We start from the raw sequence: 144179 nt of genomic DNA, 5'->3' as shown, positions 1-144179 counted from the left end.
AGCACTTTGCTTACAATTCCCTCCAGGACCTCATACCTGAAGTCAACCTAACTCAAGGAGAACGTCGGCTTGGGGAGGGCGCGGGGTGGGGGGAGGATTCCAAGTGCAACCAGAGCACAGTTTCTGGTGTAAAGCCGCAGGCTTTGGGACGATTCGCAGGACCCAAGAAACCTAGCGCATTCTTTCGTTTCAGGCCGTTCACCTCAGGAAGAATACCCTGCATAGAAAAGTTGATTGTGGAAGGACTCCGTGAGAAGCTAGGTCTCTTTGACTTGGTAGAAACCACGGAAGAGTCTGCCCCATGTCAACCTGGAAATGGCCGTTGGAGACAAGCCTTGCTTTCCCGCCTTGAAAGCTGCATTTATGCGGCCTCGATGCTACCTGGAAAGCACTGGTGTGGCCCGGATTCTCATCCGTGCCGGCGCGGCTCTGAGAAGAGAAAGAGTTTCCATGAAAGAAACAGGGTGCCTTCCCGTTCCTGTTTGGGAGCTCATCCTCCCTGCCCTATAGTTACCTTAAAACTCCACTGAGCAGAAGCCTCAAATGAAGGCCCTGAATTGCATGCAGAATGGTAGGCGCGCAGCAGTTTCCATGAGGCAGTCGTCGTTGCCCTTCCTTAGTGTACCGCTGCTAAGCTTCTCAGGATTCCTAGGCGCCTCGCGTCGGCCCGTGTCTCTGTACAAGGACGCTGTGTAGTCCACGGACCCCTGGGCCTCCCGAGCAACGTCCAGCCCAGGAAGCCCCTCGGAGTACCCCTGTGCGTACGCCTATTGCTCGGCAGCATTTGCACACTCCCTTGGGAGAGCTAGATTTCCTCAGCTCTCCAGCAGTTTGCGGAACACGGTTCTAGCCAGTGCAGCGTGCCGTGGGCTTCTGCCTCGTCGCCCTTGTCTGAGCTGCACTGAGACAATCCCTCTGCTTTTCAGTATCCCTAGCACCTCATCTCTGAAGTCACCCCGCCGCAAGGAGGCATTCAACTAGTGCTCCCACTGCAACTAAGAGCACCGTTCTCCGTGTAACACTGCCGGACTTTGGAAGCTGCCCTTCTAGGAACTCATACCCGAAGTCACCGTATCTCAGGGGGAAAGGCGGCTTGCCTTCCAACTTCCACGAAAGCACAGGTCTCTGTGTAACACTTCAGGCTTTCAGTAGAGGCAAGGGACCCTAGGAGACCAAAGGCATTCCTTGGTCTAGGCAGTTTGGTACACCCAGAGCACCCTGTGAAGAACGCTTGAAGCAAGTATGTACTAGGTCGCTTTTGCCTTGGATAGAAAGCACAGCTACTTATGCTCCGTGTCATCCTGGGGCTGGTGCCCGATGGGACCAGCCTTGTTTCCGCACCTTGAAGAATCCTCTATTGCGCCTTGAAGCTCCCTGAGAAACACTGCTGTTGCCGGGCCTCTTCTCACGGCAGGCATGGCTGTGAGAGGGAAGAGACGGCTTCACATGGAACCGGGGTGCTCCACTTTCTCGGTCAGAGCTCGTCCTGTCCTGTTGTATAGCTAAGGGGAAACTCCAAGTGAGGCCTAGCTTCGAAGGAGCACCCTGATATGCCACGCAGCAGGGTAGGAGTGCAGCAGCTTCCATGAGGCCTTAGTTCTCTCTTCTGCTTCGGTGGAAGGGTTGGAAGCTCTTCGGGACTCCTAGACTCCTCCCGGCAGCACCCGTTTCCGTACAAGGACACTGAGTACCCCGAGGCTCTCCCGAGTCGAAGAGCAACATTCAGACCCGGAGGCACTTTGGAATACTCGTGTGTGTGCCGAGTGAAGGGCAGCAGCTTGCACACTGCCTCGGGGGAGCTAGATTTCCTCAGCACACCAACAGCCTCGGGAACACTGTGGTAGCTTGGGCAGCAGGCCACGGAAGGCTGCATCATCACTGTAGTCGCAGCTGCGCTGAGCAAAACGTCTTGCTTACAATTCCTTCTAGGACCTCATGCCTGAAGTCAGCCTACCTCAGGGAGTAAGTCGGCTTGCCGTCCAAGGGCCTCTAGAGCACAGTTTCTAGGGTAACGCTGCAGGCATTCGGAAGATGCACGTGAGCCTACGACACCTAAGGCGTTCTTTCATTTAAGCAGTTCGCTACACGCAGGGCACCCTGCCTAGAGAAGATGATTCTCGAGGGACCCAGTGAGCAGCTAGGTCTCTTTGGACTTGTTAGAAACCACAGACGCTTCTTCTGCACGTAAACCTGGAAAAGGCAGCCCTCTGAGGCAAGCCTGGTCTTCCCGGCTTGAAAGCTCCATTCATGCGGCCTTGAAGCTTCCTGAACAACGCTTTGGTTGCTGGACTTGTACTCACTGCAGGCATGGCTCTGGAAGCAGCAGGGTTTTCTCGAAAGGAAGAGGGGGCTTTCAGGCCCTGGGCGGGAGCATACCCTGCCCTGCTCTAGAGCGAAGGGGAATCCCAACGTGGGCCGTAGCCTCTACCTAGGGCCCTGATTTGCCACCCAGAAGGGTAGTTTTGCGGCCTTTTCCTTGAGGCCTTTGTCGCACTCCTGCCCTCGTGTAACGGTACTAATCCTGTCAGGACTCCTGGCCCCCTGGCGTCAGCACCCGTGTCCCTACAAGAACTCTGAGTACCCTCAGGCTCCCCTGGGCCTGCTGGGCCACACTCAGACACGTAGGCCCTTCTGGGTGCCCCTGGCTAGGCCGAGTGAAGCGTAACACACTGCACTCTCTCCTGGGGGGAGCTAGATTGCTTCAGCTCACCAACGGATTCAGGAACACGCTTCTAGCAAGTCCAGCATGCCACGGAAGTCGGCCACATTGCCCTGGTCTGAGCTGTACTGAGAAGAACTCTGCGCTTGCTAGTCCCTCTAGGCACTCATACCTGAAGTCACCGTAGCTCAGGTGCAAAGGCGGCCTGCGTTACCAATTCCGCCAAAGCACAGATCTCTGTGGAACACTTCAGGGTTTCGGTAGATGCACAGGACCCTGCGAGACCTAGGGCACTCTGTGGTCCCGGCAGTTCGCTACACGCAGAACGTCCTGTGTAGGAAAGTTGAATCAGGGAAGAGCCAAGTATGTCGCTAGGTCTCTTTTGACTTGACAGAAACCACAGACGCTTACGCTGCGTGTCTTCCTGGAGCTGCGGCCTGGTGGGACTGGCCTTGTTTTGGCACCTTGAAAGGTCCTGTTATGCGCCTTGCAGCTCCCTGGAAGACACTGCTGTTGTCGGGCCTGCTCTCACGGCACGCATGGCTGCGAGAGGGAAAAGACGGTTTCACGAGGAACCGGGGCATTCCAGTTCCTCGGTCAGAGCTCATCCTGTCCTGTTCCGTAGCTAAGGGGAAGCTCCAAGTGAGGCCTAGCTTCGAAGGAGGGCCCTGATATGCCGTGCAGCAGGGTAGGAGTGCAGCAGCTCCCAGGAGGCCTTAGCTCTCTCTTCTGCTTCAGTGGAACGGTAGTAAGCTTTTCGGGTCTCCTAGACTCCTCGCGGCAGCACCCGTTTCCGCACAAGGACACTGAGGACCCCCGGGCTCTCCTGAGCTGAAGAGCCACATTCACACCCCTAGACACTTCGGAGTACCCGTGTGCGTGCCGAGTGAAGGGCAGCAGCTTTCACGCTGCCTCGGGGGAGCCAGATCGCCTCAGCTCACCAACAGCCTCAGGAACGTATTTGTAGCTCTAGTTGCAGAAGGCCATGGAAGTGTGCCTCATTACCGTAGTCAGAGCTGTACTGAGGGAAGCACTTTGCTTACAATTCCCTCCAGGACCTCATACCTGAAGTCAACCTAACTCAAGGAGAACGTCGGCTTGGGGAGGGCGCGGGGTGGGGGGAGGATTCCAAGTGCAACCAGAGCACAGTTTCTGGTGTAAAGCCGCAGGCTTTGGGACGATTCGCAGGACCCAAGAAACCTAGCGCATTCTTTCATTCAGGCCGTTCACCTCAGGAAGAATACCCTGCATAGAAAAGTTGATTGTGGCAGGACTCCGTGAGAAGCTCGGTCTCTTTGACTTGGTAGAAACCACTGAAGAGTCTTCCGCACGTCAACCTGGAAATGGCCGTTTGAGACAAGCCTTGCTTTCCCGCCTTGAAAGCTGCATTTATGCGGCCTCGAAGCTACCTGGAAAGCACTGATGTGGCCCGGATTCTCATCCGTGCCGGCGTGGCTCTGAGAAGAGAAAGAGTTTCCATGAAAGAAACAGGGTGCCTTCCCGTTCCTGTTTGGGAGCTCATCCTCCCTGCCCTATAGTTACCTTAAAACTCCACTGAGCAGAAGCCTCAAATGAAGGCCCTGAATTGCATGCAGAATGGTAGGCGCGCAGCAGTTTCCATGAGGCAGTAGTTGTTTCCCTTCCTTAGTGTAACGCTGCTAAGTGATTCAAACCAATAAGATGCAAAAATCTTTCCCATAAGAGGATGGGGGAGAATGCCTCCTTTATAAGAAAGCTTACTCCCAAAAATTGATCTCCCAGAGAACAATTTTCCAAACACATACAGACACAAACAGAACACCCTAGGAAGATCATCATGTAGAACATTTACATCTCAAAGACACAGAAAGAGAAATGTAAGTTCCCCCTTGAAGGCCTTCGTTGAAAATCAGAATTTTGCAAAGATATTTTTATCAAGCCAGCTTATTAAACTTGATTTAATTTAACTTAACTGTGTATGAAATAAAAGAGGCCCCTCATTTTTAGAGTGAGGTTTCCTTTAATTTCCAACTAAGTAAGTACTTGTAAGTGTAAGTTTTGTACATACATAAACCTGACTGGGGTGTTAGTCGGAGGCTGGCAATCTGTTCTTTCGTTTTGTTTTTCTCTGAAAACTTTTATACCCCATTCAGAGGTTGGTTTGTTGAATTACCATCACTAGTATAGCCAATTCAAGGAAAAACAACAGGCCAGTCTTCCCACTAATTACCCAGTTCAACACCACTCAGCCTTTAACTGAGCAAAGTCTTCCCAGTCTTTCAACTGAGGATAAACCACTCAGTGTCTAAACTGAGTAAAACCTTCCCAGTGCCTTTCACTGAGGATAACCCACTCAGTGTCTAAACTAAGCAAAAATCTTCCCGTCGTCTCTTACACTGAGGATAATCCAGGTACCTCTTCTTGACACTAAGTTTCAAGGAAGACCTACTCCTCCAGAGAGGAGTTTAACATAACTGAATAAAACTTAAGATCATCACCTAGATCTAGGAGATCCTAGAACCCGGAAAGATTCACCCAAATTCATGGAAGGAAGTGGATGGGCCTAAGAGGCCTCTGCTGGTACCAAGGCTCTGGATCCTCATAGAGTTCAGGCAAAGGAGAGAAGTCTGCTCTGGTCCCTTCATGGTTGCCAAAATACCAGAACTGTCAACTGAAAAAAAAAGCACAACCTAAAAGTTGAGAGTTATGTTTTATTCAGGAGACATTCTTAGGACTTCAAGCCCTGAAGAGAGCCTCTCAGATAAATGCTGAGAAAACTGTTCTGAAGAGGAAGGCGGGGAGGCCAGAATATATAGGAGTTTTTGCAACAATACCACATAGAACAAAATGTTACTGTTAATAAAACAAAACTAGATATCTCAAGTTAAAGAATTTTTTGCTTTTCTATGTATGAGAAGATGCAAGAGTCTAGATTCACTGAAGTCATTCCCTTGATATGCACCTCAGCTATCTCGGGCCAGTATCCTGAGTTTTCTCATCCTGAGTTTCCTCAGGCTGCACTATCAGGGGTGGCTGCAGTCTGATGACTGCAAGATGGTGGGCATTCCTTTTTGCCATCCTGAACTCCCTCAGAGCCCACTGTTTTGGGTGGTTGCAATTGCTGCAACATCCTTTGTTTACTGATATGGCAGGCAATATTTCATTTATCATTTTTATTAGATGAGATTAAGAATATTAATGATTTCCTTTCAAAACTTCAGCATTGTCATTTCTTTCTTCCACTGCATAATAGAATTCCTTGTAACAAGTGACCCACTTTTGTTGAAAAGATGTTTCCATACCCCATTTCTGGTCATAACTGCAGTGCTATGTGGGAAGAACAGTTCTGCTTAGAAGCCACTTACAGTTTGTAACTCAGACAGTTTTACTTCCTCAGAAACTTCACAGAATCAGTAAGCAGCTTATCTAAGAATGACTTTTAGTGATCTGCATATGAAATTGCGACCAGGATTGATTGCAGCATCAGGAAGAAGTTTCCCTGCCTCTGCAGAGTTAGGCAATGCAAAGGGTGTGGAGAGGCTAGTGTCTTGGGCCTCCAACTCAACAGGTTTCTCTGGGTCCCAGTTCTGTGAGCTTCACCAGTATCTAAGGTAACAAAGGCTGTAACAGAGGACAATATGATACAGTCTAAAATATATTTGGAGTTGGCTTTGTTTCCCTAGTAATCAGGCTCATTATCCAGGATTGTGGGCTTACCATCTAGCTAATATTTGTGGATGGTTAGACTGTATTTCCTAGCCACTCTCAGAAGAAGTCAGGGCAACCAAGACTTCTGTGGAAAAGGAGGGGGACTCTACTAAGACTCTGTCTTGTCTTAAGATTTTATGAATGAAAGGAAAATTTTTCTCCTTTTATCAGACCTTGTGGAGACACTTGGAAAGTCTGGACTCCTGAGGAGGAACATGCGGTTGAAGATCTTTAAATTAAAGGGAGATCCTGGGTCTAGTATGCAGAATATATAAAGAACTCTTACAGGACAGAACAGTGGCTGCCAGGGTCAAGGGGTGTGGGAAATGGGGAGAGTTTGTCAAAATGCATAAACTTCCATTTATAAGATGAGTAAATTCTGGGGATGTAATATAAAGCATGATGATACAGTTAATAATACCACTTTATGTACATGAAGTTGCTAATAGAGTAAATTTTAAATGCTCTCACCAAAAAAAGGTAATTATGTGAGGTGATGGAGATGTTAACTAATCCAGTAAAATGGCAATTATTTTGCAGTACATACAGGCATCAAATCATCACCTTAAATTTACACAATATATATGTCAATTCTGGAAAAATCATATTTTAAGAATTAGAAAAAGAAAACTTTTACAACTCAACAACAAAAAGACAAGCAACTTAATCAAAATATGGGCCAAGGACTTGGATAGATATTTCTCCAAAGAAGATTACAGCCAATAAACACTAAAAGATGCTCAACATCATCAGTTGTTAAGGAAACTCAAGTCAAAACCTCAATGAGGTACCATCTCACACCCAAGATGATAACTATGACAAAACAAAGCAAAAATAGAAAATAAGTGTTGGCAAGGATGTGGAGAAATTGAAACCTTCCTACATTGCTGGTGGAAATGTAAAAATGGTCTCACCACTGGGGAAAACAGTATGAGAGTTTCTCAAAAAGTTACACATAGAATTATGATGCAGCAATTGAACTCCTAGGTATAAAGTCAAAAGAATTGAAAAGTGTTCCAATAATTTGTACACAAATATTCATAGCAGCATTATTTATAACAATCAAAAGGTAGAAACAACACAAATGCCCATCAAATGATGGACAGATAAATAAATGTAGGGTATACATACAATATTATTCAGTTAAAAAAAGAAGAAAATTCTGCAATATGCTACAGCACAGATGAATCTTGAGGATATTAAGCTAAGTGAAATAAACCAGTCACACAAAAAAAAATACTGTATGATTCCACTTACATGAGGTTCCTAGAGTAGTCAAATTGATAGAGACAGAAAGTAGAATGGTGGTTGTCAGGGACTGGGGTGAGGAAGAAGTAAGGAGTTATTGTTTAGTGGATTCAGAGTTTCAGTTTCATCTTTCATTGGGAAGATGAAAAAGTTCTGGAGATGGATGGTGGTGATGGTTGTACAGAAATGCTAAAATACTTAATGGTGCAGAACTGTAAACATAGTTAAAATGATAAAATTTTATTTCATGTATCTTTTATCACAGTTTAAAAAAAAGAAATGAAGTATGTTACATACTACAATGTTGATGAACCTCGAAAATGTTATGACAAGTGAAAGAAGTCAATCATAAAAGGTCATATGTTGCATAATTCCATTTATATGCAATATCAAGTCGGTATAGCCACAGAAACAGAAAGCAGATTTGTGATTGCCAGAAGCTGGGGAGGAGGGATTGGGGAGTGACTGCTTGATGGATATGGGGGTCTCCTTTGGTGTGATAAACAATGTTTTTGAAATAGATAGAGATGATGGTTGCACAACCTTGTGAATGTTCTAAATGCCACTGAACTGTATGCTTTAAAATTGTTAATTTATGTTACGTGAATTTCACCTCAATTTTTTTTTAAATGCAGGTGAGGCAACTTCAGGGTTAGCAAAGCCCTGTAGACCAGTGTGCAGATCATGAAAAAGAGGGAAAAAAAGAGACTTTCAATGCAATGCAAGTGATGCAGGTGTACAGGCTAGGAGCTTGACCGGCCAGCCTCCCTTAATAGCACAGTTATTGACCATGTCATCCTTATCCGAAACCCTGGTTTTATTTTGTTATTTTCTTATCATAAGTACCGGTGTTACCTGCAAGCCTATACTAATGTTTTCTTAAATACTGCAACCAATATATTACCTTCAGAACCAAAATCCTTAGAAAACCACAGCAAGGAACTGTGTGTTGCAAACAGCATCAGACTGGAGAATAGGGAGCAAGAAGTGATATGCAGCAAATGGAGCAAGAGTTGAGAGAAAGAATGCAGAGCAAAAGAGAGCTTAGGCAACCTTCAGGAAAGACCTGTGGGACAAGCACAATTTCAGAGGCCTGATAAAGGGCTAGACTTCCAGCATTCACTCAAGGGGGCTAGACTCTTCTTATATAGAAATTAAAGACTAGAGAAGCTTAGGTAATCTGGTTTATACTGAAAAACATATACAATGCCGAGGACCAGCCAGAGAAAGAGGATTTCACCGCCCAGGGTCAGAAGAGAAGGGGTAAGGAACTGAAATAGCACCGACAAGTGGGGTCAGAAGGACCAAGACAACTGATGGTTGCAAGGCAAATTTTATTATGCTACAGTTGCAGATTATATAGACTAGAAAAAGGAGGGTTGCCAGATGGTGGTTTACATTATCTACAGACTGTCTCGGCTCAAGGTTAACTTCCCTGGGAGAAAACCCATAAACCCAGAATCATTCAAAATAACCTGCACGTGCAGGGGGGAGACAGCTTTGCTTGTCTCATTTTACATTCTTTCTGATCTCTGGGCCCTGGTAATTTATCTCCCATGGAATGAAACAAGGAGAGGAACAAGTAGGCACAGTCCCTTCGAGCAGCGGTGGTATGCCTGGCATGTCCACAGCTTGCTCTCAAGGCTGACCGTTTCCCACAATACAGAAGTTTTCCTGTGAAGTGGAATTCTGGAAAAGATCATGGCCCAAAACATAATGCATGCTCCCAGGCACAGCACCTGCCAATCCTGAAAGAGTGTCAATTCTCTATCTAGGCAAGGACTCTCCCATAACACCCAGGGAAGGGAATTCACATAAAGGTCAGACCAACTTCTCCAAATCTGCCTTAACCATCCTTGTCTATTGATGGTACTTGTGGGTACAAGGTGAAATCCTAAAAGTTGCAGGGAAAATGGTACAAAAAGTGTCACAACAGGAGTTTCCTGGGAAGGTTGGGGCTTGGTATAAACTGTCATTTGTTCTGGTTGGAGGCAAGTATGGGATGACAGCTTGTCCCAGCACCAGGCACATGAAACTCTCCAGTGCCTGAAACCAAGCAGGACCCTGTGGGTCCCTCATGGATACAAAAGCCTTTATGTTTCCCCCATTTCTTGTTTGTAGCAAAAGGTCTGTCAGCCTCCTAGACCTTCCCTGAGTTCCAAAGGGCAGATTCAAACAGTTACCAATTAGCGAAGTTTGGGCTTTTTGAGCATGAGCTGCCTGGTCTCTTTGCTTGGCCCTTGAAATAAAACTTTTTCTGCTCCAAATGTCGATGTTTCCGTTTGGTATCACTCCACGTGGGGCACACAATCTTGGGTTTGACAACATGTCCAGGACTTCTGATGATGACTCCAAAGCACAGTTGGGGAGGCACATGAAATGCAGACCCCATGTGGATAGGTCACTGGCTTTGTTCATGGCAGTGTTCCTAGTGCTGAGAACACTATCTGGCACATAGTAGCTGAAAAAAATAATTGTATGTACCTGAATGAGTGAGAGGTAGGGAAGAGGAATTGATCCCAGCTAGAAACTAAAAGACCTCATTTAAAAAAAAAAAAAAAACCTCCTGTGTAGAAACACTAAAAAGAAAGCTCCTAAGTCAGAAAGAACCCAACTCCATCTCAACACAAAATGGGGATCATCACTGCAGTCCCTTCACTTAAGTTGTTTTGGATTGCTTTGTATGTAATACCTCTGTTTTAAGATAGAAATCTCTCAAAATTCAGATTCAGTTTGTCATTTAAGTCCATAAAAATTCCTCTCACACAAAAAATATAGGAATCAGAAAAATATGGCTTAAGGAGTTTTACTTTGTGTGTCCCCTTCTAGCAGTTTCTAGTATACTCCACAAGGTGCAAAAACAGTTTACTTTAAATGTTGGATAAATTCCAGCTGTGGGATTGACTGGCCACACACCATGAAGGCGAAAGTGTGACAGAATGTTCTCAGTAGGTACCAAGTGCTATGAGCATAGTACAACCCCATAGGATTAGCCCTAATTTTCACATGAAGGGGATCTTCAAGGAGGTTGAGAAATTCCTTTAAATAGTATGAAGGAGCTAAGTCCTCTTTGATGTCAAAGGTGAAACTCATGCACCAGGCAGTGTGGTGTGTCAGCTTCTAGTATCCAAAGATATGGGATTCTGTGTCATACTCTGCTCCAAAACATCCTCTGCTCCCTTCTCAGCCAAAATATCTATATTTTTATTATTAAACATTGTACATAGAATATTGGTAAGTCCATAAGATTTCCATGACTATATTTTTGGAAGGTAACTTGACACTGTTAATTAATTATAACTGATAACATAACCTTATACTCAGCCATCCATTTCAGGCACTCTAAAAATGTATGTGCAGCCTTACTGATTATGTCCTTCCCCCTCCACAAAAAAAAACCAAAAATAAAAATGAAAAACAAATTGAAAATAAGTTAATGCCTACCCACAGGAGAAAGATGAGTCAGTCATGATTTATGCAGACTATGAGATATGTGGAGGCTCCCAAGAATGGGTTGGGGCCATGTTGGCTGCCCAACGCTTGCTGTTGAAAGTGTAATGACTTCACCAGGCTTTCAGATGACTTGGTGCTTGCTTCCTTGCTGAGACCATCCTGCTCTGACCTCCAGACTGTCCCTCATGTCCTGCTCACCTTTGTCATATCACAGGATCCCAGTATCCTCATACAACCCATATCCACATGCTCTGTTCATGTACTCTGCTTTGTTCTGTCTCAGCCTTATATCCCATCCATCAAATTTTTCTTCCACAACACTTCAGAATTCAGCCACTCACAATCCCCATTACCACTTCTCATCTGGACTCTGGCAACAGCCTCCTAAGTGGTCTCAGTGTGTCCACTCTAGCCCCTACACTCTATTCACTATACTAGAATTGGAGAAATCATTGCAAAACAAAAATCATTGTGTCGCTCTTGAAACATTTGATGGCCTCCAGCACATTTGGACATTGACATTGCCTCATGGAGGCTACACCTCTTGGCTTCATCTTTCTCTCTATTGCTCTTAGTTATGATGCTCCAGTCACACTGGCCTTTGTCTCTCAACCACCATAAACTCATTTCATTTCTGGGCCTTTTACACAGGCTGTTTCTCCTGTTCTGACTGCTTGCCTCTCAGATCTCCCCATTGCTGCTTCCTCATCATCATTCAGATCTTAACTAAAATGTCTGCTTTTCAGAGAGGATACCTCAAACATCAGGCAAAACCACGCTCATAAATTCTCTACTTTATCTTTTCCATGGTAATTATCAATATCCTTAATGATCTTATTTGTTTCTTAAAATGTTTATTCCCTATCTTTTTGGCACAATATAGGCAGGACTCTGGCTTATGATTAGAACAATACCCAGCTCACAATAGGGAATCAATACACGGAGGAAGAAAAAAAGATAACACACCAAAGTGATCAAATTGGTCTTCCTGAGCACAGAGTGGGCAGGAGAGATAAGGGGGGAAAAGGACTGTAAAATAAAAAGAAAAATGTCCATTATAAGAATACACACATAGTGAAAAATGTTTTTCACATGCATAAAACTGAGCATGTGTGAGTTTGCGTGTGTGCGTGTGTGTGTGTTATTAAAGAAAAAAATATTTATGACACTTGTTAAAGATAGTAGGGAAGACTTTATTCAAGGGGTCTACTACAATGAGGTTTTTTTTTATACATCTTTATTGGAGTATAATTGCTTTACAATGGTGTGTTAGTTTCTGCTTTATAACAACGTGAATCAGTTATACATATACATATGTTCTCATATCTCTTCCCTCTTGCATCTCCCTCCCTCCCACCCTCCCTATTACACCTCTCCAGGTGGTCACAAAGCACCAAGCTGATCTCCCTGCGCTATGCGGCTGATTCCCACTAGCTATCTACCTTATGTTTGGTAGTGTATATATGTCCATGACACTCTCTCACTTTGTCACAGCTTACCCTTCCCCCTCCCTATATCCTCAAGTCCATTCTCTAGTAGGTCTGTGTCTTTATTCCTGTCTTATCCCTAGGTTCTTCAAGACATTTTTTCCCTTATATTCCATATATATGTGTTAGCATATGGTATTTGTCTTTCTCTTTCTGACTTACTTCACTCTGTATGACAGACTAGGTCAATCTACCTCATTACAAATAGCTCAATTTCGTTTCTTTCTATGGCTGAGTAATATTCCATTGTATATATGTGCCACATCTTCTTTATCCATTCATCCAATGATGGACCCTTAGGTTGTTTCCATCTCTGGGCTATTGTAAATAGACCTGCAATGAACATTTTGGTACCTGATTCTTTATGAATTATGGTTTTCTCAGGGTATATGCTCAGTAGTGGGATTGCTGGGTCATATGGTAGTTCTATTTGTAGTTCTTTAAGGAACCTCCATACTGTTCTCCATAGTGGCTGTACCAATTCATATTCCCACCAGCAGTGCAAGAGTGTTCCCTTTACTCCACACCCTCTCCAGCATTTATTTTTTCTAGATTTTTTGATGATGGCCATTCTGACCGGTGTGAGATGATATCTCATTGTAGTTTTGATTTGCATTTCTCTAATGATTAATGATGTTGAGCATTCTTTCACGTGTTTGTTGGCAGTCTGTATATCTTCTGTGGAGAAATGTCTATTTAGGTCTTCTTCCATTTTTGGATTGGATTGTTTATTTTTTTGTTATTGAGCTGCATGAGCTGCTTATAAATTTTGGAGATTAATCCTTTGTCAGTTGCTTCATTTGCAAATATTTTTTCCCATTCTGAGGGTTGTCTTTAGGTCTTGTTTATGGTTTCCTTTGCTGTGCAAAAGCTTTGAAGTTTCATTAGGTCCCGTTTGTTTATTTTTGTTTGTTTGTTTTTTAACATCTTTATTGGGGTATAATTGCTTTACAATGGTGTGTTAGTTTCTGCTTTAGAACAAAGTGAATCAGTTATACATATGTTCCCATATCTCTTCCCTCTTGCATCTCCCTCCCTCCCACCCTCCCTATCCCACCTCTCCAGGTGGTCACAAAGCGCCGAGCTGATACCCCTGTGCTATGCGGCTGCTTCCCACTAGCTATCTACCTTACTTTTGGTAGTGTATATATGTCCATGCCTCTCTCTTGCCTTGTCACAGCTCACCCTTCCCCCTCCCCATATCCTCAAGTCCGTTCTCCAGTAGGTCTGTGTTTTTATTCCTGTCTTACCCCTAGGTTCTTCATGACATTTTATTTTCTTAAATTCCATATATATGTGTTAGCATACGGTATTTGTCTTTCTCTTTCTGACTTACTTCACTCTGTATGACAGACTCTAAGTCCATCCATCTCATTACAAAGAGCTCAATTTCGTTTCTTTTTATGGCTGAGTAATATTCCATTGTATATATGTGCCACATCTTCTTTATCCATTCATCTGATGATGGGCACGTAGGTTGTCTCCATCTCCGGGCTATCGTAAATAGAGCTGCGATGAACACTTTGGTACATGACTCTTTATGAATTATGGTTTTCTCAGGGTATATGCCCAGTAGTGGGATTGCTGGGTCATATGGTAGTTCTATTTGTAGTTTTTTAAGGAACCTCCATATTGTTCTCCATAGTGGCTGTACCAATTCACATTCCCACCAGTAGTGCAAGAGTGTTCCCTTTACTCCACACCCTCTCCAGCATTTATTGTTTCTAGATTTTTTTTATGGTGGCCATTCTGACCGGTGTGAGATGATATCTCATTGTGGTTTTGATTTGCATTTCTCTAATGATTAATGATGTTGAGCATTCTTTCATGTGTTTGTTCACACTCTATATATCTTCTTTGGAGAAATGTCTATTTAGATCTTCTGCCCATTTTTGGATTGGGTTGTTTGATTTTTTGTTATTGAGCTGCATGAGCTGCTTGTAAATTTTGAAAATTAATCTTTTGTCAGTTGCTTCATTTGCAAATATTTTCTCCATTCTGAGGTTGTTTTTGGTCTCATTTATGGCTTCCTTTGCTGTGCAAAGCTTTGAAGTTTCATTTGGTCCCATTTGGGGTTTTTTTGTTTGTTTTTATTTCCATTTCTCTACGAGGTGGGTCAAAAAGCGTCTTGCTGTGATTTATGTCATAGAGTGTTCTATGTTTTCCTCTAAGAGTTTGATAGTTTCTGGCCTTACATTTAGGTCTTTAATCCATTTTGAGCTTATTTTTTTGTATGGTGTTGGGGAGTGATCTACTCCCATACTTTTACATGTAGCTGTCCAGTTTTCCCAGCACCACTTATTGAAGAGGCTGTCCTTTCTCCATTGTGCATTCCTAACTCCTTTATCAAAGATAAGGTGACCATATGTGCGTGGGTTTATCTCTGAGCTTTCTATCCTGTTCCATTGAGCTATCTTTCTGTTTTTGTGCCAGTACCATACTGTCTTGATTACTGCAGCTTTGTACTATAGTCTGAAGTCAGGGAGCCTGCTTCCTCCAGCTGCGTTTTTCATTCTCAAGATCGCTTTGGCTATTCAGGGTCTTTTGTGTTTCCATACAAATTGTGAAATTTTTTGTTCTAATTCTGTGAAAAATGCCAGTGGTAGTTTGATAGGGATTGCATTCAATCTGTAGATAGCTTTGGGTAGTAGAGCCATTTTCACAATGTTGATTCTTCCAATCCAAGAACATGGTATATCTCGCCATCTATTTGTATCATCTTTAATTTCTTTCATCAGTGTCTTATAATTTTCTGCATACAGGTCTTTGGTCTCTTTAGGTGGGTTTATTCCTAGATATTTTATTCTTTTTGTTGCAATGGTAAATGGGAGTGTTTTCTTGATTTCACTTTCAGATTTTTCATCATTAGTGTATAGGAATGCAAGAGATTTCTGTGCATTAATTTTGTATCCTGCAACTTTGCCAAATTCATTGATTAGCTCTAGTAGTTTTCTGGTAGCATCTTTAGGATACTCTATGTATAGTATCATGTCATCTGCAAATAGTGACAGGTTTACTTCTTCTTTTCTGATTTGGATTCCTTTAATTTCCTTTTCTTCTCTGATTGCTGTGGCTAAAACTTCCAAAATTATATTGAATAAGAGTGGTGAGAGTGGGCAACCTTGTCTTGTTCCTGAGCTTAGTGGAAATGCTTTCAGTTTTTCACCATTGAGGATGATGTTGGCTGTGTGTTTGTCATATATGGCCTTTATTATGTTGAGGAAAGTTCCCTCTATGCCTACTTTCTGCAGGGTTTTTATCATAAATGGGTGTTGAATTTTGTAAAAAGCTTTCTCTGCATCTACTGAGATGATCATATGGTTTTTCTCCTTCAATTTGTTAATATGGTGTATCACATTGATTGATTTGCATATATTGAAGAATCCTTGCATTCCTGGAATAAACCCCACTTGATCATGGTGTATGATCCTTTCAATATGCTGTTGGATTCTGTTTGCTAGTATTTTGTTGAGGATTTTTGCATCTATGTTCATCAGTGATATTGGCCTGTAGTTTTCTTTCTTTGTGACATCCTTGTCTGGTTTTGGTATCAAGGTGATGGTGGCCTCGTAGAATGAATTTGGGAGTGTTCCTCGCTCTGCTATATTTTGGAAGAGTTTGAGAAGGATAGGTGTTAGCTCTTCTCTAAATGTTTGATAGAATTCACCTGTGAAGCCATCTGATCCTGGACTTTTGTTTTGTTGGAAGATTTTTAATCACAGTTTCAATTTCAGTGCTTGTGATTGGTCTGTTCATATTTTCTATTTCTTCCTGATTCAGTCTTGGCAGGTTGTGCATTTCTAAGAACTTGTCCATTTCTTCCAGGTTGTCTATTTTGTTGGCATAGAGTTGCTTGTAGTAATCTCTCATGATCTTTTGTATTTCTGCAGTGTCAGTTTTTACTTCTCCTTTTTCATTTCTAATTCTATTGATTTGAGACTTCTTCCTTTTTTTCTTGATGAGTCTGGCTAATGGTTTATCTATTTTGTTTATCTTCTCAAAGAACCAGCTTTTAGTTTTATTGATCTTTGCTATTATTTCCTTCATTTCATTTTCGTTTATTTCTGATCTGATCTTTAAATTTCTTTCCTTCTGCTAACTTGGGGTTTTTTGTTCTTCTTTCTCTTATTGCTTTAGGTGCAAGGTTAGGTTGTTTATTCAAAATGTTTCCTGTTTCTTAAGGTAGGATTGTATTGCTATAAACTTCCCTCTAAGAGCTGCTTTTGCTGTAACCCATAGGTTTTGGATCGTCGTGTTTTCATTGTCATTTGTTTCTAGGTATCTTTTATTTCCTCTTTGATTTCTTCAGTGATCACTTTGTTATTAAGTAGTGTATTGTTTAGCCTCCATGTGTTTGTATTTTTTTTACAGATATTTTCCTGTAATGGATATCTAGTCTCATAGTGTTTTGGTCAGAAAAGATACTTGATAAAATTTCAATTTTCTTAAATTTACCAAGACTTGATTTGTGACCCAAGATATGATATATCCTGGAGAATGTTCCATGAGCATTTGAGAAAATTGTGTATTCTGTTGTTTTTGGATGGAATGTCCTATAAATATCAATTAAGTCCATCTTGTTTAATGTATCATTTAAAGCTTGTGTTTCCTTATTTATTTTCATTTTAGATGATTTGTCCATTCATGAAAGTGGGGTGTTAATGTCCCCTACTAGGAATGTGTTACTGTCGATTTCCCCTTTTATGGGTGTTACTATTTGCCTTATGTATTGTGGTGCTCCTATGTTGGGTGCATAAATATTTACAATTGTTATATCTTCTTCTTGGATCGATCCCTTGATCATTATGTAGTGTTCTTCTTGGTGTTTTGTAATAGTCTTTATTTTAAAGTCTATTTTGTCTGACCTGAGAATTGCAACTCCAGCTTTCTTTTGGTTTCCATTTGCATGGAATATCTTTTTCCATCCCCTCACTTTCTGTGTGTATGTGTCTCTAGGTCTGAAGTGGGTCTCTTGTAGACAGCATATATATGGGTTTTGTTTTTGTATCCATTCAGCCAATCTGTGTCTTTTGGTGGGAGCATTTAGTCCATTTACATTTAAGGTAATTATCGATATGTATGTTCCTATTCCCCTTTTCTTAATTGTTTTGGGTTCGTTATTGTAGGTCTTTTCCTTCTCTTGTGTTTCTTGCCTAGAAAAGTTCCTTTAGCATTTGTTGTAAAGCTGGTTTGGTGGTGTTGAACTCTCTCTGCTTTTGCTTGTCTGTAAATGTTTTAATTTCTCCATCAAATTGGAAAGAGATCCTTGCTGGATAGAGTAATCTTGGTTGTAGGTTTTTCTCCTTCATCACTTTAAATATGTCCTACCAGTCCCTTCTGGCTTGCAGAGTGTCTGCTGAAAGGTCAGCTGTTAACCTTATGGGGATTCCCTTGTGTGTTATTTGTTGTTTTTCCCTTGCTGCTTTTCATATGTTTACTTTGTATTTAATTTTTGACAGTTTGATTAATACGTGTCTTGGCATGTTTCTCCTTGGATTTATTCTGTGCTTCCTGGACTTGACTATTTCCTTTCCCATATTAGGGAAGTTTTCTACTGTAATCTGCTCAAATATTTTCTCAGTCCCTTTCTTTTTCTCTTCTTCTTCTGGAATCCCTATAATTCGAATATTGGTGTGTTTAATGTTGTCCCAGAGGTCTCTGAGACTGTCCTCAGTTCTTTTCATTCTTTTTTCTTTATTCTGCTCTGCAGTAGTTACTTCCACTATTTTATCTTCCAGGTCACTTATCCGTTCTTCTGCCTCAGTTATTCTGCTATTGATCCCATCTAGAGAATTTTAATTTCATTTATTGTGTTGTTCATCATTGTTTGTTTCATCATTAGTTCTTCTAGGTTCTTGTTAAATGTTTCTTGCACTTTCTCTATTCTATTTCCAAGATTTTGGATCATCTTTACTATCATTATTCTGAATTCTTTTTCAGGTAGATTGCCTATTTTCTCTTCATTTGTTAGGTCTGGTGGGTTTTTATCTTGCTCCTTCATCTGCTGTGTTTTTTTCTGTCTTCTCATTTTGCTTATCTTACTGTGTTTGGGGTCTCCTTTTTGTAGTCTGCAGTTTCGTAGTTCCCTTTGTTTTTGGTGTCTGTCCCCAGTGGCTAAGGTCTGTTCAGTGTGTTGTGTAGGCTTCCTGTTGGAGGGGACTAGTGCCTGTGTTCTGGTGGATGAGGCTGGATCTTGTCTTTCTGGTGGGCAGGTCCATGTCTGGTGGTATGTTTTGGGGTGTCTGTGGACTTACTTTGATTTTAGGCAGCCTCTCTGCTAATGGGTGGGGTTGTGTTGCTGTCATGCTAGTTGTTTGGCATAGGGTGTCCAGCACTGTAGCTTACTGGTTGTTGAGTGAAGCTGGGTGTTGGTGTTGAGATGGAGATCTCTGGGAGATTTTCACCATTTTATATTACGTGGAGCTGTGATGTCTCTTGTGGACCAGTGTCCTGAAGTTGGCTCTCCCACCTCAGAGGCAGAGCACTGACTCCTGGCTGCAGCACTATGAGCCTTTCATCCACACAGTTCAGAATAAAAGTGAGGAAAAAGTAAAAAGAAAGAAAGAAAGAAAAAACGGAAGAAAGAAAGAGGATAAAGAAACTAAATAAAGTAAGGTAAAATATAATAAAGTTATTAAAATAAAAAATAATTAAGAAAAAAATTTTTTTTAAAGTTAAAAAAAAAATAACAGACGGATAGAACCCTAGGACAAATGGTGAAAGCAAAGCTATACAGACAAAATCTCACACAGAAGCATACACATACACACTCACAAAAAGAGGAAAAGGGGAAAAAATGATAAATCTTGCTCTCAAAGTCCACCTCCTAAATTTGGGATGATTCGTTGTCTATGCAGGTTTTCAACAGATTCAGGGTACATCAAGTTGATTGCGGAGATTTAATCCACTGCTCCTGAGGCTGCTGCGAGAGATTTCCCTTTCTCTTCTTTGTTCCCACAGCTCCCGGGGTTCAGCTTTGGATGTGGCCCTGCCTCTGCCTGTAGGTCACCGGAGGGCGTCTGTTTTTTGCTCAGACAGGATGGGGTTAAAGGAGCCGCTGATTCGGGGGCTCTGGCTCACTCTGGCTGGGGGGAGGGAGGGGTATGGAATGCGGGGCGAGCCTGCAGCGGCAGAGGTCAGCATGACGTTGCACCAGCCTGAGGCATGCCTTGCCTTCTCCTGAGGAAGTTGTCCCTGGATCCTGGGACCGTAGCAGTGGCGGGCTGCACAGGCTCCTGGGAGGGGATGTGTGGATAGCGCCCTGTGCTCGCACACAGGCTTCTTGGTGGCAGCAGCAGCAGCCTTAGCGTCTCATGCCCATCTCTGGGGTCCGTGTTTTTAGCTGCGGCTTGTGCCTGTCTCTGGAACTCCTTTAAGCAGTGCTCTTAATTCCGTCTCGTTGTGCACCAGGATACAAAGAGGGAAGAAAAAGTCTCTTGCCTCTTCGGCAGGTCCAGACTTTTTCCTGGACTCCCTTCCAGCTAGCCCTGGTGCACCCACCCCTTCAGGCTGTGTTTACACTGCCAGTTGTCTCCCTGGGCTCTGAGCCTCAGCTCCCAGCCCCACCTGACCCGGCGGATGAGCAGACAAGCCTCTTGGGCTGGTGAGTGCTGGTCAGCACCGATCCTCTGTGCAGGAATCTCTCCACTTTGCCATCCGCACCACTGTGGCTGCACTCACCTCCACGGCTGCGAAGCTCCCCCCTTTTGCCACCCGCAGTCTCCTCCCGTGAAGGGGCTTCTAGTGTGTGGAAACATTTCCTCCTTCATGGCTCCCTCCCACTGGCGCAGGTCCCATCCCTATTCTTTTGTCTCTGTTTATTCTTTTGCGCTACCCAGGTACGTGGGGAGTTTCTTGCCTTTTGGGAGGTCTGAGGTCTTCTGCCAGCGTTCAGTAGGTGTTCTGTAGGAGTTGTTCCACGTGTAGATGCATTTCTGATGTATCTGTGGGGAGGAAAGTGATCTCCACGTCTTATTCTTCCGCCATCTTCCCCCTCTCAACACAAAGTATTTTTTTCAAAAATATAAAAGTCTACAAAGAAAGAGAGGCTGTTTGGTACAAAAATAATTGTAATAAGGATAATAAAAAAGAAGTGTGCACAAGGAAAAAGGTAGCAGACACAGGGAAATTGGCCAGGAAATCTAAATTTTATGTCAATAGTAATATAATCCAAGCTACCTTGGTTGACCTGCACTTCCCAAACACATACCACAGGAAGCCAGGATGAGATCAGGTTTTAGGACCTTTCCACCCATTCAACTAGAGGCGTTAAGTAATGGGGACAGATATGTGAGTTTTGAGCGAACTTTCAGAGTGCTAAAATCAAATCAGTGGAAAAAAGATCAGCTGACCAGGCTGAAGGGAGAGGCAACACAAAACTAGTGAGGCACCACAATGCTCAGCATGTCAACAACAAAAAGATGAGGGTGTTGACTGTGGCTTCAACTGGAGTTCAGATGTCCAGAATTTTCTTCCTAGGCAGTTGTCTTCATTTTTTTGCTTGTTGCCTCTTAAAGCAATATTAAACAAACAAATAAAACCTATTCAACCTCACATACATTTTTAGGTTGACATTTCAATTGCTTTATCATTAGTTTACGGATACAAAGGATGTATTTTCCAGGATATTGCAGACAGGATTTTAAAATTTTTTGTAAAATTCTTGGGGTCAATTTGGCTTTTTCACTTTATGGAAAATAAACACCCTTTGACTTATTTGCCAAAACTAATCATCATTGTCAAATAAGTCAGCCAAATCCAACTCACATTCTGACAGAAATGTTCTCATTTTATTGTTTAATCCAAATAAACATGGTGTTAGTAGTCTCTGTGACTGGAGACTTGACAAGAGCCTGTTGCTTAAATGAAATGTCACTCTCAGGGATGAAGCTTTCTCAAACTGTCCCCTTGTTTGGCCCTTGGAAGTATTTAAAACCAGGGTCTGTGATCAGATTTGGAATGGGTGGAGAGGCTTTAGTGAAGTGGGTGAAGGATGACTATGGAAGGGGATGTGGGAAAGAAGAATATGCAAAGCAGTGACACTTTTTGGAGCAAGGTATCTGTAGTAAAGAGTACCTGCCTAAGGTGAGAATCTGGAAATTAGGTATTTAAAACTATCAATGGCCATATAACCCCTGGAAAGTCTTCTCATATCCCAAGGGGTACACATATCCTAGTCTGAATAACAATAATCTAAGTTCCCTCAAGTTCAGTGTGTGCCAGGATTGAATGAACTAAAAAGTACACTATCAAGGTAGTCAATAACAGTACTAATAAAAATTACTCCAATCTTGGAAATAAAGCAAGGAGATGCCATATCAATACATCATGCTAGAAGACAATTGTTGAAAAAGTCCATCTAAGGGTCATCTGACTCTTTAGGGAAAAGTTTGATTATTTATTTTTAACTATGTATTATTGACTAAGCCCAGATGTTTTACAGCCCTGAAAAGTTAGAAGTTATCCCATAAGAAACTGATGAGATGATTTTCTTTATAATGGTGGGAAAATAAGCCCAAATGTTACATTTAATTATCCTATAGGACATAAAGTAGGGCTGCATCTAATTTAGCAGTCTTAATTCATTATTCCTTTTTGTTCTCATTCATTGTAACAATCAGTTTTTCAAATTCTCTTTGAACTCATTTTATGGGTTCCCTTAATAATGAGATAATGAAACATTGGCATGAGAATTATGTTTTAACATTTAGAGAATTACATGTTGACAGAAAAAGTATACACAAAGTGCAAACAAGTTGCAAGGAAAGTGTATGTGATACAGAAGAAGACATATGAGGAAGACCTGGTAGAGATGATACCTGAGTTGAGGGAGAAAAGGAGGCTCTTCTACACAGGAAGAGCCTCAGGTTTGGGAGCACAGTGGCATGGTTGTAGGATGTACTAGAGGCTGAGAGGTGGGAAAAAGTTATCCTGGCATATCATGCTAATGTGTTGGAGACGTGTCTTGCATAAAAACAGGAGACCTTGAATAATTTTTAGCAACAAAGTGACATAAGATGGATTTGTATTATAAAGACCAATTCTGTTTGAGGAGAGCATGCATAGGTGGAAATAAACCCAAAGATAAAGACACTAAACTACTGAGAGATGAGAAGGTTATGAACTATGGCAGTGTCAGTAGGAATGAGCAGGTACAGAATAAATAGGACACAATCGTTGCTTCAATGTGGGGATGGGGAAAGAGAGATAGGAGGTGAGAAAATGCATAAGTATAAGTAACATTTGATAATTGATTATGAGGGGGTGCCAAGGAGCAGGAGGAGCTGACATATCCTGACATATCCATATCAGCAATAATTACTGCTTGAGGCATAGAATTGTATCAGGTGGCAGGAACACAAATATCTAGCATGTGAAACATATAGAAGTAGGGCAAGGGGAAAAGGCTTTAAATTTCTAACTTTTTGCATAGTTCATATACATTGTAGAATAAACTCTTTTTCTGCCTGGATTACTCAAAATTCCATCCCTCCTTATGGAATGTTTGCTTAATTGATCTGATTCTGAATCATCTCAGTATGCATAACAGTATAACTTTTTTTTTTTCAGAAGGTAAGTCACATTTGCCTTTTAGCCAAATTTGTCAAATAGAATGCTTTGCTGGATGGAATGTAAGGAATTGAAAAGATTAAGTAAGTATAGTCCTCCATGAGAAAAAAAGCCAACTAAAGTGAATCCTTTCAAACAAATATAAAAATATAGATTTGTGTATAAATTAAATGACCTAAAAGGATTGACACCTCAGTGACAATGAGCACACCCACCACCCAAATCTTGGTTTCTAAGAATCATTCTGTAATAAAAGAAACCAGAAATGGCTGATCCTAAGGCTGGGCTGAGAAAATACTAAATGAACCTGGAGCATCCTGTAGTGTCAGAAAGTAACAAAGTTCTAAAGAAAAAAAAAATTCTCAAAAGGACACAGGAGAAAAACTGAAAGAGCTCCCAATGGCCAAAGATGGAACAATTTGAACAACAAAATAAATAATGATAGAATTCTAGGGTGAGGTTGACTTTTTTTCTTCTTTCAGTACTCTACAGATGTTGCTCCACTGTCTTCTACCTTGCATTGTTCCCAGTGAAAAATATGGTCTCTTTCTTAACTTTGTTCCTCTGTACATAATTGTACATAATGTGTTTCTTTACTTGGCCTGATTTTAAGATTTTCTGTTTACAATTAATTTTAAACAATTTGATTATGACATACTTTGGTGTTTTCTTCATGTTACTTGTGCTTATGTATTATTGAGCTTCTTGGATCTATGGGTTTATAGGTTCATTAAATTTATACAATTTTGGTCATTATTTTTTCAAATACTTTCTATGCCCCTCCCTATTCTCCTTTGGGGACTCAAACTATAAATTAGACCAGTGTGTGTGAAGTTGTCACACAGTGAGGCACTCTTTATTTATTTCCAATCTTTTTTTCACATGGTATTTCATTTTGCATAGCTTCTATTGCTGTTTTCAAGTTCACTAATCTTTTCTGCCAGGTCTAAACTGTCATTAATCCCATACAGTGTACTTTTTATCTTAGATATTGTATTATATTACTAACTCCATTAAAAACCACACCAGCATCCCTATCAAATTACCAATGGTATATTTTACAGAACTAGAACAAAAAATCTTAAAATTTGTATGGAGACACAAAAGACACAAATAGCCAAAGCAATCTTGAGGGAAAAAAATGGAGCTGGAGGAATCAGACTCAAATATAGACTTCAAACTATACTACAAAGCTACAGTAATCAAAGCTATGGTACTGGCACAAAAACAGAAATACAGATCAATGGAACAGGATAGAAACCCAGAGATAAACCCACGGATCTATGGTCAACTAATCTATGACAAAGGAGGCAAGGACATAGAATGGAGAAAAGACAGTCTCTTCAATAAGTGGTGCTAGGAAAACTGAACAGCTACATGTAAAAGGATGAAATTAGAACACTCTCTAACACCATACACAAAAACAAACTCAAAATGGATCAAAGACCTAAATGTAAGATCAGACACTATAAAACTCTTAGAGGAAAACATAATTTGACATAAATCACAGCAAGATCTTTTTTGACCCACCTCCTAGAGAAATGGAAATAAAAACAGAAATAAACAAATGGGACCTAATGAAACGTCAAAGCTTTTGCACAGCCAAGGAAACCATAAACAAGACAAAAAGACAACCCTCAGAATGGGAGAAAATATTTGCAAATGAATCAACGGACAAAGGATTAATCTCCACAATATACAAGCAGCTCATGCAGCTCAATATCACAAAAACAAACAATGCAATCCAAAAATGGACAGAACACTGCAATAGACATTTCTCCAAAGAAGACATACAGATGGCCAAGAGGCACATGAAAAGCTGCTCAACAACACTAATTATTAGAGAAATGCAAATCAAAACTACAATGAGGTATCATCTCACACCAGTTAGAATGGGCATCATCAGAAATTCTACAAACAACAAATGCTGGAGAGGGTGTGGAGAAACGGGACCCCTCTTGCACTGTTGGTGAGAATGTAAATTGATACAGCCACTATGGAGAACAGTATGGAAGCTCCTTAAAAAAACTAAGAATTATCATATGACCCAGCAATCCCACTACTGGGCATATATCCAGAGAAAACCATAATTCAAAAAGACACATGCACCCCAATGTTCATTGCAACACTATTTACAATAGCCAGGTCATGGACTCAACCTAAATGTCCACTGACAGACAAATGGATAAAGAAGATATGGTACATACATACAGTGGAATATTACTCAGCCATAAAAGGGAAGGAAATTGGATCATTTGTAGAGACATGGATGGACTTAGAGACTGTCATACAGAGTGAAGTAAGTCAGAAGGAGAAAAACAAATATCATATATTAACTAATATACGTGGAATCTAGAAAAATGGTACAGATGAACTGGTTTGCAAGGCAGAAATAGACACAGATGTAGAGACCAAATGTATGGACACCAAGGAGGGGAAGTGGGGGGGGGGGTTGGTGGGATGAACTGGGAGATTGGGATTGACATACATACACTAATATGTATAAAATAGATAACTAAGAACCTGCAGTATAAAAATAAATAAAATAAAATTCAAATAAAAAGAGAGCTATTAAGCCACAAAAAAATAAAATGTTACTGCTACTTGCAAACCAACCAATGTTTGAAGTTTGAGGAATGTTAATTCTGTATGAGAATAGATCTATATTCAATAATAATCCTTTGTACCTCTAAAAAAAAAAAAACCAAAGCAGGATTTCTTTGTGTAACTTGGATGGATGATTCTATAATTCTTCTTAGAAGAGATGTGGTAGATATGACAAATTTCTTTACCACTGGTGTTTTACCGGGATCCTTGTCTTTGAATAGCTCTTCTAGGAGCTGCCTAGAAGGAATACTGCAGGTCTGTGTATGTGGTTGAAGAAGTTCTTTTGGACATATGTATATTTATGTGTGTGTTAAGGGGAATGTAATGGGGAGTGGGAAGGAATGCTGGGATATCAAAGTAAGTAAGGCTTACACTGGTAGTGGAATCCTAGTATGTTTCACTCCTGCACTTCAAAGTACAGTTCCTTTTACTTTTTGTTTTCTTAGTGTCTGCCATGGCACTTCACTCACAGAACTTCAACAGTTTCTCTATTTCTCTTTCAAGCCCCATGAATCTACCAGGAGCACCAGTGTTTTTAGTAAACAGTTCACAGACTTTAGCCTCAGTGAAAATTTCACCATTCTAGGTGTTCCACTTCTACATAGAGAGCTGAGCAATCTGACTGTTTTAAGTGCACTTTATTAACTGCTCCCACATCCAGTCCATAAGCAAGGCCTTTTGGTCCTGTTTCCAATCCATCCTTTTCTCTCCATCCCCATTGCCATCACCCTATTCAAGTCACCACCATATATTACCTGGACTATTGAAGTAGCCCTGTACCTGGTTCTCTTCCTTCTGTTTTTGCCTACAAAGCTACCAAAAGATTTTTTATCCATTTGTTTAATTATTGACTTTGGGCAGATTCTACAAATTGTTAAACTTGTAGAATAGGTAGGTCAAAGGAATATTTATGTAAAAATTTGCTCATATTGTCTAATTCATTACCTCCAAAAAGTTGAACTAATTTACACTTCACCAGTATTTACACATTCACCAACTTTGAATATTATTATTCTGTTTAATCTTTGCTGTTCTTAAAATGGAAAGTGATGTTTCATTATTCTAATTTACATTTCTTTGGTTACTAATCAGAATGAATATATCTTTTTATGTTTTTTAACAGTTTGTATTTCTTATTTTGAAATTGCCCTGTTCATGATTCTTTGCTCATTTGGGGGGAAGAGAAGATTATGTGTCTTTTTAAAATTGATATATAGAACTCTTAGTAAAATACAGATACTAACCTTTTCACTGCCCTCTATGTTACATATTTTCTCCCCCAAATATATTTTATTGCTGCCTTTATTTATTATTTTTTAAACTAAGGATCCAATAAAGGTTGCTTATATTTGGTTGTTAGGTACCTTTAGTTTCTTTTTAATATAGAAGAGTCTCTCAAAAATTTTTGTATGCATATAGTCTCTTACTTCTCTCTGTTGCATAGTGTTCTATAGTATGCATCTGTCACATTAAATTTATCCAGCCATGGAGGCCTAGATTTTCTCCAACACCCTCATCCCACAAATAATGGTACAATAAAAATTCCTGCCACTATCCTTTTATGTGTTGATGTGAGAATTTCTCTGAGATACACAAGTATGGTTTGTTTGGTTGCTGAGCAATGCATATTAACATCAATAAGAATTACCTGATTTCTTTCCAGAAAGGCCTTACCAGCCTAAATTCCCACCAGCATTAGACTACCAAGACTTGTATATTGTTTAACCATTTACTGGCAGCAAAGCAAAGGTAAATTTCTAAATATATCTCATTTGGTTTTATCCATATGTAAATGAAGATTAAAATGCCTACCTTATAAAGTTAAGATGAAGATGAAAGGTAATATATAAATCACTTATCACCAATCACTCACTAAATGATAGCCAGTGTTATTATCACGTCTCTTCTGTTAGACTGTCCGCTCTTTGATAGCATGCATAAGTCTTCAGCTATTTCTGCCTGTCTCTCTTCCCCCATTCCAAATTCTCTGAGTTACAAATTGTGATGGGGGTATCCTTATTAACCTGACAATTTACTTCTAGAAGTCACAAATTGAGTAGCAAGAGTCTAGGCTCTAGCACACATTATAAAACATTTTGCTTTGGAGAAATCACATTTAAGTTGTTTATTTTATTAGATTGTGTTCAGTGAAGGACTAACTCAGCAGGCCTGGCTCACCTAAAGCCTACATATTCCAAACAAAGGTTTGGCCTGGAGGAGCTTCAAGATGGCAGAAGAGTAAGACATGGAGATCACCTTCATCTCCACAAATACATCAGAAATACATCTACATGTGGAACAACCCCTATAAAACACCTACTGAATGTTGGCAGAAGAACTCAGACCTCTCAAAAGGCAAGAAGCTCCCCACATACCTGGGTAGGGCAAAAGAAAAAGAAAAAACAGAGGCAAAAGAATAGGGACGGGACCTGCACCAGTGGGAGGGAGCTGTGAAGGAGGAAAAGTTTCCACACACTAGGTAGCTGTGGGTGGCGGAGGGAGGAAACTTCAGAGCCATGGAGGACAGCATAGCAACAGGGGTGCGGAGGGCAAAGCGGAGAGATTCCCGCACAGAGGATTGGTGCGGACCAGCACTCACCAGCTTGAGAGACTTGTCTGCTCACCCACTGGGGTGGGCGGTGGCTGGGAGCTGAGGTTCGGGCTTCGGAGGTCAGATGCCAGGGAGAGGACTGGGGTTGGCTGCATGAACATGGCCTGAAGGGGGCTAGTGTGCCACAGCTAGCCGGGAGGGAGTCCGGGAAAAGGTCTGGAGCTGCCGATGAGACAAGAGACTTTTTCTTGCCTCTTTGTTTCCTGATGCGTGAGGAGACAGGAATAAGAACACCACTCAAAGGAGCTCCAGAGACGGGCGTGAGCCACGGCTATCAGCGTGGACCCCAGAGACGGGCATGAGACACTAAGGCTGCTGCTGCAGCGACCAAGAAGCCTGTGTGCAAGCACAGGTCACTATCCACACCTCCACTCCCGGGAGCCTGTGCAGCCTGCCACTGCCAGGGTGCCGTGATCCAGGGACAACTTCCCTGGGAGAACACACGGTGCGCCTCAGGCTGGTGCAAGGTCATGCCAGCCTCTGCCGCTGCAGACTCATCCTGAACTCCTTATCCCTCCCTCCCCCCAGCCAGAGTGAGCCAGAGCCCCCGAATCAGCGGCTCTTTTAACCTCTTCCTGTCTGAGTGAAGAACAGACGTCCTCTGGCAACCTACATGCAGAGGCGGGGCCAAATCCAAAGCTGAACCCCAGGAGCTGCGCGAACAAAGAAGAGAAAGGGAAATTTCTCCAAGCAGCCTCAGGAGCAGCGGATTAAATCTCCACAGACAACTTGATGTACACTGCATCTGTGGAATACCTGAATAGACAACGAATCATCTCAAATTGAGGAGGTGGACTTTGAGAGCAAGATTTATTATTTTTCCCCCTTTTCCTCTTTTTGTGAGTGTGTATGTGTATGCTTCTGTGTGAGATTTTGTCTGAGATAGCTTTGCTTTCACCATTTGTCCCAGGGTTCTGTCTATCCATTTTATTTTTTATTTTCCTATTATAATTTTTAGCACTTGTTATCATTGGTGGATTTGTTTTTTGGTTTGGTTGTTCTCTTCTTTCTTTCATTTTTTCTTTTTTTAATTACTTGAAAATTTTTTTAATAATTATTTTTTATTTTAATAACTTTGTTTCATTTTATTTTACTTTACCTTATTTTATCTTCGTTCGTTCTTTCTTTCTTTTCTTCCTTTATTGTGAGCCGTGTGGATGACAGGCTCTTTGTACTCCAGCCAGGTGTCAGGGCTGAGCCTCTGAGGTGGGAGAGCCAAATTCAAGACACTGGTCCACAAGAGACCTCCCAGCTCCACATAATATCAAACGGTGAAAATCTTCCAGATATCTCCATCTCAATGCCAAGACTCAGCTCCACTCAACGACCAGCAAGCTACAGTACTGGACACCCTATGACAAACAACTAGCAAGACAGGAACACAACCCAATCCATTAGCACAGAGGCTGCCTAAAATCATAATAAGGACACAGACACCCCAAAAGGTACCACAAGAAGTGGACCTGTCCACTGGAAAGGCAAGATCCAGCCTCATCCACCAGAACACAGGCACTAGTCCCCTCTACCAGGAACCCAGCACAACCCACTGAACCAACCTTAGCCACTGGGGACAGACACCAAAAACAATGGGAACTACGAACCTGCAGCCTGTGAAAAGCAGACCCCACATGCAGTAAGTTAAGCAAACTGAGATGACAGAGAAACACACAGTGGATGAAGGAGCAAGGAAAAAACTGACCAGATCTAACAAATGAAGAGGGAATAGGCAGTCTACCTGAAAAAGAATTCAGAATAATGATAGTAAAGATGATCCAAAATCTTGGAAATAGAATGGACAAAATACAAGAAACGTTTAACAAGGAACTAGAAGAACTAAAGTGCAAAGAAACAGTGATGAACAACACAATAAATGAAACTAAAAATTCTCTAGAAGGAATCAATAGCAGAATAACTGAGGCAGAACGGGTAAGTGACCTGGAAGATAAAATAGTGGAAATAACTACTGCAGAGCAGAATAAAGAAAAAAGAATGAAAAGAATTGAGGACAGTCTTAGATATCTCTGGGACAACATTAAATGCACCAACATTCGCATTATAGGGGTCCCAGAAGAAGAAGAGAAAAAGAAAGGGACTGAGAAAATATTTGAAGAGATCATAGTTGAAAACTTCCTAATGTGGGAAGGGAAATAGTTAACGAAGTCCAGGAAGCACAGAGAGCCCCATACAGGATAAATCCAAGGAGAAACATGCCAAGACACATATTAATCAAAGTATCAAAAATTAAATACAAAGAAAAAATATTAAAAGCAGCAAGGGAAAAATAAATAAATAACACACCCAGGAATCCCCATAAGGTTAACAGGTGATCTTTCAGCAGAAACTCTGTAAGGCAGAAGGGAATGGCAGGACATATTTAAAGTGATGAAGGAGAAAAACCTAAAACCAAGATTACTCTACCCAGCAAGGATCTCATTCAGATTTGACAGAGAAATGAAAACCTTTACAGACAAGCAAAAGCTAAGACAATTCAGCACCACGAATCCAACTTAACAACAAATGCTAAGGGAACTGCTCTAGGCAGGAAAAACAAGAGAAGGAAAAGACCTACAATAACAAACACAAAACAATTAAGAAAATGGCAATAGGAACATACATATCAATAATTACCTTAAATGTAAATGGATTAAATGTTCCAACCGAAAGACATAGACTGGCTGAATGGATACAAAAACAAGAGCCGTATATACGCTGTCTACAGGTGACCCACTTCAGACCTAGGGACACATAAAGACTGAAAGTGAGGGGATGTAAAAAAATATTCCATGCAAATGGAAATCAAAAGAAAGCTGGAGTAGCAATTCTCATATCAGACACAATGTACTTTAAAACAAAGACTATTACAAGAAACAAAGAAGGACACTACACAATGATTAAGGGATCAATCCAAGAAAAAGATATAACAATTGTAAATATTTATGCACCCAAGATAGGAGCACCTCAATACATAAGGCAAATAGTAACACCCATAAAAGGTGTAACGACAGTAACACAATCACAGTAGGGGACTTGTAACACCACACTTTCACAAATGGACAGACCATCCAAAATGAAAATAAATGAAAATAAATAAGGAAACACAAGCTTTAAATGATACATTAAACAAGATGGACTTAATTGCCATTTACAGGACATTGCATCAAAAAACAACAGAGTACACATTCTTCTCAGGTGCTCATGTAACATTCTCTAGGATAGATCATATCTTGGGTCACAAATCAAGCCTTGGTAAATTTAACAAAACTGAAATTGTGAGAGGTCCGTGTACCACAAAAAAAAGAAAAAAATTCAACATGCATTTATGACAAAAAAAAAAAACCCTCCAGACAGTAGGCAGTAGAGGGAACCTACCTCAACATAATAAAGGCCACATATGACAAACCCACAATCAACATTGTCCTCAATGGTGAAAAACTAAAACCATTTCCACTAAGATCAGGAACAAGACAATGTTGCCCACTCTAACCGCTATTATTTACATTGTTTTGGAAGTTTTAGCCACAGCAATCAGAGAAGAAAAAGAAATAAAAGGAATCCAAATTGGAAAAGAAGAAGTAAAACTGTCACTGTTTGCAGATGACATGATACTCTACATAGAGAATCCTAAAGATGCTACCAGAAAACTACTAGAGCTAATCAATGAATTTGGTAAAGTAGTAGGATAGAAAATTAATGCACAGAAATCTCTAGTATTCCTATACACTAATGATGAAAAATCTGAAAGTGAAATTAAGGAAAGACTTGCATTTACCTTTGCAACAAAAAGAATAAAATACCTAGGAATAAACCTACTAAGGAGACAAAAGACTTGTATGCAGAAAACTATAAGACACTGATGAAAGAAATTAAAGATGATACAAATAGATGGAGAGATATACCATGTTCTTGTATTGGGAGAATCAACATTGTGAAAATGACTATACTACCCAAGACAATCTGCAGATTAAATGCAATACCTATCAAACTACCACTGGCGTTTTTCATAGAAGTAGAACAAAATAGTTCACAATTTGTATGGAAACACAAAAGACCCCGAATAGCCAAAGCAATCTTGAGAAGGAGCTGGAGGAATCAGCCTCCCTGACTTCCAACTATACTACAATGCTACAGTAATCAAGACAGCATGGTACTGGCACAAAAACAGAAATATAGATCAATGGAACAGGAATGAAAGCCCAGAGATAAACCCATGCCCATATGGCCAACTTATCATTGATAAAGGAGGCAAGAATATACAGTGGAGAAAAGAGAGCCTCTTCAATAAGTGGTGCTGGGAAAACTGGACAGCTACATCTAAAAGAATGAAATTAGAACACTCCCTAACACCATACACAAAATAAAGTCAAAATGGATTAAAGACCTAAATGTAAGGCCAGACATTATAAAATTCTTAGAGGAAAACAGAGACAGAACACTCTATGACATAAATCACAGCAAGATCCTTTTTGACCCACCTCCTAGAGTAATGGAAATAAAAACAAAAATAAACAAATGGGACCTAATGAAACTTAAAAGCTTTGCACAGCAAAGGAAACAATAAAGAATACAAAAAGACAACCCTCAGCATGGGAGAAAATATTTGCAAATGAAGCTACTGACAAAGGATTAATCTCCAAAACATACAAGCAGCTCATGCAGCTCAGTATCAAAAAAACAAACAACCCAATCGAAAAATGGGCAGAATACCTAAATAGACATTTCTCCAAAGAAGATATACAGATTGCCAACAAACACATGAAAGAATGCTCAACATCATTAATCATTAGAGAAATGCAAATCAAAACTACAATGAAAAAAAAAATAAAAAATAAAAAAAAAACTACAATGAGATATCATCTCACACCAGTCAGAATGGCCATCATCAAAAATGCTGGAGAGGGTTTGGAGAAAATGGAACCCTCTTGCACTGTTGGTGGGAATGGACATTGATATAGCCACTGTGCAGGACAGTATGGAGGTTCCTTGAAAACCTAAAAATAGAACTACCATACGACCCGGCAATCCCACTACTGGGCATATACCCTGAGAAAACCATAATTCAAAAAGAGTCATGTACCACAATGTTCATTGTAGCTCTATTTACAATAGCCAGGACATGGTAGCAACCTAAGTGTCCACCGGCAGATGAATGGATCAAGATGTGGCACATCTTGTTACAATGGAATATTACTCAGCCATAAAAAGAAACGAAATTGAGTTATTTGTAGTGATGTGGATGGACCTAGAATTTGTTATACATAGTGAAGTAAGTCAGAAAGAGAAAAACAAATACCGTACGCTAACACATTTATATGGAATCTAGAAATAAAGGTCATGAAGAATCTAGGGGAAGGATGGAAATAAAGACACAAACCTACTAGAGAATGGACTTGAGGACATGGGGAGGGGGAAGGTTAAGCTGAGACAAAGTGAGAGAGTGGCATGGACATAGATACACTACCATATGTAAAACCGATAGCTAGTGGGACGCAGCCGCATAGCACAGGGAGTTCAGCTGGGTGCTTTGCGACCACCTAGAGGGGTGGGATGGTGGGGCAAGGGAGATGCAAGAGGGAAGAGATATGGGGATATATTTATATGCATAGCTGATTCACTTTGTTATAAGGCAGAAACTAACACACCCTTGTAAAGCAATTATACTCCAATATAGATGAAAAAAACACCCCAAGAAACAAAGGTTTGGCCCGTGACTGTCTTCTGGGAGATAACCTCTAAGCCCTTGGAATTTCCCTATAAGCCTGATAATAATGGCTTTGTTTACCTGGGGCCTTGGAGTATGCTAGGAAGCTTATGCTAACAATGTGATTTATGATGGGGTCTTTGGGCCACTTGGTATCAATATCATCTCTGGAGGGGCTGAGGACTGAGTACCTAAGGTCAGTCACTTGGTGCTCCATGCTATGTGACTGACCCCCAATAAACACCTTGGATACCAAGGCTTAGGTAAGCTTCCTGGGCTTCATGCATATTGTCACACATCATTGCTGGGGTAATTAAACGATATCCATAGCCTCCACTCAGAGAAGACAACTGGAAACTTGTTGCATGGTCTCTCCTGGACTCTGCCCTATGTGCCCTTTAACTTTTCTGATTTCAATCTGCATCCTTTCACTGTAATAAACCATACCATGAGTTTAAAGGCTTTTCCTTTTCTTAATTAAAATGTTTATTAAATTATTTTTTATTAATTATTGCTCCAGCTTTATTGAGGTATAATCAATAAAAACTGAAAAAATTTATGGTGTTCAGTTGATGTTTTCATATTCATATAGACTATGAAATAGTCACTCCAACCAAGCTATTAACATATCTATCACTTCACAGTTGCCATTTTCTTTGGTTTTTCTTTTTGTAATGAGAACACTTAGGATCAACCCTCTTAGCAAATTTCAAGAACACAATACAGTACTGATAATGACAGTCACACTGCTGTACATTAGGTCTTCAGAACTTATTTTGCATAACTGAAATTATATACTCATTGACAAACATCTCCCATTTCTCTCTTCCTCAAACCCCTGGAAACCACCATTCTACTCCACTGCTTCTAGGAGTTTGGCTATTTTAGATTCCACATGTAAGTGACATCAAGCAATACTTGTCTTTCTGTATTTGGCTTATTTCATTTAGCATAATGTCCTCCAGGCTCATCCATGTTGTCACAAATGGCCATATTTACATCGTTTAAAATGATGAATTATATAATATTGCAATATACATATATATATATATCACATTTTCTTTAAACAATCATCTGAAGATAAATATTTATGTTGTTTCCATATCTTGCCAACTGTGAATAATGCTGCAATAAACATGGGAGTGCAGCTATCTCTTTGAGATTCTGATTTTATTTCTTCTGGATATATACCCAGAAGTGGGATCGCTGGATCATACGGTAATTTTGTTTTTTTACATTTGGGGAGAAGCTCTATACTGTTTTCCACATTGTCTGTACCAATTTACATTCCCACCAGCAGTGTACACATGTTCACTTTTATCAAAATTCTTGCAACACTTGTTATTTTTTGTCTTTTTTATAACAGCCATTCTAACAGATTTGAGGTGGTATCTCACTGTGGTTTTGATTTGCATTTCCTTGATGATTAGTGAAGTTGAGCATCTTTTCATATACCTGTTGGTCATTTGCACGTCTTCTTTTGAGAAATGTCTATTTAGGTCTTTTGCCCATGTGGTTTTTTTGGGGGTTTTTTTGGGGTTTTTTTGCGGTACGCGGGCCTCTCACTGTTGTGGCCTCTCCCTTTGCGGAGCACAGGTTCCGGACGCGCAGGCTCAGTGGCCATAGCTCACGGACCCAGCCACTCCGCGGGACGTGGGATCTTCCCGGACCTGGGCACGAACCCGTGTCCCCTGCATCGGCAGGCGGACTCTCAACCACTGTGCCACCAGGGAAGCCCTTGCCCATGTTTTAATCAGGCTATTTATTTATCTATTTGCTATTAAGTTGCATGAGTTCCATATATATTTTAGATATTAACCCCTTATTGGATATATAATTTGAAAATATTTTCTCCCATTCAGTAGGTTGCTTTTTCATTTTGTTGATTATTTCCTTTGCTGTACAAAAGCTTTATATGCAATCTCACTTGTCTAATTTTGCTTTGTAGCCTGTGCTTTTGGTGTCATATCAAAAAAATATTTGTCCAGTCAGATTTTTTCCGTTTTCCTTCAGTAGTTTTAGAGTTTCAGGTCTTATGTTTGAGAATTTCATCCACTTTGAGTGATGTATGGTGTAAGACAAGGGTCCAAGTTCATGGATTGCATATGGATATCCAATTTTCCAAATACCATAACACACGTATCCTTCAGTGAGTGCCATTATTTTCCTAGAGCCTAGGATGTTGAATTAAATTATGTGGAATCCCAGGTCTTTGACATTGATTAGTGCAGAATTAATTAGAAGGTAAGAATAAGGGTCTATTTAATTCCTATGGTATAACTATCAACACAATGCAATAAATAATTCATCTCCTAAAATTTACTTTTATGACTCTGCAAATCAAGGGACCAGACCTCACAGTGCCACCATCAAATATTACTTCCAGTGTTACATTTCTGGCAATGCATTTTAATTGGGATTTTCACAAACTGGTATGTATTTAGAATATAATCAAGAAAGATGACAAGTTCATTTTGGCATTTCAAACAAATGGAATTAGACATGTTTGTACAGATATAGAAGGCAGAACCAGAATCAAAGTATGGATGAAATAGTTTTTGGCTTAATAAAAAGGACATAATTCCAAAATATGATAGCTATCCATAAATGGATTGGGCCTATTTAACATATCCTCTTTTCTGGCTATATTTAAGAATAGGATAGGGGACAACTGGTCTGAGGTATCGTTGGGGGAATTTCCTACTCACAATTCAAGGCTGGTGGCTTCTAAAATCCTGTCAGTTTCCTAGTGCCGACTAAAAAGCCTTCAGTCAAGGATAAGTAGCAGTAAAGTCCCTGTTAGAAGGGGCAGTCTAGGTAGATGACCGGAGCTCAATACAAGAATTTCTATGTTCTTTCAGGAAAAACTGATTTTGGACATCAATATGCTTTGGGAAGCAATGTCTGATCAGTGAGTGTAAATGAAGCTATAACTCAGTACACCAAGTGCTATGGACTCAAGCCCTGGAAGGGACCTAAGCCAATGGATACACAATAGCAAATCAAACAAAAATCTTTAGGATTGTACAAGACCCATTTAAAACAACAACAATAATACAAGATGCAAATCAATAGTGAAATGACTGGACTTACTCCATTTTTCAGTTAAGTCCACCTGGGTCTCTTTAATAAGGAGGAAGACATAAGTTCTTCAGAGTTTCAGTGTTTGTCTTCTTTCAAATAGGCATCGAATTCTCAAACACCTAATAAAAAATATTCTGACTATATTTGTTCCCCAAATTCGTGGAGCAGGTCCTATCTATCACATTAACTCTTTAACTAGCCAAGCCACTTTACTTTTGGAGCTTAGGTTGGCATCTGCAAAGTAGGAATATCTCACAAGGTCCTTTCCAGACAGTAATCATAACATTTATAGAGCCACAATTAGTGTTAGCTGATTTCTGTACATCAGCACTTTACCCAAACATGATCTGAGACTTTGAGTAATCAGTTCATATACACCACGTTGGTACCATCAAGTAGCTCTGGATTGGAACAGGAATCTGTATGTTTCCTAAGACTGTCCTTCTCATGAATCCCACAGCCCAGGTAAGCTCTCTGTCAGCTTCTTTATAGACTTTGAAGAGGAACAGAATATCGTAGTTATAGCATACGGCACTTCCCCGGTTCGGGATTCCAGATCCCGGGGCTCTGTATCCGTGTCTGAACGTGCCCATCCATATACTTGTTGGCGGCACCAAACCAAGACCAGAAGTGCAGTCACTAACAAAACCCCCTGCACCTGACACCCTCAGCTCACCAGGTCCGGTTCTGTCTCAGGAAAAAGAAACTACTCTTGGGGGCCTTGGGAGATGACGCATTTCCGGCGTGCTGCGGAGTCCTGACGCCAAGGAGGCCCGGAAACGTGGAGGCGGGGCCTGAGGTGGGCGGGCGCTGCTGAGGCTTTGGGCGCAGGCGACGAACTTGTGGCGGGAGCTGAGATCCGGGGCGGGGCTTCCTGCCCCTCGCCGGCTTGTGGGGAAGCGGAGCGGGGCTACCTCGGCCGCTGGAGACGCTGTTGGCAGCTCTCTGAGTTGAGTTCTGTTCGTGGCTGTGGCTTGTGCCCGCTTTTAGCTGCTCTTCTCGCCTCGTTTCTCTTGCTGCTCCGGCCTCGGCAGCGCTCACAGCCCTCGGAGTCGCCACTGGCGCCGCCGCCTGAACCGCAGGCCGCTTTGGGCCGCGGAGCCCATGAGAGCGCGGGCCCCGCCGCCGCATTTGCGGCGTAGCTGTAGTCCCGGAACACCCCTAGCCGGCGCGGGCATGGCAGCGGCATGAACGCGGAATCTCCACTGGAGAGGGAGGAGAAGGCGGCGTCGGAGCCCGAGGCGGGAGCCATGGTGGAGAAGCGCGCGAGCGCGCGGGCCGCGAGTGGCAGCTCGGTGAGCGCGGGCTCGGAGTTCGGACGCTTTACTCAGCCCGAAGCCCCAAGCCAGGGGAGGTTGGGCGGCGTCGCGGCCGGAGTCCGGGGACGCCTGATGCGGGGCTGGGGCCTGGGTCGCCTGGGGATGAGGATATACTGATCCTCCGCGTCGGCTCGAGGGGCTCTGGCTGTCGGAAAGCCTGTCCTTTTCCGTGTCAGCCAGCCGAATTCATCACTGCTAGGCTTTCCTAGCACTGCTCATCGCTAGACAAAAATGTAGGCGACTTGGTTATTGATTTAAAAGACACCCGACGTGGGACCGTGAATATAAGTAATTTGGTTCTTTCAGAGTTCTCCATACACGTGACAGTGGATACTATTTTCATGGTGCACTTTCTGGCTTGAGCCTACTTAGAAGATGTATGGAGAACCTTTAGAACCGGCATTGGGCCCTGGACCGGGAAGCTGGCGGTGGAGGCTGGGCAGCGCCTTCCTGTTCCTTCATGGTTCTCTAGGCGGTCGCAGAAGCGGTTGGTGAGCAGGATTTCAGAGGAAGCTGCCTATCCCAGGGCCCAACTGAGGAGCGTATTCAGGCTAATCTCTTTTAACAGTTTCACATGAGATTCAGATGGCTTCCGAAGCACTGGTTTAATTGGCCTGGATTCAGCAGAACAGGCTGTCAGTGGCGCTTAAGTGTCTGACGTTGGAACTCTAAGCATAGAGTGTCATTTCTCAAAGATATATTTTTTTCTATTTAGGACAGGAAATATAGAAACAGTACAATGAATAGAAACTAATGCCAAGGAGACTTTTCCCAAAGAAAATAGAAATTTTAGGGAAATTAAATTATATGCAGTCGGCTTCAGATTTAATTTGCTTTTCAAGAATGCTAAATGATGTTGAAGGCCCCTTCCTGCCCAAGTGTCTTCTTATTTTTGAGAAAAAAAATTAGGAGTTCTTCATTTCGAAGATAAGATTTCTGGAAAGTGGGAAAGTGTTTTTGGTAGGAGGAGGGAAATTCTATAGAATTGGTTTTTCTCGTTTTGTTTTTGATTACATAAAATGTAGACTTATCTTCCTGCCGACTAAGGGAAATGAAACTGCCAGCTCCTCCTCCTGTCTTTGAATTGATAGACCATAATTACCAGTGGCCAAGCTAGGAACCTGAGAGGTAGACTCCATCCTTTCCCATCCCTTCATCCAATAAGTTAGTAAGTCTAGCTAAGTTTACCAGGTAAAGATTTTAGGTTTTTTATCCTTTCTGCATTCCTGTGGTTCAGTTCCTTAGCATTTTTGACCTAGATTTTGACTATCTCTTGAGACCCTTGCTTACTTCATCATCATGCTGCTCTCCATAGTATTGATTAGTGTAATCTAACGTGTAAATATGATCATTACTGCTGTCCTTAAATATTTTCATTGGCTCTCTTTGGCTTATAGGATAAAAAAAATAACCTGGCAGGTTGAAGCATTAAAGCATAGTGATTAGGTGAGCATGCTTGGAATCCCAGTTCCCACTTTTTATTACCTGTATAACTTTGGGCAAGTTATATAACCTCTCCACATTAATGATAGTGTTTACCTCAGAGAATTGTGAGGGTTACTACAACCTGGCACCTGGTAAGTCCTCAATAAATATTAGCTTTTATTGTTATTATTTCTCAATATTTTAAGCATGAATGATTGGTCAGAATGTATGGTGATCCTTGTCTGATAAAAAGCATTCATTTCTCTCCCATTTACTAATCTATAGAGGAACTAGACCCCAACCTAAAAGTTAAAGTTGCTGATTTTATATGCTTAGAACAGGAGTTTTTGAGGAATGTGTACTCAAAGAAACTGAGACAGTTTATTCCCTGATTGCTTTCCCTGTGAGTTGATGCTAATTTAGGCACAAACAGATGCCTGTCCAGTCTTTCCTTACCTCTTAGGGTGTGTCTAGTCAGTATTGATAAATTGCAGTGAATTCTGACAGTGAGTTTTGGTGCTTGCTCTACTTAGATGACTATAGCATGGGTAGGTAGCAGGGTTCAGCCACTGGTGCTTTTTGTAATGTGTGTTGCCTGGGAAAGCAGTGAATGTCTTTAATCATATATGTTCGTGTCATATGCCAGTACCCCCAAATTATACATCTTTCCTGTTTGCAGTTTCTTTCTAGTATTGCTTCCAGGTGCTACATTCTTTGGCCTCCAAGACTTGACTTCATTTTAATGTGTTGGAATTTCCTTATAGCTTGATTCTAGTGTATTCATGGTTTCAGTTTCGATGCCAGAAGCACAAGCAAGACTGCCCACATACAGGAAATCAGCTGAAACTTTTCTACCTTGTTTGGCAAAGAGATGTATTGACCTGAATAATAGAAGGGAATCACATATTTATTCTAAGAGACGATTGCAATCTAGAAAAGGGAGTTTTGTATAGTAAATAAGTTCTTGTTTTATTGTCCTTTCTTTGCCCTATCCCTTCCTAATTGTGCGTGTACATACACCTTGAAATGTTGTGTCAGAATTATTTGCATTATCATTGAATGCATATCCTTTTGGAATCATTTACCTTTGAGCATCTGAAGAGAATTAAGGATTTTCTGCAAAGAAAACACAACTGAGTTTAGCATACTGTGTATTTCAGAATGTTCATTGACTCCAAAAAGCCAGTACTTAGATACCAGTTAAGATCTCTGATGTAGGGCCTCTCAGGATCAATGCCATTCTGGTGACATTTGATGTGTTTTTAGTTGATTTTCCTCAGACCGTTTCAGAGGGGCTCCTGTAAAGACTAATTTTGATTTATAAGGACAAGAATATTATATACTTTATAGGCAAAATGGAAATAGTACTCAAGGGCAGTTTGTTACCCCCCAAAAAAAGGCTAAAATGACTAGATATGTTTTGTTTGTAAAGAGGTGAAAGAGGGGACTTCCCTGGCGGTCCAGTGGTTAAGACTCCACGCTTCCACTGCAGCAGGGCACGGGTTCCATCCCTGGTCAGGGAACTAAGATCCCACATCCCATGGGTGGCACGGCCAAAAAAAAAAAAAAAAGTGAGAGCGGACCTAGGGACATTTTAGGGGAATTTTTTTTTTAATTAGCTTTCAATTCTTAACACTGTTAGGAATCAGTATGATCATTTTAGTAATAAAATAGTACTGGGACATTAGCACAACCAAACTCTGTTAAGTAAATTATAGCAGATAAAAGAAATGAAAAGCATTTGTGAGCGGTTGATCTATCGCAATTCATAAAAGTAAATGCATTGTGCTTTCATAGCAGAAACATTTATATTTCATATTAAGAATTATGCAGATCTCTAGTCAACTTTCAAGCCTTTATCAGAACACAGACGTTGTTGCTGCTGTTATGTTGTTCTTAGGCCTAGTATAGGCAGGATTTTGTAAAACTTGCTTCTTAGGATATCTGAGCATCCTTTCCCACTGGTTTTCTTACTAGATTAAGTCTTTGAAGACAGGAACTACAGCTGTGTATATTTTAATCTAAAATAGTCCTTTAATCTAAAATAGTCTAAAATGAATGTGTGTTAGAGAAGTAAATTAGTCTAGTTTAAACCAGTAATTATGCTTATCAATGAAATTAGCTTGTTGCTTTTATATAAGTTTTGGTTGGACTTATAAAACAGATTGGAGAGTCTGTTTTATTCTCTGAAGAGTTTGTGTAAGATGGTAATACAGTTGTAGAACTTTGTGGTTCTTCAGTTTTTTTGGCTAATGTAGTTCTAGAACAATGTAGATTTTCCGTTTGATTTTCTGTTTCTTTCTGTCAATTTTAGTAAGTTGTATTTTCCTAGGAATTTGTCCACTTCATCTAAAATTTCAAATTAATTGGCATAAAGTTGTTCCTAACAGCCTCTTAGGCTCTTTTTAATTACTGTAGGATCTTTAGTCTATTTTTTTTTTATTGCTGACATTGGTAATTTTTACCTTATCTTTAAAAAATATTCTTTAGGGTCTTCTGGATAAATATTCACGAATTTTTCAAGTGGCATTAATTTCATGTCTTATTTCTGTATTATATGAACTATATCCAGGAAAATGTTCAGTAGTAATTGTAAAAGTGCACAGCCTTCTCTGCATACCAGGAATATATACTTTTTCCACTGTCAAGAATGATGTTAGCTATACAGGTGAGATAAACATGCTTTATTACACTATGGAAGCGTCTTTTTATTCCTCATTCTCCTTCTTGCTGGTGTTTTCTCTCTCCTTTCCCCCTTCTTTCTCTTTCCTTCCTTCCCTCTCTCCCTCCTTCTAGTGTAGTGTCTCATAGAACCTTCACAAGTGGTTTATGAAATCTGATATGTGCCCTGGGGAAAGAGGTTGTGGCGTAGCAAAGGCATTGTTATATGAAAATTGGAAGAGAAATTTGTCCTTAGTATCTGTAATCAATTATAAAAAATAAGAGTTTTTAACCCTGCAAAAAACATCATATTTGTGAAGTTTGGTCAATTTCCTATCTAGATGCCTGACTTTTTTATATGTAGCTTTGTATTTGCTTGTCTTTTAAAAACAGCTTTATTGAAATGTAATTATAAAAACTATATATGTTTACAGTGTACAGATTTGTGTTTTGACACTTGTGAAATCGTTACTGCAATCAACATAGTGAACATATCCATCACCCCTAAAAGTTTCCTTGTGCCCATTTGTACATCCTCTATCCACCTCCACCTTCCCAGGCAAGCATTTATCTACTTTCTGTTACTATATATTAGTTTTAATTATTTTAAGTTTTATATAAATGGGCTCATACAGAATATATTCTTTTTGGTCTGGCTTTTTTCAACTCAGATAAATTATTTTGAGATTTATTCATGTTGTTGTATAAATCAGTAGTGCATTCCTTTTTGTTGCTGAGTAGTGTTCAGTTGTATGGATGTATCAGTTTGTTTATCCATTCATCTCTTGGTGAACATTTGGTTTATCACCAGTTTTTGGCGGTTACAAATAAAGCGGCGATGAGCATTCATGAACCAGTCTTTGTATGGAGTATACTTTATTTTCTTTTAAGTAAATAAGTGGAATGGCTGGATCATATGGTAGGTGTATTGTTTAACTTTTTAAGAAACTGCCCAGCTGTTTTGAAAATTTTTAAATTTTAATTTTGCATTGGCACTAGCACTATGAGAGTTCATCTACATCCTCATCAACACTTGGTCAGTCAATTTTAGCCCTACCTACTAGAAGTAGGTCTGTAGTGGTATCTTACCATGCTTTTATTTTGCATCTCCCTATGGCTAATTATGTTCAACATCTTTCCGTAAACTTACTTGCCATTTGTATATCCTCTTGGTGAAGTGTCTGTTCACATCTTTTGCCTATTTATTTGTTGTTGTTGGGTCGTTTATTATCTTATAATTGAGTTTTAAGAGTTCTTTATATATTGGGGTTGTAAGTCTTTTATCAGATATATGTTTGCAAATATTTTCTTCTCAGCAGAAGTTTTAATGAAATTTAATTTTATCAATATGCTCTTTAGGGATTGTGTTTTTGGTTTCATATCCAAGAAATCCTAACTCAGTATCACAATAATTTCCTTTTATATTTTTAGAATGTTTTTAAATTTTACAATTAGGTTTATGACCCATTTTGAATTAATTTTTTATATGGTGTACAGTATTAGTGGCAGTTCTTTTTTTGCATATGGTAACGTGAATTGTTGCCTCTTCTGTTGAAAAGACTTATTCACTGAATTGCCTTTGCACCTTTGTCAAAATTCAGTTATCCATGTATGTGTCAGTCTATTCTGGATTCTTTATTTTGTTTCATTGATCTGTTTGTTTATCTTTACATCAGTACCGTTCAATCGCTATTACTGGAGATTCATAGTAAGATTTGGAACGAATAGAGTTTGTCCTACAACCTTGTTCTTCTCTTTTAAAACTGTTTTGGCTATTCTGGGTCCTTTGCATTTTAGAATTATAGAATCAGCTTGTCAATTTCTACAAAAAAGCCTGCTGATATTTTCATTGGGCTTTTGTTGATCCAGAAGATCAGTTTAGGAAGAATTGAAAACAGTATAGTCTTCTGATCCATAAATGAGGTATTTCTCCATTTATTTTAGATCTTTAATTTCTTTCAACTGTGCTTTATAAGTTTCAACAGGTCTTTTGTGTCATTTGTCACATTTTCCCTATATCACATGTTTTAGGTGCTATTGAACATGTAAATGTAATATAAATGTAAATTATTAAGAAATTTTAAATTCACAACTGTTTGTTGCCAATATATAGAAATACAGTTGATTTAAGAAAAAATTTTAATTGTGATATAATATACAAAATTGTAAATTGTAACAAAATTTACAATTTAATTATTTTTATGTGTATAGTTCAGTAGTGTTAAGTACATTCACATTGTTGTGCAACCAATCTCCAGAACTTTTTCATCTTCTAAAACTGAAACTCTATATCCATTAAAGAGCAACTTCCCATTTACTCCAGCTCCTGGTAACCACCATTCTGCCTTCAGTTTCTGAGTATTGACTACTCTAGATACCTCATATAAGTGGAGTCATATACATAATTTGTCATTTTCTGACTGGCTTATTTCACTTAGCATAATGTCCTCAAGACATGTTGTCTTCAAGATTGTTGAAGGCATGTATGGCATGTGTCAGGATTTCCATTTTTAAAAAAAAATAAATTATTTATTTATTTATTTTTGGCTGCGTCGGGTCCTTGTTGCTCCGTGCTTTTGGCTGCGTTGGGTCCTCATTTCTGCTCACGGGCTTTCTTTAGTTGAGGCAAGTGGGGGCTACTCTTCTTTGCGGCGCATGGCTTCTCATTACTGTGACTTCTCTTGTTGCAGAGCACGGGCTCTAGGCACGCGGTATTCAGTAGTTGTGGCACACAAGCTCTAGAGTGCAGACTCAGTAGTTGTGGTGCATGGGCTTAGTTGCTCCTCGGCATGTGGGATCTTCTTGGACCAGGGCTCGAACCCATGTCCCCTGTGTTGGCAGGTGGATTCTTAACCACTGTGCCACCAGGGAAGGCCTTTCCTTCCTTTAAGGCTGAATAATATTCCATTTTCTGTATGTGCCACATTTTCTCTATTTATCTTTTTTTTTTTTTTTTTTTTTGCGGTACGCGGGCCTCTCACGGTTGTGGCCTCTCCCGTTGCGGAACACAGGCTCCGGATGCGCAGGCTCAGCGGCCATGGCTCACGGGCCCAGCCGCTCCGCGGCATGTGGGATCTTCCTGGACCGGGGCACGAACCCGTGTCCCCTGCATCGGCAGGCGGACTCTCAACCACTGCGCCACCAGGGAAGCCCTCTATTTATCTTTTGATGAGCACTTAGGTTGTTTCTATCTTTTGGCTATTGTGAATAATGCCACTGAACATGAATGTACAAATATTGGGTTGACCAAATTGTTAACATATTATGGAAAAACCCGAACAAACTTTTTTGCCAACCCAATATTTCTTTGAGATCCAACTTTCAGTTCTTTTGCATATCTACCCAGAAGTGGAATTGCTAGATCATTGGATAATTCTATTTTTATTTATTTATTTTTTTTTGGCAGTACGCGGGCCTCTCACTGTTGTGGCCTCTCCCGTTGTGGAGCACAGGCTCCGGACGCGCAGGCTCAGCGGCCATGGCTCACGGGCCCAGCCGCTCCGCAGCATGCGGGATCCTCCCGAGCTGGGGCATGAACCCGTGTCCCCTGCATCGGCAGGCGGACTCTCAACCACTGCGCCACCAGGGAAGCCCTATTTTTAATTTTTTAAGGAACCATTATACTGTTTCCCATAGTGGCTGCACCATTTTACATTCCCACCAACAGTGCAAAAGGGTTCTAGTTTCTCAGGTGGAGAAACTCCTCATCAACACTTGTCATTTTCTTTCTTTCTTTTTTTTTACAATACAGAATACAGTTAACTTTTATTTTTTTAATAAATTTATTTATTTATTTTTTACTGCATTGGGTCTTCGTTGCTGCACATGGGCCTCCTCCACTTGTGGCGAGCAGGGGCTACTCTTCATTGCAGTGTGTGGGCCTCTCACTGCGGTGGCCTCTCCTGTTGCGGAGCACGGGCTCTAGGCACGTGGGCTTCAGTAGTTGTGGTGCATGGGCTTAGTTGCTCCACGGCATGTGGGATCTTCGTGGACCAGAGCTCGAACCCGTGTCCCCTGCATTGGCAGGAGAATTCTTAACCACTGTGCCACCAGGGAAGCCCAACACTTGTCATTTTCTGTTTTGTTTTTGTTGTGGATAGTAGCCATCCTGATGTGTATGAAGTGATATCTCATTTTGATTTTGCATTTTCCTAATGATTAGCATGTTGAACATCTTCTCATATGCTTGTTTGGCCATTTGTATATTTTCATTAGATTTTGAATTGGATTATTTGGATTAACTCCTTATCAGATACATGTTTTGCAGATATTTTCTCCATAGGTTGCCTTTTCACTCTGTTGATTCTGTCCGTTGATGCACAAGTTTTAAATTTTTATAAAGTCCAGTTTATCTATTTTTACTTTTGTTGCCTGTGTGTTTTGGTGTCATTGCCAAGAAATCATTGTCAAATCTAATGTTGTGAAGCTTTTCCCCTATGTTGTCATCTAAGAGTTTTAGAGTTTTAGGTCTTATGTTTAGGTCTATTTTTTTCCCCGCTAATCCCAAACTCCTAATTTATCCCTCCCCATAGGTCTTTGGTTTATTTTAAAAGTTTGTAATTTTGTTGAAGCTCGATATATGTTGTTTCTTTTGTTGCTTGTCATTTTGGAGTCATGTCTAAGAATCCATTACTAAATCTAAGATTTATCTCTGTGTTTTCTTCTAGGAGTTTTATGGCTTTTAGCTTAGTTCATTCATCTGTTTTGAGTTAATTTTTGTGTGTGGTGTGAGGTAGGGTTCCACCTTCATTCTTTATATGTGGAAATTGAGTTGTCTTAGCATCATTTGTTGGAGAGACTGTTGTTTGCTCATTGATTGAATGGGTTTGGCACTGTTGGCAAAAATCAGTTGGACATAGATATATGGATTTCTTTGTGGGCTTTCAGTTTTATTCAGTTGGTATATATGATAGACTCTCTCTTGCTTCTATGTCGACAAGTCACTGGTGTTTACTGTGTACTGTGATCCTTGAGTTGGGGGTTATGTGGGGGACAAAGGGAGTAGCTTTCAACCTTATCTTTTTCCAGTTGGCAGCAGATGACCTGATTGACAAAAGCCAGATGTCCTAGTTCATCTGGACTTTTCAGGTCATGTTGAGAAAGCAGGTGAAGGGGTTGGTGAAGATTGTCCTTTGCCTAGATACACACTATCCAGGCCAGACTTCTTAGTGTGGGTAAGGGATAGGTGGGTAAGTAAAGGTCTGTGCTTTACTTTGCCTGAGACTCCTATTACCACTTAACTCAGGTTGCTGCAGTCCAGGCTACCTACCATATGTATGTGCTGATTCTATTTGTGGAGAAATTCGGGCTCTCTAAGAAAGGCATTGTAAGTAATACAAGTGGTTAGTAGCACATACTCTGGAGGTATGTGACTCCCTGGATGTAATACCAGCTTTGCCACTTACTAATCACTTGAATCAGGCAAGTACTTAAGCTCTGTGCATCTGAGTTTTGTCATCTATAAAGTGGGGATAATAATAGTTCCTGTGTCAAAAGATTGTAGTGAGGATAAAATGATAGTAATGTGCTTTGATCAGGGCTTGGCATGGTGTCTATTGCTGCTGCTGTAAAAGGATAATTTTTGCCTGTGTGTATCTCAGAATCCTTTGTAATAGACTGTCCCTCACCTGTGTCCTTGTCCTTCAGAGTGTTTATTTCCATATTAAATTTTACATTTCATGAAGTGGGAGCCGGGATAGTTTCTTCTATTGCTGCCATGGTTCCCAGCATCTAGCTGACATATGGTAGAGCTCAACAAATATGTGTTGAATGAATTGATCCCTTGGAGTTTAATTTTTTTTTTTTTTTTTTTTGGGCTGTGCCACATAGCTTGCGGGATCCTAATTCCCAGACCAGGGATTGAACCCGGGCCACAGCAGTGAAAGCGCCAAGTCCTAACCACAGGACCACCAGGGAACGCCCTGGAGTTGAGTATTTTTATTGTTAAAGAATGTTGATAGAAATAGGAATATTTACAAAGACAGTTCTTGGGATCTTAGTTTGCTTTAAGTTGGTTGGTAGTTGATAAATTAAGTTTGAAAACTTGAGTGAGGGAAAAGCAGTTCTTTTACAAATATTTAATGAATGCTTGGTCTGTCCTACATGATAGCCATGTCATTTATTCAGCTATTTAATGTGAGACTGACAAATTTTTTTTTTTTTTTTTGCGGTACGCGGGCCTCTCACTGTTGTGGCCTCTCCCGTTGTGGAGCACAGGCTCCAGACGCGCAGGCTTAGCGGCCATGGCTCACGGGTCCAGCCGCTCCGCGGTATGTGGGATCCTCCCGGACCGGAGCACGAACCTGTGTCCCCTGCATCGGCAGGTGAACTCTCAACCACTGCGCCACCAGGAAAGCCCGAGACTGACAATTTTTTTTAAAGTTTTGCGAAAAAGTCATTTCATCTGGAGAAATAAGCAGTAAAATTGTTTTTCTGACTTGCATTCCAATATTATTAGGTAGGAGGAAGAAAAGCAAAGCCTTTAGGTATAGTCATTTATTTGCTTTTTAAAACCATTTGTGTTCTCCTCGTGTTTATATTTAAAAGCTTTCTAGTAAAAAATTTATTTTTGATGGAGCATTTTACTAACCAGGTATATATGATATAAGCAGAAAGTATCATAAGTATGAATTATTAAAATATTGAGGGCTAATAGTGAAACATACTTTTCCTACATGTCTTTTATAGTAAAGCAGAGATGACTGACTGAATCTTGTGGCAGTACTTTCCAACTATGGAGTACCAATTTTCAATTAGAATGTATTTTAAAATAATTTTTTTTCTGTCCAGAAGTATGATGGAGCCAACAGTTTACATAGTTATAGACTTGGTTCCTTAAAATATCAAACTCAAATATTTCATTTTAACGTTGTGCATGACATAATAATGTATTTGATAAAGAGATTTATTATTGTACATAAGAAATCCAGGAATAGTGTGCTGTGCTTAGCAGTTTAATATTACCAAGGACCTGGTGGGCTCATTACATTCATAAGCTTCACTCTTCTCAATATGTTGGCTTTTGGTCTTTAGGATTGATCCCTTGTGGTCTCTTAAGTTCAAGTGCATTTTAACAACCCTGCATTTTTAGTCCTGCCACCCCACATTTACTGTTTTTGACATTCTATTTTACATCTTTTTGTTTTGCGTATCCCTTAACTGCTTATTGCAGATATAGATGATTTTGCTACTTCTTTCTTTACACTTTCCCTACTAGCTTTATACATGGCTGATTTATTACCTTTACTGTATATTTGCCTTTACCAATGAGATTTTTCCTTTTATAATTTTCATGTTTCTAGTTGTGGCCCTTTTCTTTTTTTTTCCTCTTAGAAAAGTTCCTTTTAACATTTCTTGTAAAGTTGGTTTGATGGTGCTGAACTCTTAGCTTGCTTGTCTGTGAAACTTTTGATCTCTCCATCAAATCTGAATGAAATTCTTTGTTGTAGGTTTTCCCCTTTCATCACTTTAAATATCATGTCCCTTCCTTCTGGTCTGCTGAGTTTATGCTGAAAAGTCAGCTGATATTCATGGGAATTCCCTTGAATGTAACTTGTTGCTTTTATTCTCTCTTTATCTTTTATTTTTGCCATTTTAATTACTGTTTATCTTGGTGTGGTTCTCTTTAGGTTGATCCTGTTTGGGATGTCTGTGATTCCTGGACCTGGAGGTCTGTGTTTCCTTTCCCCAGTTAAGGAAATTTTCAGCTATTATGTCTTAAAATATGTTTTCTCTCTCTTCTCCTTCTGAGACCCCTATAATGCAAATGTAGTATGCTTGATGTTGTTCTAAAGGTCTCTTAGGCTGTCCTCCTTTCTTTCTTTTCCTTTTGTCTGTTCTGCTACAGTGATTTCTACTCTGTCTTCCAGCTTGCTGATCCATTCCCTTGTATCATTCAGTTTGTTGTTGATTCCTTCTAGTGTATTTTTCATTTCACTTATTGTATTCTTTGTCTCTGTTTGGTTCTTCTTTATATTTGCTTGTTATATGTATTATATACGCACAAAAGTTTAACTCTTTGTTAAACACGAGTTTTTAACTGTAATAGAGTCCAACATAACTTTTTCTTGCATGGGTGGTGACAATAGTGTTGTGTATACAAACTCATCATGAAACTAAGGGACCTAATTTTGGGGTCTGTGATCTGTTTTGAGTTGCTTGTTTTTTAGTGTAGCAATATATACATAACATAAAATTTATCATCTTAGACATTTTTAAGTTCATAGTTCAGTGGCATTTAAGTATATTAAAGTTGTTGTGCAACCATTACCATTGTCCATCTCCAGAACTTATTCATTATCCCAAACTGAATTCGGTACCCATTAAACTATAACTCCCCAATTCCCTCTCCTCCCAGCCCCTGGCAACCACCATCTACAATCTATCTCTATGAGTCTGACTACTCTAGGTACCTCGTATAAATTGAATTATACAGCAACTGTCCTTTTATGACTGGCTTATTTCACTTAGCATATTGTCTTCAAGGTTTATCCGTGTTGTAACATGTCAGAATGTCCTGTCTTTTGTACTGCTGAAAACTATTCCCTTGCATGCATATACCATATTTTGTTCATACATTCTCCACCAATGGACACTTGGGTGGCTTCTACCTTTTGGCTGTTGTGAATAATGCTGCTGTGAACGTGGGTGTAGATACCTCTTGGAGACCCTGCATTCAATTCTTTTGGGTATATACCCAAAAGCAGAATTGCTGGACCTCTAGGTAATTCTATTTTTAATTTTTTTTTAGGAACCCCATACTGTTTTTCACAGTGGTTGTAGCATATTACATTCCCATTAACGGTGCACCAGGGTTCCAGTTTCTCTAAATCTTTGTTAACACTTGTTTTTTCTGATTTTAATTTTTTTTTTAGTCATGGCCATCCTAATGAGCACAGGTAATATCTCATTTTGCTTTTGATTTTCATTCCCCTAATGCTTAGTGATGTTCAGTGTCTTTTCATGTATTTATTTGTTCTTTGCCCAATTTTTTTTTTGTCCTTGAGTTGTAGGACTTTTAAAAAATATACTCTGTATGTTAATTTCTTATCAGATATGTGATTTGCAAATGTTTTCTTCTATGCGTTGTCTTTTTACTCTGTTGGTAATGTCCTTTAATGCACAAAAGCTTTCTATTTTGATCAAGTCCAATTTATCTATTTTTTTATTTTGTTGCTTTTTCTTTTGGTGTTATATCCAAGAAATCGTTGCCAAGTCCAGTGTCATGAAGCTTTTCCCCTATGTTGTCATCTAAGAGTTTTATAGTTTTAGCTCTTATGTTCAGGGCTTTAATCCATTCTGAGTTAATTTTTTGTGCATGATGTAAGGTAGAAAAGGTCTACATGTGAATATCCAACTTCCCCAGCACGTTTGTTGAAGAGACTGTCCTTTCTTCATTAAATGGCCTTAGCACCCTTGTTGCAAATGATTTGACCATTATGCAAGTGTTCATTTCTGGATTCTATTATACTCCTTAGGTCTATATGTCTGTCTTTATGCCAGTACCACACTGTTTTGATTAGCTTTGTACTATGTTTTGAAATCAGGAAGTGTGAGAACTACAGTTTTGTTCTTCTTTTTCAAGATTGTTTTGGCTATTCAGGATTCCTTGAGATTCCATGTAAGATCATGATATCCTCAAACAAATAATTTTACTTCTTCCTTTCCAGTTTGGATGTCTTTTATTTCTTTTTTTCCCTAATTAGTCTGGCTAGAACTTCCACTACTGTGTTGAATAGAAACTGAAAGCGGGCATCTTTTTCTTCTTCCTGGTCTTAGAGGAAAAGTTTTTTCAGCCATTGACTATTTTGACATTAGGTGTGGATTTTTCATATGTGGCCTTTATATTGAGATAAGATAATTTCCTTCAATGCTAGTTTTTTGGAACTTTTTTTTTATCATAAAAGGGTGTTAATTTTCTCAAATGCTTTTTCTGCATCAGTTGAGATGGAGCATGTGGGTTTTTACCCCCCTTCATTTTAATGTGGTGTATTCCATTGGTTGATTTTTATATGTGAACTATTCTTAACATTCCATGAATAAATCTCACTTGGTCATGGTGTATAACCCTTTTCATATACTGCTGCATTTGGTTTGCTGGCGTATTGTTAAGAACTGTTGCATCAACAGCATAAGGAAAATTAGTCTCTAGTTGTCTTTTCTGGTAGGGTCTTTGTCTGGCTTTATACAGGTAATGCGGTTTTCATAGAGAATGTTGATAAAATGTGGTCAGTTGTGAGAAGAGTTTGAGAGGGATTGGTGTTCTTTAAATGTTTGCTTTAAAGTGAAGCCATCAGGTTCAGGGCTTTTCTTTGTCAGGAGGTTTTTGATCACTGATTCAATCTCTTTATTAGTTCTAGGTCTGTTCATATGTTCTGCTTCTTTATGATTCAGCCTTAGTAGATTTCTAGGAATTTGTCTCTTTCATCCAGTTAATCCAACTTATTGGCTTACACATGTCCAAGTACTGCCTTATAACCTTTCTTTCATTTCTGATTTTAGCAATTTAAGTCTTCCTCTAGTTTTTTTTGGTTTTCCAAAGATTTGTCAATTTTTTCATATTTTCATAAATATCAACTTCATTTTGTTGATTTTCTGTGTTGCTTTTCTGTATTGCATTTATTTCTGCTTTAATCTACTGTTTCCTTTTTCTTGCTTTGTGTTTAGTTTTCTCTTTTCTAGTTTCTTACAGGGAAAAGTTAGATTGTTGATGTCAGATCTTCTGTAATAATCAGGCATTTACAGCTGTAAGTTTCTCTCTAAGCACTGCTTTAGCTGCATTTAACAAGCTTTGATATGCTGTGTTTTCCTTTTCCTTCATCTGAAAGTTTTGTAACTTTCTGTGTGATTTCTTTTTTGACACATGGCTATTTAGGAGTATGTTGAATAATGTTCATATTTATGAATTTTCCAAATTTTCTTATGTTACTGATTCCTAGCTGCATTGTGTTCAAGAACATAGTATGATTTTTAATTCTTTTTTCTTTTTTTTTTTTTTTTTTTTTTTTTGCGGTACGCGGGCCTCTCACTGTTGTGGCCTCTTGCATTGCGGAACACAGGCCCCGGACGAGCAGGCTCAGTGGCCATGGCTCACGGGCCCAGCCACTCCGCGGCCTGTGGGATCTTCCTGGACCAGGGCACGAGCCTGTGTCCCCTGCATCGGCAGGCGGACTCTCAACCACTGTGCCACCAGGGAAGCCCCACCTCATTGTGGTTTTGATTTGCATTTCTCTAATGATTAATGATGTTGAGCATCCGTTCATGTGTTTGTTGGCAATCTGTATATCTTTGAAGAAATGTCTGTTTAGGTGTGCTGCCCATTTTTGGATTGCGTTGTTTGTTTTTTAGATATTGAGCTGCATGAACTGCTTGTACATTTTGGAGATTAATCCTTTGTCAGTTGCTTCATTTGCAAATATTTTCTCCCATTCTGAGGGTTGTCTTTTCATCTTGTTTATGGTTTCCTTTGCTGTGCAAAGGCTTTTAAGTTTTCTTAGGTCCCACTTGTTTATTTTTGTTTTTATTTCCATTACTCTAGGAGGTGGGTCAAAAAGGATCTTGCTGTGATTTATGTCATAGAGTGTTCTGCCTATGTTTTCCTCTAAGAGTTTTATAGCATCTGGCCTTATATTTAGGTCTTTGATCCGTTTTGAGTTTATTTTTGTGTATGGTGTTAGGAAGTGTTCAAATTGCATTCTTTTCCATGTAGTTGTCCAGTTTTCCCAGCACGATTTATTGAAGAGACTGTCTTTTCTCCATCACATATTCTTGCCTACTTTGTCAAAGCTAAGGTGACCATGTGTGCATGGGTTTATCTCTGGGCATTCTATCCTGTTCCATTGATCTATATTTCTCTGTACCAGTACCATACTGTCTTGATTACTGTAGTTCTGTAGCATAACTTGAAGTCAGGGAGGCTGATTCCTCCAGCTCTGTTTTTCTTAAGATTACATTAGCTCTTTGGGGTCTTTTCTGTTTCCATACAAATTGTGAAATTTTTTGTTCTAGTTCTGTGAAAAATGCCATTTTTAGTTTGATAGGGATTGCACTGAATCTGTAGATAGCTTTGGGTAGTATAGTCATTTTCACAGTGTTGATTCTTCCAATTTAAAAACATGGTGTATCTCTCCATCTGTTTGTATCATCTTTAATTTCTTTCATCAGTGTCTTATAGTTCTCTGCATACAGGTCTTTTGTCTGCTTAGGTAGGTTTATTCCTAGGTATTTTATTCTTTTTGTTGCAGTGGTAATGGGAGTGTTTCCTTAATTTCTCTTTCAGATTTTTCGTCGTTAGTGTATAGGAATGCAAGAGATTTCTGTGCATTAATATTGTATTTTGCTACTCTACCAAATTCACTGATTAGCTCTAGTAGTTTTCTTGTAGCATCTTTAGGATTCTCTATGTATAGTGTCATGTCATCTGTAACAGTGACAGTTTTACTTCTTCTTTTCCAATTTGGATTCTTTTTATTTCTTTTTCTTCTCTGATTGCTGTGGCTAAAACTTCCAAAACAATGTTGAATAATAGTGGTGAGACTGGGCAACCTTGTCTTGTTCCTGATCTTAGAGGAAATGGTTTCAGTTTTTCACCATGGAGAATGATGTTGGCTCTGGGTTTGTCATATATGGCCTTTATTATGTTGAGGTAGGTTCCCTCTGTGCCTACTTTCTGGAGGGTTTTTATCATAAATAGGTATTGAATTTTGTCAAAAGCTTTTTCTGAATCTATTGAGATGATCATATGGTTTTTCTCTTTGAATTTGTTAATATGGTTTATTACATTGAATGATTTGTGTATATTGAAGAATCCTTGCATTCCTGGGATAAAACTCGCTTGATCATGGTGTATGATCCTTTTAATGTGCTGCTGGATTCTGTTTGCTAGTATTTTGTTGAGGATTTTTGCATCTGTGTTCATCAGTGATATTGGCCTGTAGTTTTCTTTCTTTGTGACATCTTTGTCTGGTTTTGGTATCAGGGTGATGGTGGCCTTGTAGAATAAGTTTGGGAGTGCTTCTCCCTCTGCAGTATTTTGGAAGAGTTTGAGAGGGTTTGGTGTTAGCTTTTCTCTAAATGTTTAATAGAATTTGCCTGTGAAGCCATCTGATCCTGGGCTTTTGTTTGTTGGAAGATTTTTAATCAGTTTCAATTTCAGTGCTTGTTCTGTTTATACTTTCTATTTCTTCCTGGTTCTGTCTTGGAAGGTTGTGCTTTTCTAAGAAGTTGTCGATTTTTGTCCATTTTATTGGCATATAGTTGCTTGTAGTAATCTCTCATGATCCTTTGTATTTCTGCAGTGTCAGTTGTTACTTCTCCTTTTCATTTCTAATTCTGTTGATTTGAGTCTTCTCCCTGCTTTTCTTGATGAGTCTGGCTAATGGTTTAACAATTTTGCATATCTTCTCAAAGAACCAGCTTTTAGTTTTATTGATCTTTGGTATCCTTTCCTTCATTTCTGATCTGATATTTATGATTTCTTTCCTTCTGCTAAATTTGAGTTTTGTTTGTTCTTCTTTCTCAAATTGCTTTAGGTGTAAGGTCAGGTTGTTTATTTGAGATTTTTCTTGTTTCTTGAGGTAGGCTTTTATAGCTATCAACTTCTCTCTTAGAACTGCTTTTGCTGCATCCCATAGGTTTTGGGTCATCGTGTTTTCATTGTCATTTGTTTCTAGGTATCTTTTGATTTCTTCTTTGATTTTTTTCGGTGATCTCTTGGTTACTTAGTACGAATTGTTTAGCCCCCATGTGTTTGTATTTTTTACAATTTTTTTCCTGTAATTGATATCTAGTCTCATAGTTTTCTGGTCGGAAAATATACTTGATACGATTTCAATTTTCTTAAGTTTACCAAGGCTTGATTTGTGACCCAAGATATGATCTATTCTGGAGAATGTTCCATGAGCACTTGAGAAGAAAGTGTATTTTGTTGTTTTTGGATGGAATATCCCATAAATATCAATTAAGTTCATCTTGTATAATGTGTCATTTAAAGTCTGTGTTCCCTTTTTTATTTTGTTTTGGATGATCTGTCCATTGGTGAAAGTGGGGTGTTAAAGTACCCTACTATTATTGTGTTGCTGTCAATTTCCCCTTTAATGGCTGTTAGCATTTGACTTATGTATTGTGGTGCTCCTATGTTGGGTGCATAAATATTTACAATCGTTATATCTCCCTATTGGATTGACCCCTTGATTATCATGTAGTGCCCTTTTCTGTCTCTTGAAATAATCTTTATTTTAAAGTCTATTTTGTCTGATATGAGAATTGCTACTCCAACTTTCTTTGATTTCCATTTGCATGGAATATCTTTTTCCATCCCCTCACTTTTAGTCTTTATGTGTCCCTAGGTCTGAAGTGGATCTCTTATAGACAGCATATGTACAGGTCTTGTTTTTGTATCCATTCTGCTAGTCTGTGTCTTTTGGTTGGAGCATTTAATCCATTTACTTCTAAGGTAATTATCGATATGTGTGTTCCTATTACCATTTTCTTAATTGTTTTGGGTTTGTTTTTGTAGTTCTTTTCCTTCGTGTTTCCTGCCTAGAGAAGTTCCTTTAACATTTGTTGTAAAGCTGGTTTGGTGGTGCTGAATTCTTTTAGCTTTTGCTTGTCTGTAAAAGTTTTAATTTCTCTGTAGAATCTGAATGAGACCCTTGCTGGGTACAGTAATCTTGGTTGTAGGTTTTTCCCTTTCATCACTTTAAATATGTCCTGCCACTCCCTCTGGCTTGCAGAGTTCCTGCTGAAAGATCACCTGTTAACCTTATGGAGATTTCCTTGTATGTAGTTTTTTGCTTTTCCCTTGCTGCTTTTAATATTTTCTCTTTGTACTTAATTTTTTTTTTTTTTTGCGGGCCTCTCACTGTTGTGGCCTCTCCCATTGCGGAGCACAGGCTCCGGATGCACAGGCTCAGCGGCCATGGCTCACGGGCCCAGCCACTCCACGGCATGTGGGATATTCCCAGACCGGGGCACGAACACGTGTCCCCTGCATCGGCAGGCGGACTCTCAACCACTGCACCACCTGGGAAGCCCCTGGATCATCTTTACTGTCATTACTCTGAATTCTTATTCAGGTAGACTGCCTATTTTCTCTTCATTTGTTTGGTCTGGTGGCTTTTTTACCTTGCTTCTTCACCTGCTGCATACTTCTCTTTCTTCTCATTTTGTTTAACTTACTGTGTTTGGGGTTGGGGTCTCCTTTTTGCAGGCTGCAGGTTCATAGTTACCGCTGTTTTTTGTGTCTGCCCCCAGTGGGTGAGTTTGGTTCCGTGGCTTGTGTAGGCTTCCTGGTGGAGGGAACTGGTACCTGTGTTCTGGTGGGTGGGACTGGATATTGTCTTTCTGGTGGGCAGGGCTGTGTCTGGTGGTCTGTTTTGGGGTGTCTGTGAACTTCTTACAATTTTAGGCAGCCTCTCTGCTTATGGGTGGGGTTGTGTTCCTGTCTTGCTAGTTGTTTGGCATGGGGCATCAAGAACTGGGGCTTGCTGTCCATTGGGTGGAGCTGGGTCTTAGTATTGAGACAGAGGTCTCTAGGTGAGCTCTCACCAACTGACATTACGTGAGGCCAGGAGGTCGCTGGTGGTCCAATGTCCTGGTCTTGACCTGCCACCTTGGAGGCTCAGGCCTGACACGTGGCCGGAGCACCAGGACCTCTCAACCACACTGTACTCTTGTTTCCAACACACCCTGCAGGCAGAGATCCAGGAGACTGAATGATGTGGTAGGAATTCTCACCTTCTTCTGGCTTCTGTCCGGTGTCCCAGCATCTCTTACTGCAACAGCTTTGGGGCAAGTAGTCTCCAGCCACTAAAGTTGCATCCCATTCTCATCCCAGCTGTTTGGTAGGAAGAAATTGCCCTCTACCCTTCTAGGTTATTCTGGCTGGTCAAAATGGCTGAAACTCTCACCTTAAATACCATCTTCTACTAAAGATAAAAGAGGGTGTATCTTTTATTTTTAAAGGGTATGGGTGCTAGTGGATGAGAGAGAATGATTTAATGTTGTACAATATAAATATCTTTGATATTGATTGTAAACAGGTCCTATAAATGAATATGAAAGATTATACTCTTTATGAAAAAAAGTGTGCAAAGAATGAACAGACAATTCATAGAAAAATAAATATAAATTCCTAATAATCATAGGAAAGAAGCTCAACTTCACTTGTAATCAGAGAAATGCAAAATAAAATGATAATCATTTTAAAAATCTAACAAATTTTAAAATTATTTGTAGTCTTAGAATATGGGGAAACAGGTATTTTCAAACACTGTTAATGAGACCGGTTCTTTTTAAAATTTTTGGTAACTTTTAAAAAGTTTTTTTGTTTTTTATTTATATTCAGTTATGAATACACTCATATATTCATCCCCCTACTCCACCAGTTGAAACACAGTCTTATTTCATCTGCATTTTGTGTAAACTGGTCCTTAAGTATCAGCTGAGTTGAATCCAAGCTTTTGTTTGTTTTATTTTATTTTGGCAAGAATAAGTTATAAATGGTGTTATTTCTTGTTGTAGCACATGATGCAAGAAATAATCTTTGACTCTCTTAGTGATGTTATGAATGATCAGGTTTCAGGTGTTAGTCTGATTATTCCTTCATGAAGTACCTTGTTCACTTTTACCTAATGACTTTCACGGCCATTAATAGTTATGGCCTAGATTTACTATTTAAGTGAGCTTATTACAAAGTGTGAGGATTATATGTTAATCATTCCTTCTTCATTCATTATTGAAATTCTTAAAAAGGAGAACTTTAGCTAATCAGTATTGGGTTACCCTGAGATATGGAAAAGCAGAATAAATGCTTCTCTCTTTCTCTCTTTTTTTTTTTTTTTACTCCACATTTACCAATTTTCAGAATAATGGCTTAGTTTTCTAGCATCCACCAAAGATTGATGGACTTACAAATTTGAATATATATATGTTTCAATCTGTGGCAGACATTACTCTTTTTACTCAGTCTTTGCCCAGTGCCGTTTCCTTCAGGTTGGCTCCTGAATCCTTTTGATATGACTGTAGTCTGTGATAGCATCTTTGCTTTTGGAAAGATATGTTCCAGGATCATGTACATATTTTGCCCCAAACCTGGAATCAGCTCATTGTCTAAAAAGTTCAATTTTCTTTTAGTGGGAAATGATATTTCAAGACCACAGTCTGGGCTCTAGGAGATGTTCGCTTCTGTTGGGTTTGCTCATTTTTTTCTAGGTCTTTTCAGTGAATAGAATTAGGAAATCGTAACTATTTTCCTTTAAGGTAATGTGTATCATAATCTATACTGATATTTTTAAACCAGATTTAGGATTTCAAGTATTTACTTCTTTGATTTTATATTTGTATCTTTTTCTCTTACAAAGAAAATCTTGGTTCCTAGAGACAATAGCATAGTACCTTATTTACTCTGTTCTACTAGTTACATTTGAAAGTTTCAGGAAATAAAAACAATGTTATTAGTACCAACATGATTACTTTAAAACAGTTCAAGATTTTTTTGACCCTTAGAATGTAGCCTCTAAGGATGTGCGTTCAAATTCTGTGTTTTAAAGCAACTAAACAACATCTTGATACACAGGTTGATTTATTTCATTTGGATTTAATTTTGTTTTAGAATTAGGTAACGCATTTACATGGTTCCAAAGTCAAATATATAAAACAAGGTATGAAATCTTGCTACCATCTCTGTGGCCTCCATTTCTCTCCCTCCTTCCTTCTGTATGTAACTGCTTTTCTTTGGTTGCTTATTTTTCTTTCCACCTGTGTTTTGTTTTTTAATATAAGCAAATATATGTGTGTGCATAGGTATTCATATTATTTGATCATCTCTTAGATTAAAAAGTACTGTACATTGCACAGTATTGTGTGCCTTGCTTTTTTTTACTTAACAACATATTCTGATCATTGCTCCAAAGCAATATGTAGACATCTCCTTTTATTACTGTATAATACTCCAGTGTGTGGATTTACTATAGTCTACTCTGTCAGTACTTTACTGAATGAACCGAGTCCCTTGTGAAGGCAGAAGCACTATCAGAGTGTTCCCAAAGCCTTGTGTGTATGACACCTCATATTTTGGCCGTTTTGTCTTTGGGACAAATCCCTAAAGTGGGATTGTTTCTTTGGAGGATAAATATGTAAGTAATTTTGCTAGATGTTGCCACATTGTACCATTTTTCATCCCATTAGCAGTGTAAGAGAATATTGTGAAACTTTGGAAGTTTTGCTATTCTGATAGTGAGAAATTATCTGAGTAAACCTCAATTTTGCATTTTTCTTATTATGAATGAAGTTGTTGAAGTGCTATTTGATATCTTATTCTATGAACTGTTTGTGCTTACCTTTTGCCCATCTTACTATTGTGTTGTTAGTCTTTTTCTTCTTGATTTTTTAGAAGAATTTTATATGTTAGAGATATTAGTTGATTAGCTGATGTAAGTTGAAGTGTATTTTGTTTTACCCACAGTTTGTACAGCTTTTTGATTATAATTGGTTCTTATTATAATTTAAAGTGTGTATATAACCTTTGGCGCAATTCTACTTCCAGGAATTTATCCTAGAATGCTGTACATTTGTATATATGAAAGGATATTAATTGTCCCAACAATTCCATTCCTTGGTTATAGCCAAGGGAATTGGAAATCTATGTTTCTACAAAAACTTGTACATCAGTGTTTATAGCAGCACTATTCATAATAGCCAAAGGTAGAAAAAACTCAAGTGTCAATTAAACTGATGAATGAATACACAAAATGCAGTATATCTATACAATGGAATATTGTTTGGCCATAGAACTGAAAAATGAACATGGATGAACTTTGAAAATATTGTGCCGAATGGAAGCAGCAAGACACAATAAGCCACACGTTTTATGATTACGTTTGTGAATTCTATTTATATATGATTCTAGAATAGGCAAATCCACAGAGACAGAAGGTAGATTAGCAGTTACCAGGGGATGGGGTGAGGAGAAAATGGGGAGTGAGTGCTAATGGATATGAGATTTCTTTTTAGGTGATGGTTTTAGAACTTTGTGAATATATGAAAAACCACTGAATTGTATATTTGAAAGTGGTGAATTTCATGGGATATGAATTATATCCCAATAAAAAAATTTTAATGAGTATCTCCAACCTAATCATGAGAGAACATTAGACATATTCAAACTGAAGGGCATTCTACAAAATAACTGGTGAAGTATATACCAGAACTCCTCAAAAGTGTCAAGATCATGAAAAATAAAAATCTTAGGAATCATCTCAGATTGGAAAAGCTTAAGGAAACATGAGACCTAAATGCAGTGTGAAATCCTGGATTAGGTCCTAAACTAGGAAAAAGAAAAAATTAGTGGGGAAAATAGTGAATTCAAATAAGATTTGTAGATTAGCTAAAGTAGTGTAGTAATGTTAGTTTCCAGGTTTGAATAATTGTACCATAGTTATTTAAGATGTTAACATTTGGGGAAGCTGGTAAGGGGTATACAAGGACTCTACTGGTTTTACAGCTTTCTATAAGTTTAAAATTATCTCAGAAAGTTTTAAAATGAAAATTATTAATTGCAACAACATTGAAAAAGTGGAAACTCCATTGATAACGATCAATATGGAATGGTTAAAATAATGCTATATTCATACAGTGGAATACCATGTAGCTATTTGTATACAGTGACATGGAAAGATATAGAATAAGGTAAAAAAAAAAAGGTAATATGTATATTCTGTTACCATTTATATAAAAGGATGTTTTTACCTGTGAATGTACATTCATAAAAATATATGACAGATTTCAAGCATTGTGATTGCCTATGGAGAGTAGAACATGTATATTCCCTTACTTTAAGGTTTTATGACTTTCATTTGTTCATGTAACAGTTGTAATATTTTTAAGTGTATATATTCCATAAAAAGGAATGCAGAAAGATAATAAACTCATTAGTCTCTACTGTTATATAAAACATTAGGTGGAAGAGAAGTGCTAAGTCCAAGTATGTAGTTCCCTTAATACTGCCTTTCATGTATTTGATATTTTGGTTCTTTGTATTAAAGCTCATCAGCTAACTTTTAGGAGTATATGTGCAGTGATTCATTGGTTTGTTGCTGTGTCCTACTTTGAATGAAATCCATGGAGTACTTGTTTTGCACCATGTCTTGTTTTGATGACTAGTTACAAGCTTCTATACTATAGCCAGAGTGATGTTAAACCCCTTGTCATGTCTCCTTAGGAGAGAATCACAGTAGGCTTAAGAGAGCTGAGACTAGGGGCTTCCCTGGTGGCGCAGTGGTTGAGAGTCCACCTGCCGATGCAGGGGACACGGGTTCGTGCCCTGGTCTGGGAAGATCCCACATGCCGCGGAGCGGCTGGGCCCGTGAGCCATGGCCACTGAGCCTGCGCGTCCAGCGCCTGAGCTCCGCAACGGGAGAGGCCACAACAGTGAGAGGCCCGCGTACACACACACACACACACACACACACACACACACACACACAAAAGAGAGCTGAGACTAGAAGTTGTTTTCCTTCTTAAGCAATACAATGTTAATTCCTCATATTAAAAAAATAAAATCAGTGCTTACTGTTTCCTATGACGGGTAGTATACAGTCTTTTAAACAGAATGCTATGGACAATGCCTTTTATTTACCTATAAGCTAACTTTCAATATGCTAGGAAAATCATCACTGAGTTAAAAACTTCCTGCATTTAGCACCCTGGAGTACCCTACATGTGAGAGGAAGCTCAAAGACAAGTCTAGACCTACAACTGCTCTTGGCTTTTTCTATTTGAAGTTTATGTTTGAAAGAAATAGGTCTTAATCCATATGGATGCCTCATCATTAATCACACAGGCTTCCTTTCCTTCTATTGAAGAATGCCCTTTTGGGGTCCCTTACATGATTTCGAATATTCCACATGCTTATATATGTAAATGTATGTATATATACATTTTTCTTTAATTGTGGTAAAATACACATAATATAAAAATGGATAAAATGGTAAATTATAAGTGTACAGTTCAGTAGTATTAACTATATTTGCATTGTTAATCGACAGAACATTTTCATCTTGCAAACCAAACTTATACCCATTAAACAACAATTTCCTCTTTCCTCCTTCCCTGGCCTGTGGCTTTGGCATCCATCATTCTACCTTTTGTTTTTGTTTTTTTAAAAAAAATTATTTATTTTTTGGCTGCGTTGGGTCTTCACTGCTGCACACGGGCTTTCTCTAGTTGCAGCAAGCAGGGGCTACTCTTTGTTGCAGTGAGCGGGCTTCATTGCGGTGGCTTCACTTATTGCGGAGCACGGGCTCTAGGCACGTGGGCTTCAGTAGTGGTGGCTCACGGGCTTAGTTGCTCCGCAGCATGTGGGATCTTCCTGGACAAGGGCTTGAACCCGTGTCCCCTGCATTGACAGGTGGTTTCTTAACCACTGCGCCACCAGGGAAGTCTCATACCTTTTGTTTCTATGTGTTCTTCTACTTTAGATACCACATATTAGTGGAATCAAAAAGTATTTGTTTTTTTTTTGTGACTGGTTTATTTCACTTAGCATAGTGTCCTCAAGGTTCATTCATGTTGTAACATGTTTCACATGCTTATATTTTAAGTCATTTGTCACCCACGTTCCCCTGCTTCCGAACACCACTGATACTGTGAAGTGTTGTGTGTTTTTTTGTAGTCTAGCGTTCAAAAAATGATTTCTCAGACATTTGTGTTTGCTCTTTCTAATCACAAATGTCTATAACATATAGTGACTACACAATCTACTCTTTTAAATAAGATAGTAAAAAATGATGTTTGTGATGAAGGGTAATCTCACACATTTTTCATTGAGTTATGTTTGGACTAAGGATGATATTGGAGAGTTACAAAAGAGACTCAAAAATAATCTTAAGAGTTTAAAATTAATCATGAGGGCAACGGGGTGGGGAGTTGTATCAGTTACTATTTGCTACATAAGAAACTACCCCAAAATTTAGTGGCTTAAAACAAATATTCTTTGGGTTAGCAGTTTGGGCTAGGCTCAGTGTGGGGTTCTTCACTGGATTTTTTTGGAGTTACTCATACTTCTTTAGTCATCTGCAGGCTTGATTGGAGTTGGATGATCTCAACTGGCCTTGCCCCTGTATCAGGCAGTTGGCAATGGCTATTCACTGGTTGGTCTGGAGGGCCTCATATGCTCTCATTCTCCTATGCCTAGATGGTATTTCTTCATGTGGTCTAGAAGGCCTCTGGAGGCCTATGTCAGAAGTCCGTGTTGTTACTTTACCTATCTGTTGGTTAGATCAAGTTATTAAACCACCCCAGATCTAGGGAAGTGGAGAAATAGACTGTACCTTTTGATGGAACTGACAGCACAGTCATGTTGTAGAAAGGTTTTGTGTACAGGAATGGGAGGAACCTATAGCTCATTTTTTGCAGTCTTCTACAGGAGTAATAGAATAAGATTTGTATTTTAGAATGATCACTCTGAGTGTAGTGTCAAGAAAGATTTGGAGGGGGCAGTGAAGAGGAGTCAAGGCAGGATCATCTGTGGGAGAGATGGTAATGTGAGTGTGTAAAAACATCATCACACACTTTTCATCCTCTGCTTCTAAACATCTCAAGATGTTCCATACTGATTTATAAAGAGGCAAAATGGAGAGGGGAGACATTGAACTGATCCAGAGAGGCTGCACTAGATAATGTTCAACAAGAAATAATCAGTTAAGCTTTGATAAATACTTTCTAATTAGCTCATAATTTAAAGGAGAAGCCTGTGTCACTTTTTTCATTAGCATACTAGCCACCAAGAGCTTAGGAAGAATTGGAAGGAAAGCAGATTTATTTTTGTCACCATTTCATATCCAGTTGCCCACACAAAGTTCCCACCATACCAGGGCCCGGCTGTCATGCCACATTGGTATTTGCTAGGGATGAATGATAATTCAATTAAAGTAGTTTATGTAGAGGTGAAAGAAAGTGTTTGCATTTTAGAAGAGGTGTTTGTTAATTTAAACAATTTCTCACTGACAGATGTAAGCTTTTAATGTTTGAACAAAAGGTGGGTTGTCTATTTTTTGCAAGGGGTTAAAAATAGCATAATTATATAATGATATGTGCACACAGACAAAAGTGTGTACCTGTTTTTATATTTAATCAGCATTGCAGCCACATGGATCTCTTTTCCAGTGGTCTCCATAAATAGAGCTTGCCTGGGAAAGAAGCACTAAATCACAGAAATTGCAAATGAGAAATAGGGTGGCCCGCCTATGCTTTCTACTGTGGGTGGTTTTCAGAGGGTTTTTTTGTTTTGTTTTGTTTTTAATTCTTGTGTGCATGATGCTTGATAAACAAAATGATTTAAAAGGAATAGTTAGGCTATTTGTTGACATATTCACTCGCAGTTTGAGAGTAGTTTCTTTGCAGTGTGGGGTGGGTAACTATCAGAATTTCCACCCAAATAATTTGGAAATTATTAGTAAATGCATATAACCCATTTACTTTTTTAAAAGTTATTTTTGCCACCACTTCTGCTTTTGTTTTCATGCTGTGGATTTTAAAACAGATTACAGATATCTTCTTATTTCAAAATTTAATACATTAGCATGTGGCTCTAAGGTGTGAGGATATTTTAAAAAATCTTACTTCAGTACCATTATTACAATGAGTATAAGTCTTGAGTATCATTTAATATTCCATTTTCAAATTTCCCTGACTGTGTTGATGAAAAATTAATCAGTCGATCTAAGAAAGAAATGGAAAATTTTGAGCCAAATTTGAGGATTATAACTGGGAAGAGCATCTCAGAAAACTCTGAGAACTGTTTGGCCCATCAGAATTCAAGACACAGTTATATTAAGCTTTTTTGAGACAGAGCGTTGTCCATCAAATGACATATTATTGACAGTTCACACAATCCAGATCTGAGTGCCATGTGACACCTTATCAAGAAAAGAATGTTATCTTTAAGGAGTTGACTTAGGAGAATGTTGTTCTTCATGGTTGAGGGGAAATTTCTGCTGATGGGGAAGGTTTGGTTGATGCATAATGCAGATACACAATCCACAGTGGGGAGAGAGGGGGTGCCAAATGGCAGAGAAAATTTTTTATGTTTAAATTTTTCTTGTCTTGGCATAAAATACGAATTTTATTTCACAGTTGACTCAGTTTTTTTCCAGTTAGTTTGAGTCAAAACCCAAAGTGCACATATTGCTTTTGGTTAATATTTCTTAAATTTGTTTTAATCTATATACTGATGTAGTATATGGTTCCTCCCCCCCACCCCATACTGTTTCTTTGAGGAATATGGGTCATTTTTTTCTACATTCTGGGGTTTGCTGTTTAAAAGACCAGAGAAAAGACATCAGTCTCAGAAGAGCTCCTTCTTCTATATCATGTGTATTTTGTCGAGTGCTTGTTATATAGAGAGAAGAGCTATTTGGGATACATCTCTGAACAAAACAGACAAAAAATCCTTTTCCTTCATGGCATTTACATTCCCATTCCAGGGGAGGTAGACAATAAACAGAATGAAGTTTGTTAGACATCTTCTAGAAAACAATAGAGCATAACAAGGGAATAAGGACGTGTAGGACCAGTTGGATGTGTTAGATGTGTGGCCAAGTGCAGTAGGAGCTAGGGAGGGTGGAGCAGAGGAGTAACATCTGATTTACATTTAAATGGTTGCTCTGGCTGCCCTGCAGAGGGTGAAGGAGCTAGGATGGAAAGCTACTCTGTTATTGGCACAATTACAATGGCAGAGTTTCTGACTCCAGGGGCTGGAACAACTGATGCAGAAGGTCTCCTCACAGGCAGAGGCTGATGAGTTGCTACCATTTCCATTCACTATTCTATTGATAAAGAACTGATGAAACTGAAACCTCACAGCTCAGATGGGATTTGAACCCACAGGCTGGGATTCGAACCCAGACTTGAACCCACTGTCTTTTAATTGAGGTCACACACCTGGTCTCAGGATTTAATGATGCTCAGGTTCTTTATGTCTTGTCACAGAAAGAATTCAGTGAGAGACAAAGTGATAGGTAAGTAGATTTATTTAGAGAGATAACACATTCCATAGACAGAATGCAGTTGTCTTGGAAAGTCAGAGCGGCCTAGGGAGAAACACTGCACAGACAGAGTGTGGGCCATCTAAGAAGGCAAGAGGCCCTGAAATATGGGGTGGCTAGTTGTTAAGGGCTGGGTAATTTCATAGGCTAACGAGTGGGAGGATTATTCCAACTATTTCGGGAAAGTGATGGGGATTTCCAGGAATTGGGCCACGACCCACTTTTTGGCCTTTTGTGATTGGCCTCGGAACTGTCATGGCGCCTGTGGGTATGTCATTTAGCATGCTCATGTATTACAATGAGTGTATACTGAGATTCAAGGTCTAGTGGAAGTCGAATCTACCACCATCTTGGACCTAGTTGGTTCTAACTAGTTTATGCTGTATCCAAGGCTATGTCATTCTTTTAAAGGTTGTGCTCTACCCCCTTCCCTCCTTGTTTCAAAACATGGTTTGAAGGCTGGGTTATATTAAAGATCTTTTTTTTAGTTGTTTGATGCTTAATTGCTTCTTTTTCTTTTAAATTTTGTAAAATGCTTTCTGTTTTTCAAATGTCTTATTTAGTGACATTTAAAACTACTTATTATTAGACATTGCAAAAATCTAGAAATTTACAAGTTTGGATTTTTAATAACAATTGTTCTTGGCCCGTTTTGAAAATTTTCAAAACTACAAAAATTAAAAGAATAGTAAAATGAATAGTCATTCCCTTCATCTAAATTCAACAATTTAACAAAATTAAATTTTGTGACATTTGCTTTAGAAAGTATATATGTTCCTTTTTTTTTTTTTTTGCCAAATCATTTGACAACAAGTTGCAGTAACATTAAGGCTGTTGCAGGAAAGATAGCGGGAGTGAGAGGATGGTCACCTCCTATCTCAGGCGAGTCCCTGGGACAGCCACCAAGTGTGGGTTCTTGGCTTTGCACAGGAAAGAATTCAAGAGCAAGCCATAGTAAAGTGAAAGAAAGTTTATTCAGGTAGAAACACACTCCATATACAGAGTGTGGACCATCTCAGAAGGTGAGAGAGGCACCAGGGTACGGGGTTGTCAGTTTTTATAGGGGTGGGTAATTTCATAGCCTAATGAGTGGGAGGAGTATTCCAGCTATTTTGGGGAAGGGATGGGGATTTCCAGGAATTGGGCCATTTCCCACTTGTTGACCTTTTATGGTCAGCCTTGGAACTGTTATGGCACCTGTGGGTGTGTCATTTAGTGTGCTGATGTGTTACAGTGAGCATATACTGAGGCTCAAGGTCTAGTGGAAGTCGACTTGTGCGCCATCTTGAACCTAGTTGGTTCTAACCAGTTTATCGTGTCCTCAGGCCATGTCATTCTTTTAAAGGTTGTGCCCTGCCCCCTTCCTTTCTCAATGCCAAATGATTATCTAATATATAGTACATATTGAAATTTTTTCCTCTTGTCTCCTTTTTATCCAGGATCCAGTTCAGTATCCCCCATTTGTTTTCTATGACTCTTGTTTCCTTTAATTTGTACAAGTCTCCTACCTTTACTTTGGTCTTTTATGACATTGACTTTTGTGTGTGTGTGTGTGGTACGTGGGCCTCTCACTGTTGTGGCCTCTCGCGTTGCGGAGCACAGGCTCCGGACGCGCAGGCTCAGTGGCCATGGCTCACGGGTCCAGCCACTCCGCGGCATGTGGGATCTTCCCGGACCAGGGCACGAACCCATGTCCCCTGCATCGGCAGGCGGACTCTCAACCACTGCGCCACCAGGGAAGCCCCGACATTGACATTTTTAAGGAGACCAGGCCAGTTGTCTTGTAGAATGTCTCACAATCTGAATTTGATCATTTCCTCATGATTAGATTCTAATTAAACCATGCAGATATGCTTTTACCTTTTGAAGTCTTAAAAATATAAGCTTAGGAATAATGGGGATTTTGCAAAGTCTTTTGTAAGTATCACTTCCAGTTATTACAAAATGCTAGTACAGCACTTGATTTTGTAAAAACCATTGGCACAGAGTCAAAGAACATTAAATTGAGTGGACTTTTAGGTTTTATCTCCAGAAGTCATAAACTGCAGAAAACTAGCAGAATAGGCACAGTTTTTCAAACAAAACAGAAACAGAAAGCTGGATTTTGACACCTTGAGGTATCAAAGTGTGTTTTCAGATTTGACCTAGTCCTTATTGTTCTTCCCCACCTCCTATAATTTTATGTCATCTGTGCTGCCCCTGAAGCTTTTGAGCATATCCCCTGCCTACCACTCTTGTGTAGCAAGGGAAACTTCAAGCTTAGGCCAAATTGCTAAGGAACACATAATTAATGTGTTCAGACAGAATATTCAGGTCCTGGAACTCCAGTCTCTTGAAGAAGCAGTTGATTTCCTACCAAAGTTCCAGTGATTTGCATTGATGGGACAAGTAGAAAGTCTCATCAATGGCACCTTCCATGATTAGGGAAGATGAAGAAATCAGAGATACCACAGAATTAAGTTTTATCTTAAATAATATAGGTAGGTCCTAAGTTTATTTTATACAGTTTGTGTGTGTGTGTGTGTGTGTATGTTAGATACCATTTTAGGATAATGAGTTTCTTATAGCTGTTTACTATTTTTCATAATAATTTCCTTCCTTTTTTAGCTACAAGGCTTTGGCCGACCAAGTGTACACCATGCTGCTCTTGTCATCTTCCTTGAATTCTTTGCATGGGGCCTATTGACAACTCCAATGTTAACTGTAAGTATTGCTGAACTAGGTCCTTGTTTATGAGAGCAGAGACATTGTTAAGCATATGTCCCCAGAGCTATATGTCTAGGTATGTATTTGAGAGTAGCTCTTGACAATAATTTAAGACTGTTTACCATTGGGTTTCCACTGTGTAGACTGTGAACCACCTGCAACTAAATACCTGCTTATTAAATATTCCTGGGTAGCAGGGCCACTCCCAGAATCTCGGGAGTGCTGTGAATGAACTACAGTCTGTATATCTAGGAAAATCTTTAAGAAGTCTTTAAGAAATTATTGCAAAGCTTTGTTGAAGTTTGTAACTTCCTTTGTATGGGTGTAATGACCTTTGACTTAAGAACATAGTAACAGGAGATTAGTAAGTACCGTTTAACAATGACAGTGATGAATGTAAGAATGCCCCGATTTCCGTTTTTGATAGCTGACCTACAGCCATTTCTTTGTAGAAGCCATTGAATTTCTTAGTAAGAACTTGGATGTTTGATATATAGTGTGGTTAGAGGGAAGGGAGGTCTGCAAACTATGGCCCACAGGCCTAATCTGGCCTACTGCGTGTTTTTATGTGGTCTGTATACTAAGAATGTTTTTTACATTTTTAAAAGGTTGGAAAATATCAAAAGAAGGTATTTGGTGACACATGAAAATTATATGAAATTCAAATGTAAAATTCTGTTGGACCATGACAATGCCCATTGAATGTGACAGCTTTTGTTCTACAATGGCAGAGTTGAGTAGTTGCACCACAGACAACCTTACCTGAAATATTTACTATGTACTGTATGTTCCTTTATGGAATAAGTCTGTCAGTCCCTGATGTAAACGGTAATTCATTCCCTTTTTCTTGCCGCTTTAGAGATTTTCTCTTTGTCTTTCAACAGTTTGACTATGCTATAATGTGTCTAGGTGTGGATCTTTCTGTGTTACATTTTTTTTGGCCATGCCCTGCAGTTTGTGGGATCTTAGTTCCCTGACCAGGGATTGAACTTGCCCCCTCGGCAATGAATGCTGAGTCCTAACCACTGGACTGCTAGGGAATTCCCTTTTTGTGTTACTTTTACTTGGGGTTTGTTTGGCTTCCGGGGTCTGTAGATTAACATTTTTAATCAAATTTGGGAAGTTTTTGGCCATTATATTTTTTAATATTTTTGCTCCCCTTTCTCTCCTTCTCTTTTGGGACTCTCATTATACTTCATAATGTTTCACAGGTCTTGGAAGCAAAGTTCATCTTTTTTTTTCCCTCAAAAATTACTGTCAGACTTTTGACTTTTGATATTACAGGAGGTCAACAAATTCTGTCCTAATAAAGCTGGACAAAACAGTCAAAAACAACCATTTCAGTGCTCTGGGATTCAAAGGCACACAACAAACTGAGAAGCATTTATTTATTAAGCTACTGAACTTCAGGCAAGAATAGTGAGTTTGCAGTTCTGAGCTATATCCTTTTGCTATAATTATAACTGTGAGTATAACAGTTTCTGAGTCCTGTGAATCCTTTTAGCAAATCTCTGAAATCCGTTCTATCGTTGATGGACATTTGGGTTTACTGTGTTTGCCTATTACAAATACTGCTTTTGTGATATTTCTTGTATATGTCTTATCAGTTAAGGTGTAAACATTTTTTCTTGTTTCTTGTAATACATACTTAGGAGAAAAATTGGAGGGTTTTGTTCAATTTAGGTATATACTGCCAAAAGTTTTCCAGAGTGGTTGAATCAATTTACCCTCCAACAAGCCAGGCTCTACATCTTCACTCACAGTTGGTATTTCATTTTAGTCATTCTGATGGGTACAGTGTGGCCTTAATTTGCATCTTCCTAATGATCAATGAAGTTAACCCCCTTTATGTATATTTATTTGCCATGTGAATATCTGATCATATTTCTTTTCCCTCCTTGGATTGCCTTTTCACTCTCTTAATAATGTCTTTTTATGAACAGTAGTTCATAATCTTTACATAGTTCAGTTAACTGATGTTTTTCTTATGTTTGGTTGCTTTCTTAAAATCTTGCTAAAGAAACTTTCTTCTTCCCCAGAGCTTTATTGGTTTATTTTACACACACAGATCTACCATACATCTAGAAAAAAATCACTGTATTTTATAGTGGTCAAGATTCATTTTGGTTCATATATAGTTGAACCAGCATCATTTATTTAAAAAATCTTTCTTTCCCCACTGTATGTGTCAGCTTTGTCATAAAGCAGGCAGCCATATTCATGTGGATTTGTTTCTAGGTTTTGTATTCTATTTGTGTATGTATCCTGTGTCGATACTATGCTGTGTTGATTTCCATAGCAATATCTTGATATCTTATATAACTTTCATAACTTGGTTCTTCTTTCTCAAGATTGCCTTGGCTATTGTAGGTCTTTTCTATATCCATATACATTTTGTAGTCAGCTCTTCAATATTCACAAAATATCTTGCTGGGAATTTTGATTGTGATTGCATTACTACAGATTAATTGAGGGAGAACTGACATCTTTACACTATTGAGTCTTCTAATCTACATGGTATATTCTCCTTTTATCCAGTCTTTAAAACTTTCTCTGAATAATGTTTTACATTTCTCAGTGCATGAATTTTTCACGAGATTTATTCCTAGGTATTTGGGTTTTGATGCTATAGTAAATAATGTAGTTTTAAAGGTTAATTTTCTAATTGTTGATGGTACATAAAACAATTTGTTTTTGTGTCCTGACCTTGTGTTTAGTAATTTTTCTAGATTCACTTATTAATCCTTATAGTTTATCTGTAGGTTTTATACACATTCATATCTTTTGTAAATAATGACAGTTTTTAACTCATTCCAATCCTTTTTATTTTTATTTCTTTTTCTTTCTTTGTTGTATTGATTATGACATCCAGTGTAAGGTTGAATAGAAGCAGTCATAGCGGGTGTCCTTATCTCATAAATGATTTGATATTCTAAAATTCACCACTAAGTATGATGTTTGCTGTAGATTGTTTTTATAGACACTCGTTATCAGAGAAAGGAAGTTCCCTTCTGTTTCTGTTTTGCTTATTGTTATAATGAATGGGTGTTAACTTTTATCAGATGAAGTTTCTGCATATAACCAGACAATTAGATTTTCCCCTTTATTCTGGTAATGTGGTCAGTTATATTGATTTTTGAATATTAAGCCACCCTTGTATTCTTGTAGTAAATTCCACTCAGTTATGAGAAATATATAATTTTAAAAACCATCACTGGATATGATTTACTAGTATTTTGTTCGTGTCTTTGTAATTATGGGCACAATAGAGATTGGAGTGTAATTTTCTTTTCTTGTAATGTCCTCATCATGTTTTAGTATTAAGGTTTTGTTGGCCTTATAAAAATTAATTTGGAAAGGGTCTCCTCATTCTCTGGGAAAGTTTGAGTGAGATTGCTGATATTTCTTCTTTAAATGTTTGGAAGAATTTGGTGAGGCTGAAGTTTTTTGTTCTTTTGTTTATTTTAGCAAAGATTTTTAATAACATTTCATTTTTTTAATGAGATGTGACTATTCAGATTATGTATATTTTCTAGTGTCTGTTTTGGTAAGTTCTGTTTTTCAAAGAATTTTTTCACTAAACATATAAGAGTCTAGTTTATTATCAAAAAGTTCATAATATCTTCTTTCCTTTTTTTTTTGCGGTACGCGGGCTTCTCACCGTTGTGGCCTCTCCCGTTGCGGAGCACAGGCTTCAGACGCTCAGGCTCAGCGGTCATGGCTCACGGACCCAGCCGCTCCGCGGCATGTGGGATCTTCCCAGACCAGGGCACGAACCCGTGTCCCCTGCATCGGCAGGTGGACTCAACCACTGCGTCACCAGGGAAGCCTCTACTTTTTTTTAAAATTGAGGTCTAATTGATGTATAACATTAGTTTCAGGTTTACAACATAATGATTTGATGTTTGTATATATTGCAGAATGATCACCACAGTAAATCTAGTCAACTTCCATCACCATACATAGTTATAAATTTTGTGTGTGATGAGAACTTAATTTTAAGATATACCTGCTTAGCACTTTTCAAATATGCAATACAGTATTATTAACTAAAATCAGCATGCTGTACACTACATCTCTATGACTTATTTGTTTAGGATTTTTTTTGTCTTTTTTATTATTAATTTTTATCCGAGTATAGTTGATTTACAATGTTGCATTAGTTTCTGCTGCACAGCAAAGTGAATCAGCTCAATGTATACATATATCCCTTCTTTTTTGGATTTCCTTCCCATTTAGGTCACCACAGAGCACGGAGTAGAGTTCCCTGTGCTATACAGTAGGTTCTCACTAGTTATCCATTTTATACATAGTAGTGTATATATGTCAATCCCAAGCTCCCAGTTCATCCCCCCTCCCCCCTTGGTATCCATACATTTGTTCTCTACATCTGTTTCTGCTTTTCAATTAGGTCCATCTGTGCCATTTATCTAGATTCCACATATAAGCAATATCATACGATATTTGTCTTTCTCTTTCCGACTTACTTTACTCTGTATGACGGTCTCTAGGTCCATGACTTATGTGTTTTATAATTGGAAGTTTGTACCTTTTGACCCCCTTCATTAATTTGCCTACTCCCTGCCCCCTTGCCTCTGGCAGCCACAAATCTATGAGCTTGGTTTTTTGCTTTTGTTTTTTTAGATTCTACATATAGGTGAAATTATACAGTATTTGTCTTTCTCTGTCTGACTTATTTCACTTAGCATAATGCCCTCAAGTTCCTTCCATGTTGTCACCAAGATTCCATTCTTTTTTTTTTTTTTTTTGGCGGTACGCGGGCCTCTCACTGTTGTGGCCTCTCCCGTTGCGGAGCATAGGCTCCAGACGCGCAGGCTCAGCGGCCATGGCTCACGGGCCTAGCCGCTCCACGGCATGTGGGATCTTCCTGGACTGGGGCACGAACCCGTGTCCCCTGCATCAGCAGGCAGACTCTCAACCACTGCGCCACCAGGGAAGCCCTCCATTCTTTTTTTATAGCCGACTAATTAATGTTCATATATATGTGTGTATATATACACACATACATACACAGCACATCTTCTTCATCCATTGATGACCATTTCAGTTGCTTCCATATCTTGCCTACTGTAAATAATGACGTGATGAACACAGAGGTGCATAAATCTTTTCAAATTAGTGTTTTTGTTTTCTTCAGCTAAATACCCAGAAGTGGAACTCCTGGATCATATGGTAGTCCAATTTTTTGAGGAACCTCCATACTGTCCTCCAGTAGTTGCTGCACCAATTTACATTCTCACCAACAGTGCACAAGGGTTCCCCTTTTCCCACATCCTCGCCAGCACTTGTTATTTCTTGTCTTTTTGATAATACCCATTCTAACAGGTGTTAGATGATATATCTCATTGTGGTTTTGATTTGCATTTCCCTGGTGATTAGTGATATTAAGCATCTTTCATGTACCTGTTGGCCATCAGTATGTCTTCTTTGGAAAAATGTCTGTTCAGATCTTCTGCCCATTTTTTAGTCACACTGTTCTGTTTTTTGCTATTGAGTTGTATGAGTTATTTATATATTTTGGATATTAACCTATTATAGGTACATGATTTGCACATATTTTCTCCTAGTTAGTAGGTTGCCTTCTCATTTTGTTGATGGTTTCCTTTGCTGTACGTAATCTTCATTCTTGTTATTAGTAATTTGTGTTTTTTCCCTTGGTTAATCTTATTGATAGTTTATCACTTTTACTAAGCTTTCAAAGAAGTTATTTTTGGCTTTGTTGATTTCCATTATTGAATGTTTGGATTTTATTTCATCGATTTCTCTTTTTTATTTTATTTATTTATTTATTTATTTTGGCAGTACACGGCCCTCTCACTGTTGTGGCCTCTCCCGTTGCGGAGCACAGGTGCTGGACGCGCAGGCTCAGCGGCCATGGCTTACGGGCCCAGCCGCTCCACGGCATGTGGGATCTTCCTGGACCGGGGCACGAACCCATGTCCCCTGCATCGGCAGGTGGACTCTCAACCATTGCGCCACCAGGGAAGCCCCTGATTTCTCTTTTTTAAAACATTACCTCATTTCCTTATTTCTTTGGGTTGGATTTGCTGTTCTTTTCCTAGCTTCTTCATAAAGAAGCTTAGAACATTGATTTCAGCCCTTTTTTGGTTTTCAGTTACATGTATTTAAAACTAAATTCCTTTCAAGCATTAATATTGATATACATATAACTCATGAGGTTTAATTTATTATATCTTTATTATCATTTTGTTCATTCTTTTTTCTAATATTTCTTATAACTTCTTTGAATCACGGATTATTGGAAGTGTATTTTCTAATTTCTAAACATTTGGGATTTTTCTAGCTTGCGTTATTAGAGAACATATTGTGATGAATTGTTTCGGTTCTTTGAAATTTGTTGAAGTTTGCTTTATATTCTAGTATATGGTTAATTCTGATAAATGTTCCATGTGATCTAAAGAGAGCAAGTATTTTGTGGTTGGAATAGTGTTTTAAGTGTTAACTATTTTGAGTTAATTATGTTTGATGCCTTTTATATAATCACTGAAGTTTTTGTCTACCTGTTCTGCCATATGTTGAGAGAGATGTGTTTCTCTTCTACCTCCATTATTGTTGTGCAGCTAAATTATATATTTTTTAAACAATATAATACATTGTTATATTTTATACAGTCAGTATTCAGTTAGATTTACCCTATTGTATTTCCATTCTGGTGCTCTTCTTCCTCTTTCTATATTATCTTCTAATCAATTCTTGAAGACTTTCCTTACTTGTTTTGCTTTGTTTGGTGCTGGTCCTTGTGTAACACATTGTTTTTAATGCATGTGGCATCCTCTTGAAACTTTTGGAGGACACTTATACTTATTTTAAAGCTTTCTTCTGTTTCCTACCATGATTTGGTTATTTGGCAGTGAGGTAGATTATCTTTTCCTTTCTATGTTCTTTTTTGTGCCTTCCAGTGTTTTTTTTCAACTTCTTTTGTTAAATTTTATACATATTTATATTTACAGATGAGGGGGTAGGTCAGGGATTGTGAAAACAAATGTCTTCTGGGGCTATGCAAGTGTAGTAAACGTGAGAAGTGGGGGTAAGAATGGGTTGGTGTTATCGGTGGAATACATGCTCTTTCTACTGCAGCAGCCACTATCTACTTAGCCAGTCGATGACATGGCAGTTCAGGCCCCATGTTTTGAAATCTTCTGAATTCCTATGAAATACTAGAAAACCATATGGAGTTTGGTGAAATTTCCTGAAATCTACACATGACAGCCAGCTCACTTTGGAAAATATGAGTCAGAAAGCATATCATTTTACCAATTTGCCACCCATGTTCTAGACACCTCAGGTAGCTTATAGAGTGTCATTCTCCAGCCCAGGTGGAAATCCCTGTTCTGTAGTACCGAATACAAGCACTGCTTGTAGGAGTTCTGGAAGTCTGGGTGCTCTGGGATTTCCTCTGTAGTGCTGAAGTAGTTTCTTAAGTGATTGTAAGGCTTTGTGGCACTCTTGGCAGCCATAAGTGACCTGGGAAACTAAGTTTTGAATCCCACCCCCATTCAATTCTGCACGTATCCCACTTACAAGCCCCACTTCAGAGAACTATGCTTGTGATTGTTATCTTGGGGACAAATATAGAATGGTCAGCAGCTTTGAGAGCAAGATAGCAGGGGCTTATTTTGTAACCTTTTAATGACCTATTCAGTTATGGATGTTCTTCCTCCTCCTCCAGTTCTGTTTTTTTGTTTTTTCCTTGGATTCTGAAAAATTTACTTCAAAGATCTTTTTCACCTTAACATGTGACTATTTTCTTCAACTCGTTTAAGGTTCATTTTCAGCGTTTTCCTATCTGCTCTGTATCATCCAGAAGTGTTTCACTATTCTTCCAAGTAAATAGTGAATGCTATAAATTGATTTCATATTTTTTCTGTCATATCAGTGATACTTTAGGTAGAAGTGGAGAAGAACAGCTGTATATGTGTGTATGTTTGAATGTAATATATATACACACACAGATATTTATTAGCTTCATTGTACTGGAAGTCAATTCAGTTCTCTGAAGTTTCTAAATTTCTTTTTTAAGTGATAAGCAAATGCCATTGTATTTTATGTTTACTGTATTCCTTCTCAAGAAAAAAGATAATATCTTTCTTGAAGTTTTTAGTATAGAAAGATATTTAAAATGAAAGCTTTGATCTTATCTGAGATATTTAATATACTTTTTATCATTAGGTTTACTTTATTATGGTAACAGTTATTGTCTTTTGTAGTAAAATTATATACTTTATTTTAATTTTTTTGAATTTATCATAAGTTTGGAACGTTGCTGTTTTCAGCTGCTTTATTTTGTGAAGGTTTAGTCCTTAGCTTTGTAAAAAAAAATTTATTGACTTGTTTTGTTTTACGTACTTGTTTAATAAAACTTTACTATTTCTTTTTTTTTAAATAGGAAAAAGTAGGAAAGTTTTAAAAAGCACAGATTGAAAATTTTTAGAGGAACTTCCTGCATCATGGCTCTATTACCCAGAAACAGTCTCTCGTACTGCCAGAAATTCCATTAGATCTTTATTTTAATGTGCAGTTCAGTAAATCCAAGTTCTGTCATTCATACATGGATATGGTTTTGCCAAATTAAAGAGGTTATCTCTTATTCCTAGATTGCATCACCTGCATAAGTGAATGCATGTTTGGGTCATGTTGAGTGTAGAATTGTTTTAGGGGAGGTCAGAGGTCTGGAGGGTGAGGACGAAGCAGGGGGCAGCAGAGGAGAAGCATTGCTGCCCCTTTGACAGAATGAAGACAGCTCTGAAGTTATTGGTGTAGTGTTCACCAGCACTACCCCAACCCTATTGTTTCCCACTGGCAAAAACTGTGAAGAAATCCATGGGCAAAGGGGAGTTAGAAAAATATCTGTAAGCTCTCAGCCTTGGTCTGACAGAGTATAATAGGGAAAAAGTGGGGCTAAGACAATGGATAAATAACTGGCACACCCAGGATCAGAGAAACTTTATTTAAAATATACTGACTCTGGTGTTTTGCTATTGTACCATATTTCGGTGGTGCATATGACAAATTATTAAACAGTTCTAATATTGATTTGTATTCCTTTTTCTTTAAAGAAAATTTCTGTATCTCTGTATCCTGTGAAATTTGTTATTTAAGGAAGATTTTTCTGAAAACTTTGATGATTTTCTGCTTGAGATATTTGGTGTCCTTCATTTACTTTTCTGTTTTTTCAGTACAGGAAGTAGAGTTCAAATGCCACTAGCTTAGATGACACATTTTTTCTAAACCTTAAAAATTATGTGTTAGGAGATAGATTGGAAGTAATTTTTCTATGGATACATTTTAATTTCATTTTTTGAAGAACCTGTGGAGATAAACTGTCTAAAGTTAGAATACAGTTGCTCTATCCTGCCCCCCTTTTTTATAATTCATAGGACTTCAGGTGCATAGAATTAGATTAATCATAACTCTTTTTTCATGATACATAGATTTCATTGTTTCACTCATGGAATGAAACATTCATCCCCCCTTATTTTATGTTTTATCCTTCTTTGTTTTTAAAATTTATTTCTATAACATATTTTTTAAGGATGTTTGGAACACCTGTGAACCCATGCTTAACCCAACAACAATTTATTTCTATCTGTGTCCTCTTTGCCTACTCTTTCCCTGCCTCCCCCACGAAGACAACCACAATTCTGAATTTATTTATTTATCATTTACTTGATTATTTTCTAGTTCTAGCTCACATTATTATATGTATACACACACAAAGATATATCTATGTTATTTAATTCTGACTATTTTTGAACTTCTAAAAAAGAGTATATAACATGTATAATGTTCTGTTGTCTTCTGGGACTTCAAGCTTTTTTTTCTATTATGTACTTTTAACACAAGTTATTTTTCTGTTCTCCTGGTAGTGAACATTTGTTTCCAGTTGTTCCATTGTCTATACAGTGCTGCTATAAACATTCTTGTACATGTCCTGGCGTTCACATGCTTGATTTTCTTTGGTGGTTAAACACTGCTGGATCATAGGTATTCAAAAGTTCAGTTTAACCAGATTTTGCTAAATTGTTTTGCAAAGTGATTATACTAATTTAGATTTCTACCAGCAATGTATAAGAGATCCTGTGGTTCCAAATGCTGTGGTTCAGTTTCTGTCTAAAATTTGGTTTTAGAGTGGTGTACTTTTTGCCTTTTAACTGGTGTATTAAGTCTACGTGAATTCAGTTACCTCATTATTTTGTTCTGTGTACCACAGTTCTCAATTGTCATTTTATTCCTTTTTGCCTTCTTTTGCATTGAATAGTTAGGTTAATTTTTCTCCTATTATATTAGAAGTATTCTACTCTATTCCTGTCATTTTTGGTTACCATGGCATTACATGCAAACTTATCAAAGTCTAATAATATCTTTACTCTCATCTAGGATAATATTAGCATAAATGAGGTAAATGAATTTAACGCTTTATAGTCATTTACCTCATTTATGCTAATATTATTAAGTATTTTAATTCTGTATAATTGAAAATAAAACCTATAAGACCCATTATTTTTGTTTTGTAGCATCCCTGTTCATTTATATTTATACCATTTTCTTTTCTCTTTATTCTGTTTTGCATCTTGAACCTTAATTACATCTGGATTATTTTCCTTCTCCTGGAAGTATATTTTTTATATTTTATTAATTGGGGTCTATAAGTTAGTAAACTGATTACTGTAAGTTAGTAACCTAGTTTTTGCTAGGTCAAAAATGTTATATTTGCCTTTGTCCTCAAAGGACATTTTAACTGGGTATAGAATTTTAGATTGGCATTTGTTTTGTTTTTCTCATTATATTGATGATAGAATAGCATGCTCCTTGTCTGGGTTCAGTTGTTACAATTATGAAACAGTCTAACTGTTGTTCTTTTGAAAGCAATCTGTATTTCTCTGGCTGTTTATAGGTATTTTTCTTTGGTTCTCTATAATTTTAATTGTGAATGTGGATTTCTTTTTATACTGCTTAAAAGTTGTTAGGCTGCTTTAATCTCTGCATTGATGTCTGTCATTGGTTCTAGTACATTCTCAGCCATTGGCTCCTGAAATATTGTCTCTGCCTCATTCTCATTACTGGACAAGTTTAATTGTCAGACTTTCTTACTGGACCCTCTGTGTTTCTTACTTTTTCTCTTATATTCTGTCTTTTTGTCTCTCTATGCTGCATTCTGGATGACTTCTTTTGACCAACTTTTCGGTTCAGTTATTCTCTTTAAGCTGTGTCTAATCTTGTTAAACATATCCATTGAGTTTCTAATTTAAAGTTAATGCATTTTTTCTCTTCTAGGATTTCTTTTTGTTCTTTTAATCTGCTACAAAGTTTCAAGCTTGTTTTATATATCTTGCAACAAAGTAATAAACATGCTAATTTTAAAGTCTGTTGAGTAATCCCAAAATGTGAGGTCTTTGAGAGTCTGTTTCTGTTTTGTAGTTTTGTTTGCTTGTTGCTGTTCATGATGTCTTATTTACTTTTGTATCTGATTACCTTTGATTATGTGCTTGTCATTATATTTGAAAAATACACATACGGTTGATTTGAAGCCGAGGTGATGACCTTTTCAGAAATGATTTTAGATATTTTTCTTCCTAGACATCTGGAGGTGCTACCAGTTTGGATCACTGTAATCCAAATTTAAAGGTTTGAGGTTTCCTGGACTTCGTAGGTGACATGAAGCTGGGCTGCAGGTTCATACCTGAGTTTGTATAGCTGCTTGTAGTACATACTTAAAATTGTAGGTGGTTGAGGGGGTAGCCAATTTAACAGTTTATTTTTGCTACAAATGCTTTTGTAGCAAAAGCAGCTGAATGTTGGGCATAACCTTTTTAGGTTACTGCTTTATTTAGATTTCTGCCTCACTATCTTGTTACCTTTTCATAAGTCATTGTTACCTAAATTTTTTTCATTCCAGGGTTTATTTTGTTTACCTAGTCTGCCATTAACAGAGGCAGAAATCATTTCCTTTAATTTGCTTTTGAATTTTTCTTGATGTTTGTTTGCTTTTTGTAGGTTCTGCATGAAACATTTCCTCAACACACATTCCTCATGAATGGTCTCATTCAAGGTGTAAAGGTAAGAACAATTTCTGTGTGGTTCACAGTGAACCAAAGCCAGGAACCCTTAGTAGTTTAACTCTGGAAGTTTAAACGGAACATAGGGAAATGATTACCATTAGTAAATTCTATAAATCAAAATTTTAGCTGGATTATCAAAGTCAAAATAAAATATAACCCAAATCCATAAGACACTGGTAAGAACAGTACTTTATTTTTATTAGCATGTACAGAGCAGTATATGAAGGGTATAATTATGTGAACTTTTTTGTTTGTTTGTTTGTTTTTGTTTTTGTTTTTGCGGTACGCGGGCCTCTCACTGCTGTGGCCTCTCCCGTTGTGGAGCACAGGCTCCGGACGCGCAGGCTCAGCGGCCATGGCTCACGGGCCCAGCTGCTCCATGGCATGTGGGATCTTCCCGGACCGGGGCACGAACCCGTGTCCCCTGCATCAGCAGGTGGACTCTCAACCACTGCGCCATCAGGGAAGCCCTATGTGAACTTTTAATTGCTGTATCAACAGAATAAAATGGGCAAGTATTAATATCTTCTTTTGAGATAGACTTTGAGATTGAAGAAGAGGAGCAATCAGGATTTAGTTGTATATATAGTCTTTCGGCAAGGCTGGTGTTTTAGCCATAACTTTCTGAGCTCTCAACTACTTGACTTAATTAGGCTTAATTCATTGTTTAAATTTAATGTGATATTTGTCAGAAAAGCTTATAAATAAGGGTTAAAATATGATGTTATGTTCCGGTCGCAATTTGTAGTAAAGTATATGGGTATAGCATGTAATTTGTCCTTTTCAACTTAGATAGTATCAACCTACTTAATTTTACTTTGTGCTGAACAGCACACTTAAAATTATACCCTAGTAATTTGCTGAATTCATAGCTTTGAGCAGCATTAATTGTCATTAATACTATTTATTCTCTGCCTAGTAATTTGCTGAATTCATAGCTTTGAGCAGCATTAATTTCATTAATACTATTTATTCTCTGCCTATTTTCAAAAAGCATTTTGAGAATGCTTACAATAATCACATAAGTAAACCAGGGCAATTTAAACAAAGTAAAACAAGAACTTTTTAATACTCATTGAGCGGAGGAATATTATCAAGAATCTGATGTGTGTTCATTTAAGCACCAGTTTGTGAGCAGTTTTTAACTACATGATAAAAAGAAAAACTAAATAAATGAGAGAGGGCATTGATTAAAAATACAACATAAGCTTATCCTTACAGTAGATTCTTGTGGAAGTTACCATGAATCTTTTTCTTTTGTCTTGTGGAGCTAATAAAATGTGTTTTAGTCTGGTTCTGCTAAATAAAACCAGTTAGGTCTGCATCCTAAAGTCAAGTGGCATGCTTATTACACTTTCACTTAGAGACATCCACAATATTATTCTAAAAAACCATAGAACAAAAAGTATTTGATTCAAGGGTGTGGACAAGAATTTATTTAACCTTCAATGACTATTGAACTTCAATTTATTGAACTTAAGTAAGGAGTTATATACTTTAATAATTGGCTATTGTTTCTGGGGTGGGGATATAATAAGAGAACCCAACAGCAAAGCACAGCTCTATTAAGATATCCTAATATGGATATGCGCACAGTGGCATGAATATGGCTTTGGATTGCTTTAACATTAAATCTCTGTCTACATCTTATTAACTGTTACCTTAGTCATATAATTTAATATCCCCTTCATTATGAAGTAATGAGAAAAACAAAAAAAACCTCTAGTAGGGTGATTATGAGGATTAAATGAGCTAGTAGATGTAAAGCTATTAGCATAGTACATTCATTCATGTGCTAAATACTCAGTAAATTTTGCAAAGAAGAGTACATAAAAAGCAAAAACTATTAGAAGGAAATCTTGGTGACCATTTTTCTTACCAGTTTGGGGAAAGATTTTCTTTTTTTAGAAAAAGAATTCTTAAAGGAAAAAATTGAGTCATTTACATCAATATTTTAACTTTAGTAAGTCAAAGCCACCATCATCAAACTGAAAATACAAATGACAAAATGTTATTGGTAATAGAAGGAGGAATACATAAAAGCACTCACAAAGTAAAACCATAGGAAAATGACTGATGTCCCAGAAGGGCAAAGAAGGGTGTAACTTGGCAGTTTACAAAAGATGTCAGTGTGAAAATAAGTTTATCACTAATAAGCAGTAAGTCCCAAATTAAATGAGATAATATTTTTACATACTGGAAGAAATTTTAAACTGACAAGAACTACTTCAGTTTGTGGTAAATTGGGTCCCCGTGCACTGTTGATGACAGGATAAATTAGCTCTTCTGTAAGGCAGTATTTTAAGAGTTAAAAATATTCACATATTTTAACAAAGTAATTCCATTTCTAGAAAGTTGTTCTTATCAAATAGAGTTATTCAGAGGTTTGGGTAAAGGGCTATTTGTAATAGTAAACATAGAAACTTTTTAAATGCCTTAAAATTAAAAGAATAAATATGTTGTGGGGGCTTCCCTGGTGGTGCAGTGGTTGAGAGTCCGCCTGCCGATGCAGGGGACACGGGTTTGTGCCCCGGTCCGGGAAGATCCCACATGCCGCAGAGCGGCTGGGCCCATGATCCATGGCTGCTGAGCCTGCGCGTCCGGAGCCTGTGCTCCGCAATGGGAGAGGCCACAACAGTGAGAGGCCCACGTACCGCAAAAACAAAAACAAAAAAAAAGTTGTGGTATAGCCATATAATGTAATACAGGCATATAAAGAACATGTTTTTGAAGAACACCATGTAATGTGTGAAACAAAAAGAATATACAACTATACAGTATGGTTTCAAGTGTGTTTTAACCAAAATAAATGTAAATAAGCAGGGGGAAAAAATGATTTCAAACCTGAAATTTGAAAGTATGTGGATTTATGGATGATTTTTAATTTTCTTCTTTATGTATTTTGTTTATCTTTGTAGATTTTCTACAGTTAACTTTTACTTTTTAAGTTTACTGTCATAATGCATGGAAGAGAAGGTTTAGATTTGGGGTGAGCATCAATTAAGGATGCAAGAGTAACCAGTTCTGTTTTGTGAATTCTCCAGTTTTAGTTTTGGAGTTGTTTGTTTGTTTTTGTTTTTGGTTATTTCAGCAGCTTTATTGAGATATAATTCACCTATCATGCAAGTCACCCACTTAAAATGTACATTCAGTGGTTTTTAATATATTCACAAAGTTGTGCAGCCATCAGCACACAATTTTAGAACATTTTCATTGCCCCTGAAAGAAATCCTGTACTGATTAGTAGTCATTTCTCATTTCCCCCTAACCTCTTCAGTGTTAAGCAAGCACAAGTCTACCTTCTGTCTCTATAGATTTGTCTCTTCTGAACATTTCATGTAAATAGAGTCATACAGTATGTTCTTTTGTGACTGGCTTCCCTCACTTATAATGTTTTCAAGGTTCACCTGTGTTGTAGCACATAGTAGTACTTCATTCTTTTTATGGCCAAATAATATTTTACTGTATGGATATACCACAGTTTATCCGTTTATCAGTTGATAGACATTTGGGGTTGTTTCTAGTTTTTTGTTTGTTTGTTTTTGCGGTATGCGGGCCTCTCACTGCTGTGGCCTCTCCCGTTGCGGAGCACAGGCTCCGGACGCGCAGGCTCAGCGGCCATGGCTTACGGGCCCAGCCACTCCGTGGCATGTGGGATCTTCCCAGACCGGGGCACGAACCTGTGTCCCCTGCATCGGCAGGCGGACTCTCAACCACTGCGCCACCAGGGAAGTCCTGTTTCTAGTTTTTGATTATTGTGACTAATGCTGCTGTGAACATTTGTGTACAGGTTTTCATGTGGACATATGTTTTCACTTCATCCTAGGTACATGCTTAGGAGTAGAAATGCTGGGTTATATGGTAACTTGAGTTTTTTTTAAATTATGTTTTTAAATTAACTTCTTTCTTAACCCTGTTTCTGGCAAGTAATATATGTTCCTCATCTCCTAGACTTCTGACAGATGGGTGGCTGAAGCTATGGACAACAATTTCTTTTATCTCTACACTTACTCCCTTGGTGGTATCGTCAGACTTACTCACTTTCAACTCTCAAATAAATATCTTCCTCGACCTTGGGCCAGAACTTCAGACTTGTCTATCCAGTTGCCTAATTGACATCTCTATTTCCTTGCCTAATAAGTATCTCAAAGTTAACAGCTCCAAAACTAAGATCCTGGTCTTCCCCTCCAGCCTGACCAACCCACAAGTCTTCCTCATATCAGTTACTGGTCATGCCATTCTTGCTCATGCCAAAATTCCTGGAATCAGTCTTATTTCTCTTCCATATCCCAAACCCAATCCATCAGCAAGTTCTGTGATTCTACCTTCAAAATAGAACTATAATCAAAACAGTACCTGGTCTCCTTTCAGTAGAGATCATGATAAAATATAAGCCAGTTTGTGGCACTCTTCTTAATCAACCCCACCCACAGCCTGTTTTCTCCTTTGGTGTCATCCCTGTTCTTTCCTCCACTTCCTGCTGACCTTGCGCAGCCACAGCTTCCTCAGCCAGTGCTTGCCTGAGGGCTTTGCAGGTACTGTTTTTTCTGCTTGCTTTTCCCAGATTTTGGCAGGCTTCACTCCTTGACCCCTCAGCTCTTCACCCAGATGTCATTTTTCAGTGAAGCCTTCAATGACTACCATCTTGAATAATGTGTCCAGTTCTCATCACTTCCAATCCCCCTTCTTTGCTTTTTCTTCAAAGCATTATCTTACCTCTGACATGCTGTATATTTTGCTTTATCTTATCTTGTTATTATGTGTTCTCATCCCCCCTCCTCTTTTAGACTGGAAGTTTCTTAAAGACATGAATTTTTGTCCACTTTGCTCATTGCTGTCCCCAGCACCTAGAACAGTTCTTGGCACATGGTAGGCACTAAGTAAATACTATTGAAATAACATTTCTTTCCAGTCTTTTTCTATGCATTTTTATATAGTCAAGATCCAGCTTACTCAGAGACTTTAACTGTGTATCTTTTTTTTCTTGTATCAGCGGTAACTAATTATATCATAGTAATTTCCCCATAACATTAAAACTACATAAAATACAGGCAGCCCCCTCTTGCATGTTCCAATATGCACAAATTTCAGTTACCACAGTTCGGTTATATAACATGAGTCTCCCAATTCAGCACGATGCAGAATTCCGTTACCTGGTGTATTAACTGAGAAGCTGCATGAAATACAAACTGCTGCTAACTCCTCAGTCCACAAAACACTACATAAATAACAGATGCACATCATAACCAGTCACGCATTTCAAAGTGTTGGTGACCAGTCACTGTGCATCTTAGTTCATGCACGTACAGCAAAACATGCCATTGTGTTGCCTCCTTGATCCAGTGAGAAACCCACATGACAGTTTACAAAAATGGATCATTGAAAGAAGGAATTGGCCAACAAGGATGAGAATGCAATAAAGAAATAAATAATGATAATGCTGGAAGTGGGATTCATATAGAACCTCAGAGGAATTATAGAAGAACCAGCTGGTTGGAGAGACTCTAGATGTGTAGCCAAAGGAACTTAGTGAAGATAAATTTATCAGCATAAATGAGGAAAATGGTTGTGATGAAAAGGATAAAGATGTCCCAGAGGAAGTGATGCCAGCAAAAAGCTTGGACTTATATACACTACCAAACGTAAAATAGCTAGCTAGTGGGAAGCAGCCACATAGCACAGGGAGATCAGCTTGGTGCTTTGTGACCACCTGGAGGGGTGGGATAGGGAGGGTGGGAGGGAGGGAGACACGGGAGGGAAGAGATATGGGGCCATATGTATATGTATAACTGATTCACTTTGTTATAAAGCAGAAGCTAACACACTATTATAAAGCAATTATACTCCAATAAAGATGTTTAAAAAAATAAAAGAGCTCTCAGAGATGATATTGCATGACACTGAAAGCACAAAGGATAAATGTTGGAAGCTGATCCAAACTTAAAAAGGCGTGTGACAGTTTTCCAAAGCAAAGAAGATACTGTGCATCATACATTATATGCCTTACAAAGAAGACAAGCACTGTTCAAATGACTCTTGATAAGTTTTTTACAAAGAAATAAAACACTTTAATTCTTTAAATTACAGTGTACTAAATACATACTATTGATAGTTTTACTATTTTTTTCATTTCACTAAATATGTATAACTGATAGTAAAAGTTTTCAGTGTTCTGACAAAAATTTCTAAATGTCGTAGAATAAATCAGTTTTTCCCATTGATTAAAATCACTTTACATGGTTTCAGCTTGCACATTTTTTTTCAGTCCTGTACTACCATGCAAAGCAAAAACTGCCTGTATTTGAAGTGGTTATACGTATACTATTCTATTGTATGAATATGCTATAATTTATCCATTTCCTTGTATAAGTGGTTTCTAATTTCAAACTACTGAAGATAATTCTGTAACAAATTATTTTTTATTTTTATTTTTTTGCGGTATGCGGGCCTCTCACTGTTGTAGCCTCTCCCGTTGTGGAGCACAGGCTCTGGACACGCAGACTCTGCGGCCATGGCTCACGGGCCCAGCTGCTCCGCGGCATGTGGGATCTTCCCGGACCGGGGCACGAACCCGTGTCCCCTGCATCGGCAGGCGGACTCTCAACCACTGCGCCACCAGGGAAGCCCCTGTAACAAATTTTTTTAAATAAATCTTTACATTTTTTATTGTTTCCCAAAAAATTAGAGTTGTAAAGGTATAACTAGTGAGTAGAAAAGTTTGGGCATTTTAAAAGATCTTGAATATATAGTACCACATTATCTCCTAGAGCAGTTGTGCCATTTCACACGTCCATCAACAGTGTATCTGTTTCACCATGCTCTAATACAAGTATTACTTTTCAGATCTTCACTAATCTGATAAGCTTGAAAATGATGTCTCAATGTAATTTTATTTCTTTGATTTCAAGTGAGGTTGGGTATTTTTACATTATTTGCTGGCTACTTTTATGAAGTGCCTTCAAGTTCTTTGTTTATTGTTTATTTTTCTAATGAGGATTGTTCAGTTCTTTATTTTTAAATGATGTACTTCATTTTATGATAATCCCCTCATTTTAATGATTATTAGTTTAAGTTAAGTACCTGTTCATCTTAACAATTATAAAGGGAAAAACTCACACTTGATCCCTCTTCTCAGATTTTGAAAGTCCTATTCTCCAAACATTTTTCAATAGCAGTTTTTATTTTTATGGAATTGAAACATATGGTAGACATTGTTATGTGACTAGCAATAAGAAGTTTTGTTAGCGTTCTCCAGAGAAATAAGACCAATAGAATATATATAAAGAGGGTTATTTTAAGGAATTGGCTCACATGATTGTGAGGCTGGCAAGTCTGATATATGTACGGCAGGTTGGCAGGCTGGAAACTCAAGCAGGAGTTAATGCTACAGTCCTGAGGCAGAATTCTTTCTTCTACTGGAAACCTCAGATTTTGCTCTTAAGCCCTTCAGCTGATTAAACAAGACTTTCATATTATTGAGGGGAATACCCTTTACTTTAAAGCCAACTGATTGTAGATGTTAGACCACATCTACAAAATACTGTCACAGCAACACCCACACTAGTATTTGATTAAATAACTCGGTACTATAGCCTAGCCAAACTGACACATAAAATTAACCACTAAAGTATTATAGTTTTGGCTACACTTCATTGGAAGTATAACCAGACTGAGATGCTGTGGTTTGACTTAGTAGATGAAGTCTAGGTATTACTGCTGGTTAACATGAGCAGATAGAGTGACTGTAATCATTTTTTCATGAAGACCAGCTGGTCTGATTGCCCAATGTCTACCTTGAAACTTCTTGAAGCTTCCTTCTTTAGCATGTTTTATATTTAATACAAAACTAGATATCTTCATCAGTGTCCCAAACTAAAACTAAGTGGGCCAGATGCCCAGGGTTGATTTACACCTGGATCAATTGATATGAAGAAGATGCCTCTGTAGCATGCAGCTTTAATCTTGTCTAGCTTTGACTTCACAGCAAGGGGTGGGAAAGGCAAAAAAGTAGAAGACCCAGCAGTCCATCCCAGGGCTTGGCCACAGAAGTTCACATGCATTGCTTCTTAGTCTAGACTTGATGGTCAAGTCTGATCAAGGAGATGGCCATGTAGATCTACCAGGACACTCATCCGGGGACATTTAATATGTCAAGAGTTTCTCTAATCCTGGGAATTGCTGCTGAGCTGTCTCATCCTGCTATTTAATGAATTAAATTATGAAGCAGCGCATAGCATAAGCACACAGAGAAACTGTTGGCTGATGTTTCTAAGAATTAAAAATAAAAAACAAGATACCTTTAAAGTCCTCTTATAGCTACTCTTTAGGACTACTAAGTACCGAAGTGCTTTGCGCGCGCGCGCACACACACACACACACACACACACAGTAATTCTTGCTTTCTTAATTTGGACAGGAACTTGTCCTTTTAATATCCTTTTAATTATCTGTAAATAAAATTGTTAAAACAACCTACTTGAGAGAGATGACTTCATAAATTTTAAATAGTTTTTTATAACAAGCTGCTAATTTATCCATTTATTAAAACATGTTTAAGAGAATTCACAAGTAGATAAGTCTAGTACTTTATATGCTTCAGGATAGAGCCACTAAAATGTCAGTAAAAAAAAAAAGTGTAATAATTGGTTTGAATTATGGGCTTATGGGTTAGTCTCAGGTCCTAGAGCCACCTCACACCTGAGCTGAATCCCTCTTCTACTGCTTATGAGCCGTGAGCCTTAGGCTACTTACCCTAATAGTACCCATCTCAGAAGGTAAGACATTTGTGTGAAAGGCATAGAACAGTTTGGCATATAGGAATGCTAGCTGTTATTCTTTCTTGTAATCAATTTGAAGTAATGGCCCTACTACTTCTAAGATTAAGGGAAAGCCTGTGACAGTCTGTTTCTTTATATTTTAATTAAATTTAATTGCACTTTCATATGCTTTTCTTTCTGCTTTCAGTGGATCTTCCCTACATCCATCCCCTTTTCTCCCCTTATCAAAAGAAAACACTCCAGCCCTCTTGCCCATATTGTTCTTTCCTTGAAGTCTCAGGATTACCAGCTGTTCTTAGACCTTCATGCTTCACAAATTCCCTTTCCCGGACTTCAGTTGAACTAAAGTCATTTTGTGGATCATATTTCTCATTTGCCCTGTTAAACTGATTGTTATGCACCCTGGGAAGGGAAGCTGTGTACTGTACAGGGTCTTACTGGGTCCTAGGTCTGAAAGGTGACCCCTGTTTTAGTACAGTTATTTTATGTGAAAGGATTTGCATTTGTCAGTTATGTAAATAAAAACCACAATTCCATTAGTGTGAAATTTTCTCTTTGATGTCCTTTTAAGAAGTGAAAGAAATGAAAGTCATTATTAGTAAAATACTGCATGAAAAATCAAAGTGAATGAATATAATTTTGGGATAAACTATGTCTATATGTTGCAGGTTCCTTGCGGCTTATAAAGGATACTTATAAAAGGATACTTGTTATAAGATGCGAACTTTTTCATGGAAAAATGAAAATTTTCAGAAGTAGTTAAATAACTGTACTTTATTCTTCATTGGTGGTACCATTGCCCCCTCAAACTCAGTTGTAAAGTTAATTAAAATATTTGAAGGAAAAAAAATTTTAGCTTTAAAACTTGTTAAGGGTTTTGACCTAATTATTTTAGTCAAATGTTTGCCAACTGCATATGTTAAGGAAAACTTACGCTTAAAACTTTTATGATGGCTATATAAAGTATAAAATTCATGTACTTTTGCTTCAGATGAGTTGTATTTGCTATTCTTTGTATGCTCTAAAAAGTTTATTGGATAATTGTATTTAATTGAACAATAAGCTTTAATTGCTGTTTTGTCAAATTAGAGCCTGTAAGGCCATGTCAGAATTACTGGCCAATTAATTATGCCACCTTAAAAACCTGTTGGACTGGGAAGCTAATTTACAAAAGTGACGTATTAACTGTTGGTTAATTTTGCCATCCACACCTAGGCTCCTACACACCATGTTTTATCCAGTATTCGTTGGGCCACGATAGCATGGCTTAGTACATTCAGTCCTCATTTTTCCCGGATTTCATATTTGCAGATCTGCCTACTCGCTAAATTTATTTGTAACCCCCAAATCAATACGGTGCTTCCATGTTCATTTATGTATGGCATAAGGAGGGAATTTGAGTTGCCCAACTGCGAGTTTCCAGCTGAGGTTGAACAAGGGGACATTCTCTCTTCTTGTTTCAGGTCTCATACTATAAACATGTTCTTTTTGCAGTCCATGTAATGCCATATATTTTGCATTTTTGTTCCTTTTGTTGACAATTTCTCTGTTTAAAATGGCCCCAAGTGTAGTGCCAAAGTGTTGTCAAGTATTTCTAAATGCAGGAGGGCCTTGATGTACCTTATGGAGAAAATACTGTGTTAGATAAGCCTCATTCAGACATGAGTCATAGGGCTGTCAGCTGAAACTTCATTGTTAATAAATCAACAATATACATATTAAATAAGGCATCTTTAAACAGAAACACACATTAATCAATGTTAGGTATTGATCAGTTAATGAAACTATGTGACCAGAGGCTTGCAAGAACCCAACCTTGTGTTTCCTCTATCAACAATGGTTCCATGTTCTCTAATTCTGTGAATAATGAGAATCAACTGTATTTGTGTTAAAGGCTAGGGCCTTGATGTCAGTCTCGTTTTAATTTTTAAACATTTTGTTCTCATTTGCAAATTATGCTCTGCATCTTTAGGACTGATGAAGTACTTGCCTAATCAAGGTACAGATATCCTTCTTAATCTACTGTTGTAATAATGTGGTCTGATAGGATCTAGGGCTAGATTGGGTAGTGAAGAAATAACTCTGGGACAGAAAAAAGTCTTTGATTTTTAAGAAATACAAGTTTTCCAAAGAGGCAAGTATTTATTAGATTGAATTTTAGCATCTTAATAAAAATGTAGGTTCTCCCAGAGGGTATTTTCAACATCTGTTGTCACTGAGAATTTTATTTAAATAATAATTATTTAATGAATAGATTAAATTACAACTTAAATCCAGAATCTAGATAGCAGTATCTTTTATCTGTAAAAACTACATTATTTTAAATAAAACTTCAGTGCTTGGCCTTCTCATATCCTTTGTTTTAATGGCATGCATTCTATAGCTTAAAGCATTGTATGAAATCTAAAATCAGAACTGTCCAAAAAGTTTTCCAGGGTTCTTTGTGTTTAGAGTTTTTATTACTGTTTTTGTGGTGGTTGTTACTTCAACTGCCTTGTCCTCTTAAATTTCTTTACGTATTTTTCTTGACCAGTTCTATACTGAACTGGTATTTGATATGCCAAGAACTCAGGCATTTGATATTTTTAAATTTTATTTATTTATTTATTTATTTATTTATTTATGGCTGTGTTAGGTCTTCGTTTCTGTGCGAGGGCTTTCTCTAGTTGCGGCAAATGGGAGCCACTCTTCATCGCAGTGCACGGGCCTCTCACTCTCGTGGCCTCTCTTGTTGCGGAACGCAGGCTCCAGACGCGCAGGCTCAGTAATTTTGGCTCACGGGCCTAGTTGCTCCGCGGCATGTGGGATCTTCCCAGACCAGGGCTCGAACCCGTGTCCCCTGCATTGGCAGGCAGATTCTCAACCACTGCGCCACCAGGGAAGCCCTGATATTTTTAGAGAATTTTAAAGCAACGTAAAAGATTTTCGTTTCTAAAATTTATGAAACTGATAGTTGCAAGTCGTGAATTTAAGCCCTGCTTCTGCAGTCGTTTAGCTCTTAGTTAAAAAGGAGATCATTTAACTGTCTTGATGCAAGAAGAGACCAAATGCCCTGGAAATCCACTGTGGCTTATAAATTACAAGGTTTGATGCCTGGGTAGGGTTAATATTTTATTTCAGAGGAGCCAAAATGCTTTTCTCCTCAACTTGCCTGCCCTCCATTGAGTCTTCTCTCACCTCCCCTTACATCAGTTTACTGGTGACTGATAAGGGATTAGAATCCTATTCTTCTTCTCAGCCATGTGACCTTGGAAACTACTGTGAGTTGATTTGCTCTTAAAAGTTCTATTCAGTTTACCAAACCTCTTTGAAAGCCCTTATTACCAGACCCTGTGATAGGCATCAAGCGTACAGAGAAGGAAAGAAACCATTCCTCTGACCTTAATCTCAATTTCTAATCCAATAGAGAAGATAGACAAATAACAAGTAATTGTAATAGAGTGTTACAGTTATAATAGAAGCAATATGTACCAGGTTGGGGGGGAGGGTTGTTTGTTTTGCACCCCTCAAAAACCAGTGTGATTAATTCTGTTTGAGTAGCTAAGAAAATAGAGGAAGAGGTGCTTCTTGCTCGGAGTTGAGAAGAATGACTAGTAGTTTACCAGGTCCAAGTGTGGGAAGCATACAGGCACAACAAGGGCCTTTGCAATGCCTTTTGGCACAAAGGAACACAATGTTGTATATGTTCAGAAAACTAAGAAGTATTGTATATAGACAAAACATAGAGGATGTGTGTTAGGTGATAGATGTTGGAGTGTTCTACCTGTATGCTATGCTGAGGAATTTTTTTAATGTATTATGAAATTCAAATACACAAAAGGAGAGAATAATGTAATAAACGCCCATGTACTTATCACCTAGTTTCTATTTGTAGTATTTAAAAGCAAAGTTCAGACACTCATTATTTCACCTATTAAATACCTGCTAAAGAATTTCAACTCTGCACAGTGGAGAGTTTTAAACAAAGGATCAAAGAACGGAAGTCTGCAGCTCATCAAGGTTCTCTTGGGGGTATGTGGAGGACAGATTGGAGGGAACTAGGACCAGGGGCGGGAAGCAGTTAGAAAGCAGTTTTATTTAAATCCAGGCAAGAAATGCTGAACAGTGTCACACAGCAGGGGATGGATAAAGAGAAATCATTACAAGAGAATGGTCTGAAAAACCGCCTTGGGGAGTGGAGGGATGATGGGAAAGCTTTGGACAGCTTCTTAGCAAAGATGGGAAGTGTGGGTGTTTGGTCAGGTTTATAGGGAACAGTGTGCATGTTAAATGTCGAAATAGGGAAGTCCATTTGGCTATAGGCACAGAGCTCAGAAGAGATATTGCAAAGCTGTTCATAATGTAGGTGGTGGTGGCCATGTGTGCAGACAGAGCATGTAAAGGGAGGATGATAGCACCAACAGGGTCTGAGAGGCAAGCCTGTGGCCACCTCAAAGGGCCCTGATTTCAAAAAGGAAATAGATACGGAAGTGGCCAGCCAGCAGAGTGACTGGCAAATTGTGAGGAAGTGGTAAATGTGAGTTTCTTCCTTTGCTTATGTGTGGTGTTCTTGCTTCCCCTTAGCCTCAACTCTTTTTTCAAATCTTATGCAACTTGCATTATCTCTGTCCTAAGTTCACCAGGCAAATGGAACTTTAAATTTGATGCCAAGAAAATTTGCTTTTCTTATGGACATTTAGTATATGCATACTTATCCTGCTATCCCTATTAGTTTATCCCTTTGAGAGCAGAAGGTGTGTATTCATTTGAGTGTCTTCACTTCGGTTAATTCAGAGCTTTGCACGTGATAGATATGGTATACATATTTATTAAAATGAATTAAGTGTCTGGCTTCTTTCCATACACTTGGTGTGTGTTCACGTTATGGGCCAACTGTGGGTGTATATATTTTACATCACCTCTCTTTTCCAGTTTCTCCCAGAAAACGAGCTCTTATCCCTTTCTTCCCTCTCAAACAGCACGCTTAAAAATTTTGTTAGTTTTTTTTTTTTAATGACAGGTTATATTTAATGTTTCAAATTACTCTGTTTTGGAGCCACTGAAATGAATTGGAGCATTTAGAAATACATTTAGAAAATAAGAATTACAAGTAGTTGGGGGATCACATTATAAATCTGACCTTTGCTTCTGCTTTCTTCTCCAGGGCCTGCTCTCTTTTCTGAGCGCCCCACTCATAGGTGCGCTGTCTGATGTGTGGGGAAGGAAGCCCTTTCTCCTCGGCACCGTCTTCTTCACCTGCTTCCCAATTCCACTGATGAGGATTAGTCCATGGTGAGTGGCTAGGTCCTCCATCATGACTGTCTGTTTTGGGTCACATGTGGACAGTACACCTGCAGTGTGCTTTTTAACCTTTGCAAAACAGTTGTACCTGTGTTTTCATTTGAACTCTTCGGTAATACTGAAAGCTAGTAGGCAGTTGCCATCATGCCCACCTAAGTTCTTCACTTAGGTGAAGAAATAGAAAGAAAAGATGTCTCTAAGGGCAGCTATTGTTGCCATGAGGTAAGTTACAAGATTGGGTCCTGGGAGGGGGCAGACAATCCCTGTACTCACTCAATTGTGGCTCATTTGACTTTGAAAATATGTTGTTTTTGTCAACTCATTGCTCTAGGGCACTGACATGAACATAGTTTATATCAAAAGGCAGGAGTCACTTTTGTGTGTACTGTATTAAGACCAATAACCTATTCTAAATCATAATGTGAATTTTAATTTGATCTCATTTTTTCATGATAAATAAGGAGAGAATAGTTAGCATGTAACCAAGGCTATTTAGTTAATAAATGGGTTGGAATTTGCACCTGAGCAGTAACTTAGTTTTTCTGGAGTACAGAGGATGGTATTTTGGCCAAAATTCCTGTTGCTGAGATGCTATTCCTATGTGAAGAACATACTTTAGAATGGAGGGTTTTTGTGTTTCAGTTTTTTGGGTTTTTTTTTTAAATTCAATTAATAGTTTTGGAGGGGGTGCTCATGTGAAAATACTCTCATTTGATAGAAATTTTAGGTCAACATTTGTCATGTTCCAAATGTGTTGGCTATCTATAATGAATCATTTTATTTCCTACCAGATAAATTTTTATAAAATACTTTTTGGTATTGAGTCTTTCTGTCCAAGAACAAGTCATGCTTTTCTGATGAATTAGGGTTTTTTTTTAATGTCCTCTCAATACCTTAAAATTATTTTCTTCAGATCTTTAAATGATTTTACCTCTTCTCTTCCAGTTTTTGTTGTTGTTTTTTTTTTTGTTTTTTTTTTTTGCGGTATGCGGGCCTCTCACTGCTTTGGCCCCTCCCACCGTGGAGCACAGGCCCTGGACGCACAGCCCCAGCGGCCACAGCTCATGGGCCCAGCTGCTCCACAGCATGTGGGATCCTCCCGGACCGGGGCACGAACCCGTGTCCCCTGCATCGGCAGGCAGACTCTCAACCACTGCGCCACCAGGGAAGCCCTCTTCCAGTTTTCATGCTGCTGCTTCTGCTACTTGTGTAGACTAATGAATAATGTTAAATAAAAGTAATGATTATGGACCTATCTAGGACCTATCTACCTCATATATATGAAGGAAATATAATGTTTCATCATTGAGTATTAAAATGCCTTTTGGGTTTAAAAATACTTGTTCCTATTTTATTTAGAGATTTTCTTTTTTAAAATCAAGGTTGAATGTCAAATTTTATTGATGCCTTTTGCATCAGTTGAGATCATTTGAATTTTCTTCTTAGATCTACCAGCATGATGAAGCATATTAATAGATTTCTAATATTGAAACATCCTTACCTCCTAGGATTAAACCCTACTTTTCTGTGAGATTCTGTTTGCTAATATTTTAACTAGATTTTTTAAGCATCTATGCATATGATAGAAATTTTTTGTCTTAATTACATTAATTTTTAAAATGCTTCCTGCTTTTGTGTATATGTATTATTCTTAGCTAAAGCTAGGAAGTTTAGAAAGTTTTAATTTCTGTTCTGGCTACCTTTAAAAGTATAACTTTACTGCATACCCTTACTCTTTCATTTTTTTAAACTGCATTTACTGAAACCCCTTGAACAATGACAAAATTAGTATGTTTCTCCTTCCTCTCCATCTTGATTATAATTTTATTAGTTGTCCTCTATATCTTTAAATATACATGTATTTTTTAAATTTATTTGTTGGTTTATAGTCTTTACATGGTATCTTTGGCTTTGGTTATAGAAGTGTGTATACACTACCTCTCTCATGGGTGTTTAAAATAATCTTTTTATAGGTGGTATTTTGCAATGATTTCCATGTCTGGAGTCTTCTCAGTCACGTTCTCTGTGATATTTGCCTATGTAGCTGATGTTACTCAGGAGCATGAGCGAAGTACTGCTTATGGATGGGTAAGATAATAGATTGTTTTTTAATCAGAGAAATAATGAACATTCTACTAAAAATTCACTGGAAAGTGAGATTTTATTAAAATAGTGTTAAATATTGACTTATGTAAAAGAAAATCCAAAGCAATTGAAATGAAAAAGGAGACTTATGAGAAGTTAAAAATAGCAAGATAGAAATTGCTAGTAATTTATTTTCTGGTTTTAGTGTTGTAAGATTGGCAGGATGTGTTGAGTTGTCAGTTGCAAAGTTTTTCTAAAGTTGGTTTGATTTGTTTCTTGTTAGCTAATCTCTTGAGGAAACATAACAGTAAACAAGTGCTACGATCATAGGTCTCTGTGTACCTAATAAGAATTGGAGAGGTGATAAAACCTCAGCCATGTTAATCCATTGTTACTGTATTGCTAGTTGTGTGACTCGGGCACTTATTTGGGACATGGTACTACAGAAAAAGGACTACATTCATTCAGCAAATAATTGCTGAGTGTAAAACAAAAGTTATAGGAGAACTTTTTTGGGTAATTGACAATCATTTCTAATTTTCTTAGGCAAGGTAATGGCACTGTGGTTACATAGGGGAAGAAAGACCTGTAGAAGATGGCAGGCTGAAGCCATTTAGGTCAGAGTGTCACAACTCTGAAAATTACTTAAGTGGTTCAAGGGGAAAAGATGACAGGCGAGCATTTGTGGGTATGTGTTCAGTGTGTGAACCTCTTGGGGTAATTGGGTGTGGACAGGAAAAATTTTCCCTTCTTCCCTTTTAGGTTCTTTGGCCAGCATAATAATTAAATTGACGTAAGACAGATTAACAGGAGAAAAACAAATTTAATTTCATTTGTATGGGAGTCCCACAAAGATGTGAGATACTCAAGGAAAGTCAGGCAATTGAGGCTTATATACCATCCTGAGCTAAGGAGAAAGAGGGTAGGGGTCTGGGGCTTCAAAGGGAAGGAAGACAATTCACAGGAAGATGAGAGCAAATATCTGGTAAACAAATGTTTGCCATTCCATGCAGATAAGTCTGATATAAAAAGTTATCTTTACTATTTGCTCTCTTCCTGGCATAGGCCTCCTGTCTAAATTCTTTTAGGCTGTTAAGGGAAAGGTAAAAAGCTTTTCCTGAGTCTCCTGGGTCTTAATTGCCTTCAGCTAAAAACAATCTACATGCCAAAGTGGCACATTTTGGGGTGGCTTATTCTGCTCCCCTTCAGTGTGCAGTGTGCACTTCTCTCCACTTTCCTGTGTTTGAAATGTTTATAGTAAGAAGATGGAAGAAGAAAGATGATCTGGCTGGGTTGTTGAATGTTTGGAGGGGGATTGAATGCCAGAAACTCAGGTGACTTCTCTCCTGAGTCTTACTTTTTCTTTTAAATCCCACTTCCTAGAAGACAGTAAGTAGTCATTCAGTGTTGACTGAATGAATAATTGTATGGATCAATGATGGACATATAAGTCAGTCACTGCTGTTCCACAGAACACAACAGCAATTTTTACTTTGTTGACTTTAGACATCAGTAGTTTAAAAACTTCTCCTTCGACCCCACTTACCCTGTAGCTATTACTTGCTCTCTCCTTTCCTTCTTCCCTCCTTCCCTGAACGTTTCTCATGTCATGTCCTAAAACAGGGGCATCTCCAGAGTGCTGCGGAGGAGGATAGAGGGAGAAGCAGATAGGAAGGCTTCAAAGAAGGCAGGGTGTTCAAGGTGGGCTCTCAGGGTCGGTCAGCAGATTTGAGGGGTGCCAGAAGCCTCATTTATCACACTTGTGCAGCTTTTCTCAACATCACAGAAAACACTCATTTCCCTCCAATTTTGTTCGATTTTTGTTCCTTGCTTCCACCAGAAAAACCCCTCATGAAGCTGTTGTGCTAAGCAGTCGTACTTAGGAAAGATTTCAGAGAGAGAGAGAGTTCTGGAACCAAAGTGATCATGACTTAGTTCCCCTGTCTCCAGCTCAGTTCTTCATCTGTAAAATGGCAATTATAATAATGGCTGTTCGTAGGTATGTTGAGAGAAGTTAGTGAGAGGAGCGCCCTACTGAAGTGTGCCCTCAGCCAGCATGTAAGGCTTCCTGGACTTGGTCACAGGACCCAGGATTTGGCCAGTGGCTAACCTTTACATTTACCTCTACATGTCAGATGTTGAGATGACAAACCTGAAAAAAGTAAAAGAAAAAAAGCTTGCAGGCTACCTTACAGATATAGGAGGATTTATTGCCAGTTAATTATAGGATTGTCAATCAAGTCTAGCTGAAATTCTAAGAAGCATTTTGAGATCTGTTAAAGAATATATATGTATATCTTCCTTACTGAAACTCCTCCAGTAAACAAAGAAAAGTGGTAATTTCTTTCAATGGCTGCAATAATGAATTTAAGTTAATGCTCATTGAGAGACTGTTGTGGTGAAGTCATCCTTTAGATTTATTCACTCGTGTCGTATTGAGTGTTAAAGAGGGATTTTAGATAAATACACAAACTAAGCAAGTAGGCTGCTTTAAGTTTTAAGAAAGATGCAACATTTTACATAGAATTTCATGGGGCCATAGATTCTCAGAAACTCATTCAACAAATATTTATTGAGCAATGTAACTAATCAAATAAAACAATTAGGAAACCACTGCTGCTCCCTGTCCCCTTCTGATATTTGAAATTTGGTGACTAACCTTTTTATTTTCATTTCCATATTCCACATGATTAAATTGGCTCTCAGAGTATTCATTATTAAATATTTTAATAACAGATTTTTTCCCACTAAATTCCTGTTGTTTCTCACTATTACTACATGTATATAATAATTATGTTTTACTTTTTGCATACTTGAAGAAATTAAACTGATCTTTAAGTGTTATACCTGCTTCAGTGGACCGCTAAGGGAATGGAGGGAGGAAGATTAGGGTATTATAGGTGGGCATTAGTAGACAGAGAGATGGGAGGAGGAAATCCTGAGCACTGTAGGACCTAAACAAATTGGGCTGTGTTAGGAGGAGGGGATAGGCCTGCCCCTCTGTGTCTGAGAGAATTTGCCTTGCGGTACCATCTAAGTCAAGTTATGAAGCTTTCAAGTCTTCAGATACATAGACTTGTAAATAATAATGCTCATGTCTTTTTCGTGGTTTGCAAGACTTAAAGATTCTCATTAAGATTTCTGCCTTTGGTAATTTCTCCATGGCAGTGTACAAATGTTTGAATTATGGAAATACCAGAAAATAGAGCACTTCTCCCTTAGAGCAGTGTTGCAGGATACATCACATGGATGGGAAAGATGAATTTAAAAGTTTACCATGGTTTGGAGTGCATCATTTATTGATAATGAGCATTAATCTCATAATCAATCATTATTTATCCCTCTTGTTTATATCTGAAGTAGTTACTGTATCCCCTTCAAATTTGTGGGGGAGCTTAGTAAAGAAGGCAGTCATTTTCTGTTCAAAACTGATGTATCGTGTATTCTTATATATTAAATTATTGTTATATAGATAATAATTTAATTCCATTGTTCTTTTTTTTTTGCGGTATGTGGGCCTCTCACTGTTGTGGTCTCTCCCGTTGCGGAGCACAGGCTCCGGACGCGCAGGCTCAATGGCCATGGCTCATGGGCCCAGCCGCTCCGCGGCATGTGGGATCCTCCCGGACCGGGGCACGAACCCGTGTCCCCTGCATCGGCAGGTGGACTCTCAACCACTGCACCACAAGGGAAGCCCAATTCCATTGTTCTTAATGACCAAATCTTGAGTTATTGAACAGTCTTTATCTTAGAAAATGTCCAATTGGCTAGAATAGAATTATGATAGTAGAATTAGAAATGTCTTTGACAAATAACGAAATAAATGATTGAGTGTTTTCTTCTGTATACTCCATGATCTTTAGATTCTTTACACTTGGAATGCTGTGGAATTATAGAAGCACTTTTAGCTGAAATTTAGGTCTAAGTCTGTGCATTTTAGTGAGAAAGATTAATTTGAGAAATTGGAAAATGGCTTCCAGTTCTTGCTCATCTATGTGAACTTAAGACATATATTGTTTCTTTATTTGTATATTGAGTTGTAGAATATCTTCTCAATTTACATACAGTAATTTGATAAGGATTAAGTAGTGGAAAACTGTTATGAATAAATGAATGAATGACCCATTTTGTGCAGGTATGATGTTGTTAGTATTAGCACCTGAGGACCCTGCAGCAGTGCTTCCGTAGCACGTGAGGATGCTGCAGGAGTGCTCCCATAGCTGTTTGCATGTCATTGCAATTTATAATATAAAGTTACATGATTGCCTTGATCTTCTTAAATAAAATGAAAAACCCTGAAGGGCAGGAGCTCTGTCTTCTTATTTATCTGGCACATAGTAGATGCTCAATAAATATTGAACCAGGGAATTCCTGTTCCCCAAATTAGAATTCTCTATACTCCCTTTTTTTCTCCAGAAATTTTTTTACTTTTGGCTTTTATAATATTTTTAGTATAATACTAATTTCCAATACGTTGTATTATCACATTCAGTTGGGGGGTGATGGATGAAGAAAAAATGTTATTGGCTACCCAGGAGTCATAATTTCAATCATAGATAATGATTTCTGTAGTTTCTGTTAAAATCCATTAGAAGTTTAAATAACCAACTTATTATAAATGTGCTTTTGACACTCAGTCTGGTTATAATTTGGAGACTGCCCATTTAAGCTTCTGAACATTCAGATTACATTTCAGAATAAAGGGAGCTTTCTACGTGCTTGTAGGAAAGCAGTGTGAAGAAGCTTCACATGGATTCAAGTTGCAAGGGTGATCAGTTGAGTCAGTGGTCTCTGGTATTAGGTGGAGGTTGGGGATGACAGCATGACAAAAGTCCCTAGCCTGGGGATTTCTCCATTTAAAAAGCTTTGACATCTCCCTCAACAAATCTTTTCGGATTTTTTGTTGTTGTTATAGCTTTTTCTAAGATTACCAGAGATTTTTCCCCCTCTCAGTGCTAATGAAATGGTGAAACAGTACATGTTTTTGGAAGATGAAATCAAGCCTAGTCTCTGAGTAATTTGTAGATTTTATCATCAACCCTGCAGAAATTTTTTTCATACCTTTCTCTCTACATCCCCATTCCCCAAATAAAGAAGATTAAAACATGTATATTTTATTTATGGGGAAGGTTTTACAATTTTTATTTCTAACAAATCATTATTTTGTATTCTTGTAGCTTTCTAGAATAACTCCAATTAGTTAATAGCTTATGAACAAGTCCTTAAAACAAAATTACTTTCATTCTTTTTCATTCTTAAAAGTTGTGTGCAGCACAATCCTTTTGTCTTTTTAAAGCCAGGGATGGATGACTTTAGGTATGTACCTGTGGGAACCTGGATGAGAACAGGAATATAGCTGTGCACCTGCAGCAGATGGGACCCTGGGTGAGAGTGTGCTTTTTCCATAGGTCTCAGCCACATTTGCAGCCAGTCTGGTCAGCAGCCCAGCCATTGGAGCATACCTGTCCGCCAGTTATGGAGACAGCCTTGTTGTGCTGGTGGCCACAGTGGTGGCTCTTCTGGACATCTGCTTCATCTTATTGGCTGTTCCAGAATCTTTGCCAGAGAAAATGAGACCTCTTTCCTGGGGAGCTCAGATTTCTTGGAAACAAGCAGACCCTTTTGCGGTAAATAAAAACATGAAAACATTTACTTTCCTAAATATCTTTCTAAGCCATGCAAATAAAAGAACATTCCTGCAGCCTCAAGCATCCTAGCAGTTGTTGATCTATTTTTTTTTTTCCCAGTAAAAATAGAAAAAATGTATTTGCAAGTAAGGGAATGAGGTAGACTGTATACCAAGGAATATATAGAATTGCTACTTCTTAAGTCAAACGTGGTTATCCTGTGGGAAGAGACAAGAAATGTCCAGTTTATCCCTGATGAAGACTTGGGAAGGAAGGTTTTTTTCTTTTTGCATAGTTGTTTTCATCCTTCTTTTAACAAAATAAATGAAAGTGGCCATTTGAAGAGGTTGTTTCGATTCACTTAAATTCAAAAAGGTTAAATACATTTGGACCGACTAAAGTAGTTATTATCTAAGTTGTTAACATACACCCACGTTGAACAGAGGCTTTGAACTTGTCTTTTGCAGATTGAGTAGAGTTTGTTTTCTCTTTTGTCATGGGGGAATCCCATTAACAACTAGAAAAAGTACTGAGAAGAAGAATCTTCTCTCCCCACCTTCTCTGGTTTGAAATTGTTCTTGAAGAAAATATGTGCGGAAAAATATAACCAGAGATTTGATATTTGCATTTTTCCCTTAAGTTTACCTTTTAGGAAAAATACATATAAAAAAACTAACTCATGAGAAATTCTTTTCTAAAAAGCTCCCTCATTATATGACCTGGGGACCCTGCTCATTCTGTTTGTGCTGTAATGTCAGATATCAAGAAGTAGGTGTGGAGAAAAGGAAACCAGGAGTGGAGCCAGTCAGACCTCCCACCTTGTCAAGCTACACAGAGAAATTCCTCTGTGAAGTGGAACTATTGTGGCTTACTTTTCAGGGCTGTTACGAGGATTGCAGTGAATGTATATAAATTAACCAGTCTAGTGTCTGGTATATAGCAGGGTCCCAATAGACATTAGCTACTTTTGCTTTTAATTATGTGAAGGTTACAGTTATGATCACCTAGAATGCACTGCAGAATTCTACACTCTGTAGACAACTTTTGGTGCACCTTTTGGTCTACTCAAACATCCTGTGTAGAGAGGAGTATAGGATTTTGGACAAGGTTGTAACATTCAAAAAGTTGTTACTGGTCAGAGAATCTTGTCGTCACTGACCCCATGGCTGGAGCATACTTTTTTGTCTACCAATTTTAAAGGCAAATTTAATGCTAACATTTAAAAAAATAGAGTAAATTTATGTGTAATGAAAACACTGTACTGTTTATGGCTTTAAAGGAGTTGTATTATGAATGAAAGAGAGAGAGGAGATTTTCTTAAAAGGTTCTGGAGCAATGTTTTTTCAGGGTCTGTTCATAGGACGTTCAGGGTCTGTTTCAGGATGTGAACCAGTATTGTTAACAAAGAGAGAAAGCTGTAATATTTGAAACATACCTCTGAAATTAGGACTTGTAACCTCCTTAAAGAGATGGTGATAGATTTAATGTTAAGGCTCAATTCCTTTTATAATCCATTCAACTTTTGTTATCCACCTTAATAGATCAAAACAGTGCAGCCAATATCCCAGAATATCAGTGACATCAGTATCTATTTGCTTTTAATATGTTTCTGTTTCTGCTTATTCCTAGTCACTGAAGAAAGTTGGAAAAGATTCTACTGTCTTACTAATCTGCATCACCGTTTTTCTTTCATACCTTCCTGAGGCTGGACAGTATTCAAGTTTTTTCCTCTATCTCAGGCAGGTGAGTAGTGAGTGCCTAGTAGCTTTTGAACATGAGGAAAACCAGAGATTGGGATCTGGCTAGAGGTGTTTTGTGGGAAAACACTGTAGAGAAAAAAAATGTGTTAACTTGCTTCTAGTTATAAATGTAGGTGCTGACATATAATTAGTAGTCAGGAGACCTTTAGTGCAATAATTTTAAACACACAATAAAATGTTTACTGTGGAAAAAATTTCTTTGAGAGTTATACAGAAAGAGAATTAGTAGAAACAGAATTTATTAAATCTTTAATAATACCCATTAAATTTCACAGAGAGGTAAAGTTTATTTCAGAAGTGCCCTGACCCCTGGGTCTGATCACAGCCAGCTTGCTTAGCCATCTGTAGTAGGCCATAGCTCAACACCACTGTAGACTTCAAGGTGGCTCACAAACAATAACCAAAATAATCTTTTCTCCCTTCTGATTTTTCTCTTTAAAAATTTACACTTTGGGCTTCCCTGGTGGCGCAGTGGTTGAGAGTCCGCCTGCCGATGCAGGGTACGCGGGTTCGTGCCCCGGTCTGGGAAGATCCCACATGCCGCGGAGCAGCTGGGCCCGTGAGCCATGGCCGCTGAGCCTGCGTGTTCGGAGCCTGTGCTCCACAACGGGACAGGCCACAACAGTGAGAGGCCCGCGTACCGCACACAAAAAAATTACACTTTGTCCTCCCCAAAAGGCAATTGACTTACAGCAATTAAAAAAAAAAGTTCCCTTTTCCAACTGTTGTTTTAGGTCTCTGGGATTGCTAAGACCTGAGTTGCCTTCCATTGCAATCCTGTCTTGGTCTTTTACTGATTTCACTAGAAGTCCTCCTGCTAATGGTTTACTTCACTTTGTCAGAGCAAGCCTCCTCCTAAGATAAATTCCTCTATTTTTAGAGATATTTTTAAATAAAATTTGTTAAATTCTCCATTCTCATAGTTTTCCTGAGAGTATGAGACTATAATATTTTATATGGTGGCACGTTTAAGTAAAACGTTTTTCAAGCAGTTTTATTTTTGGTTTTGCTCATTATGGTGGGTGGATGCTGGAGATTCGGACGGAAGAGTGGTGAGATAGTGTGGTTAATGTAGAAAATTATATATGCATATATTAAATTACATTAAATTTGCATTTAATATAGAAAATAATGTAGGAAAAATGGGAAAGTCCAAGGAAGAAAGTGAAAAAACATGTCTCCTTTTCAAAGTGTTCAACATAGAGTTCCCAGCAAATCTATTTCTAGGTATATAGCCAAGAGAATTGAAAACACATACCTATACAAAAACTCTTACACAAATTATTATTCATAGTAGCCAAAAAGTAAAAACAACCCATATGCCTATTAACTGATGAAATGGATCAACAAATGTGAAATATCTATACAATGGAATGTTATTATTTGGCAGTAAAAAGCAATGAAGCACTGATACACGCTACAACATGGGTGAACTTTGAAAACATTATAAGTGAAAGAAGCCAGACCATATATAGTATGATTCCATTTGTATGAAATGCTCAGAATAAATAAATCCATAGAGATAGAAAGTAGATTACTGGCTAGGTGGTAGAGTAGGCTGGGGGAATGGGAATCCTAATGGGGTACGATGTTTCTTTGAGGAGTGATGAGAGCTTTTAAAATTGATCATGGTGATAATTTCCCAACTCTGTGAATATAAAACTAAAACCATTGAATTGTACACTTGTAATGGGTGAATTGTATGGTATTTTAATTCTGTCTCAATAAAGCTGTTTTAAAAAGTATATTTACGGGGGGTGTGGGGAGGGATGGACTGGGAGTTTGGGGTTAGTAGATGCAAACTATTACATATAGAATGGATGGACAACAGGGTCCTACTGTATAGCACAAAGAACTATATATTCAGTGTCCTGGGATAAACCATAATGGAAAAGAATATAAAAGAGAATGTATATTATGCATAACTGAGTCACTTTGCTGTACAGCAGAAACTGATGCATTTTAAATCAACAATACTTCAATTAAAAATATATATATATTTACAAATTAGACTGAGAAATAGATTCCAATTTTTAAAAATTGCATTTGATTAGAGAGTAATAGGATATTATTAATGTCAGCAGCACTGGTTTGGGAACCAGAGGTTCTAACTCTAACTCTTTTTATTAGCTAGTTGTGTAACTTGAAGCAACACGGTCATTTATGAAATGTGAAGATTGTATACAATAATTTTTAAAGCTTTTTTGGAATTTTATAAAGTTTCAATAGATAGGGCAAATAAAAACTTGATATTTAAAACTTAAAAGTTTTAGTAGGCATTTCGGAGCTGCTGTTCAGATTAAGAGGCTTAGAAATCATTACCAGCTAACTTTGGCTGCCTATTAGAATTAGAATCACCATGGAAGCTTTTTAAAACATACCTGTGTCTGGGCCCAGAGAGTCTGATTTAATTGGTCTCAAGTGGATTCCAGCATCTCATTTCTCCTCTCTCCCTTCTTCTCTTCTCCCCTTCTCTGTTGCCCACATGATTTTAATGTGCAGCCAAAGTTGAGAGCCACTGACTTTGCCAGTGAGCATACTCTGTGTTGGCAGCATCAAAAATCGAATCATTTTCTTCATGTTCTCTCCAACGCTTGATAATGTTATGTTTGTCTCTTGGTGGGTTGCAGATGGGGATGGATATGAAAAAAATAGGTAGGCCTACAATAGAAAATATTATCTTAATATTTAATATTTGTTAAATTAAGTTGTGCCACTTATAATGATTTCTTATGACAGATTTAGATATAAATTATTGGTTAAATAGGTTCAACTTTGAGCACTGCCTAATTTGCCATTGTCAAGGTTTTATGAACTTTCCTCAACTATTTTATTTTATGGCTTTAATGGAACATAACATTCCTTATTTTTATAATATCTGTATTACAAAGTGTTTTCATTTCCACAGGTCATAGGTTTTGGATCTGTTAAAATTGCAGCATTCATAGCTATGGTAGGAATTCTTTCTATTGTGGCTCAGGTGAGTGTTATTTTACCCATCCTTTTTTTTTTTTTTAGTGTTTTTAATCTGAAGTAACTGTAGATTCATAGGAAGCTGCAAAGAAATATTCATGGAGATCTCCTGCATCACTACCTCAGTTCCCCTCCTCCTCTGCCATGGTAACATCTTGTGTCCTGTGGTACAATATCAAACCCAGTAAACTGACAATGGATACAGACCATAGAGTTATTCCATTTTTAATAGAATCTTAAGGTTATGATTTAGGAGGAATTTAACACAACTTTTCAATACTTTGTAGAGCATGTGTTGTTACCTCTAATGGATCAATTCAGCAAATAAAAATTTGCTTTTACAACCACCAGCCACAATCTAACTCCAGTATTGCAAAATTAACCAGAAAAATGTTTCAATGTTATTTTAATATTGAAAAGTAATGAAGGTGAAAAGCAGAAATGAAATTTTGTAACTATTACAATCCTTGCTATCCCCAGGACTGAAGAAATGGTGGTAAGTCAGTATGTTAGGATATATGTAATGAGTAAAGAGTATTTATTAAACGTTTCCCCATCTATTATAGGACCACAAAAGGCAGGGCATATGTGCTTTAAATTAATTCATTGATATGCTTAGGTGCATTCACTATATCATATGGGACTATTATGAGGCTATTTTCCTGGAACCGCTATATGCTGCTTTAAAGCATGGTAGGCCAGGTGGAGCATTCTTCTGTGATAACTCTTTCAAAGAGAAATGAGAAGCCTGCAAAACTGCTTTGCCCAAATATTAGAATTGACAAGGCTTATAGGAATGCATCAAACCAAGGGCCTTTTATTTTTTTTAACTGTATCAGCAAATGTAAATTATGTTAAACTTTCAAGTTGCTTATGGTTTTGGCTTGTTTTTTATATTAACTCTGGTTAGTCAGTTAGCCCAGATTCACCTTTTATCCTATGCCTTTTCAGGCTATATCACCTAAGTTTTTAGTAGAGTATATATTTGTTAAAATCACATTTGTATCAGTCCAACTTTGTGAAACTGTTAACCCCCACCAAAATCCCACATACTCTGTAAATGTTCATCAGGGGTTTGCTATTCACTGGTAGTTAAATTATTGGCATTTCTCCAAAGAGACAGAGGCATTTTCTTCTCAATCACAGTAACTGTTGAACAGCTGTGATGACCTTTTGGGAAGTGATAAGCACCAGATAAACAGGTTTCTGGGGAGGAGGCCGAAGGCCCTGAGCCCAGGTTAGTCTGGGAAGGCCCCGAAGTTTCACCCCTTTTGAGCTACATCAGTACTGCATGGCCTCCAAGGTCTTAGGTCAGGTGGTCTGCTATTTTGAGATTCTTGGTCACCATTAATGGGCTTCCCCACAGAACTTGCATCAGATCTTGTGCTTGTATTCATATGATTACTCAGGATTATCCCCTTTGCTTTGCAGACGGTCTTTCTTACCATCTTGATGAGGTCATTGGGGAATAAGAACACCGTTCTCCTTGGTTTGGGTTTTCAGATGTTCCAGTTAGCCTGGTACGGTTTTGGATCTCAGGCATGGTAAGCCTCTCCCATAGATTCTTATGAACTAATAGACAGATGTATCTTTTAGAGGAGCTCGAATTAGTTGAGTGTGATGTGAAGGAAGCAGGAGTTATTTTACTGGCATAGTGTATTCAACATTTCAAAAACTGTTTAGACTTAATTTGGGAAAGGGTAGAGCTGGTAATTTAGGATTATTTGTATAGATTGCCTTCACCTCAGCAGGCTTTCAGTGAGTTGTTACTTCCTCCGACCCTCCAAAAAAAAGTTTTATGCCTAATTTTTAAACACATTTGTCAGTTTTTGGAGACAACACATTATAGGCAAAAACAAAACAAGAAGACAAGGAAAAATGACTGATTATGGTGGGATTTATTACTATCATTAGCTGAGTGACTTTGGACAGTGACATAACCTTTATAATACAAAGCATATGAGTTAGATGAACACTGAGATCTCCTCCAGAATCTTGTATATCCTGATCAGTTATTACTCCTAATGTATTAGATTCCCATTAAGAGGAAGGAAGGTCAAATTAAGCCCTGTGGAATAAGAAGAAATAAAAAGAATTTTGAGTGCTATTTTGTTGTGTGGCAAGTTTCCCTATGTGCCTGGCTACCAAATACTAGAGTCCATATCTCCGTTTTAGATATTTGAATTGGTCCCCATTTTGCAGTCATAAATGGATGACACAATTTAGAAGAACTCGAAATGCTTTAGGTGGTCAGTGGTTGATTCTTTTTGTTCTTGGAAATCTTAATTTCATCCCATGAACTTTGATTCAGTAGCTGATTCAGTCAAACTCATGCTACCTTAGAAAGATTCTGTCAACCTAAAGGGTTTTTCCTTTTAAGTAAGGACGTGCATGTCATCCCCCAGAGAGTCTGGCCAAGCAGGTTTTAAGCCCAGTTGGGGCCTCACTTTGCTCACACTCAACGCCTAATACTGACACACATGTAGGTCCCTTTCATTGAGAAAAAAACAAAGGTCTAAAGGAAGCACACTTGGAAGTCTGCAGGATGTCATCCTGAACTTCAGGTCTCTGAAGTGTTATGTGCCACCAACTTTTTCTGTAGGTGACACACAACACTTTATTGAGGGGTAGAAAACTGAGCAGCTCAAAGACAGTATGGAGGTGAGCCTTTGAGAAGTACAAAGAAAAAAGTGGAAAATTGGTAGTGAAAATGTGGTATTTATAGGAACAAGAAATCCTTCTGCATTTCATTGAGCTTGCATCTAAATACGGTAATAGGGAAACTAGGAAGAAGAACAGATTTGACAGAGGTAAAATAAAGAAATGAAACTTTCCCAGCCCGTGAAGTGATCAGTATAAACAGATGCATAACCTTCTAGGTTAAAAAAAAAAATCCATTTTTAAAGAGGAAAAAAATAAATGCAACTTAACACAAGAAAACAGAAAGCATTTAGTGCTTTTGCCATTGATTGTACTCTGAACAGCAAGCTCATTGGGGCTGGCCTGCTCCCTGACCGCAGCCTGTCCTGTCATTGCAGGATGATGTGGGCAGCAGGGACCGTGGCCGCCATGTCCAGCATCACATTTCCAGCAGTCAGTGCCCTCGTCTCTCGGAATGCAGAGTCAGATCAGCAAGGTGAGGTCACTGTTTTCCTCCTTCAACGGAGACGTACCTGCCATAAGCATGAGCAACTCTGACTCTCTCTTCACATTAACAAAGCAAGAGGTTACAGCCATGTGGTCCTGCTCAACAATCATACCTATTTACTTTGGCAAATAGGAAAATTCTGTTTTCCTTCCTACTTTGATCTTTGATCATATTTTTGAAATCTGGACTCAGCAGGTCAGAATACTAAGATAGTTATCCATTTTCTCTTTTCAGTTTTGACTCCTCTTTTATTTGTCACTGTTAGAATTTACTAGACTTTAATCATATTTTAACAGACTAGTTAGTAAAACAATGAGGTCTTTATTTAATCACTGAAATTTCTTTAATTTGGAATCACTCAAAGTCCATTACTCAATTTAGGAAATGATTCTTTGAGTGGACAAAGAAAAATAAATCTGAGTAGTTCTTGATAATTGGATGCAGAGTGAGAGACAAAATTAAGATGACTGTGTAGAGTAGCACTCTGTCTAGACTCTTCATCCTTCTTGTGCCTCTGGCTTCCCTATCAAGCAGTTCCTACTGCCAAAATTAGTCCTTTTCTTTCACCATCACTTAATGGCTTACCTGACTGTAGTCAGGAAGTAGTGAATTTTAGAAGAAAAAAATTTTAATGCCTTAGAGATATTTCTAAAGTTTCAATTAAAAACTAGATTGGAAAAGCTAGTTTATTCATTGGAACTATTTTTCCGCATCAGAAATTAGCCATCTTATTCATATCTACTTTTTTTTAATGTTTTTTTTTTTTTTTAACAGTAGGTCCTTGTTGGTTATCTATTTTAAACATAGCAGTATCATTTGAAGACCACAAATTCTGTGTGTTACCCTGGTTATGTTAACTTAGCTGACTGCATCCTTGGGGAGGTGTTGTGCTTAAAGTAAAGGCATGAGCTATCTGTGAAGGATGGGCATTGCCTTGGCATCTAAGAGACACTATCCTATCTCTCAGGGCATGAATTTTCTTTGGCTTTTTTTATGCTTACATGTATTAATACAGATGTTTCTAAATGTCAGCATATAAACTTATTAGAACACACTGTATTAGGGTGAATTATATTTGACCATTTTTGATTTACAGAAATATTCATCTCATGATTCAAGCTAATTTTTGACCTGCCACATTAGATACCAGAGATATCTAGAAATTAGCACTTGGATTTTTCAGTAGAGGTGTACAGGGAGATGGACCTGGAATATGGAGGTCACTGTGAGGAACAGAATCTGTCTGAAGGTGCTGGGAGCACACAGCATCAGGACCTCTGTGGACTCACACATGGGCAGGGATACAAGAGGCAAAGGGCAGATTTTTATTGTAAAAGTGCCATTAAGTGAGTAGAAAAGGAAAATCTCAATCCACAGAAAAGTGTAAATTGCCTATAAATGGAGAATATTAAAACTTTTTTATTATTCCCTGATTATAGGAAGATCTGCTGTTAGGGAATTCAGCCTCAAAAGGATTTTAGAAACATCACTGTCATTTCATACCCTATAGATCTTAGGACATTGAGTGAGGACAACATTAAAAGGACATAGAAAACCAAGGAAACATTTGTGCAATGAATGAAAATATGATGGGTAAAGTCCCTAAAATATCCTTTCCACAGCCCAGACTACTCAGTCCAGCAGAATCAGTATTTCATATTAGTAAGAAAGTACTGTTAAGTCTCCAGTCTTGAGATGCTTATCTGAGAAGACTGGCTCCCTTCTCTTTTTTCTGACTTAGGAGTTGCCCAAGGTATCATAACTGGAATAAGAGGACTGTGTAATGGCCTGGGGCCAGCCCTGTATGGCTTCATATTCTACATGTTCCACGTGGAACTGACTGAGTTGGAACTGGAATTGAATTCTAACAATGCTGCCCTGCAGGTAATTTGGTAATAAGTCTAGGTTTACAATAGCAGTTGTGTCTGATTATAGCAAAATCTTCTGACCTTAAATTTGGAAAGTGTTCTTATTTTTATAATACTATTGTATTTGACAGTAGTAAGTGCTATGTTCATTGCTTCCTGGGACTAGGGAGGGATCATTTCAGTGATTTAATATCTTATATAAAAGATTTGTCTTAACTTTGTTCAGATTCTGTTTTCACCTATATAATTACTCTGATCAGAATGCTGTCCTCTGGTGAAGCTCAGGCCAAATAAAAGATGAAATGACCTAAAATTCCAGCTAGAATTTGAGCTAGAGTGCTTTTTCTACTATTTATTTGCTATTACTTCCCTCCTTCCAAGCTATATTTAATATAGATTTCTATACAAAATTGGAATTACTGTTCATGTACATAGTTAATGATCTCAGGTCACAGGGCAGGATTAGAGATAAATAACTGTTGTTTACATGTTTGGTTAACCTGTTGGAAAGTTTGGTTAAGCTGTTGGAAAGTGGTGCACAAAGCAGTGATTAGTTGCCCTCCATCATATTCCAGACACCAGGCTCTGTTAGAATTTGCTATGACACTTAATGAACATTTGCTTATGAGAAAATAACTCACTTCTCAGTGGTGTGCTTTTTTGGGGTCGTCCAGGACTAATTTTGATTGGAAAGACTAACCAGATTCTTCATTTGTTTCCCACACCCATCAGGGAGCTGTCATCCCAGGCCCACCGTTTTTATTTGGGGCATGTATAGTTCTTATGTCTTTTCTGGTTGCCTTATTCATCCCTGAATACAGTAAAGGCAGTGGAATTAAAAAACATAACAACAGCATCAGCGGCAGCCTGACCAACACAATAGAACGAGGCAGTGATGAAGACATTGAGCCACTACTGCAGGACAGCAGCATCTGGGAGCTCTCTTCCTTCGAGGAGCCTGGGAATCAGTGCACTGAACTATAAACTGCAGAAACTAGAATTCTGTAGACTCCATCTCTGAGAGCCATGGAGGAGCCACACCACACTGGAGACTTCATGGTGCTGGAGGAGAGATACTAGTGGCATGCTTCAGGGCTGAGTTTGAGAAGTAACCACCTCCATCCCTCGTCTCCCGCCCCTTCCTCCTCCTGTTCCTTTTCTACCATTCTCTTTCTTTCTGTTTATATGTTAGAACAAGTTAAGGTTTGAAATACTTTTCTGCAAATAATATGCAACTCTCAAAGTTATCTGGAGTCCACACTTCGAAACTCAGAAAAAGTCATCTCTGGTAGAAAGGATGACTTTCCTTTAATAACTCCAGAGTAAGAGTGACCATGTCCTTTTCAGTAGAAGGTGCAGGATTATAGTACAACTGCCTTCTCTGGCAAAATTTGAGATAAAGAATCCCATATTTTCTTCCCTCCTGTTTCTCTGAACTGTGCCCGTTTAGCCCATAGGTGTTTATGAGTGGCTGCTCAGTATCGGGGATCTATTGCCTTTGTTCAAAGGTCAAGCAAATAACTAGTCTTACTCTCCTTTCCTTATCTCTACTTCCTATTCTTGGCTAGAATGAAATTCAGCATATACACATCTGGACAGTAATAATATTGATTAGTGATAACCTTTACCAGATGAAGGAAATTTTTTAAATAAATTTAAATCATGAAGAACTAGCAATTCAGATTCCTGGGCCTAATGTTTTGGTTAGATCCAAGGTGATTTTTACAGAAGAAAAACATACATCAGCCATTCTGGCAACATAGAAATTGGAGGGTGCTTGTAAGAAAGTTTTCAACAATGTAAACATTCCTAGGTGAGAATGAGAGTTAGTAACTGGATACCAGTGGAGTTTATATCCAAGTTTAGACTCGTGTAATGCATTCTTACTATATTTGCTCCCACCTACATCTCCTGTGTCTTACTTTTCAGTGTTTTTCATTCATCACACCCCTGCCTTAACTGCTCTATGTAGGCATTTGTTTTCAGTCAGTCTTTATTTTCATCTATGTATCTGCCACTTGAATCTCATGGGAATATGCACAGTAAATTCCTTTCTAAAATACGATGGTTTAAGAAGCTCAGTTTCAAAATAAGTGTCTTGCTAATTTTTCGAGATGTTTTATGGACAAAGAAAACTTTAGATTATATGTGTTTTCCTGCACCAGTAGGTGGACCATTAACTAGGGCCCATCTTTAACACAGCACTCCTTTGAAAGTTTTATAGGTATGAAATATATGTAGATATTCATAAGGAGTTTTAATTTTTTTTGATGGGGTGCTATGTAAATCTTGTATTTATAAATGTAATGAAGGTATTGACAGAAAAAAATATATACAACTTTTATAAAGGATTGTGTACTGACTGAATACATTTAAAAGAAAATATATTTTGAAACCTGTTCTGCTGCGAACAAAGATAACATACCTTTTTACTATGCTGTTGGTTTTTAAGTTAAGCTTCCTAATGCATAATAAATTTGCAATGGATACTTTTATGTCTTTTGTGTTTCTTTACAGCGAACAGTACCATTGATCTTTGCGTTCTCCTTTGGGTGACTTTCAACTGAAATAAGTTTTTAGTCCTTAAGCTAATGAAGAAGATGTGTGTATTTTCAAAATAAGTTTCATTTCAAAATCTCCCTTCAAAAAGTTGTGATCTTCAAAAAGAGATCACAACTTTTTTTTTTTTTTTTTTAAAAGCAGGGATACAAACATACTTGTACACCCATATTTATTAGCAGCATCATTCACAGCAACCAAAAGGTGGAAGCAACCCAAGTGTCCATTGTTGGATGAATGGATAAAGAAAATATGGTATATATTATACATAAATGGAATATTATTTGGCCTTTAAAAGGAACGAAATTCTGACATACACTACAATGTGGATGAACCTTGAAGATATTATGCTAAGTGAAATAAGGCAGTCACAAGATGACAAATACTATATGGTTCAATTTATATGAAATATCTAGTCAAATTCATACAGAAAGTAGAATAGTGGTTGCAGGACTAAGGGGAAAGGGAAGTGGGAAGTTATTATTTAATGGGTAGAGTTTCAGTTTTGCAGGTAAAGTTCTGGAGATGGATGGTGAGGATGGTTACACAACAATGTAAATGTACTTAATGCCACTGAACTACTTAAAAATGGTTTAAATGATCCATTTTATGTTAGGTATATTTTGCCACAATTTTTAAAAGATGCTCTCATGGAGTCTTTGTTCTTTACCACTGCTTATCAAAATTGTAGTTTCGTTTCTTTTTTTTAATTGTAGTTTCTTTACCCAGTATAACAAATGTCATTTTTTAAAATTAGGTAGGTTTTTAAAATTGAGATAAAATTAACCATTTTAACCATTCCAAAGTGTACAATTCAGTGGTTTTTAGTTTATTCACAAGGTTGTACAGCTATTAGCACTATCTAATTCCAGAACATTTCCATCATCCCAAAAGAGAAACCCCATACCCATTAGCAATCACTACCAATTCCCCCTATCCCCATCCCCTGGAAACCAGTAATATACTTTATGTCTATAGATTTGCCTATTTTGGACATTTCATATAAATGGAATCATACAGTATGTGACCTTTTGTGTCTGGCTTCTTTCACATAGCATGTTTTCAAGGTTCATCTATGTTGTAGCATGTGTCAATTTTTATTCCTTTTTAAGGCTGAATATTCCATTGTGTGGCATATACCACATTTTCTTTATTTAGTTAATTGATAATGTATCAATCAAATGTCAGTTGGCATTTAGATTGTTTTCACTTTTAGGTTATTATGAATAATGCTGCTATAAACATTCTTGTCTAAGTTTTTGTGTGAACATGTCCTCCTAGGTGTATGTCAGGGAGTAGAGTTGCTAGGTCATGTAGTAACTATGATTAGCCATCTGAGCAACTGACATAGAGCTGCACATTTTACATTCCCATCAGTAATGTAAGAGGGCTTCAATTTCTCTGTATCCTTGCCAACATTTATTATTTTCTGTTTTGTTGTTGTTTATAGACATCCTAGTGAGTTTAGAGTGGTATCTCACTGTGGTTTTGATTTGCATTTCCCTTATGATGATGATGTTGAGCATCTTTTTGTGCTTATTTGCCATTTATATCTTTTCTTTGGAGAAATGTCTATTCAAGTCCTTTGCCTATTTTTGAATCAAGATGTTTGTTCTCGTTGAGTTGTAAGAGTTCTTTATATATTCTGGACACCAGACTCTTACCAGATGTATGATTTGCAAATATTTTCTCCCATTCTGTGGGTTGGCTTTTCTGTTTCTTTATGGTGTCCTTTGATGCACAAAAGTTTGTGTTAATTAGGTCCGATTTATCAGCTTTTTTTCTTTTTGGTGTTTTGTATGGTGTCATATCTAAGAATCTGTTATCAAATCCAAAGTAATGAATTTATCCATTTGTTTTCTTTTTTCACACATCTTAAAAGTTACCATTTTAACCACTTTAAAAGTACAATTCAGTGTTTTTTAGTATAGTCATAATATTGTTTAGCCATCTGTACTATCTAACTCCAAAATCTTTTTGTGTGCTTGCTGGCCATTTGAATATTCTCTTTGCAGAAATGTGTATTCAAATCCTTTGCCCATTTTTAAAATGGATTATCTTTTGTTGTTGGCTTGTAAGTGATCTTTATATATTCTGGATGTAGACTCTTATCAGATATACTGTTTATAAATACTTTCTCTCATTCTGTGGTTTTTCTTTTTACTTTCTTGATAGTGTCCTCTCATGCACAGATTTTGATAAAGTCCAGTTTATTTATTTTTTTCTTTTGTCAGTTTTGCTTTTGGTGGCATATTTGAGAAACCATTGACTAATCCAAGGTCATGAAGGTTTACAACTATTTTTCCCTTCTAAGTGTTATATAGTTGTATCTCTTACATTTAGGTCTTTAATCCATTTGGGTAATTTTTTGTATATGGTGTGAGATAGAAGTCCTAATTTATCCTTTTTCATGTAGTTATCCAGTGCCCTGTACCATTTGTGGTTGTCTTTTTTTAAAAAAAAAATCTTTATTGGAGTATAATTGCTTTACAATGGTGTGTTAGTTTCTGCTTTATAACAAAGTGAATCAGCTATACATATACATATATCCCCATATCTCCTCCCTCTTGCGTCTCCCTCCCTCCCACCCTCCTTATCCCACCCTCCCTATCCCACCCCTCTAGGTGGACACAAAGCACTGAGCTGATCTCCCTGTGCTATGTAGCTGCTTCCCACTAGCTATTTTACATTTGGTAGTATATATAAGTCCATGCCACTCTCTCACTTCGTCCCAACTTACCCTTACCCCTCCCTGTGTCCTCAAGTCCATTCTCTACGTCTGCGTCTTTATTCCTGTCCTGCCCCTAGGTTCTTAAGAACTTTTTTTTTTTTTAGATTCCATATATATCTGTTAGCATACGGTATTTGTTTTTCTCTTTCTGACTTACTTCACTCTGTATGACAGACTAGGTCCATCCACCTCACTCAATTTCGTTTCTTTTTATAGCCGAGTAATATTCCATTGTATATATGTGCCACATCGTCTGTCGATGGAAACTTAGGTCACTGCCATGACCTGGCTATTGTAAATAGTGCTACAATGAATATTGGGGTGCATATGTCTTTTTGAATTATGGTTTTCTCTGGGTTTATGCCCAGTAGTGGGATTGCTGGCTCATATAGTAATTCTATTTTTTGTTTTTCAAGGAACCTCCATACTGTTCTCCATAGTGGCTGTATCAATTTACATTCCCACCAACAGTGCAAGAGGGTTCCCTTTTCTCCACACCCTCTCCAGCATTCGTTGTTTGTAGATTTTCTGATGATGCCCATTCTAACTAAGTGTGAGGAGGTGATACCTCATTGTAGTTTTGATTTGCATTTCTCTAATGATTAAGGATATTGAGCAGCTTTTCATGTGCTTCTTGGCCATCTGTATGTCTTCTTCAGAGAAATGTCTATTTAGGTCTGCCCATTTTTGGATTGTGTTGTTTGTTTTTTTGATATTGAGCTGTATGAGCTGCTTGAAAATTTTGGAGATTAATCCTTTGTCAGTTGATTCGTTAGTAAATATTTTCTCCCAGTCTGAGGATTGTCTTTTCGTCTTGTTTGTAGTTTCCTTTGCTTTGCAAAAGATTTCAAGTTTCATTAGGTCCCATTTGTTTATTTTTTATTTTATTTCCATTACTCTAGAAAGTGGATCAAACAAGATCTTGCTGTGATGTATGTCAGAATGTTCTTCTTATGTTTTCCTCTAAGAGGTTTATAGTGTCTGGTCTTACACTTAGGTCTCTAATCCATTTTGAGTTTATTTTTGTATATGGTGTTAGGGAGTGTTCTAATTTCATTCTTTTACATATACCTGGCCAGTTTTCCCAGCACTACTTATTGAAGAGACTTTATTTTCTCCACTGTATATCCTTGCCTCCTTTGTCATAGATTAGTTGAACAGAGGTGCGTGGGTTTCTCTCTGGTCTTTCTATCCTGTTCCATTGATCTATATTTCTGTTTTTGTGCCAGTACCACATTGTCTTGATTACTGTAGCTTTGTAGTATAGTCTGAAGTCAGGGAGTCTGATTCCTCCAGTTCCATTTTTTTTCCTCATTACTGCTTTGACTATTCGGGGTCTTTTGTGTTTCCATACAAATTGTGAATTTTTTTCTTCTAGTTCTATGAAAAATACCATTGGTAGTTTGATAGGGATTGCATTCAATCTGTGGATTGCTTTGGGTAGTAGAGTCATTTTCACAATGTTGATTCTTCCGATCCAAGAAACGTGGTATATCTCTCCATCTATTTGTATCATCTTTAATTTCTTTCATCAGTGTCATATAGTTTTCTGCATACAGGTCTTTTGTCTCTTTAGGTAGGTTTATTCCTAGGTATTTTATTCTTTTTGTTGCATTGGTAAATGGGAGTGTTTCCTTAATTTCTCTTTCAGATTTTCCATCATTAGTGTATAGGAATGCAGGAGATTTCTGTGCATTAATTTTGTATCCTGCTACTTTACCAAATTCATTGATTACCTCTAGTAGATTTCTGGTAGCATCTTTAGGACTCTCTATGTATGGTATCATGTCATCTGCAAACAACCACAACTTTACTTCTCCTTTTCTGATTTGTATTCCTTTTATTTCTTTTTCTTCTCTGATTGCTGTGGCTAAAACTTCCAAAACTATTTTGAATTAGAGTGGTGAGAGTGGACAACCTTGTCTTGTTCCTGATCTTAGAGGAAATGGTTTCAATATTGCACCATTGAGAACGATGTTGGCTGTTGGTTTGTAATGTATGGCCTTTATTATGTTGAGGTAAGTTCCCTCTATGCCTACTTTCTGGAGGGTTTTTATCATAAATAGGTGTTGAATTTTGTTGAAAGTTTTTTCTGCATCTATTGAGATGATCGTATGGTTTTTCTGTCTCAATTTGTTAAAATGGTTTATCACATTGATTAATTTGCGTATATTGAAGAATCCTTGCATTCTTAGGATAAACCCCACTGAATCATGGTGTATGGTCCTTTAAATGTGCTGCTAGATTCTGTTTGCTAGTATTTTGTTGAGGAATTTTGCATCTGTGTTCATCAGTGATACTGGCCTGTAGTTTTCTTTCTTTGTGACATCTTTGTCTGGTTTTGGTATCAGGGTGATGGTGGCCTTGTCGAATGAGTTTGGGAGTGTTCCTCCCACTGCTATATTTTGGATGAATTTGAGAAGGATAGGTGTTAGCTCTTCTCTAAATGTTTGATAGAATTTGCCTGTGAAGCCATCTGGTCCTGGGCTTTTGTTTGTTGGAAGATTTTTAATCACAGTTTCAATTTCACTGCTTATGATTCGTCTGTTTATATTTTCTATTTCTTCCTGGTTCAGTCTCGGGAAGTTGTGCTTTTCTAAGAATTTGTCCATTTCTTCCCATGTTGTGGGAAGTTCCCCTCTATTCCTAGTTTGTTGAGTGTTGTTTTTGTTGTTTGTTTTATAATAAAACGATGTTGGATTCTGTCACATGCTTTTTCTGCATTGAGATGATTGTGGGGGTGGTTTCCCTCATTCTATTTTGTAGTGTATTGCATTGGTTGATTTTCACATGTTGATCTACCCTTGCATTACTGGGATAATTCCCACTTGGTCATGTTACACAAACCCTTTAATATGTTGCTGGATTCAATGAAATTTTTTTCTTTTTAAGGATTTTTGCATCTATATTCATAAGAAATATAGGTCTTGTGACGTCTCTGGCTGGCTTTGGTAATGGTGGCCTCATATAAATGAGTTGGGAAATGTTCCCTTTTCTTCTATTTTTTGGAAGAGTTTAAGAAGGATTAGTGTTGATAACTACTTTAAACATTTGTTAGAATGCTACAGTATTAGGGTATCACACACCAGTTATTTAAACAGAGAGTTTAATATAACGAATAGTTAACTATACTGTTAACTAGGCAACCAAAAGAGTGAAATGAGAACTCTGAGGCAGTGGGAAGTGATTCCCAAATTTCAGCATGCATCAGGGTCAGCTGGAGTGCTAAACAGATTCCTGCTCACACCATCTGAGCCACTGACTCAGTAGGTTGGGTGGTGCATGGGAATCTGCATTTCTAACCAGTTCCCAGGAGATGCTGATGTTGCTGATCCTGGCACCACGGTTTGAGAACTGCTGTTTCAAGTATCATGAGGGTAACAACTGTAGTTTCCCCAGGCTGAGGGAACAAAGAGTACAAGTTTGAATTATTAAAACATAGAATCTTAGGGAAGGGTCCCTGTGTGGTTTGATCTCAGATTTCTGAACAGGGATTGCCAAATGGTCAATGGTGGTGTTTCTAGGCCTGGAGGTAAGGTCTGTGGGGGTGGTGTATGGAGCTGGCACAGTGTACCTGGGGTTCTGCTTGTGTTGGGAAAACTGCAAACTGGGTTTAGCAGCTGCTATGGGAAGGAACCACCACTGTCAGGGTAAAGAAATTGTTGGAATGTGGGTGTGAGAAATGAGAACATAAGAAGGAGTAGTCAGTCACTCACTCTTCCTCTTCAGTTTGCAGTTTCCTTCTAGCATCCTTTATTGGCAGAGCTAACAGCCAGCTGGCAAAAGCAGAATGGGTATGCCAGCTAAAGGACAAGTTGGAACTGAGAGACAATAATTGAACCACTGGCACCATCAACATACCTGCTACACCTGTGTGAGCTCCTATGTGGCCACCAACCAACTCCATTTTTCTATTTAATGGCGTGTAACTATCTTATTTGCAATTGATGCACCCACCCTCTCCACAAAATCAGAGACACAAAGTCTTAGCAGTCAGTTATCTGTCACTGGACTATGTAGATTACTCCCCCCAAATCAATCATAGTACCATTTGAAAATTCTCTTACAAAAAGGTATAATTAACCTCCAATAAAACTTGTATAAAATAAGGAGGAAAGAAAAGAAAATGCTTACTCTCTATATATAAACACATACCAGCAAAAGGAAGGAGATGATATATTTAGCTGCTCTGTCCTCTTTTCTGTGACTGGTCACATGGCCTTAGCTAGTATTTATAACTTCTGCTTTTACCCATTCCATATTTCTTTGGCCTTCACTAGCACTTCATCTCGTTGGGGTTTTCTACCTGACCGGTGACCAAGATCTTCATCGCGGAAGGATCTGCATCCTCAGCAGTCGTGCCATTTTTCTTGGTAGCTGTAATTTTCTACTAACCTTTCTACTAAGCATGGAGTACTATGAGACACCTCAGAGAATCCCCTGGGTTCCAGACATAGCTCTCCTTTCCCCATTGTCAGTACAACCCATTTGTCTCCTGCCTCAGTGACATGAGGAAGCCAAGTGGCAGTCTCATCTTCCAGTGCAATAGAGGGGAGAGGGGGACGATGGCGGAAGGGTAAGACGCGGAGATCATCTTCCTCCCCACAGATACATCAGAAATACATCTACACGTGGAACAACTCCTACAGAACACGTACTGAACGCTGGCAGAAGACCTCAGACCTCCCCAAAGGCAAGAAACTCCCCATGTACCTGGGTAGGGCAAAAGAAAAAAGAATAAACAGATAAAAGAATAGGGACGGGACCTGCACCAGTGGGAGGGAGCCGTGAAGGAGGAAATGTTTCCACACACTAGGAAGCCCCTTCAAGCGTGTAGACTGCAGGTGGCGGAGAGGGGGGAGCTTCAGAGCCGCGGAGGAGAGCGCAGCAACAGGGGTGCAGAGGGCAAAATGGAGAGATTTCCGCACAGAGGATCGGTGCCGACCAGCACTCACCAGCCCGAAAGGCTTCTCTGCTCATACCCCGGGGCAGGCAGGACTGGGAGCTGAGGCTCAGGCGTAGGTCCGAGTGCAGGGAGAGGAATGGCGGCATGAACAGAGCCTGAAGGGGTTAGTGCACCACGACTAGCCGGGAGGGAGTCCGGGAAAAAGTCTGGACCTGCCGAAGAGGCAAGAGACTTTTACTTCCCTCTTTGTTTCCTGGTGTGCAAGGAGAGGGGATTAAGAGCGCTGCTTAAAGGAGCTCCAGAGACCCGTGCGAACCACGGCTAACAGCACGGACCCCAGAGACGGGCATGAGACGCTAAGGCTGCTGTGCCACTTGCAGCACAAGTCACTCTCCACACCTCCCTTCCAGGGATCCTGTGCAGCCCACCACTGCTAGGGTCCCGGGATCCAGGAACAACTTCCCTGGGAGAACGCACGGCGCACCTCAGGCTGGTGCAACGTCATGCTGGCCTCTGCCACGGCAGGCTCGCCCCGCACTCTGTACCCCTCCCTCCCCCAAGCCTGAGTGAGCCAGAGCCCCCTAATCAGTGGCTCCTTTAACCCCGTCCTGTCTGAGCGAAGAACAGACGCCCTCTGGTGACCTACATGCAGAGGCAGGGCCAAATCCAAAGCTGAGTCCCAGGAGCTGTGCGAACAAAGAAAAGAAAGGGAAATCTCTCCCAGCAGCCTCAGGAGCAGCAGATTAAATCTCCACAATCAACTTGATGTACCCTGCATCTGTGGAATACCTGAATAGACAACAAATCATCCCAAATTGAGGAGGTGGACTTTGAGAGCAAGATTTATGATTTTTTTCCCCTTTTCCTCTTTTTGTGAGTATGTGTATGCTTCTGTGTGAGATTTTGTCTGTATAGCTTTGCTTTCACCATTTGTCCTAGGGTTCTATCCGTCCATTGTTTTTGTTTTTATTACTTAAAATTTTTTCTTAATAATTATTTTTCCATATTAATAACTTTATTTTACCTTACTTTATTTTATTCTCTTTCTTTCTTCCTTTCTAATTTCTCTCCCTTTTATTCTGAGTCGTGTGGATGAAAGGCTCTTGGTGCTGCAGGCAGAGGCTTGCTGTGCCTCTGAGGTGTGAGAGCCAACTTCAGGACACTGGTCCACAAGAGACCTCCCAGCTCCACGTAATATCAGATGGCAAAAATCTCCCAGAGCTCTCCATCTCAACACCAACACACCCAGCTTCACTCAACGACCAGCAAGCTATAGTGCTGGACACCCTACGCCAAACAACTAGGAAGACAGGAACAAAACCCCACCCATTAGCAGAGAGGCTGTCTAAAATCATAATAAGTCCACAGACACCCCAAAACACACCACCAGACGTGGACCTGCCCACCAGAAAGACAAGATCCAGCCTCATCCACCAGAACACAGGCACTAGTCCCCTCCAACAGGAAGCCTACACAACACACTAAACCAACTTTAGCCACTGGGGACAGACACCAAAAACAATTGGAACTACAAACCTGCAGCGTGCAAAAAGGAGACTCCAAACACAGTAAGATAAGCAAAATGAGAAGACAGAAAAACACACAGCAGATGAAGGAGCAAGATAAAGATGCACCAGACTTAAAAAATAAAGAGGAAATAGGCAGTCTACCTGAAAAAGAATTCAGAATAATGATAGTAAAGATGATCCAAAATCTTGGAAATAGAATAGAGAAAATGCAAGAAACATTTAACAAGGACCTAGAAGAACTAAAGAGGAAACAAGCAACGATGAACAACACAATAAATGAAATTTAAAATACTCTAGATGGGATCAATAGCAGAATAACTGAGGCAGAAGAATGGATAAGTGACCTGGAAGATAAAATAGTGGAAGTAACTACTGCAGAGCAGAATAAAGAAAAAAGAATGAAAAGAACTGAGGACAGTCTCAGAGACCTCTGGGACAACATTAAACGCACCAACATTCGAATTATAGGGGTTCCAGAAGAAGAAGAGAAAAAGAAAGGGACTGAGAAAATATTTGAAGAGATTATAGTTGAAAACTTCCCTAATATGGGAAAGGAAATAGTTAATGAAGTTCAGGAAGCACAGAGAGTCCCATACAGGATAAGTACAAGGAGAAATACGCCAAGACACATATTAAACAAACTGTCAAAAATTAAATACAAAGTAAACATATTAAAAGCAGCAAGGGAAAAATAACAAACAGACAAGGGAATCCCCATCAGGTTAACAGCTGATCTTTCAGCAGAAACTCTGCAAGCCAGAAGGGACTGGCAGGACATATTTAAAGTGATGAAGGAGAAAAACCTACAACCAAGATTACTCTACCCAGCAAGGATATCATTCAGATTTGATGGAGAAATTAAAACCTTTACAGACAAGCAAAAGCTGAGAGAGTTCAGCACCACCAAACCAGCTTTACAACAAATGCTAAAGGAACTTCTCTAGGCAAGAAACACAAGAGAAGGAAAAGACCTACAATAACAAACCCAAAACAATTAAGAAAATGGGAATAGGAACATACATATCGATAATTACCTTAAAAGTAAATGGATTAAATGCTCCCACCAAAAGGCAGATTGGCTGAATGGATACAAAAGCAAGACCCATATATATGCTGTCTACAAGAGACCCACTTCAGAACTAGAGACAGATACAGACTGAAAGTGAGGGGATGGAAAAAATATTCCATGCAAATGGAAACCAAAAGAAACCTGGCGTTGCAATTCTCAGGTCAGACAAAATAGACTTTAAAATAAAGACTATTACAAAAGACAAAGAAGGACACTACATAATGATCAAGGGATTGATCAAAGAAGAAGCTATAACAATTGTAAATATTTATGCACCCAACACAGGAGCACCTCAATATATAAGGCAAATACTAACAGCCATAAAAGGGGAAATCAACAGTAACACATTCATAGTAGGGGACTTTAACACACCACTTTCACCAGTGCAATGGAATCATAGTTGTGTCACCTTGTGGCAGCATTATCCACTTATCTCCCCCTGGCAGCTCTCAGAGTTGCAAAGATGGGTTAATGTTGGTACGTGTGATGGTAAGAGGAGCCAACCCACTTCCTCCCTTGAGTCCTACCTAAATCCTTGTATTCTGGCTCTGAGAGACAATACCCTATATTGTTTCTCATACAAAACTATGGAGTTTGGATTTTATTCTTTTTATGCTTTTTTTTTCTTTCTCAGTTCTTTAAGGCAGAGGGAGTGAGCCTCTTGACTAGATCTCCTTGTCTCTTTCTGGCTTGCTTGTGTTTGAAAGCTTCTTTTTCCTCCTTTCTTTTTATTTTTAATTTTTATGTGTTTGCCTGATCTTCCTTGATGTTGGGCCCAGAAATCTATCTCACAATTCCTCCGATTAGCAGTGCAGCTCCACTGCTGTGGCCTGAGCTATGACCTTCTCTGCAATGACTCTCACATGGCCTCATGTGCCAGCTGGGAATCATTGCACATTTAGGTCTTTGGAATACTGAAATACATGGATATCTAATACTGATTGTTACCATTTTAGTTCCAATAACTTGATTTTATATTTTGGTCATTTGGGGGTAAGAAGAATAAAAAGGCTTACATTAAAGGAACATAACTTGAAAAAAACGTTATGAAAAACCCCATGATATTTGGGGGACCGGGATGAGTGATGTGAAGGTTATTAGACCCTTCGTACTTAAGTATGAATTGTTTCTTTTCAACTCTGTGTGAGATTAACTTCACTAAATTGAGTCATTTAGAATGCTCAAGAATGTGAATGTGTAAAGATAAACGTATTACAAAATATTAACATGCATTAGATGTATTAAAGTACTTTGGTATATTAGCTATTTTGGTTTTGTTTATGGGTTATACATTTAAAGTTGCTTTAACAGTCATGACCATTTTCTTTTTTGAAGCTATTACTTGTCTTAGAAAGAGCATAATGATCATTAGAGTCATTGTGTTCTAAAGTACACTGACCACTAGATGACAGAAGCTAGACAGTGATTTTCAATGTTAGGCCCAATGCAGAGCATTGCTAGGTTCTGTTAGAACCTTTACTAAAATAAATAAATAAATAAATGGAATTTTGTGAAAATGGACATTTTTAAATATCTGCATACCAAAATTCTTGAGCAGTAATATCAAGACACTACAAAGTTGTACTTCTAAATTTTCATTGTTCTTACCTGTGTTTGGCATCAGTCATGATTTCATATTAAATGTATATAGTACATAAAAAGAGTATTAAAAGGAAGAGTGGTAATAACATATAAAGTATGCTCATCTATTTTTTTTTCTGACCATAGTGATTCTAGAAGAAAGCATTGTCCTCTTCTGTCATGTAAGAGTACTTGAATCTTCCATTTTCTCATCTGGCTTTTCTACCAGTGTGGCAAGCTGTGAAAAGTCTACTTAGGGGAGTTCTAAGTCTGGCCAATTGCTGGTTTCAAAACTGTGAGTTTAGGATATCAGCAAAGATAATTACATACCAAAATTTCTTGTGGATTTTCTGTTGTATGCCTATTGCTTTGTAATTATATAAGAATAAAAAAACCTTTTGTCTAAATAGATTTAGAATCTACTTTCCTGCAGTTAAGAAAAGAAATATTCTTTCCCTCAGAGTTTTCAAGTGACCAAAATTCAGCTAATTTATTATAATTTTTTTAAAAATTAGTTTCAATTAGGTTCTCAGATGCCATTTCCTTGAATACTGAATGAATGAATATACTTCATCTTTCAGTTGGATGTGGGTCCAGTGTTCTCAATGAGTGTTATGACCCTTATTCTTGGTGTAGCACTGAGAAGCTCTCATAATTTTGTGGCGGAAAGTGAACAACAACAGCTATTCAAGGAAAAATTAGATTATTCCCATACTAAAGCAGGGGACTAGGGAGAAACTGACTTCAACCCATTGCATTGCCTAGGAAGTATGGGGACCCCAGGGGGGAAATATATATATATAATCTTTGGAGGAGAAAAAAGTCAATTCCCCAATCCCAGAAAGACAAACACTTTCATAATCATTCCACGGAGGCCAACAGGTTGCAAAACCAACTGAATAGCCCTGCAAACATAAATCTCCACCAGACTCCTAAACTCTTTTTTTTTTTTTTTTTTTGCGTTACGCGGGACTGTCACTGTTGTGGCCCCTCCCGTTGCGGAGCACAGGCTCCGTACACGCAGGCTCAGCTGCCATGGCTCACGGGACTAGCTGCTCCGCGGCATGTGGGATCTTTCCGGACCGGGGCATGAACCCATGTCTCCTGCATCGGCAGGCGGACTCTCAACCACTGCACCACCAGGGAAGCCCCAGACTACTTAACTCTCATCAAAGTAAGTGGGCTCCCAAGAAACTACCCAGAATGCTAGAGTGATTCAATCCTTCCCAGGGAACTCATTCAGTTGTTTACTCATTTGACACTGTTATTGAGGGTTCAGTATGTATTACACATTGCTGTAAGGAATAGGGACACAGGATGACTAGGACAGGGACCCTAATAGGAAACAACAACAACAAAACCTCCAGATGTTCTGTCTCTGTGCATCACTCCTGACTGTTCCAATATCTTCTGAAATACCTGTCATTGAACTGACCCAAGCTTAGTTTAATTTTGATGGGTATAGTGAGTGATGATGATGATTACAAAAGTTCCCATTTGGCATTTTGTACATTTAGTCATTATTTCACTTAATCTTCACAGAAGTTCTGTGAAAGTGTTGGAGCAAACAAAGCTGAAATATATTTGTTCCAACACGCTCCTGAACAGCCAGTGGATTAAAGAAGAAATCAAAAGAGAAATCAAAAAACATCTTGAGATAAATAAAATGGAAACACTACCAAAACTTATGGGTTACAGCAAAAGCGCTTCTAGAGGAAAGTTTATAGCTATAAACATACACATCGAGGGGAGAAAAAAATCTCAAGAAAACAACAAAACATCTCAAAGAACTGGAAAAAAATAAGAAATTAAGCTCAAGGTTAGCAGAAGAGAGGAAATAATAAAGATTAGAGTATAAGTAAATGAAATAGAGAACAGAAAAACAATAGAAAATATTAACCATAGTTTTTTCTTTGAAAAGATAAACAAAACTGACAAACGCCTAGCTAGACTAACCAAGGAAAAAAGAGAGGAGACCCAAATCAGATATAAATGAAAAAGGAGACATTACAACTGATACCACAGAAATACAAAAAATCATAAGAGTCTACTCTGAAAAATTATTTGTCAACAAACCGGGCAACCTAGAAAAAAACGGAAATATTCTTAGAAATATACAACTTACCAAGACTGAATCAGAAAGAAATAGAAAGTCTGAATAGGCCAAGTACTAGAAGGATATTGAATCAGAAATCAAAACTCTACCAATGAAGAAAAGCCCAGGACCAGATAACTGGTGAATTTTATCAAACACTTAAAGAATTAACACCAATGCTTCACAAACTCTACCAAAATATCAAAGAGGAGAGAACACTTCCAACACTTCCTTATTTTACAAGGCCAACATCCTGATACCAAAGCCAAATAAGGATACTACTAGAAAAGAAAACTAGAGGTCAATATCCCTGATAAATATAGATGCAAAAAATTTCAACAAGATACCAGCAAACCAAATTCAGCAGCACATTAAAAGGATCATTCACCATGATCAAGTGGGATTTATCCCTGTGACGAAAGGATGTTTCAACATATACAAATCAATGTGATATATAAATAGAATAAAAGATAAAGTCATATGATCATTTCAATAGGCACAGAAAAAGAGCTTGAGAAAATTCAACATCTTTTCATAAAATTTTTTTTAAAAGCTCAAAAAATTGGGTATAGGAAGAATGAACCTCAAGACAACAAAAGCCATATATGACAAGCCCAAACCCACAGCAAACGTTATCCAATGATAAAAGGTTGACAGCTTTTCTTCTAAGGTCAGAAAGAGCACAAGTGTGCCCACTCTCACCACTCCTATTGAACACTGTACTGAAAGTCCTAGCTAGAGCAATCAGAAAAGACAAAAAAAGAACAGACATCCATATTGGAAAGGAAGAAGTAAAACTGTCTTTGCAAATGACATGATCTTAATATAGAAAACCCCAAAGACTCCACCCCCCAAAAAAACTAACAACAAATTCAGTAAAGTTGCAGGATATAAAATCAATGCATAAATTTAGTTGTATTTCTATACAATAGCAACATACTATCTGAAAAAAAGTCCCATTCACAATAGCATCAAAAACAATAAAGTAGTTAGGAACAAATTTTACAAATGAATTGACATCTGCACAATGAAAACTATAAGACTTAGATGAAAGAAACTGAAGAAAACAAAAACAAATGGAAAGCTATCCCATACTCATGGATCAGAAGAATTAATATTGTTAATATCTCCATACTACCTAAAGCAATCTACAAATTTGATGCAATCTCCATCAAAATTCTAAGCCATTTTTCACAATGGTAGGACAAACAATCCTAAAATTTGTATGTAGCCAAAGTAATCTTGAGAAAGAACAAATAGCCAAAGTAATCTTTAGAAAGAACAAAGCTGGAGGCACTATAATTACTGATTTCAAACTATACTACAAAGCTGTTGTAATTTTAAAAAAGCAGTATGATATTAGCATAAAAGATGACACATAGACCAATGGAACAGATTCAAGAGCCCAGAAATAAAGGAGCCAGGAATATACAATGGGGAAATGATAGTCTCTTCAATAAATGGTGTTGGGAAAACTGGATATTCACACGCAAAAGAATGAAACCAGACCCTTCCCTTACACCACTCATAAAATATTACATTAAAGATTTAAATACAAAACATGAAACCATAAAACCCCTAGAAGGAAATGGGAAAGCTCCTTGTTATTAGTCTTGGGAATGAATGTTTTGGGTATGACAACAAAAGCAAAAATCAACAAGTGGGTCTACATCAAACTAAAAAAACCTAAATCTGATTTAAAAACGGGCAGAGGATCTGAATAGACATTTTTTCCAAAGAAGACACACAGATATCTTGGCCAGAAAGTACATGAAAATGTGGTTGACATCACTAATCATCAGGGAAATGCAAATCAAAACCACGATAAGGTTTTTCTCCATGTCCCTCACAGTGGGCAGCAGATCTGAGGGGAGCTATCTGCTGAAGGTTCTGGGCCAATTGCTTTTTTGGGGCCCCACTGCCACCCACCCCACTCCTCCGTGGAGAGAATATGGTGGGCCAGAACAGCACCATCTTGGGTGGAACACTTTTCATCAGGTACTACATTTACTTTGACCTCGAGACAGAGTGACCCCAAATTCAAGAACAGGCTGTGAGAATGAAGAAAGAAACAAAAGCTTGGCAAAGAGAGAGTTGGCTTTCCAAGTTACCTGACCTTAAAGATGCTGAAGCTATTCAGAATTTCTTTTTCCAATAACTATGGCTTGGTGAAGAGTTACTAGCCCAGGGTGAATATTGAGAAGGGTATAGACTACCTGACAAATGCAGTTGCTGTGTGTGGACAGTCATAGCAGTTATTGCAAGTGTTAGGGCTAACAATTCAACAACCAGTGTTCCAGATGCTTTTGACTAAGCTTCCAACAATTAGAGAATTAATTATAAATGCTCAGAGCTTGACTGAAGGTGATGTGGAATGAGAAAAAATGTCAACATAATTATCTCAATTTAAAATATTTTAAAAATCTTAACTCAGAAGATGAGCAGCTCTGGGGGTGTGGTGGGGGACATAAGGGCAAATATGCTTGTTTTTGACTGTCCTACACTGAAATCTACCAAAGTTAATTTTTACTTTGTGTAGAGCCATTTGTCTGTTTTATTTATTTTTCCCAGTAAAAAGCATATTTTGAGAGAGATTTTCATTTTATAAATACACTGTGTGTTACTGAAATTTAGATTTTGTTTATTCCTAAAACATGCAATTAAAATATACATATCACATTGTTTACATTACAAATACTCAGTGCTCAGTTTCGAAAGATGGCCAAAAAAGTGTAGAAGAAAGCTGAAGAATGCACATTTTTTTTAAGCAAGTACATTTTGCTTTACATCAGAAAACTGGATGGAAACTTGATTGTGTTTATCAAAGGTGAACATTAAAATCTTTGATTCTTTCCGTTTAATCTTTTTCCTCCCGGACCGGGGCACGAACCCACGTCCCCTGCATCGGCAGGCAGACTCTCAACCACTGCGCCACCAGGGAAGCCCTGTTTAATCTTTTATACATGTGAGATGTGCTGCTGTACTGTAGTAACAATTTCACCCTCCACTATGTATATTAATCTTGACATGTTTTGGTTAAATCAGTGGGCTTAATGTGTTCTGGATAGTTATCTCCTTAATAACTATCTAACTCATTTAGATATATGTAGTTGCAAATAGCACTGGAAATTAGATCTATGTGCATCCCTAATCTAGATGAATGAGCTTCAGCAGTTAATGTCTGCCCACTTACCTCATTTATAAAATGAGAGAATTGGTCTGCTTATTCAGAGAAGCCTCCCTTTCAGCTTCTAATTTCTTTGGTTCTGTTCAGCATCTTCAAATCCACCTTCTTCTGAGGGATATATCTGTTTGGGCAACCACACTTGCATTTTTTAATATTCTGAATTTTACATGCTTGCCTGACTTGGTGTTTCTGAACTGTTTTTTTAAGATATAAATTGTGTTGATTTTCACTGAAATTATGGTTCTATCACTACTTCTTTAAATTAATCTGAAACTTAACCTTCAAGTTAAAAACAAAACAAAACAAAAAAACCATGAGATATCACCCCACACCTGTTAGAATGTCTATAATCAAAAAGACAAGAGATTACAAATGTTGACAAGGATGTGGAGAAAAGAGAACTCTTGTACACTGTTGCTGGGAATGTAAATTGGTACAGCCACTATGGAAAACCACATGAAGCTTCCTTTAAAAATTAAAAATAGAGCTTCCCTGGTGGTGCAGTTGTTGGGAGTCCGCCTGCCGATGCAGGGGACGCGGGTTCGTGCCCTGGGTCCGGGAGGATCCCGCATGCCGCGGAGCGGCTGGGCCCGTGAGCCGTGGCCGCTGAGCCTGTGTATCCGGAGCCTGTGCTCTGCAACGGGAGAGGCCGCGGCAGTGACAGGCCCGCATACTGCAAAAAAAATAAATAAATAAAAAATAGAGCTACCATATGATCCAGCAATCTCCCTCTGAGGTATATATCTGAAGGAAATGAGATCACTATCTTGAAGAGATAGCTGCATCCTCATGTTCATTGCAGCACTAACCTAAGTGTCTGTCAACAGATAAATGGATAAAGAAGTTGTGGTATATATGTACAATAGAATTGTACAATTCAGCCATAAAAAAGAAGGAAATTCTACCATTTAAGACAACATGGGGCTTCCCTGGTGGCACAGTGGTTAAGAATCCACCTGCCAATACAGGGGACATGGGTTCAAGCCCTGGGCCAGGAAGATACCACATGCCATGGAGCAACTAAGCCCTTGCACCACAACTACTGAGCCTGCCCTCTAGAACCAGTAAGCAACAACTACTGAATCCCCTACACCTAGAGCCCATGCTCCACAACAAGAGAAGCCACCACAATGAATAACCTGTGCACCACAATAAAGAGTAGCCCCTGCTAGCCGCAACTAGAGAAAGCCCACGCGCAGCAACAAAGACCTAACACAGCCAAAAATAAATAAATAAATATTTTTAAAAAGACAATATGGATGGACCTTGAGGGCATTATGCTTAATGAAGTAAGTCACACAGAAAGACAAATACTGTATGACAGCATTTATATGTGGAATCTAAAAAAAAAAAAAATCTAAAAAACCCCCAAAAAACTAAAAAGCAGATTGTGGTTACCAGGATTGGAGGGGTTTGGGGAAGGGAGATGGAATATGTGAAGATAGTAAGAGGGTGCAAACTTTCCATTATAAGATGAATAAATTCTGGGGATCTAATTTATAGCATGGTGATTATACTTAACAATACTTTATTGTGTGATTGAAAGTTGCTAAGAGAGTAGATCTTAAAAGTTCTCTCCACGCACATAAATTAACTATGTGAGGTGATGGATGTGTTAACTGACTTTAGCATGGTAATAATACCACAATATTTATATATATCAAGTCATCATGTTATACAATGTTATATGTCAATTATACAATGTTATATGTTAAACTTATACAATGTTATATGTCAATTATATGTCAATAAAGCTGGGAAAAATAAATGTCAAAAAAGATATTTGTTCAGTAGAGCAAGGCTGAATAGAGTGATATCCACTTGCTCTTTAATAGATTTTTCCAGAGGCCTCAGGCAAAGACACTTGATCTTCTCTAAGAGGTGTTTTTCTCTTATAGAAAGGACTATTTTAATGTTTTGATTGATCTTTCTGACCTAAGGTCTTAGTTTTGCTCATCCATTGGAATAGAATTTTTTTTTTTTGGCTGCGTTGGGTCTTCGTTGCTGCGCGCAGGCTTTTCCCTGGTTGCGGAGAGTGGGGCCACATCTCATTGCAGTGCACGGGCTTCTCATTGCGGTGGCTTCTCTTGTTTTGGAGCACAGGCTCTAGGCACGCGGGCTTCAGTAGTTGTGGCTCGCAGGCTCTAGAGCACAGGCTCAGTAGTTGTGGCGCACGGGATTAGTTGCTCCGTGGCATGGGGGATCTTCCCAGACCAGGGATCGAACCCCTGTCCCCTGCATTGGCAGGTGGATTCTTAACCACTGCGCCACCAGGGAAGCCCTGGAATAGAATTTTTAAAGTATTTTAAAACTCTATCTTCAGTATACTTTAATGTCTTCTGCTTCAGATATTTGAAACTAATAATGTCATGTGAGACTGTCAGCCAGGGTGACTACCAATGTCTTTTCCAGCATAGTCAGCTTATATGGCTGCTCAAGACTTAAGAAAGAGTGTTCCCAGGAAAAAGGCCAATGGCCTTTTAAGACCTAGCCTTTAAAACACAAGGCATTACTTCTGCCATATATATTGTTTGAAGTAGTCACAAGCCCACCTAGATTCAAGGGAGGGGTCATGAGAGATGTATCAAAAAATTTGCAACTGGGTTTGAAAACCACCATGGGTGGTAATGAGAAGGTTTTAAGATGGGAACACTTTAACCAGATTTGCATTTTAATTAGATCCACCTGGCTGGAATGAGAATAGATGTGGTGAGACCAGTTGAGAGAAAGAAATGGTAGTAGTGGTGATGTGAATGGATACAGAGGTGTGAATGGATTCAGGAAATATTTAAGAGCTAAAATCTATGGGATATAAAACAATAACTGTAACACTACCATTTGGCTTATAACATATATGAATGTAATATACTGACAATAGCACAAAGGAGGAGGACAGAAATGAAGTTAGGATGGAATAAAGTTTCTACATTTTATTGAAATTAAGTTAGAATTAACATGAAGTGGATTGTGGTATAAATTAAGATGCATATTGTAATCCACAGAGCAACCAGCCACTAAGAAAATAACAAAAATTGTTTAAAAATCAACACTTGAATTAAAATGGTACAGTATAGAATTTTATTTTGAAAAATAGTAAAGAAAGAAGAATAAAAGAGACATGAGGCATATAGAAAATAAATAGCAAAGTGGAAAACATAACTTCCACCATATCAGTTACATGAAGTGTGAATGTATTAAACACTCCAAATATAGAGATTACACAACAAACAAAAATCCAGGACAAGATGACTTCACTGGTGAATTCTACAAAACATTTAAAGAATACCAATCCTTCTCAAACTCTTCCAAAAAAATAGAAGAGGAGGGAACATTTCCATACACATTTTACAAGACCAACATTACCCTGTTACCAAAACCAGAAAAGAATGCCACAAGAAAACAAAATTACAAGCCAATAGCCCTGTTGATGAACATAGATGCAAAAATCCTCAACAAAATATTAGCAAACTGAATTTAGCAATACATTAAAAGGATCATATACGATCATCAAGTGGGATTTATTCCAAGGATGCAGCATGGTTCAACATCTGCCAGTCAATCAGTGTGATTCATCACATTAACAAAATGAAGAATAAAAAATGATATGATTATCTCAATAGATGCAGAAAAAGCATTTGAAAATTTTCAACATCGATTTATGATAAAATCTCTCAACACACTTGGTATAGAGGGAATGTACCTCAACATGATAAAGCCCATATATAACAAACCTACAGCTTACATCATACTCAGTGGTGAAAATCTTAGAGCTTTTTCTCTAAGATCAGGAATAAGACAAGGATGCCCACTCTCACCAGTTTTATTCAAAATAACATTGAAAGTCCTAGCCAGAGCAATTGTGGTGGTGGGGGGAAGGCATCCTAATCAGAAAGAAAGAAGTAAAACTGTCACTATTTGCAGATGACATGATATTACATATAGAAAACCCTAAAGATTCCACAAAAAACTATTGGAACTAATAAACAAATTCAGTAAAGTTCCAGAACACAAAATCATTGAACAGTTGACCCTCTGTCCATATCCTTGGGTTCTGCATCTGTGGACTCAACCAACTGCAGACTGAAACCATTCATTAAAAAATTCCAGAAATTTTCAAAAAGCAAAATGCAAATTTGCTGCATGCCAGCAACTATTTACATAACATTTACATTGTATTAAGTATTATAAGTAATCTAGAAATTATTTAAAGTATATAGGAGAAAGTGTGTAGGTTATATGCAAATACTGTGCCATTTTATATAAGGGACTTCAGCATCCGTGGATTTGGGTATTTACAGGGGTCCTGGAACCAGATGCCTGAGGATACCAAGGGATAATTGTACAAAAATCAGTTGCATTTCTGTACACCAATAACAAACTATCAGAAAGATAAATTAAAGAAACAATCCCATTTACAATTGCATCAAAAAGAATAAAATATCTAGGAATAAATTTAACCAAAGAGGTGAAAGACCTGTACACTGAAAACTATAAGCCATTGATGAAAGAAACTGAAAAAGACACAAATATATGGAAAGATATTCCATGTTCATGGATTGGAAGAATTAATATTGCCAAAATGTCCATACTACACAAAGCAACCTATAGATTCAATGCAATCCTGATCAACGTTCCAATGGCATTTTCCACAATAATAGAACAATCCTAAAATTTGTATGGAACCACAGAAGACCCTGAGCAGCCAAAGCAATCTTGAGAAAGGACAAAGCTAGGGAATCACATTCCCTGATTTCAAACTATATACAAAGATATTATAATCAAAATAGTATGATATTGGCATTAAAACAGACACACAGAACAATGGAACAGAATAAAGAGCCCAGAAATAAACTCACACAATTAATTTACAACAAAGGAGCCAAGAATATACAATTGGAAATGGACCATTCTTCAATAAGTGGGAAAACTGAACAGCCAGATATATGTGTGTATACACACACACACACACACACACACACACACACACACAAAAGAATGTTATTCAGCCATTAAAAAAGGTAATCTTGCCATTTGTAACAACATGACTGAAGCACATTTATGCTAAGTGAATAAATCAGACAGAAAAACAAATACTGTATGATCTCACTTATATGTGGAATCTAAAAAGCTAAAAAAGAAAAATCAAACTCATAAATAAGAAAACAGAGAGAAAGATTGGTGGTTTTCAGAGGTGGGGGTGGCAAAACTGGGTGAGGGTGGTCAAAGGTACAAACACCGGTTATAAAATAAATAAATCATGGGGATGCAATGTACAGCATGGTGACTATTGTTAATAATACTTTGTTGTCTATTTGAAAGTTGCTGAGAGTAAATCTTAAAAGTTCTCATCACAAGAAAAAAATTACTGCGTGGTGATGGATGTTAAGTAGCTGATCATTTCACAGTAAACACACACACACACACACATATTAAAGATTACAGTCACTCTGGAAAACAGTTGACACTTTCTTATAAAATTGAACATGCAATTACCATATGACGCAGCAACTGCACTCTGGGACATTTATCCCAGAGAAATGAGAACTTATGTTCACACAAACCCCTGTACATGAATGTTCATAGCAGTTTTATTTGTAAGAGCCAAACCTGGAATCAATCTAAATGTTCTTCAATTAGTGAATTGTTAAACTCTATATCAGAAGCACTAGTCATAAGTAAAGGGAACAAACAAAAATTCCAGTTTCTAGTTCTGCATATAAGGAGCTCCATCCTAATAACAAGTAAAAAGCTGGAGACTGAAAACTCAAAAGCTATTCTTGTGTCCGTAAGAGATGGGAGAACAAATTGCTGCCCTCAAGATTGGAGACACAGACAGATGAATATATGAAGTCACAGCTTATGGGATCAGAGACTCATGAACAGAAACTACCTTAGGAACCAGTGCTGGGGTAGGAAACACTGAATCATAATTGATGAATTGCTGGAGGCTCAGTGTGAACAACTTTGAGAGTTAAAAACTGCAGGAAGACCCAGTCTTAGGAGGGTCCCCACAGTTTCATGAGATTTACCACCAGGAGCTTGACCAGGTTCTCATGGTAAATACTGGGGGGAAATCTTATGTTTCTAGCCCAGAGAGTGGGGGGAGGGGTGGAGGAGGAACCATTTCAAAATACACCAGAACATTCTCTTCTTAACAAGACCTGCCCTTAGAATAAACTAGTTAACCATAGCCTAAACTTCTGGGGTATTAACAGCCTGACTGATCCAGGGGGAAGGGAAATAACCCTATTCCAACTCACTCTATTTATCCTGTCCTAGCTAAGGAGGAGAAAAAGACCTGAGAAACACTTGTGAACTTCATAGCAGAAGCATAGGCTCAGAAAAAGACTGAGACCTCATCATAAGACTATAGAACTTCCCCCTACACCTTACAACTACATTACTAAAGGCCTATTTACAACAGTTCCTTTTACCCACCATTTCACATCCAGCTATCAAGAAAAAATATTAAAGGGCATATTAAAAGGCAAAAATTAAAATTTGAAGAGAAAGAGCAAGCATTAAACCAGACATGGCAAGATGTTGGAACTATCAAACCAAGAATTTAAAATCAATATGATTAATATGGCAAGGACTGTAGTGCATAAAGTAGACAACATGCAAGAACAGATGGGTAATGTAAGCAAAGAGATGGAAGAACTAGAAAGAAATGATAAAAGACCAAAAACACTGTAACAGCAACAAAGAATGCCTTTGATAGGCTTATTAGTAGACTGGACATGGCTGGAAAAGAATCTCTGAGCTTGAGAATATCTCAATCAGAAACATATAAAACAAAAATCGAAGAGAATAAAAACTGAAGGGGGGAGAAAAAATATCCAAGGAAAATGGGACAAAAAAAGAAGTTGCAACATACATGTGGTGGAAATACTAGAAGGAGAAGAAAGAAGAAAGAAAGAAAGAAAGGAAGGAAGGAAGGAAGAGAAAGAAAGAAAGAAAGAAAGAAAGAAAGAAAGAAAGAAAGAAAGAAAGAAAGAAAGAAAGAAAGAAAGAAAGAAAGAAAGAAAGAAAGAAGGAGGGAGGTAGGGAGGAAGGAAGGAAGAAGAAGAAATATTTGAAAAAATAATGACTAAGTATTTCCCCAAATTAATGTCAGGCACAAAATTACAGATCCAGGAAGTTCAGAGAACACCAGGATAAATTCTGAAATCATTACACCCAGACATATCTTCAAACTAGAAAATCAGAGATAAAGAAAAAATCCTGAAGAAGCCAGAGGAAATAAAATACACCCCTATAGAAGAGCAAAGATAAGAATTACATATCATGAAAGAAGGGAGTGGAGTGAAATATTTACAGTGTTGAACCAACCCAGAATTCTGTACTCTGAAGTTATCCTTCAAAAGTGAAGGAGAAATAAAGACTTTCTCAGACAAACAAAAATTGAGAAAATTTGTTGCCAGTAGACCTACCTTGCAAGAAATATTAAAAGAAGTTCTCTAGAGATAATGAAATTAAGTCAGAAGCTCAGATCTACACAAAACAGAAAGTGTTGAAGAAGAAATGTGAAGGTAAAATTAAGTTTTTCATTTTTCTTATTCTTAATTGATCTGATAGACAAAAGTTTGTTCAAAATAATAATATCAACACAATGTATTTGATTATGTATGATTATATATCTTATGTAATGTATAAACATACATAATGCTCATGTATATATGCTTATATATAAATGAAACGAATGGCAGCAATGACAAAAGGGACATGAAGGAAGAATTAGGATTATTGCTTTTATTACAAGGTACATGTGAAGTGGTGTAGTGTTATTTGAAAGTGGACCTTGATTAATTGTAAATGTATACTGCAAATTCCAGGGCAACCAGTAAACAAACAAGCAAAAAAGTAATTCTTTAAAAAGTGTAACTCACGTACTAAAGAGAGAAAATAGAATCATATGAAATAAACTGTGAATGGAAGAAGAATAGTGTAAGACAAAAATACAAAGAATGAGGGTGACAAAAAACAGTAACAAATATGGTATATATTAATCTGACTATATCAATAATCACTTTAAATGTCAATGGTCTAAATGCACCAATTAAAATACAGAGATTGTCAGAGTGAATCAAAAAATAAGACCTAACTATATGGTGTCTATTTAAAGAAACCTACTTTAAATGTAAAGACACATGTAGATTAAAAGTAAATAGATGGAGAAAATGATAACAAAAGAAAGAGTAATCAAAAGAAAGCAGGAATAGCTATATGAATCTCAGAGCAAGGAAAGTTAACAGGAATTTTAAAAAATCATTTCGTAATGATAAAGGGATCCATTCTCCAAGAAGACATGCAACTTTTAATGTGTATGTACCTAACAACAGAGCCTTAAAGTACATGAGGCAGAAATTGATAGAACTGCAAGGAGAAATAGATGAATCTACTATCATAGTTGGAGACTTCAACATTCCTCTTACAGAAATGGACTGATCCAGCAGGCAGAAAATCAGTAAGGACATTGCTGAACTCAACAGTACCATGAATCAACTAGTTGACACTTGTAAACTACTTCAACAGCAGAATTCACACTCTTCTCAAATTCATGTGGAACATTCACCAATATAACCACATTCTGGGCCATAAAGTACACCTTAAAAAATTTAAAAGAATAGAAATCATACAGTGTCTGCTCTCAGAACACAATGGATTAAACTAGAAGTAAATAATAGAAATATAACTGGAAAATCACCAAATACATGGAGATTAAACAACACAGTTCTAAATACACGAGTCAAGGAAGAAATCTAAAGAAAAAAAATTTAAATAATTGGAACTAAATAAAAATGAAAACAGAGCTCATCAAAATGTGTGGAATGCAGTGAAAGTCGTGCTTAAAAGGAAATTTATAGCATTGAATGCATAGAACAGAAAAGAAAAAATATGTAGAAAGCAATTTTTATTTTATTCATTTTTTTCTTCTTTTATTGAGATATATTGACATACAACAATGTATAAATTTAAGGTATACATCATAATGATTTGATTTTTATACATCATGAAGTGATTATTCCAAGTTTAGTGAACATCTATCATATAAGTACAAAATTAAAGAACTAGAAAAAAAGAAAGCTCTAAAATCAATAACTTATCAGTTTAGGAAATAGAAAAAGAAGAGCAAATGAAATCTAAAGTAAAGAGAAGAAAAGAAATAATGAACAGAACAGAAGTCAATGAAATTAAAAAAACAAGTCCCAGTAGAGAAAATCAATGAAACCAAAAGCTGGTTCTTTGGAAAGATCAATAAAATCAATAAACCTCTAGCCAGGCTAAGGGAAAAAAAGAGAGAGAGAAGATACGAATTACTAATATCAGGAATGAAAAAGGGGACATTACTACAGATCCCAAGGACATTAAAAGAACATTATGAACAACTATGTACCAATTCCTTGAAAGACACAGCCTTCCAAATCTCACACAAGAAGAAATAAACAATCTGATTAGGCCTATATCTATTAAAGAAATTGAATAAATAATAACATTCCAAAAAAACCACCAGACTTAACTGGTGTATTCTAACAAACATTTAAAGAAGAAATTGTACCAATTCTCTACAATCCTTTTCAGAAGATAGAAGCAAAGGGAATACTTCCTAACTCATTCTATGAGGCCAGCATTACCCCAATACCAAAACCAGACTAAGACATTACAAGAAAGAAAAACTAAACACTAATATCTTTTATGAACATAGATGCAATATTTCTCAACAAAATAATAGCATATCAAAAAAATAATAGCATATCAAATACAACAATGTATTTTAAAAATATACACGTGACCAAATGGGATTTATACCATACACGTAAGGTTGTTTCAACATGCAAAAATAAATTCATGAAACCGTCACATCAGCTGGCTATAGAAGAAAAATTCTATGATCATATCATTTTGGACCTACACCAGGATTCTAAACTTAACTTAGAACTTTTCTTTGGACTCAGGATCTTGGATATGGATTTAGACCTGACCTGGACATTGGAACTAGAATTTGAAAAGGGACCTACTCTTAGATCCAGATCTTGAACCTCAAAACTTGAGGTTCAGCTAACCCTAGCTCTATCCCTTGTCCTAGCCCTAGCAATAACCCTAATATTAACCTTAACTCTAACATTGGCATTAATCCTAGCCTTAGCTTTAGCCTCAGATCTAATCTTAACCATAATCATAGCTTTAACTTCAACCACAAACCTAACTCTAAGCCTAAGGCTAGCCCTAAGCCTAATTGTACATATGTCACAATAAGATGGTTAGAGCTCAATGTGTGAGAAGGGACACATTTTCCTTAAAAAAGAATTCCAAATAATGGGTGGATATTCCTTCCTCTAGGAGACGGAATTTAATTCCCTTCCCCTTATGTGTAGGCTAGACTTAGTAACTCACTTCCAGAGAGTATGGAAAGAGGAAAATAGCAACTTTACAGTGGAGAAACTTGGTTGGAGAAAGCTTAACAAAATGATCAAGGTTAACATCACCAGCAATGTCATGTTGTTATCATGTATTTCTCATATGTGATTAAAAGGGGACTATAATTCTGTGGAATTCTTCCCCAAAGCCCATAACTTAAGTATAATTATAATAAAGTACCATACAAATCCAAATTTAGGGACATTCTACAAAATACTTCATTAGTA

At 38.1% G+C, this 144179-nt stretch overlaps 1 protein-coding gene and 1 pseudogene across 4 annotated transcripts; both read left to right on the top strand.

Moving 5' to 3' along the window:
- Window positions 1-37940: 37940 nt before the first annotated feature.
- On the top strand, window positions 37941-116371 carry MFSD14B (major facilitator superfamily domain containing 14B). Of its 4 annotated transcripts, none has more exons than XM_067744986.1 (12): window positions 37941-38398; window positions 70159-70254; window positions 82294-82356; window positions 96279-96406; window positions 98389-98503; window positions 103909-104127; window positions 105757-105870; window positions 108796-108867; window positions 110292-110404; window positions 111899-111996; window positions 113750-113892; window positions 114609-116371. In XM_067744986.1, exons 1-12 carry the CDS (start codon window positions 38291-38293, stop codon window positions 114858-114860), a joined length of 1521 nt encoding a protein of 506 aa, XP_067601087.1. In that variant the 5' UTR covers window positions 37941-38290; the 3' UTR covers window positions 114861-116371. The 4 variants fall into 4 exon arrangements, with proteins under 4 accessions (XP_067601087.1, XP_067601089.1, XP_067601088.1 ...); XM_067744988.1 differs by lacking the exon at window positions 37941-38398 and adding an exon at window positions 39849-39868; XM_067744987.1 differs by lacking the exon at window positions 37941-38398 and adding an exon at window positions 39946-39999.
- Window positions 116372-132297: 15926 nt separating this feature from the next.
- LOC137227113 (mitochondrial import receptor subunit TOM20 homolog) lies at window positions 132298-132724 on the top strand (annotated as a pseudogene).
- The last annotated feature ends 11455 nt before the right edge of the window (window positions 132725-144179 follow it).

This window comes from Pseudorca crassidens, chromosome 7 (assembly GCF_039906515.1).
Source record: "Pseudorca crassidens isolate mPseCra1 chromosome 7, mPseCra1.hap1, whole genome shotgun sequence".
Lineage (NCBI taxonomy): Eukaryota > Metazoa > Chordata > Mammalia > Artiodactyla > Delphinidae > Pseudorca > Pseudorca crassidens.
The sequence above is the reverse complement of the archived record's forward strand: the minus strand, read 5'-3'. Positions and strand labels throughout refer to the sequence as shown.

Bases quoted from the DNA above. Each gene is read 5' to 3' on its own strand.
- MFSD14B (XM_067744986.1), top strand. From the start codon at position 38,291: ATGAACGCGGAATCTCCACTGGAGAGGGAGGAGAAGGCGGCGTCGGAG. The intron at 70,255-82,293 runs GTAAGTATTGCT...TGCTTTTTGTAG, and splicing joins TGACAACTCCAATGTTAACT to GTTCTGCATGAAACATTTCC. The intron at 108,868-110,291 runs GTGAGTGTTATT...TTTGCTTTGCAG, and splicing joins TTCTTTCTATTGTGGCTCAG to ACGGTCTTTCTTACCATCTT.